Source organism: Lolium perenne, chromosome 4 (genome assembly GCF_019359855.2).
Source record: "Lolium perenne isolate Kyuss_39 chromosome 4, Kyuss_2.0, whole genome shotgun sequence".
Taxonomy (NCBI): domain Eukaryota; kingdom Viridiplantae; phylum Streptophyta; class Magnoliopsida; order Poales; family Poaceae; genus Lolium; species Lolium perenne.
The window spans coordinates 12,100,135-12,244,313 of record NC_067247.2 but is presented as its reverse complement, the minus strand read 5'-3'; the positions used below and the strand labels follow the sequence as shown (position 1 = coordinate 12,244,313).

The following is a 144,179-nucleotide window of genomic DNA, read 5'->3' as shown; positions in this document are numbered from 1 at the left end:
CCCGTTCACATGGCATCAGATGGAAGGGGTTCTCCCCTGAAGGGGCCCTCGATGAAGTGGACCTCTCTACCTCTTCAGAGGAACGTACCAGAGCTCTACGCCAGGAGATTAATTACATGGTAGCTCATTCCCTACACCGCCATTCTGAGAGCTTGGTGAACGCTTTTGAGCGCGTCGCGGTCCGAGTGGTGCAAGAGATCATGAAGCATCAGTACTCTCCGTCAGGACCTACCCTGGGAACTCACCAGGGAGAGATACCACTCCAGATTAGACCACCGCTGCCATTCGCGCTCGCAGCACCAGAACCGCCGGGTTCACCGGCGTACGTTGTCTACAAGGTTGGAGGCGATCCTACCGATTGCCAATTCCTATATGAGCCGCCCAAGGAAATCCCACATGGATACGTGTGCACATACGTGCCGGACTGCAATGCCTTGGCGCGCACAAGCCAGACCGCACCAACAGGGATCGCTGGAGTAGATGCTGACAAACAAGCATGGCTGGCTAAATATGCTACTGGAACGAGTCATGAAGGTTCGGTCCCTACAGCTAATACCATGGAGCAGATCATCACTATCTTGAGAGACCAGTTCGGCATCTTGCCGAAGAGGAAAGCAATCGGCTATTCCAAGCCGTACCCCGACAAGTACGATCTGATCCCGCTGCCACCCAAATATCGGCTCCCTGAATTCTAAAAGTTCAATGGAGCTGAAGGAGCTAGCTCAATAGAGCAAGTAAGCCGATATTTGGCACAGCTGGGCTTGATTTCAGTATCAGACCCTCTACGTGTGAGGTTTTTCGCACAATCTCTTACGGGGTCATCCTTTGGATGGTACACCTCGTTACCACCAAACTCAGTCCGCACATGGAAGCAGCTAGAAGAGCAGTTTCACGTGCAATATCACTCAGAAGCTACCGAGGCTGGCATTGCCGATCTAACACAGGTGCGGCAGAGGCGAGGAGAGACAGTATCTGAATACATCCAACGTTTCAGGACTGTCAGGAACCGATGTTATTCGGTTCGATTGTCTGAGAAGGAAGCGATCGATCTGGCAGTATTGGGTCTCGCAACGCCGATCAAGGACCTGACTTCCCAAGCAGAGTACAGTTCATTGTCGCACATGGTGCAGAAGCTCACATCATATGAGCAGCGACACCCTGAATTGTACCAAGACAAGTACAAGCGTCCGATAGGCCTGGTTGAGATGGAAGAGACTGAAGATCCCACGCCAGACCTAGAAGTAGTTGTAGCTGAATGGGCTCGGGGGGCAAACCCCGTGTCCTGCAAATGGGTGAAACAACCAGGGCCTCCAAAAGGGTTTGACTTCGATTTAAGCAAAACTGAGCAGATTTTTGATTTGCTGCTGAAGGAGAAACAGCTGAAGTTACCCGAAGGCCACAAAATCCCTACGTCACAAGAGATGAACGGCAGGCCATACTGCAAATGGCATCACACGTTCACCCACGCCACCAACGATTGCAAAGTATTGCGCGCACAGATCCAAATGGCAATAGAATCAGGCCGATTAATCTTCGGACAATTTGCCATGAAAGTAGACACACATCCGTTTCCTGGCGTCAACATGATGGATCTCAGTCACTCCATAAGATGCGAGCCAGGTTTCTCTTTTGATGTCAACATGGCCGGGCTGGTGAACCGCCATGGCAAGGATAAAGCAGAAAGCAGTCACTCCCGTGGCAAGGATAAAGAGGAGGCCGATCCACGCGACCGGCCCCGATATGATGACAGACGATACTTGACCGAGAAAGAAGTGAGAAGCGTGCGGTACCAACGACCACTCTCCGCGCACCTCCTTAACAAGTATGAGCAGCAGTATGACCGACGTCGGCGCTACGACGTAGATGATGAAAGATATCGTCGGTCTGATGCCGATGACAGAAAGTATCATCGATATGATAGAGACAACGACGGGTATGAGCGTCACGCTAGAGGGAGGTCAAAAGAGCAAGAAGACATGGATAGGTGATGTCTACGTTCCCCCTCCTTTCCTGTAGACAGTGTTGGGCCTCCAAGAGCAGAGGTTTGTAGAACAGCAGCAAGTTTTCCCTTAAGTGGATCACCCAAGGTTTATCGAACTCAGGGAGGAAGAGGTCAAAGATATCCCTCTCATGCAACCCTGCAACCACAAAGCAAGAAGTCTCTTGTGTCCCCAACACACCTAATAGGTGCACTAGTTCGGCGAAGAGATAGTGAAATACAGGTGGTATGAATATATATGAGCAGTAGCAACGGTGCAAGAAAATAGCTTGCTGGCGTGTAGTTGATGGTGGTAGTATTGCAGCGGTAATGTAGTAAAAAGCGGTAAACAAGCAGCGATAGCAGTATTTAGGAACAAGGCCTAGGGATTACACTTTCACTAGTGGACACTCTCAACATTGATCACATAACAGAATAGATAAATGCATACTCCTTGTTGGATGATGAACGCATTGCGTAGGATTACACGAACCCTCAATGCCGGAGTTAACAAGCTCCACAATTACTGTTCATATTTTAGTAACCTTGTAGTGTAAGATAGATCAACAGATTAAACCAAGTACTAACATAGCATGCACACTGTCACCTTCATGCATATGTAGGAGGAATAGATCACATCAATATTATCATAGCAATAGTTAACTTCGCAATCTACAAGAGATCATGATCATAGCATAAACCAAGTACTAACACGGTGCACACACTGTCACCTTTACACACGTGCAGGAGGAATAAAACTACTTTAATAACATTGCTAGAGTAGCACATAGATAAATTGTGATACAAAACTCATATGAATCTCAATCATGTAAAGCAGCTCATGAGATTATTGTATTGAGGTACATGGGAGAGAGATGAACCACATAGCTACAGCGAAGCCCTCAGCCTCGGGGGTGGATTACTCCCTCCTCATCATGGAGGCAGCGATGGCGGTGAAGATGGCGGTGAAGACGGCGGAGGAGATGGCTCCGGGGGCAATTCCCCGTCCGGCAGGGTGCCGGAACAGAGAGTTCTGTCCCCCGAATTGGAGTTTCGCGATGGCGGCGGCGCCACAGTAACTTTTCTGGAGTTTCGTCAATTGGTACTGCGTTTTTAGGTCGAAAGGGATTATATAGGCGAAGAGGCGGCGCAGGAGGGCTGACAGGGTGGCCTCACCCTAGGTCGGCGCGGCCAGACCCTGGCCCGCGCGGCCCTATGGTGTGGGGCCCCCTGGCTCTCCTCCGACTCTCCTTCGGTGTTCTGGAGCCTTCCGGGAAAAATAGGAGGTTTGGCGTTGATTTCGTCCAATTCCGAGAATATTGCCCGAACAGCCTTTCTGGAACCAAAAAAGCAGACAAAGAATCGGCCTTTCGGCATCTCGTCAATAGGTTAGTTCCGGAAAACGCATAATAATGACATAAGGTGTGAACAAAACATGTCGGTATTGTCATAAAACAAGCATGGAACATCAGAAATTATAGATACGTTGGAGACGTATCAATAGGCATTGGAACTGTCCTTTCTTTAAACACTGCTGGGACTCAGGAATGAGCCGATTACCTACAATCGAGAACTGCCCAGAGTGTGGACAACGGAGGAAGGGAACAAATGAAGTTTCAGTGTTCAAGCGTCTAGGGCCTCTCCCACCTCAGAACAAACGAGCTGAGTCATCTCAAGATGAAGACTTTGAGGAGTCAGATGAAGAAGAAGATAGGTACCACCGGCCAAGGTGGTGCCCTGATGGACTCAGCCATTCTCAGAAGCGTAGGGTGCAGCAGCTACGAAACCTGGAGGAAGCCGAGGCACAGTACCTGTACACGTTGAGGAAGGCACGGCCCGATCTGGCCGTGAAAATTCAACAAACATTGAAGACGGAGACGCGCCCGACAAAGAAAGTGTGGCGCCCTAAACAGACAAAAGCCGATGCAGAGGCATCGGCTGATACAAACATGGTGTTCATACTCCCGTCAGAGTTTTGTGCTCCAAACGATGAGGAAGTATCGGTGGCTCAATTCGACTGCGGTCCACGGCCAGTGATCTTTGAGAAGCCACGAGAGAGGAGCTACAGGCATTTGAAAGCTCTATACCTAAAAGGTTATATCGATGGGCAGCCTGTCAGCAAGATGTTGGTTGACACGGGAGCGGCAGTCAACATAATGCCGTATTCCATGCTACGACGTTTGGGACGTTCCAACGACGATCTGATCAAGACCAACGTCACATTAAGCGATTTCAACGGCCAAGCATCAGAAGCAAAAGGTGTTCTGAATGTAGATCTGACCGTAGGCCAAAAAACCATCCCTACCTCATTCTTCATCGTCGACAGCAAAAGCACCTACGCTGTCCTGCTAGGAAGGGATTGGATTCACGCTAACTGTTGCATTCCATCCACAATGCACCAATGCATCATACAGTGGGATGGAGATGAAGTGGAGGTCGTTCAGGCAGATGACTCAATCAAGATCTCACTAGCTGCCGTAAATATTTGGGATGCAGATGACCAAGAGCCGCTCTCTGGAATCAGTTTGGACGGCTGTGAACGCATCGAAGCTTCAAAAAACGGAGTGAGGCTGGTCTTATCCACCGGCCTGATAGAGTAGTAAGATCCAAGGCACTAGACGCACGTGGTAAGGCCGATCCCTGCGATCGGCCCCAAAAAATGAAAAGTAGCAATCTTACCTCAAGCGCGTCACGTAGCCATAGTGAAGCACCAAGAAGTTGTAAACCCTCATTGAGCATTGCAATAACAAAGGAGGCCGATTTTAGCAGTCGGCCAAAATTATCCTCAACATGCATTTTACCTGTGTTCAGCATTGATCTAGCAGGATGGAAAGCTGGGGTATGGGTTTACATCAGCGGATGAGCTGGAAGAAGTCAACATTGGTCCTGACGGAGCCAGTGTTCAAGTACAGTGCCTTGGCTAACTACAGAGCCGATATCTGCAGTCACCTGACAGATTTGGCTCGGGGGGCACCTAATCGGATGAACATGTGCGATGAACATGTGCGATACATGGGCGGTGGAATATTGGGGGCCGATAAAAAAATCGGCCGGTAAAAAAAATGTACAGCCGATGCACAGACATCGACTTGAGAAAATATGCGAAGACAACAGTATACAAGTAAAAAGCCGATGCATAGCCATCAACTCTAGAGGTACAAGTTCAGCAAAACATTTATCAGTTTACACAGAGAGGCTCTACTGAAGAAACGCGTTGAGGGCGTGAAGGGCGTCAGCACGGATACGATCCACGTCGGCGATCTCAGCCTCGTCGTCCTCGTCTTTGCCCGTCACCAGCTGACTGCTCAGGGCACGAATTTCAGCCAGATCGGTCTTCAGATCTGTTGTGAGGCCTTTTGCTTCCTCTTGAGAGCGGGCAATGAGGGTTTCCTTGTCTTGGATAAGCTGCTTGGTCACCCTGACCCTCTCTTCAAGGTTCTCCAGTTCCTTACGCAGGGTCTCGAGTTCGGCACTATTGGCAGAAGTGTCAGTTTTGGCGTCTAAAGCAGCCTTTTTCTCGTTGAGCCGTTGACACTTGTCTGCAATATCGGCTCTCAACGGAAACTAGGCGTGACGAAGGGTAATTCTTTGACGAGCCGACTGCACCCTTGACCTGAAGACCGACAGAGTCACAGCTGGCCAAAGCTTCACCTGCAGTGTCACCGGGAGATGGGGCTGGATGTCTTCGAGGATGCCCTTGACTGCCTCGGGGTTTTCAACAAGGGTCTCAACTGAGGAGGAGAGCAAAGCCTTGAGACGCTGGAGTGGACCATGGACCGTGCTAGGAATTGGCTCTTCACCTGCCTTGGAAGTAGCTGGTTCGATGGATTCAGGATCGAACGTCAGCAGGCTTGAAAGATCACAACCCTGACAGACGAACAAGAGCAGTATTAGTATACAACAAAGGAAAGGGTAGAGCCAAGGGAGTGGAGTGTACCTCTCCCAAAGTAGGAGGAGCAGCCGATGTTGTGATAATCGGCTTTTCCGTGGACTTGGCTAGGTTAGCCACTTGGTCAGCCACGCTCGTCGAGGTGGCTAGGTCTAGCGTGGCGGATGGCATCAGTACCTCTTCAACGTCCCCGCTAGAGGTCTCATTAGTCTGCAAAAGAAATGGTGAGCCGATCCAAGTAACAATGGGACGGCATGAAATATGAACTGGTGAAGTAATTACATTTGAAACCTCTTGGCTTGGCGAGGAAACTCGTGGGTCTTTATGAGCCCTTTTGACGCATCGACGCTTCACGCGTGACCCTGTTTTGATCGGAGCTTGAGGAGCAACAGGCTCAGGAGTCGACCTTTTCCTAGAAGCCGATGCTGGCGAGTCCGTCTGACTCTGTGTGGTGGATCTCCCGGAGTTGCCCGGGTTCGAGTCCCTTTGGCTGGACTGTGCCTCCCCGCTGGAGTTCTCTTCGGTGGAAGTCTGTAAAAAGAAGTACAAGCATGTTGCAAAAGACTGGAAGGATAGATAAATTTGGTCAAGGCACGAGTCAGCTTACATGCAAGCTTTCTTGGACAGGAGCTTTGCGCTTCAGGGTCTTTCTGGCAGCTACTTTCCTCACTGCCTTCCTCGCCTGGGTTGAGGCTCGGGGGGCAACTGGCCCCGAGGATGCTTTACTCTTGGGAGCCGATTTCGCTGAAATCGGCTGGCTCTGCATTATGACCTTCTTCAGGGGTGGCGAGCTCTGGCAGAAGAGAACCACCGGGGCTGGTGGAAGGAATTTGAAGGGGGAGCCATTGGCTTGCGCGAGCTCTGGGCCATCTTGTTGTTGCCAAGAGATAGAGCCAGGTTTCACACAATCATCATGAGCCATTGCAAGAAATTTATATGTAATGGTACCTGGTGTGCAGGAACGTCATATTCGGCATCAAGTTGCTTCAGTAATGGCCCTAGAGCTCTTCTGAAGGCGTGGGTCTTCCACATGGACCACCAAGTCTCGAAACCATCGGTAGTGATGGTGAAACAGAGGTTGTGAGGAATTGGAATGGCCAGAGCGTCAAAGAAGGTATAGCACCGTTGGCCAGTAAGGATGTCGTGCGATTCGGCTACGCTGGCTGTCAGGTGGTGGAGAAAGAAGTGTGGGGGCACTTGCCCGAGGCCAAGCTGCCGGGCTACTACCACCGGTTGGTAAGACTCATAACCAGGCTTGATGATCCTGTTGGAGGTACTCATGCCAACTGGGAGAAAGCAAGGACGGATCATGATAGAGTACAAGTGCCGGGTGCTAGCGTCATCGGCAAAGCTGTCTAACCGGAAGGAGACTGGATTCTCAAAGTTCTCCGATTCAGTATAAGGGAAGAACAGGGGGTTGCCCAAGCCTTGGAAGAAAATCTTGAACCACTCTGCTGCTTCCTTAGGGATCAGCCTGCTGCCTGGGAGGCTATACAGAGCTTGGCCATAGCTAGTGCATCGGATCTCCTTCCCATTAGCATCTGGGAAGGTGCAGGTGGCCAAAGGTGGAAAGTTTGGGATCTGGTTCTGAAAGTACAGCTGAGCCCATAACTGAATAAACCACCAGGGGCCTCCTGTTTTAACTGTCTTTTGGGAGAACAGTTTGACAGACATCAGTTGAAGAGATCGGTAGACCTCTCCAAGGAACAGTTTGCCAAGGCCAAGTTGAGTGCCTTTGGCGAGTTCATAGTCCAGGGAAAGGTAATTCTTGGTTGGGGCGAGTGAAGGACCACAGAATATGAAGTGCTCCAGCCAGAAGTTCAAGAAGGCCGTGTGCTCTTTCTCTGTCACAGGGCCTTTGGTTTTCATATAACGCCTTAGGTAGGCGCTGATACGTCTCCGACGTATCGATAATTTCTTATGTTCCATGCCACATTATTGATGTTTTCTACATGTTTTATGCACACTTTATGTCATATTCGTGCATTTTCTGGAACTAACCTATTAACAAGATGCCGAAGTGCCGATTCTTTGTTTCTGCTGTTTTTGGTTTCAGAAATCCTAGTAACGAAATATTCTCGGAATTGGACGAAATCAACGCCCAGGGGCCTATTTTTCCACGAAGCTTCCAGAAGTCCGAAGACGAAACGAAGTGGGGCCACAGGGTGCCCAAACCCTAGGGCGGCGCGGCCCCCCCTGGTCGCGCCGGCCTATGGTGTGGGGCCCCTGTGCCCCCTCCTGACTTGCCCTTCCGCCTACTTAAAGCCTCCGTGACAAAACCCCCAGTACCGAGAGCCACGATACGGAAAACCTTACTGAGACGCCGCCGCCGCCGATCCCATCTCGGGGGATCCAGGAGATCGCCTCCGGCACCCTGCCGGAGAGGGGAATCATCTCCCGGAGGACTCTACGCCGCCATGGTCGCCTCCGGTGTGATGTGTGAGTAGTCTACCCCTGGACTATGGGTCCATAGCAGTAGCTAGATGGTTGTCTTCTCCCCATTGTGCTATCATTGTCGGATCTTGTGAGCTGCCTAACATGATCAAGATCATCTATCTGTAATTCTATATGTTGCGTTTGTTGGGATCCGATGAATAGAGAATACTTGTTATGTTGATTATCAAAGTTATATCTATGTGTTGTTTATGATCTTGCATGCTCTCCGTTACTAGTAGATGCTCTGGCCAAGTAGATGCTTGTAACTCCAAGAGGGAGTATTTATGCTCGATAGTGGGTTCATGCGCATTGACACAGGACGATGTGAGAAAGTTCTAAGGTTGTGTTGTGTTGTTGCCACTAGGGATAAAACATTGATGCTATGTCTAAGGATGTAGTTGTTGATTACATTACGCACCATACTTAATGCAATTGTTCCGTTGCTTTGCAACTTAATACCGGAAGGGGTTCGGATGATAACTTTGAAGGTGGACTTTTTAGGCATAGATGCAGTTGGATGGCGGTCTATGTACTTTGTCGTAATGCCCAATTAAATCTCACTATACTCATCATGATATGTATGTGCATGGTCATGCTCTCTTTATTTGTCAATTGCCCAACTGTAATTTGTTCACCCAACATCTTTGTTTGTCTTATGGGAGAGACACCTCTAGTGAACTGTGGACCCGGTCCAATTCTCTTTACTTGAAATACAATCTCTTGCAATCTTTGTTTCTTGTTTCTGCAAACAATCATCTTCCACACAATACGGTTAATCCTTTGTTACAGCAAGCCGGTGAGATTGACAACCTCTTTGTTTCGTTGGGGCAAAGTACTTTGGTTGCGTTGTGCAGGTTCCACGTTGGCGCCGGAATCCCTGGTGTTGCGCCGCACTACATCCCGCCGCCATCAACCTTCAACGTGCTTCTTGGCTCCTCCTGGTTCGATAAACCTTGGTTTCTTTACGAGGGAAAACTTGCTGCTGTGCGCATCATACCTTCCTCTTGGGGTTCCCAACGAACGTGTGAGTTACACGCCATCAAGCTAGATTTACGGCGCCGTTGCCGGGAGATCAAGACACGCTGCAAGGGAGTCTCCACTTCTCAATCTCTTTACTTTGTTTTTGTCTTGCTTAGTTTTATTTACTACTTTGTTTGCTGCACTAAATCAAAATACAAAAAAATTAGTTGCTAGTTTTACTTTATTTGCTATCTTGTTTGCTATATCGAAAACACAAAAAAATTAGTTACTTGCATTTACTTTATCTAGTTTGCTTTATTTTTGTTGCTAAAATGGCTACCGCTGAAAATACTAAGTTGTGTGACTTCACAACCACAAATAATAATGATTTCTTATGCACACCTATTGCTCCACCTGCTACTACAGCAGAATTCTTTGAAATTAAACACCTTTCTTTGAATCTTGTTATGCGAGAGCAATTTTACAGTGTTAGTTCGATGATCTGCTGCCCATCTTAATAATTTTGTTGAACTATGTGAAATGCAAAAATATAAAGATGTAGATGGTGACATTATTAAACTAAAATTGTTCCCTTTCTCATTAAGAGGAAGAGCTAAAGATTGGTTGCTATCTCTGCCTAAGAATAGTATTGATTCATGGACTAAATGCAAGGATGCTTTTATTGGTAGATATTATCCCCCTGCTAAAATTATATCTTTGAGGAGTAGCATAATGAATTTTAAACAATTAGATACTGAACATGTTGCACAAGCATGGGAAAGAATGAAATCTTTGGTTAAAAATTGCCCAACACATGGACTGACTACTTGGATGATCATCCAAACCTTCTATGCAAGACTAAATTTTTCTTCGCGGAATTTATTGGATTCAGCTGCTGGAGGTACCTTTATGTCCATCACTCTTGGTGAAGCAACAAAGCTTCTTGATAATATGATGATCAACTACTCTGAATGGCACACGGAAAGAGCTCCACAAGGTAAGAAGGTAAATTCTGTCGAAGAAACCTCTTCCTTGAGTGATAAGATTGATGCTATTATGTCTATACTTGTGAATGATAGGACTAATGTTGATCCTAATAATGTTCCGTTAGCTTCATTGGTTGCACAAGAAGAACATGTTGATGTAAACTTCATTAAAATTAATAATTTCAACAACAATGCTTACCGGAACAATTCTAGTAACAACTATAGGCCATATCCTTATAATAATGGCAACGGCTATGGTAATTCTTATGGGAATTCTTACAACAATAATAGGAGTTCACCCCCTGGACTTGAAGCCATGCTTAAAGAATTTATTAGTACACAAACTGCTTTTAACAAATCTGTTGAAGAAAAGCTTGGGAAAATTGATATACTTGCTTCTAAAGTTGATAGTCTTGCTGCTGATGTTGATCTTTTGAAATCGAAAGTTATGACTAATGAGAATCATCATAATAAAATTACTACTACAGCAAATGCCATCCAAGTTAGAATTAATGAGAATATAAGATTGATGGCTGAACTGCGTGCTAGGTGGGATAGAGAAGAAAATGAAAAACTAGCTAAAGAGAAGAATGTAGCTAAAGTTTGGACTATTACCACCACTAGTAATGCTAAGGCTACACATGTTGCTGCACCTCCTACTAATACTAATAAAAGAATTGGTGTTAGCAATGTTTCCACTTCTAATGCAAAGCGAGAACCGCTGAAACTGCTAAAACTGCCTGTGATAAAGCTGCTGAAATTTTTTCCAACATTGGGGATGATGATCCCATTGTTTTAGATTATAATGGTTTGAATTTTGATGATTGCCACATCTCTGAAGTTATAAAGTTCTTACAAAAACTTGCTAAAAGTCCTAATGCTAGTGCTATAAATTTGGCTTTTACACATCATATTACAAATGCTCTCATAAAAGCTAGAGAAGAGAAACTAGAGCGCGAAGCCTCTATTCCTAGAAAGCTAGAGGATGGTTGGGAGCCCATCATTAAAATGAAGGTTAAAGATTTTGATTGTAATGCTTTATGTGATCTTGGTGCAAGTATTTCTGTTATGCCTAAGAAAATTTATGATATGCTTGACTTGCCACCGCTGAAAAATTGTTATTTGGATGTTAATCTTGCTGATCATTCTACAAAGAAACCTTTGGGGAAAGTTGATAATGTTCGCATTACCGTTAACAATAACCTTGTTCCCGTTGATTTTGTTGTCTTGGATATTGAATGCAATGCATCTTGTCCCATTATATTGGGAAGACCTTTTCTTCGAACTGTTGGTGCTATCATTGATATGAAGGAAGGTAATATAAAATATCAATTTCCTCTCAAGAAAGGTATGGAACACTTCCCTAGAAAGAGAATGAAGGTACCTTTTGATTCTATTATGAGAACAAATTATGATGTTGACACTTCATCTCTTGATAATACTTGATACACACTTTCTGCGCCTAGCTGAAAGGCGTTAAAGAAAAGCGCTTATGGGAGACAACCCATGTTTTTACCTACAGTACTTTGTTTTTATTTTATATCTTGGAAGTTGTTTACTACTGTAGCAACCTCTCCTTATCTTAGTTTTGTGTTTTATTGTGCCAAGTTAAGCCGTTGATAGAAAAGTAAGTACTAGATTTGGATTACTGCGCAGTTCCAGATTTCTTTGCTGTCACGAATCTGGGTCTACCTCCCTGTAGGTAGCTCAGAAAATTAAGCCAATTTACGTGCATGATCCTCAGATATGTACGCAACTTTAATTAAATTTGAGCATTTTCATTTGAGCAAGTCTGGTGCCATTTTAAAATTCGTCAATACGAACTGTTCTGTTTTGACAGATTCTGCCTTTTATTTCGCATTGCCTCTTTTGCTATGTTGGATGAATTTCTTTGATCCACTAATGTCCAGTAGCATTATGCAATGTCCAGAAGTGTTAAGAATGATTGTGTCACCTCTGAATATGTTAATTTTTATTGTGCACTAACCCTCTAATAAGTTGTTTCGAGTTTGGTGTGGAGGAAGTTTTCAAGGATCAAGAGAGGAGTATGATGCAACATGATCAAGGAGAGTGAAAGCTCTAAGCTTGGGGATGCCCCGGTGGTTCACCCCTGCATATATATCAAGAAGACTCAAGCGTCTAAGCTTGGGGATGCCCAAGGCATCCCCTTCTTCATCGACAACATTATCAGGTTCCTCCCTTGAAACTATATTTTTATTCCATCACATCTTATGTGCTTTGCTTGGAGCGTCGGTTTGTTTTTGTTTTTTTGTTTTGTTTGAATAAAATGAATCCTAGCATTCACTTTATGGGAGAGAGACACGCTCCGCTGTTGCATATGGACAAGTATGTCCTTGGTTTCTACTCATAGTATTCATGGCGAAGTTTCTCCTTCGTTAAATTGTTATATGGTTGGAATTGGAAAATGATACATGTAGTAATTGCTATAAATGTCTTGGGTAATGTGATACTTGGCAATTGTTGTGCTCATGATTAAGCTCTTGCATCATATGCTTTGCACCCATTAATGAAGAAATACATAGAGCATGCTTAAATTTGGTTTGCATATTTGGTTTCTCTAAGGTCTAGATAATTTCTAGTATTGAGTTTGAACAACAAGGAAGACGGTGTAGAGTCTTATAATGTTTTCAATATGTCTTTTATGTGAGTTTTGCTGCACCGGTTCATCCTTGCGTTTGTTTCAAATAAGCCTTGCTAGCCTAAACCTTGTATCGAGAGGGAATACTTCTCATGCATCCAAAATACTTGAGCCAACCACTATGCCATTTGTGTCCACCATACCTACCTACTACATGGTATTTTCCGCCATTACAAAGTAAATTGCTTGAGTGCTACCTTTAAAATTCCATCATTCACCTTTGCAATATATAGCTCATGGGACAAATAGCTTAAAAACTATTGTGGTATTGAATATGTAATTATGCACTTTATCTCTTATTAAGTTGCTTGTTGTGCGATAACCATGTTCACTGGGGACGCCATCAACTACTCTTTGTTGAATTTCATGTGAGTTGCTATGCATGTCCGTCTTGTCTGAAGTAAGAGAGATCTACCACCTTATGGTTAAGCATGCATATTGTTAGAGAAGAACATTGGGCCGCTAACTAAAGCCATGATCCATGGTGGAAGTTTCAGTTTTGGACATATATCCTCAATCTCAAATGAGAAAATTATTAATTGTTGTTACATGCTTATGCATAAAAGAGGAGTCCATTATCTGTTGTCTATGTTGTCCCGGTATGGATGTCTAAGTTGAAGAATAATCAATAGCGAGAAATCCAATGCGAGCTTTCTCCTTAGACCTTTGTACAGGCGGCATAGAGGTACCCCTTTGTGACACTTGGTCAAAACATGTGCATTGTGATGATCCGGTAGTCCAAGCTAATTAGGACAAGGTGCGGGCATTATTAGTATACTATGCATGAGACTTGCAACTTGTAAGATATAATTTACATGATACAAATGCTTTATTACTACCGTTGACAAAATTGTTTCATGTTTTCAAAATCAAAGCTCTAGCACAAATATAGCAATCGATGCTTTTCCTCTATGGAGGACCTTTCTTTTACTTTCAATGTTGAGTCAGTTCACCTATTTCTCTCCACCTCAAGAAGCAAACACTTGTGTGAACTGTGCATTGATTCCTACATACTTGCTTATTGCACTTATTATATTACTCTATGTTGACAATATCCATGAGATATACATGTTACAAGTTGAAAGCAACCGCTGAAACTTAATCTTCTTTTGTGTTGCTTCAAAGCTTTTACTTTGAATTATTGCTTTATGAGTTAACTCTTATGCAAGACTTATTGATGCTTGTCTTGAAGTGCTATTCATGAAAAGTCTTTGCTATATGATTCACTTGTTTACTCATGTCATATACATTGTTTTGATCGCTGCATTCACTACATATGCTTTACAAATAGTATGATCAAGATTATGATGGCATGTCACTCCAGAAATTAACTGTGTTATCGTTTTACCTGCTCGGGACGAGCAGAACTAAGCTTGGGGATGCTGATACGTCTCCGACGTATCGATAATTTCTTATGTTCCATGCCACATTATTGATGTTATCTACATGTTTTATGCACACTTTATGTCATATTCGTGCATTTTCTGGAACTAACCTATTAACAAGATGCCGAAGTGCCGATTCTTTGTTCTGCTGTTTTTGGTTTCAGAAATCCTAGTAACGAAATATTCTCGGAATTGGACGAAATCAACGCCCGGGGCCTATTTTTCCACGAAGCTTCCAAGTCCGAAGACGAAGCGAAGTGGGGCCACAGGGTGCCCAAACCCTAGGGCGGCGCGGCCCCCCCTGGCCGCGCCGGCCTATGGTGTGGGGCCCCTGTGCCCCCTCCTGACTTGCCCTTCCGCCTACTTAAAGCCTCCGTGACGAAACCCCCAGTACCGAGAGCCACGATACGGAAAACCTTACTAAGACGCCGCCGCCGCCGATCCCATCTCGGGGGATCCAGGAGATCGCCTCCGGCACCCTGCCGGAGAGGGGAATCATCTCCCGGAGGACTCTACGCCGCCATGGTAGCCTCCGGTGTGATGTGTGAGTAGTCTACCCCTGGACTATGGGTCCATAGCAGTAGCTAGATGGTTGTCTTCTCCCCATTGTGCTATCATTGTCGGATCTTGTGAGCTGCCTAACATGATCAAGATCATCTATCTAATTCTATATGTTGCATTTGTTGGGATCCGATGAATAGAGAATACTTGTTATGTTGATTATCAAAGTTATATCTATGTGTTGTTTATGATCTTGCATGCTCTCCGTTACTAGTAGATGCTCTGGCCAAGTAGATGCTTGTAACTCCAAGAGGGAGTATTTATGCTCGATAGTGGGTTCATGCCCGCATTGACACAGGACAAGTGATGAAAGTTCTAAGGTTGTGTTGTGCTGTTGCCACTAGGGATAAAACATTGATGCTATGTCTAAGGATGTAGTTGTTGATTACATTACGCACCATACTTAATGCAATTGTCTGTTGCTTTGCAACTTAATACTGGAAGGGGTTCGGATGATAACCTGAAGGTGGACTTTTTAGGCATAGATGCAGTTGGATGGCGGTCTATGTACTTTGTCGTAATGCCCAATTAAATCTCACTATACTCATCATGATATGTATGTGCATGGTCATGCTCTCTTTATTTGTCAATTGCCCAACTGTAATTTGTTCACCCAACATGCTGTTTGTCTTATGGGAGAGACACCTCTAGTGAACTGTGGACCCCGGTCCAATTCTCTTTACTGAAATACAATCTATCGCAATACCGTTTTTACTGTTTTCTGCAAACAATCATCTTCCACACAATACGGTTAATCCTTTGTTACAGCAAGCCGGTGAGATTGACAACCTCACTGTTTCGTTGGGGCAAAGTACTTTGGTTGCGTTGTGCAGGTTCCACGTTGGCGCCGGAATCCCTGGTGTTGCGCCGCACTACATCCCGCCGCCATCAACCTTCAACGTGCTTCTTGGCTCCTCCTGGTTCGATAAACCTTGGTTTCTTTCTGAGGGAAAACTTGCTGCTGTGCGCATCATACCTTCCTCTTGGGGTTCCCAACGAACGTGTGAGTTACACGCCATCAGGCGCCCCAGCTTGTACACTCTGTTTTAGAGGAAAGGGTGAAAGGGACCTTTGGCAACTTATAGGCAGAGGGGCTTGAGGATGCAATGTCCAGGCCTGTGATCATGGCCACGTCCAGCAGAGTTGGTGTCATGGGGCCATGGCCGAACATGAAGCAATTCAGTGCATCAGACCAAAAGTAGCCGATGGTTTTTAGAATGTTCTCATTCTTTTCAAGAGGAGACAATGATAATGATAAAGCATCGGCTATCCCTATCGTTTCCTAGGTGGCATAATGGGTTTTAGACACTCTACTGTACCATGCCACCCAACCTTCAGGAGGATTAGGCCAGGCTCGCAGGCAGTCGGCCCAGGAAGTCAGATCTAAATTCTGGTTCACGAAGGGGATTCTATTGGCCTCGCATGAGATTAAGTGAGCAGGACTCTCGGAAGAACGGGGGCCAAGACACATAGAATTTGGGAGAGAAGAATGCGGCAGCAGGATGTCTGAAACCTAAAATTAATAACGGAATATGACATTAATTCAGGTGTTTGCTGTTTAATCCTAACATTGATTCGAATGGCGAAGAAGCGGTTAAGGATTACCTTCAGACCGGAGACCATGGCGTTGGCGTTGGATGATTCCTCCATTTGATGCGCTGCGGAGTTGGGACGGCGCGGTTGAGATCTGAGATTCGTGGAGCTGCTTGGGCGGCGATTTTGGGGATCTGAGTTTGCTTTCTCAGACGGAGGTCGCAGGTTACCGTTTGGAGGGGCAAGTAGGTTGGCCTTACTCGTGTTTTTTGGTAGAGGCCGATGCGATGCCATCGGCTCTTTTGGGGATTGTTTGATTTTGACTATCGGCAAAATTAACTGGAAGCACTTGTTCATTAGTAAGAGGGGTTTTTTACAATGAGGAGCCGATTGCTCAAGAGAGGAAGAACAAAAGAAGAGCCGATTGCTCAGGCACGGAGGAACAAAAGGAGGACAGATTGCTACCACTAGTCCTATGCTAAATGGTCCCTACTCTAAGGACCGTCGATGTCCTCATCATCGCCGCTGTAGCCGCCGCCGGTGCTGCTGCTGGCGAGCTCCTCGTCGCTACTGCCGTAGCCCTCAATGGGGGCTTCTTCCTCCTCATCATCGTCGTCTTCGTCGTCATCCGACCAGGCCCAGCCGCGGAAGCGCTTCGCCGGCGGCTCGTCGGAGGAGGTGTCGCCCTCCTCTTCTTCCTCGTTGGAGGAGGCGTCGTCCTTCTCATCCTCCTCTTCTTCCTCTTCGTCGGAGGGGGTGAAGCTACCCCAGGAGAGGAGGTCATCCTCGCTCTCCGCCACCAGTTCCCCGTCGATGAGGAACCGGAGGTCGTCCTCCCCATCGATCAGGGGCAAGTCGCCATCTGACCCGACGAGGGCCTCGGGTGGGCCATCTGGCACAAAGTCGAAGTCCCACTCCGGCTCATCCCATTGGTCGGGCTCTGGCATCGGCTCGTCTGAGGAAGAAGATTGGAAGGAGAGAGCCGATGCAGCAGAGGAGGAGGATGAGTCCATGGTGGAGGAGGGTTTTTCGGTGGCTGGTACTGAGGGAGGGGATGAAGAAGTGAACTGCTCGATGCGGTTAAATAAAGGGATATGTGGGAGAGTTAATGTTACAGCAGTTTCCGAGGAAGTGGTGCCAAAGAACTGTCAAATCGTGCAGAGAAGTTGAGAAGGCAAGACATCATGATGAAGGATACTGCGACGGTTCTGCCCTGCCATGACGTGACCCTACGAAGAAGAAAAAACGGAGTGGTTTTGAAATTATCATTACCAAAACCAGGGGGGCATGTGTTATCCCCAGATTTTAGCCAAATCAGGAGATGGGCCGTAATTGAGATGGGCTTGAAGAAGATACACGTGGAGAATATCTGAAGCGGCCTTGCACGAGAGTTGGGATGAATTGCCCGTGTATCTGTATATTATTAGTAGATCGTATTTAGAATTGAAAGATAGAGTTTAGCTCGTACACGGTTAGGTGTACTTCCGAATTAGCAAGTCCCTTGGACTATAAATATGTATCTAGGGTTATTGAGAAAGAAGGACGAACACGTTCACAACAAATCAATCTAGGCACATCGCCACCCCTTGTTTCGAGGGTTCCTCCCGGGTAAGCAACATGCTGCCTAGATCGCATCTTGCGATCTAGGCAGTATCAGTTTATTCGTTATTGGTGTTGCTCGTGCTGAAGCCTTTTTGATGGCCAGCAACATCCTTATCTCAGGTGTTTTGGGGTTGATCGCAATGCTTTCACGATGCACTTGTTTAATTACGCTACCCCTTGATATCTAGCTGCCCTTACACCTATCTTAGGTGTAGGGGCAGCGTCGTGCTTAATCTTTATTTAGTAGATCTGATCCGTTATAGTTGCTCCTTGTTCCTCAAGGATTGGTTTGATATCTGCATGGTTAGGCCATATAAACGGGTTGAACGATCCGGTAGTGCGTGAGGTGTGGTTTATTAAGCTCTAGAGGGATTGTTCCGGGGATCAACTTCACGTTGGTTTTTAGGCCTCTTTAGGGCTGGTTTTCCATTATCTTACATATCTGCTAGGCTCAACTACGCATAGGATGTTCCGATTATACGGCGAAAACCCTAGACTATCGTAGATTAGTTTAGCTTGATATTGATAAAGCATGATCCCCATGTCCTTATAAATCTAACATGAACCATGGGGCAATCGGCTCTTTGAGCCGATCCACAGAACAATTTAAGAGCCGATCGGGGCTCGTATTTAATGTTTACGTGTTTGCCATGCAGGAAATTAGTCGAAGCAATCCATCACCTTCCTGACCAGGTATAGGTCAGGTGGCACGCCCTCGTAAGCACCAGGACGCGTGTACCAGAAGGCTTTGCGGGCCGTCGCCTGAGGGACCAGGGTCAGCCGCAATCCTGGGAGCCTCCCGGCTCTACGGTGTTGCCCGTCGCTGCCCGCCGGTGGGTTTCTGACCGCAACAGTTTGATAGGAAATACACTTCATCTCATGTTTGTTTGATTCATAGGAATATATCAGATTTGAACAATTTCTAGGGAACCTTGTAGTGTAAATCTTATAGAAAAAAACATGAGGTTATAACTCATGAAAAAATTTCTTTGCTACAATTAAACACACTTCATCTTCCGTAGGATTTAAGTAGCCATGACATTCCAATCATATACTTTTTATATTCCTATGATTTTTCTATCCTACGAATCAAATGAGCCCTAACATTTGTATGTATCCAGAATTCCAGATCTTAAAATGCATCTAGATACATGCATATTTAGACCAAGCAAAAACATCATGTTTAAAACGTAGAAAGTATTATCGCAGAAAAAGCGTAGAGAGTATTATCTCTGTTCCAAATTATAAGCCTACAAAAGCTATATTTTGGAACAGATGTAGTACAAAATTATACTAAATCAACGACTCTTACTATGGAGTAGGGGGGGGTTCAAAATCTAGGGGGTTTCCATTAGGTCAATACAAGCACACTAACGTGAATAACTATTTTAACTTCTTCAGATAATTTTAAAATTTAGAAATTAAGATTAAGGTTTGGCTGGAAGTTATGAAGTGAGTGAAAACCTCCTAATCGGCTACCTAGAATGAGCTATCATTCCCGGTTTACCCACTACATGTTGTTCGAACTACTAGATTGTTTTATAAAAATGTTATTTTTAAAATATTTTGGTCAGAAGTTACAAAAGGCATACAAAAAAAAACCTTATGCGGTTTAAGTTTGTCTAAGTTCTGGTTAATTTGGTAAAAAAAAAACCACACGAGAGAGAACCACCTCCTCTGCCACGTGACACCTGACTTCTAAGCTCGGGGTGTTGAGAACTGTGTCAAACTTCTCTGAAATAATATATATACCAAAATATTGCATGTGGTTTCATGGAGAAGAAATCATCCTCGATTATGGTTTTAGAAATTATTATGATGGAATTTTGGCCGAAAGTTATAAAAAAGAGTCAAATCTCCAAACGGCCACGCAAAATGAGAACATTGCCAGTTTACTAACTACATGTTACATGTTGTTCAAATTATTAGTTTGTATATAAATGTATTTGTTTTGAATAAAATTGGCAAAAGTTACCAAAACAAAACTTGCCTGGGTCTAGGTTTGGTTACAACTTCCTCTGCCACGTGTTACCTGACTTGCTTCTTTCTTTGGAACGATATTACCCATATGTTAGAGATTTTGTTGAAACTTTTTGTCGAACTTAGAGATTTTGTTTCTTTGAAACAGTACACAGATAAATGGCATGTCGTTTTCTAGGGAAGAAAATCATCTATCGATTGTGGATCCGTGAAATTTTCCCCAACATTTATGATACCGGTGGAATACATGTGCGTACGACGTGGAAACATTGTTCTCGGATCGACGACCGAAAAAGCAATTAAGCATGCATGCCGGAATTGATCGTTGCCCCGGCTAGACGTCCACCGTCGTTTTGGGGCACGTCACGATGGATGGCCGGTCCCGACGACGATCGAGCACGACGTGTGCTGCCGGGCAGGGCAGGGAATGAAGATAGAACAGTGCACGGAACGGAGACCTCACAGCTAATCTGGGTGCCCGATCCGCGCAGAACGCTAGGCAAAATCGGCATACGTCGCCGTCAAGCTATCAACCAAAAAGTTGGCCTCCCTGATTTAACATTTTCACTGCACTCCACCGGACGTATACATACGTAGATGAAGAAGAGTCAATATCACCATCCTACGAAATATACACTCGTATATAAAGGACAGACACCGTGGGAGATCATTGAGACCATGGACCATAATTGTCACATGTACAGAAGCTTGCAATACATGCATCATATATAGTGTATTTCTCATGGGGTGTCTCTCGTTTTTCTTGTGAAATTTCACTGATCTATCAATAGTCATCAATAGCAATATAAATAGATTAAAGAAAAATAAACGCCCCGCATACATACATTTTCTGTCTGTATTTACCCCTTCCTTTTGGATTTAGTTTAAGTTAAATTTTAGTATAAGTTTGTTCAAATATATAGTAAAATATAGCAACCTTTATAGTAACATCAATGCAACACTTATGAATGGTAAACCATCATTGTTTGAATCTTTATAACTTTATTTTCTTATTATACGACGCACTTATATTAGCAATATAGCATTTTCTTTTGAAGAGTCAAAAAATATTAGATTTGACCAAATTTATCGAGAGAACTATTTATATGAGTAAATGCATAACATACGAAAATGCAAATCATAATGATTTTAACGGTATTGTTTCGATATTGCAGTTGTTCATATTTTTTCAACTTACTAGGTCAAATGTCACAACATTTGAATTTTTTAAAATCCTATATGCACTATATTGTTGGTGAGGAGGGAGTATTTTTATGTATACTTGACACTACTAGAAAAAAACCTATTAGTGGCGCACTGGTTTCGCCCATCAGTGGCGCACCAGTGGTGTGCCACTAGTAATCCAGATACCAGTGACGCGACACTTGGTGCGCCACTGCTAACCTTACAGGTGCGCCACTGATATACCTCCATGGTGCGCCACTAGTACTAGAAATGGTGTGCCACTGCTATTTTTGAAATTTGGATCTGGATCTACCACGATTTTTTTCTCGTTTTTTTTTAAATTATTTGTCCCAATCATCTAGCCCATTTTTTGCTCGTTTTTATTCTCTGATTATTTGTCTCGTGAGATATGTCGGAGGATGTAGGAGAGAAGAGGATGGAGGATGCAAGAGAGAAGAGGATGGAGGGTGGAGGAGAGGAGGGGGAGGAGGAAGGAGGTGGCCGGATGGAGGAGGAGGGAGGGGTGGCAGGAGAAGGAGAAGCATGGAGGAGGAGGAGGAACAAGGGAGGAGGAGGCCGGCCATCGGCGAGTAGGAAGAAAGGAGGCGGGCGCCAAAGAGGATGGAGGAGGAGGAAGTGGAGGAGAGGAGGTTGGAGTGGAGGAGAGGATGAAGTGGATGATAAGGAGGAGAGAATGGAGTGAAGGAGAAGGAGGCTAGGAGGCAGTAGGGGTAGGTGGTGGTCGGCCATAGTTTGAATTTCGATGGAGGGAATCTTAGCAGTGGTGCACCAAGACATGAACCATTAATTAGTCCTTTAACCCGATTAATTGCTTTGCCATCCCGATTACTAGGAATGTTCCCGATTAATTAGTCCATTTTGATCAACAAAAATGCAAAATTTTCAACTCAGATCATCCGTGCAGCCGCTACCACGTCCAAATCAAGTAGGTTTGTGAAGCTTCAACTCCATTCTCGCCTCCAGGAGCTAGCTTCCCGCTGTCGGACCAATTGCTCACCGTTGATGACTAGACCTTGGATACAAGATCACAACTGCACGCCTTGAGGAGCTTGTCGAAGAGCTCCAGAACGCCTTCAAATAGGGTAGCTGGTTGTGGTGCAAGAGGTGCAAGAGGGGCAGTAACCTGGTTAGGTAGTGGAAAAAGAGAAACTTCAGAGGGCAAAGAAGGAGAAGCGACGTGAAGGAACATGGTGGCGGCTGATGGCTCCTTTGGGACACATGACCTAGAAGATTACGGTCACATCAGAGAAGCCTAAAATGTTTTAATGAGATTTTGGGCTCAAAAACGTAGTGCAGACATATAGAGATACATATACTATTTGTTTCTTTCTTATATAAACATGTTTTGGGTACTAATTTGTGTAGGTTGCACCGATTAATAGTTGAATGATTAAATTCGATAATCGTCCGAATTCCGATTATTCATTACTCCCAAACCGGCCGAGCACTTAACGATTACTGAATTGTGTCTTTGCTAACATTTTTTTAAAAAAAAAATCCATCAAAATCTTAAAGATGAAAAAACTCCTATTTCTATTTTGATTTTTGGGAATCTAATCGTTGAAATCAGATGTAAAATTTCGCGTAGATACAGTTTCATATAAAAAGGATTTTAATCGGAAGTCGTATACAACCAGAAAAGCTGTTCTACCGATACACGACATAATTTTGCAAAAAAAGTCAAAATTTATTTTTGTTAATTTCTCTTTCAACTATATGACATAACACATGGACATCTCGAAGGATTTTTTAAACTTTTTTTTATCAATTTCCTTTATTTATTTGAAAACAGATAGAAGATCCACAGTGGGTAGAGTGCGCCACTGCCAATTCAGATAGCAGTGCCATGGTGCACCATTGCTAAGGGGTACCAAAAATTCACCATTTTAAAAAATGCTCAGACTTACCAGTGGTGCACCACCACTCCTATCTCACATAGCTTTCTGGTGCGCCATTGGTGCGCCACTGATAATATAGCTAGCAGTGGAGCAACTTTTTCTGGTGAACCACTGATATAGTGGCACGTCACTGCTGATCATCCTACGGCTAGTTCTTTTTCTAGCAGTGTGATCAAAACTTATTTTGACCAAACCCAAAACTGATGATAATTAAATGGAGGGAGTACAACTAACAATCTGTTGTTGGTTAGACCTCGACAACCTAGAAATGTGGTAATCCACTCTGCCACAATATTACTCCATATCCGTTCTGATTTATTCTATATTTTTTAAAAGCTCAGACAAACTCTATTAGTACTATTTCAAACAACCAAAATTATGTTCAAACTAGTGACATCCAATTGAGAGAGCCGGTTCGATTTATGTGTTATTGTTGACTAAAAGCTAAAATATAGATTAATATAGAATAAAATTTTAATCTGAAATATAGACTAAATCTAAACGAAGGGAGTACTACTACATGCATGCACGCGTGTCTCCGTGATTAATCTACATGCATGTTACTCTTCCGTCTGGAAATAAGTAACTTGGATGTATGAAGTTACGAGAACCAACCTGACCTCCAACCCATCAGAGTTTAAATTTCAGGTTTGCCATCTATGTGTCTCGTAAAGGCGGAATATTCATTCAGTGGGAGGTGACGTTCCCGTTGATAGCAAGGCGCCTGTAGTGACTTCGTCAATTTTAAGATCCGATCTGCCGGCTCAGTCTTTCGGAGATGCTCATAGGGGTAGGGTGCACGTGTGTGCGTAGGAGTGAGTATATGCGCGTGTATGTGAATATATGCGTTTGTACTGTGTTTCTAAAAAAATGTATAAAGTAACTTATTTTCAAGGAAGTAATTTTAATCGGGCAAAATGTTTACATCCCAAACGAACAACATGCATGGATTGTCCCTTACCCCGTAAGGCTACAGATGGTTGCTCAGGATATCTTGTGCCAGACTGGCTAACGGCATAATGGGCGGCTACGTTGATGTGTAGTCAGTCTATGTTTTATTTCTTTCGCTGGTTGATTCTTGTATCAGTTCTGGACGATGCGTGATTTGTTACAAATAATGTACTCTTAATTTTTATAATAAAAAGACCGTGTGCAACATCATGATGCAGAAGCCGAGGTTTTAATCCCCATTTCGAAAGAAAAAAAAGTCGGCTACCAAGTCGTTCACTACAGGAACGCGCCGAGACGCCGACGGCCAGCTGCCCTCGGCGTATGCCTCGCAAGCCGTCGGCGTAGCATACGCCGAGGGCAGCCGTCGGCGTAGCCCCTCGGGCTAGATGGGCCTCGGCGTAGGCCTTTTTGCCCTCGGCGTAGCCTGGCCGTCGGCATAGCAGTTGCTACCCCGAGGGCAGCCCTCGGCGTAGACAGGCCGTCGGTGTATATTTCGTATATTCAAATTTTAATTTTTCAAAAAAAAAATCATAAAAATTTCTTTTTTTTATCCTTATTTTTTCTTTTACTTGTTTATCACACTTTGAATTCTAAGTATAAACTTAACTCTAAGTTAATTACAACTTCCCAGTTGGTCACCCATCCTCACTCTACTCCAGCCTCAGCACGCTTAACTTCCTGGTTCCCTTCGGGTTAGCTTTCATGAAAGAAATAACACCTTTCTGGTAATATTACCTTACCACTCCTATTAACCCTTGGAACCTGATGTCACAACTCTTTATTTTTTGAATTTCAAAAAATTACTTAAGCAAACAACAATAAATATATAAGTAATAACATATATAGAATTCAAATAACAATAAATGATTTTTTTGTCTTTTATTTAATATGGAACAATTAATATTTTTAAATCCATAAATCGGAATCGGATAAATAATATGTCTAAATCGATCAGAAAAATGATAGGAATCCAAATATAACATACATATCATCTTTGAACCTAAAAAATGAGAGGAATCCAAATATAACATACATATCATCTTTTGGAGTGGTTACTAGGACACATAAAATGATTCCATGCGAAGCCGCGGGACTAAATTGTCATCTGGCCAAAACGGGGCCCCTGGAAGGTGCGGTATGGTTGTATCGGGCGCGCGGGTGCACCCTTTCGCCAATGCGCTAAACCGAAAAAATTAGCACATAAAATGATGTATCGTAGACCTAAAAACATTTTCCCAAAATTTATCGAGCAACGGAAAGTGTACCCCTAGTTCAAATCCGGTCAGTTTCCACCGGATTCGGCGGGACACCGCAAGAAGCCGCAGGGATTTCCAGATGGCTAGAGCACGCATATGGCATGTGATAGGTGGTGCGTAGGCGGTCTCCTACCACTGCGCGGAGGTCTCACGCTATCACCTAACTTGTTCCTTGTAGCTGCTTCACCCGTTTCCTACTTATTTCCATCAAAGTTTTAGACATATGAATTATTGTGACAAACTTCATTATTCAGGTATGCATGATTTTGATATAAACGGATTGAGGATGTTTTCCTGAAAATTTTGATACCTTATATGCATTTTTCTGACATCTTATGAATTAGTTATGATTTATACAATTTTGTACAAATTTAAAAAAAGAGCTACGCCGAGGGTGACCGTCGGCGTAGAGCCAAGAAAAAATGCGAGGAGGCTATGCCGAGGGCTACCGTCGGCGTAGCCCTGCCTTACGCCGAGGGCTTTTATATGCCGAGGGTGGCCGTCGGCGTATCATGGCCTACGCCGAGGGCGTAGCTACGCCGACGGCTCACGCCGCGGGCTGGCTTGGCCGGGGTCTACGCCGACGGCCCCGACTTTTGGCCGTCGGCGTAGAGGATGGCCGTCGGCATCTTCAGCCATTCCTGTAGTGGTTCTTCATCTGGCAATAGGATAGGATAGGTCGAACTGTCCATATGATGAGAAAAAGGATAGTACAATGGGCGCAAGCAAGGTCACAGCCGGGGGCTCAAATTAGACAAGATTTGTTAAGCGGGTTAATATTTATCAAAAGGTCACCAACCAGCAAGGAGGATTTCGTGGATTGTCTAAAAAGATCTTTTGGTTAATTTCAGGTCGGCAGCCCAAGGATCAAGTCCTAATCTGGCCTCGATGAAGAAGAGTCAAAGGCGCCAACGATCCGTCATACCTACGCATCACGCATGGCACCATGTGCATTTCGCCCATCCACGCCAACTCTCACGCAGCAAGGCCACCGCAGCATCGCATTCGTCACGCAAAATACCAACATGAATTCCACTATCAAGTATAGATGCTAGCACATACATTGCCGTCCTGTGGAGAGAGAAGAAATGTATGGACCACTCTTGTTCCGATGCGAATATTAATGCCAAGATAGCAACTAAATTATCAAACGTGCACATAAAAAATACTATCCAAATTATTAATTTGCAAGCAAATTCTACTTTGTGCGTCCCAAATTATAACTTTGCTAGTACCCTCTTTATATATTTGTGCCACATTTTACCCATTAACCCTTGCAAATTTTTAACTATTTTTTCTTCAAACTGAAGTTCCGGATCCAACTATTATGACGACGTGTTAGCTGACAATGACGTGTGGCACGGGCGCCCGGGCGGAGCCAGGATCCAACCAAACCCTAGGCCTTTGTATTATATATGTAATTAGACTAAATCACACTTCAAAACAACTATTTCTACTAATAAATTGGCAAAATAGTTTCTATGCTCTGGGCCATGGCTAGGGTTGCTAGGGGTGTGGTCTAACGCTTACGTGTGGTCAAATTCCGTCAAACCCAGTCAAATTATGTGGTTTCATTATTAATTGTCGATCATGCGCGCCTAACTACACCACACTGTCCACACTCCACCGTACCATATCCGATACACCCCTAGTGAATAAATGTCCGTCAAATCCGTTGCCACCTCATTTTGATATATGGGTCCGCCTTGATAGCTTGAGAAAAAATCGGGTCAAAAGTCGTTACATGGTATCAACTCATGGTGTCAAGCTGTTTTCCGAAAGGAAAAATATAATTAGAATATCCAAAAATTGAGAGTAAATTAACTTAAAAGTTGACAAAAATGTCAAAACTAAGGGTGGGAGTTGGTGAGCTTGGCTCTGGTGGTTAGGTCCCTTGTGGTGGAACCAGCCCACCCAGGTTCAAGTCCTAGACTTGACATGGGTGTTTGCATTTACCTGGATTTATTCCAGGATTTAACCGGCGCTATGCTTTCAGTGGTAGGTGACGTGCCCGTCAACAGCGAGGCGCCAGTGGTGACTTCGTCAACCTCAAGATATGCCGGTTCAGTCCCTCAGAGGTGCTCATAGGGGTAGGGTGTGCGTGCGTGCGTTCATAGGGGTGTTTGTACGTGCGTGTTTGTGAGCGTCTGCGTTGTACTGTGTTCTCAAAAAAAGGAAAAATATAATTAGAATATCCAAAAATTGAGAGTAAATTAACTTAAAAGTTGACAAAAATGTCAAAACTAAGGGTGGGAGTTGGTGACTTTTTCTCATATTGTATTGCTTGATTTCAGGTCAGCAGGGCAGCCCAAGGATGGAGTCTAGTAGATGCTACTGGTCCTCCTGTTTAAGGGCGAGTCGACGTCATGTTCATGGGAGCCCCCTGGGGACCGGCGGGATGGCCGGAGCCGCCTATTTAAGGTCCCGGAACACCTCATATACTCCAGTTAGTCCTGCCTAGCTAATCCTATCATCTATAGTACTTACTGATCATTCATGTGAGGTGAGTGATCAGTGTACTTCGGTAGTACTCTAGTTGTCTAGCATACCGAACCAGGACACACCATCGGTTCGATCACTAGCTAGTGATCTATGACGGGGAAGGCCATGGTAGCGGAAGCCACGGCACGGCAGGCGGTGTCGTTCGTCCTTGGCGCCGTGGCCGCGCTCACCGTCATCATGCTCGTCCAGTACCGGGCGCCTGCTGCGGGGCTCAGCCGCGCTAGGTTGGCGGGGCACTTCTCAGGCTCGAGATCATTAGACCACCACCGCCTCAACGGCACAGCAGCACGTACAGTCAATCAGGCGCCGACTGTAGGTGCAGAAGATCATCATGTTCATCAGGCTAATGCGACCTTGAAGGCCAATTCAACTCCTACTGATCATCCCGCCGCTCTAAGTCATTTTCCACGCACTGATCGCAAAGAAGAGGTTAGTTTAATCACTTCAGGTTTGTAACCAAATTTTCTGCTTTTTCCAGGAGCAAATTCAGGGTGCTGTACAACTTGCAGTACAGCGTAACTGTACCAACTGTAATTGACCAACTAGTCATGTGAATTTAACTAGTAACCAACCTTCTTTGTTGGTCTAATAAATTTTTGCGAGTCAGACAAATGCAGTTGTTAGTTAGTATATGTATCGTTAATCATATCAGACCGCGCGGCGTCTAAAAACAGTAAATGTTGATTATTCAGAGCACGCAAGAGCCGGAGGAGTTCCGAGGGCTGGCGGCCGCGGTGGCGCTGGCGGCGATGGACGACCGGAACGTGATCATCACGTGCGTGAACCAGGCCTGGGCGGCGCCGGGCTCCCTCCTGGACCTCTTCCTCGAGAGCTTCCGCGTCGGCGACGGCACGGCGCGGCTCCTCCCGCACGTGCTCGTCGTCGCCATGGACCCGGCAGCCCACGCCCGGTGCCAGGCCGTGCACCGCCACTGCTACCACTACACCATGCCGGGAGTCCACATGAACTTCACCTCGGCCAAGTTCTTCGGCTCCAAGGAGTGGCTGGAGATGGTGTGGAGCAAGCTGAGGCTCCAGCGCCGGGTGCTCGAGCTCGGCTACGGGTTCCTCTTCACCGACGTCGACATCCTATGGTTCCGCGACCCGTTCAAGCACGTGACCGCCTACGCCGACATGACCGTCTCCTCCGACGGCTACTTCGGTGACCCCGACAACCTCGGCAACTTCCCTAACACGGGGCTCTTCCACGTGAAACCCAATGTTCGCACCATCGCCATGACGAAGGTGTGGCACGAGTCCAGGGGCAGGTACCCGGGGGCGCCGAACGAGCAGCCGGTGTTCAACATGATCAAGAAGCGGCTGGTGGCGGAGCTCGGGGTCCGGCTGCGGTACCTGGACCCGGCGTACGTGGGCGGCTTCTGTAGCTACGGGAAGGATCTGGGGAAGATTGTGACCATGCACGCGAATTGTTGCGTTGGGTTGAAGAACAAAATGAGGGACCTGAGGGGGGTGCTGGATGATTGGAAGAATTATACGAAGATGCCGCACTGGGAGAAGCATAAGGCAAATTGGACCGTACCCGGCGCCTGCATCAAGTGACGATTGTCGTCAATCGCGTGCAGGCCGGCCAGTTTAAGCTTAGGAGATTGAGTTTGAGAGAGGCGTGCAGGAGCATCTCAATCTACCATTAGGTTAAGTTATTCTCATATATTCTTTATTGAAAAAAAAAGTTATACTCATATTCTGTATATGTGCCCTTCACTGTAATTATCGATGAATTATGCATACTCATGAACATAGTAAGTTATGTTAGAGCGAAGCATTAGTGCCAACATAAATTTGAAACATATGTAAATATTCTTCTCTCTTTATTTTGAATTGTGCAAGTTTTCTTTCGCTTGGAAGCTCAATCACCTCGCTTCTAAGATCGTGATTTCCTCAAGTTCATGCCAGTTGTCACTCAAGGAGGGAGCTCCAACCTCAGCGATAGGGAAAATTCTTGATTATTAATTCTAGGCTGGACCAAATCATGTCCAACAACCATTGAAATTTTGCATATCCTTCCATTCTTTAAGATAATTTGGATTTGTGAGCGAACAAATAGTTTTGTCATTCTGACAATTTGCTTATTTGATAGAACGGTTAATCGCAACAAAAGCCTTTATTCTTTCTCACATTAACAGAATCATTGCTCCCCTTCCCTATATTCCATTTAGAATCACCAGTCTGTGCTTGCTGGTAGCACACTCGATGGAGAAAATGGCCAAGTAATCCCCTTTGGTAGTGGTTGAGTAGTCAGAAATATTGTGAAAGAAAGTGAAATGTCCTATCGTCGTCTCAATTTGGGTAATACACGATGTCTTCATTTTACGTATCATTTTTGAAAACTAAAACTACAAGTGTCTGATTGATTAGAAACAACATATGCACTCACAAAAACAAAACAATAAAACTCAGTAGCTCAAGGCATATATGGGGTATTTAGATTTGACGAGGTCGTAATCATTCCTTGCGTTGTGAACTGGCCATGTCAATATGGGTGAGCTCCTATTCAACACATTTTGTATCTGCGAAGTGACTGATATCCACATTGAGTGCATAGTGGGCTGGGCCCAGCAACAACGCCGCTCCTAAGGTCTTTTTCTTTCCCAACACCGGGTCCACGACATCTACTCCATCACAACCCCACTACCCCCGCCACCTGCAGCCAGTGACACTGTTCTCCCCCCCCCCCCCCCCCGCCCAAGCCCCCACCTCCATTAGTCCTTCACCGCCCTCTAACACCCACCCCCCTTCCCCATCTCCAGCGAGACCCGTCACCACCATCCCAAACCCCAAGTCGACAAGACCCTCTCAGCATAAATGTTGTAATTGATCCTCCTCACTAAGGCATTTCCAGTGCTGCTCCCCAATAGAGAAGGAAGGCCATTTAGCCGGCCGGTAGCTTCAGCTATTGATATCAGCATGACACGACCGAAACGTATTGGAGCTCCACGTCGGTGTCCCAAGAGGGTGATGATCCAAAAGCGCCGCCATCACCGAGGCCAAAGACGGCCAAGGGTTTTCACGCAGAGTTATGTGGCGTGGGGACCACAACGACGTCCCCAAGAGGGTGATGTCACCCGCATGCATCGCTACCGTTGGCTCCGGAGCGCTAGGCTTTCGCCTGAAATGACCCCGATCACACCATGGTACCTTGGTCCGCCCGACGCCACCCAGACAAACCTCCAAGATGCGATCTGGGAGTTGCCACCGCCAAAGCATGGCACACTACTCTTCCTTGACGGCATATTCTTGGCGCTTGAGTACCAAAAAGGAAATTAATTATAGTAACATATAAGGATAAGCGTCATGAATCCCAATGAAAAAGGTTAAATTCAGGCGCCAAATAGATTTTCGCATTTAAATAGCGCCAGCGGCTGGTAGATTAGTTTTATGGGGAAGGGAAAAAAAAGCTTACTCGCCCAACACATATTTAAGCTCCTGGCGCATACTTCTGCGGCGAGGCAAAATGGAATCCCTAGATTGGCATGAAATTAAGCGTAACTGCCAGGAAGAGTAACATAGCGCCTCTTCTAAGAGTCACCTTGTACATCGAAAATACGTTGGTGAACCTGGGAGCAAGCGCACCCTATATTTAAAAAAAAATTAGTAATTCAGAAAAAGGTCAAAAAAATTCAAATCTTTTTGGGAATCAAAGATGATCATGTATTGTACTCGTATACGAAAGATTCACCATGGAATAACTTCTCTTGTTTCCTGGGTGAAAAAACGGACATGAAGGTCCTATATTAAAGTACTATTCACGCTATATTCGTCATAGATTTGTTTTTTTTTTTGCCTGAAGTCAATGTGAATCATTTCTTGGCCAAACAATTTTATACGAGTACAATACCGGATTATCTTTGATTCCCAAAAGGATTCGAATTTTTTTATACTTATTTTAAAATTACTATATTTTTTGGAGTATATAGGGTGCACCTGCACCTGAGAGCACAAAGTGCGGGTCAGTACCTTGTACAGCCCTAATAGGGAGGTATGGCTCGGTCACATACTGAGTTGCCCGGTATAATTTTGTGTGGACTCGGCAACCTTGCCACATGGCAGTTTATTTTAAAAATCGACATTCACTGTACTTTATAAAATCTAAAATCTGATGGCCCCGGATGCGTTCGCTCTGGGAAACTAAAATTCTCGCTTTCCCTCAATGTAATTGCTACTTCCTTCACTTCATACTAATTATCTCAAATATAAATAGATGTATCTTAACATATTTTAGTATATTAGATACCTCCGTCCCAAGGAATAAGGCGCACGCGTATTCCAAGGCGAACTTTGACCATAAAAATTGAGCAACAATATCTTGGTTATATTATATGTAATTAGTATCGTTGGATTCGTACTGAAAAGCACTTTCTAATTATGTTAATTTCATACAAACAATCTTTATATATTTGAAGTAATTCTTAGTCAAACAAAAAGCACGTAAAACGAGGACGCCTTATTCCTTGAATCGGAGGTAGTAATAACTAATATGAATAGGAGGGAGTAATAAAATTGAGCGTGGCTCCTGTTAAATTCGAGCGCAATCCATGGGTTTTCAAACGTTGTCAATACGTACTTCGTCTGACAGAGAAACTTGTCGACCCGCCGTCGCAGCCGTGGGACACGGGTACCTCGCTAATGGCCGAGGTAAGCAATTACACCGCTCGTATACTGACTATTCGTGATCGAGCGTGCGGAAGCTTAGCTAGAGCGATTGTTCACCTAACGATCGAGACTGATCGTGTGTTGTTAAGCGTTGGAATTAGTTAAGGGCTGGAGACGGTGGCGGTTGAATTCAGGCAATCTTCTCATGCATGAATACCCCAATATGTCCGAAATAAGATAGCTACAATTCTACTCCCGATTTCAGGTCAAGCCAGCATCTATGTACTTACTCATGCATGACAGTTGCTTCGCATAGAATCGTGATCCAGTATAAATTGTTTGTGTAAGTTGTTTGTAGCCAGACTGAAAATGGTGACCTGAAATCTTTAAGAAATACTACTTTTATTATATAATATAAGGGACGAGGAGATTTGGCACTCGAGCTCACCTGAGGCCGATATCGTGCACGATAGTTTTCTATGTGGATCCGAGCCTACTCTGACGTTGGTAGCAGATACAGTGGGCCAGAATCGTATGGCTGGACAGATACGATGGGCCTGATTGGTGACGGAGGAACGGCTGGTAGACGGCCTTCTATCTGGGCCTTCCGCACCGAATTGAATGTAATTCTAGACCTGTAGAACAGAATCTTGTGGGCCTTCCGTAACTAGTCGGTCACTAATGGTGCCCTTCCGGTTTCAGTCTTGGCATATATTATATACATTCGAACGAAATTTGATTAAATTTAAACTAAACCTAATCTAGAAGTACTTGCGGCGGTTGGAGGCGTCGTAGTACTGGTGAAAATTGTACATGTCGTCGGTGACGACCTCCTGCTTGACGCGCTCGTCGGGCTCGTCGACGGGCTCGTTCTTCACCAGGCCGCTTGGCCCTGCCTCGCCGTCGTCGGTGAGGTCCACGAGCAGCTTGCCGGAGTCGTGGATGGACATGGCGATCTCCGTCTCGGCGTCGCCCCTCCAGGCATCCTTGTCATTGAGCGATGCCAAGAACGCCGCTTGCAGCCCTAGGCAGTCCTCGGGGTTGTCGCTGCTGGCGATGAGGCGCTGCTGCCGCTCGTATTCCGCGAGCAGCGCCTCCTACGCCGCTTCCTCCGGCTCCTCCTTCAACTCCGGCTTCGGGATGAGGAGAGCGCCGCCGCGCCTCTCTTGCTGCCGCCGCGCCTCGGATTGGGCGTCGCCGGCTCCTCCTTCACGCGATTAGGGACGGTGTAGGGCGCCGAGCGGTACGACGAGGACGGCGTCGATTGGGCCGGTCCCGAGGAAGAAGAGTTCGAGGAGGACGAGTATGTGGTCCTCCTCGGCTGCCATTGCGCAATGGGAGACAGTGGCGGTGAGGGAGGCACCTCCAACCTTGGAGCGCCGTTGCGGATGCCGCGGATGACATTGTCGAGGGTGCGCCCCGGAACGCCCCAGAAAGCAGCGCGCCCGTCCCTGTTCCAGTTGTTCGGCCCACCGACGAGGCCGGTGGTGCTGCGCATCTCCACGTTGTACTTGGCTTTGAAGTACGTGGCCCACTAGTGGTCGTCGTTCTTCGCCGCCCAGGTCGGATCCGCCCGCTCCTGGGTGGTGAGTTCAGCCCGCCGAGCCCTGATGGCGTCCTTCCAGCGCTCTGTCCCTGGCGTCGGCGGCGGCGGGACGCCAATACCGTTCACGTCCGTCTTCCAACCGCCGCTGCTTGGTAGGCGCATGTCCGGCGGGACGGATATCCCGCGTGGTACAGCACCCACGCCTCCTTCATGGTTAGACTGCCGCGGCCGAAGCCGTTCGCCGCGGCGATATTGCGGGAGGACGAGGACGACATTGCTTGGAGCGACAAGGAGACGATCTGGGGGCGGCGAGGAGAAGGTTTGGGAGCGGTGAGAGATTGGGACGAACCGCAGGGCCTCTTAAATATACATCGGCGGCAGTGGGTAGTTGCACACAATAACGCCGGCGCGGACGGCCACGCGGCCATGCACGACGAGACGCGTCCCTGCGTCGCTTGGGAAAACTGAGATGCCATTAACGTCGCTTGACCAAAGGTAGGCGACGGGGTTTTAGGCTTCCGAGCCGCTGACGGGTCGAGCCCGCGTCGCTTCGCCTCGCTTTTCGGTGCGTCCGGCGTCCCCGGTGCATCCCCTGTGGGGTGGGGACGGGCTCGAGGCACCGGACACCGTATCGGACCGCGCCGGACAAAAATGGGCTTTGGCAGACGCGGCTGGAAACGTTTTTCTGTCCAATGCATCTAAATCACTTTGGGGGACGGTTTGGGGACGCGACTGGAGATGCTCTTGGTTCGCCATATAGCTCTGCAAACTAGTAGCTGTGACAGCAACTGTGGACATGGATGGTCAGGTGCAAGGTGACACTTGTCACCGCTGTATTTCGAATTTTCAATGCATGCCGTCTAGATTGCACATAAACATTGCAATCGCATGGGCTGGCACATAAACATTGCTTCGCGGTACAGTCCGTCCATGATTTCATGCACCGACTGTTAAACTGGCGACGGATTCAATTACAACGGTCGCATGGATGGGCCCGAGAAGAACTGCAGCAGCAGTGGTAGGGACAGATACGAGACGGACTACATCAATGTACCGCCAATCTCCACGGCAGTTTGCGGCTCAGATAAGGTGAGCAGATGTGCCCGAGATCAAAGATGGATTTTCCTAATATAAGCCGTTTTAGCAAACTAAAATTATTATGGAACAGAGTGATAGAATGCATGTTTAATTACGTAGTAACGACACAACAGGTAGTTGAACTACTAAATCAAATAGCGCAAAGAAATTCCTTGCCAATCAAATCAACGAACCGTACAAATCAGGGAACTCAACAGGTGGTAGATGGACCTAACACGATGAGCTAGCTAACTAGTACAGTAAGTACAGGAATGTATTATGAACTGATGATGCATGGTACTACAGTACTGGTACTTCCAGGACGTTCAGCCCACTAGCCTAGGCTAGCACTTCTAGCGGTACGTTCACAATCAAGATTCCGCGTGAATTAACCAATGAATGCAGGACAAGCCGAAGCACTGTGCCCTAAGAACCTTCCATATGCAGAGTGCAGATCGAAGAAAAGGCCAAGAATGACAGGTTGCGCATCCAGCAGCTAGCTGCAGCAAATTATAAGCGAGTAGTTGCTGTTGCACATGATGCGGCAGTAGCAGTCCGTACATACATGGCTCTCGTAATTTTCATTAGTCTAATTCGGTGTAGTTGATCGTTGTTAGTGCGTTCAGAGGGAAGCCCTGGTCGGCGCGCTACCACGTTCTGAGCAGTAAGGTCGCCACTATCGGAAGGGCTCCCGCGACGCGAAGGCGACTAGGGTTCCGCCCCGTCGCGCCGCCGCCGCCGCCAGGCCTTCCTCGCCTCCGCCCCCGACCCCCACCCCTCCTCTCCCCCGGCCCTTGCTGCCGCTCCCCACGGGCGGCAGGAGGGTGCCCAACACCTAGCGCCCCCTCGCCCCCCTCCTCCGGCCTCCCCAGCCACCGCCGTCGGCGCAGGCCGCCGGGCAAAGCCCCGTTCGGTGCCGGCGGCGGCGGAGCAGCCTTTCTCGCGCGCGTGGAGGGGAGACGCGGGGTCTCCTCGGCCGGCGGCGGTGCGCTCAGGTCGGCTTCGGCTCCGGCGGTGGAGGGTCTTCCTGGGTGGCGCCACGGCGCATCCCGGGGCGGCGCGACGTCGGGTGGCAGGGTGACGGCGACGCAACCGCTTGGTTGCGGGGCGGTGGGGTGGCTAGGGCTGGCGCCTGCCTGGCCCAGATCTGGGCCCTTCGGGGCCCATCTGGGTCCGGGCTGGCCGGGTCGTGCTCTTGCTGCTTCCGGCGGTGAGAGGAGACGGCCTGGGCTGGGTGCAGCGGTGCTGGCGGCACGTGTACTGCAGCGCGAAGACAGGAGCTTCACGAACCCCTCTGGTTCGGTCGGGCCAGGTGGGCCTGGTTTGCTCCTGTCGATGCGTCCGGCCGGTGCTCGCAGGCGGCGGTGGAGGCGGGTCCCTCCAGCTTGTCTGCCGACCTGCTGTCTCTCGTTCTCGGCTGGTCCTCCTTGATCCTCTTGGTCCCGTTTCGTTTGCCACGGTGAGACGGCGGTGGTGTCTGCAAGGCCGTGGTGGCGCGTGCTGGTGGGCGACATGTATGGTGGAGCACGACGGCGCGTCCGGGCGGGGTTGCGAGGGTCGGGAGAAATCCCTGTCGGCTTGGCTGACACCGACATGGTGACGCCCGAGGGCGCCACCCTACCTTCCTGAAGGGCGTTGGGTGAAGCCCTCCTCCCCTGCCCTGCGTGTACCGGGGGAAACCCTAGGATCCGTCCGGGCAGCAGCGTCGTCATTGTCGCATTCCTTCATGGAGGTGCTGCTTGGTACGCGGCGTTCAAGAGTGCTAGGAGCATGGTGGAAATTTCCGGAGGGCGCAACGGCTGCGAGACATCTCCGTTTTTTGTTGATCCGACCATGTCGACATTCTTTCTCTTTTCTTTCTTTTATGTTTTCTTTTGGGCGTGCTTGTGCTGATGCCCAGCAAGTTGTATCGGGTTGTTGCTATATTAATATAGCGGGGCGAAAGCCTATTTCGAGGAATTCGGTGTAGTTGAATGGATTACTGTTGCGTTGCGACATGTAGTGCTTTCAACATTGCAGGGGTAGATTACCACCATCAGGTTATGACGGTCGTGTTTTTTTGTTTGTGCCTATTTGGTTAAACCCTCCGATGATCTTGTGAAATAACTTGTAAAATAACTTGCTTTTTTCTAATCGAATGCATAACTCGGCTAACGCAGAACATAGTGTTATTATCCCCTCATGTTAGAGCCTGCCCGTCATAAGGTATCGATTGCCTTCCAAAATAATCCGCATGTGGCTTTTCTTGAGGCATTTTGCCCGATTTTTCGTTAATTAATAGGACAATTCTCTTCTCCTTAATTAATAGTAGATTGAGCAAAGCTTTTGCCTTGTATTAAACAAAAAACAGTTAAACCGAAGAGCATTTGTGATACCGGTGGACCGGCACCGGGGCCAACCCTAGCCGCCACCAAAAAGCTCCTCTCCGGTGTAGATCCTCGCCGCCGCTGTCGCCGGCCTCGTTCGCGGCGGCGACAGGCCTCAGCATAGATGGAGCTGGGATAGATCACGGCGATAACATTCAAGCGCGGCTGGGGCAGGGTGAGCACCTCCCGTCCAGCGCGTCGGCCGGGTCGGAGTCCTCTGGTCGAGGCGGTGGCGCTGATCCACTTCTCTAACGATGCACTTCGGTGCGATCTTGCGGAAGAGGTGTTGGAAATATAAGCAATTTTGCGTACAAATTAACCAAGAAAAACAGTAGATAAAAACATGGCTAGAATTAAAAGAAACAGACTAGACATGCCATCTAACAGAGAGTGTGAGAAAGCCAATTCTAGACAAAATACTAGAACTAGAAAAAGCACCATGATCTTAACTAGGAGAATGAGAAGAACATACGGGATAGGGGAAGAAGATCCGTTCACGTTGCCGGTGTTGTTGCCCATGTTGTCGTAGAGCCTGCTGATGTCCGGGAAGAAGTCCTCGTCGAGGAAGAACTCATCTGAGTAGTCCGTGATGAAGATGAAGCCAGTAGTCGCGTAGAGCGCTCCCCTAAAACCTTATCGCCGATCTCCCGTACAGGATCACAAAGGCGGGGTTTCGGAGGCCTACTGTCCTAACTCGCGGTGCACGCCGCAAGATGGGATGGGAAGACCTTGATCAGCGCAAAGCTTTGGAACCAGGAGGTTGTGGCGTATGCGTTTTCGTGTGTGTATTTTTGGAGAGGAGCGGCCTCTCTTTTGTAGGCACATAGGAGGAGGTGAACATGCAGCGTTGGAAGAGGAAACAAAGGGACAGAAAACGAACTGAACATGCATATGTATTCATTGTACAGTACAGGAAAAACGTTTCAGCTTTTGGAACCATTCAAATTCCATTCATGAGTGGCAAAAAGGAGAAAAGTCTCGGCTTGAGGTATTCCTGCAAACCGCGGCTTGTGTCATGATGAGGCGAGCGGCGGAGGAGGATGAGTGCATGTGTAGGAGTTCTCTTCTCATGCTCATACCACAAGTGGAGCAACCCCCTTATAAGGAGGTCCAACTCTCTCTAAACTAGCAAGGTGGGACTAAACTTTTGTCCGACCCCTTGCCAAGCATGAATGGGCCAATTGGGCCTTTGGGATTTTCGAGAATTTTGGATTATATTATATGGGTTGGGCCTATATTAGGCAAAATTCCAACATGCGGTGTTGTGGATCTTGGGTCCCATCCAGATCCTCCACCCTTGATCCGCCGGCCTAGTTCCGGTGGGTCTGGTAAACGGTGATGGCCGGTTGTGGGGATTGTCGTCTTGGTTTCGAATAAAGGGGGTTTGTTCATAGGATTTCTCTCACGCCATGATGAAGATCTGCTTGATGCATGTCTTCATTGATCTGGTCAAAGTTTCAAGTTACGGAAGGCTACGCTGGCGATCCCCAATGGACCGGAGGAGATTCGGTCTCACGCAATCATGCTTTTCCTGACTATTTGATTTCAGAGGAAGCGATGCGAAGCTTTGCAATCTGTTGCCATCATGGGACATGTCTTTAGTCCCATGGTGAACACAGTTGTGGAGATTGGCATATAAACCGAGATCTGAGGACTAGTAATGGTGGTTCTAGTCTTGGTGGCGATTAGGTTTTTTGCTTAGTGATCCATGATTTGAAGGAGTGTGATGCATGTAAAATGCATACATGAACTTTGTCCTTTATCATATTGAATTTCCACATATTTGCAACATATATGATGATAATACCATGTTTTACATTGATTTATGGGGATTTACAAATGATCCACTTTATCTGGTTTATAATCTGCAGAACAGGAATTCCCTGTTTGTGTATTTTTCACTTTCAGAGACCTATACGGAGTCAAATTGAGCTAAGATTTCTGGAGCGTTATTTTATCATCGGGAGAAGCACCCTGGGACCTAGAAGCATGCCTGGAGGAGCCTGGGGTCCAAAAGAGCCCAGGTGGCGCGCCCAGACTTGTAGGTCGCGCCACCTGACCTTTTTTAGCCGTCGATCGTCCAAATCGGGTGATCTTTCCGCCCACCGACGTATTTTGACCTAAAAATAACTATAAATATGACCCCCGAAGAGTTCTCGGGAGGAGAGCGCCGCAGAAGACAGAAACACAAAAACAGAGGCTGCAGCAGCGAAAATTGGAGGGGGGAAACTCCACCGGAGCCGCCGCCGGAGGGATCTCCACCTTTTCCAACGTCTTCATCATCATCACGATGATCAAGGGGGACTAGTCCACCTCTGGACTACAGGTTTATGGCAGTAGTTTGATCTATTTCTCTCATGTTCTTCATAGTTCTTAGTGCCATATGAGCTTCCCAACATGATTATGGCCATATCTATAATACCTATGTGGTGGATCCTTATTCTATGATATTGTGCTATGAGATCTGATCATATTATGTGCAAGATGTATTGATAGATGCATATTATGTACCCCATTCTTAAGTATTGGTTTTGATCCAACTATTATGCAAGAGCGTGTGTGGGGTGATGTGTGTATTAGATAGAGTAGCATGGTTTTAGTGATTGAATAGTGACAACAAATTCATGATCTATTATAGTTTTGCCTTTTCTTTTGCTACCTCGCTAGGGATAAAGTGAATGCATGTGCTATGTTCGTCACGTGACAAAAGTGATGATCTTGTTTGTTCAAGGTAGCATATTTGATATTCAAACATCATGTCAAAGTACTTATGGCTATGCTCTGTTAATTCTTAATACAAGATTGCATGAAGTTTTCCTTTTCTTGTGGAGTATAAGAGAGATGTGTTGCATCATCTCTATATTAGGACGTGATGCCCATATGAATGCGTATTTTTCACATGTTATTATTTTGCTCTTCATATCTCATTGATGAATTGTTATTGTCCACTACAACCTAAAAGAGAGAATAGTCAAGTGAACCCATGAACACCAGTCCACTTTTTATCGTAAGAAACACCTTTATATTGCTTTTATCTTACTTATTATTTGCTACATTATTTTAATCCAAAAATAGAAAATATTTACTTTATCCTATTTGTATACAAAACCCCAAAAACAATCAACCTTTTTACTGTTTTTTACTTAGTTACTTTATTTTGTCTAGTTTTACTTATTTTATTACTACTTGTGTCTTATTTACTTACATGAAACCTTGTGCTTAACAACCACACGGTGGAGTTGGGGACACAAGGCTTTATTTTACTTTGCAGGATTGCTAGAAGAAGAGAGGGAGAGATACCTCTTTGCGCAGTTCCCCGAGAGTTCGATATAACCATCGACTCACCCTTGTGGGAAAAATTGCTTCCTAGACTACACACTCTGCACTTGGAGTTCCAACGTATCAAGACCTTTTTGCTGGTGTTGTCAAGCTCCATCAAGAAGATTTTTTGGCACCATTGCCGGGGAACTGGAAGAGCATCTTACAGCCGCATCCTCATCAAGCTGTAAGTACATCAACACACAAGGTAATAGATAGACCATTTCTGGCGTCGTTGCTTTCTTCATCAACCTATTGCAAACACCTAAGCTTGGGGAGGTTGCACCGCTGTGAGCTCTCTTATCTCTTTTAGATTTTGCATTGTATTTTATTTGTCTTGTTTTTAGTCTTTGCTTTCTAGTTCTTTTTCATAAAAATTAGTATCAGCTATGCACAAACAATAAAAAAAATTAAAAGTGGCAACAGGGGGTTGCAGCCATGTTGTGAACACAAGGGTCTTTAGATACCACATTGATCCTAAGATAATGATAACTATCTACAATTCAAGAGTTGGTAATGGGAATGCTACAGCAGCTAAACTTCATGTTAAATTTTTTGATGAACTTTGTGCTAAAATTGAGACTCTCAATATAGACCCTGCAGTACTAAGACTGAAGTTGTTCCAACATTCCTTGACCGGGGCAGCTACTATATGGTATGAAAATGTGCCTCCAAAAGATAAATACTGGTTTAATTTGAGAGCTTCATTCCTGGAAAAATTTGGTGAGTGCACTCTTGAACATTTCAAGCTCATGTATGACTTTAAGCAACTAGAAAAGGAGAGTGTCCTTCAAGCTTGGAGAATACTTAAAAAATTCACATGCAATTTAGAACATGTACATGCTAAGAGTTTGGATGCTATTGAATAGTTTTTACTTTGGCCTAAACCAACATAGTAAGCGTCTTTTAGACAAAGAATCCGACATGCGCTTTATCCTTAACATGCTGATAACTGCAAGAACACATATCAGATGTAGCTAGTTTCGAAATAAGAGTATCGAACCACGAGGAGCTACTAGTAGTGATCTTAATGCCCCTTGTTGCTATTTATCTAAAATCACTTAAAGCTGTCTCAAATCTCAAGCGAAGGTTTTAATTTAAATGGGTTTTAAAGGGTGCTTTTGTAGAGTAAATAACTGAAATTTAAGAATGAAAATACAACTAAAGATTACGTTTGAACTGCAATAATACTAAAAATATTCTCGGGGGTTGTTGGTTCCACCTCTAGTATTAACTAAGAACACAAACTAGATAATTCATATCTTAGCCCTCGTTGTATGTGGGAAGGGCTCGAAGCTGGACTATGTATCTCATAACATATCCCTGAATAACCACCGCAATGACCTTCGACAAGCCACCTATTGATCCATCACAATTAAGGGATTACCCCGTGGTTATTTGTTAAGCATTGTGAGTCCCTTCTTATCCCCTTATCCCGTACAATAATGCACCACACAATGTATGTCACTTCCCGCCGTATACACTATCAAACTTCCGAAGGTAGTTCCCTCCTGTGACCCTTAGGCAAATGTTACATGGTCGACTTCATGCAACAACACAAGAGAAAACTAACATACAATCATAGTGCAAAGCTATAGATTATCTTCATTCATATTATAATACTACTAGGGTTTCTCCATCTCCCCCAAGAACGGAGTGGACTACTCACACATGGAGACAATCAAGAACATCATCATAATCTTGCGAATGGAATAGGAATTGATGTGGGCATTACCCTTCGGGTACCCGACATTAGTCTACCTCCCTTGGCCCAACTAGAGGCCCATGAAGATTGTCCAAGACCAAGGTGGGCCCGTACGTCGGTTGCAACTGAGGAAACCTACCAGAAGATGAATTCTTGATGAATAAGGCAAGAAGATGTCAAAAAAGGAAAGATTAGATTAGATCTCATTGTAACCTAGTCGAGTTTGGACAGGACTCTCGGGACCTGGCCTGCTATATACGGCCAGGAGAGGGCCTGCCGAACACCCGAACAACAACACACAAAACCATCGCAACTTAGCATACACAAACCCTAGAATCCTTGCCTCCCGATGAGATCACCATAGTAGTCTATCGGCTACCCCATTGTAACCTATTTTACTCGATAAATCAAGATCAGACAAACAGGAAGTAAGGGTTTTACCTCATCGAGGGCCCCGAACCTGGGTAAATCTCTCTCCCTGTTCATTTGGTATCCGATGTCTCGTGTTAGCCTGCAGGATTCCGTCAACCCTAAGCCCCTCATGGTGGGCATTGCCGAGGAGCTCCCTCGTCAATTGGCGCCGTCTGTGGGAAACCTGCTGGTACAAGGCACTTCATCGGCTATTCCGATCGAGTCGGCTACATCTTCGCCGGCATCACCGCCATCATTGGCTCCATCATCGCCGAACTCGGGGAACTCGATTCGTTTCGGGTCCTTCGAGTTCACTCCGCACGCCGACGCGTCGCATTCGGCCTTCTCAGACCTGCACGGTGGGATGGACATGGCGTTCGGGAGCGTCCACTTCCGCATCGACTCTGGTGGCGTTCTTCGGCACCCGGGTCCGATCGCTTATGGCACGGCGAAAACTATGACTTCATCGACAACTACGTCAACTGCTTCATCGCCAGCCTCAGTCGATCTATCGGCTGCCCCATCGGTGTCGATTCTGGCGTCTCCATCATCATCACCATCACACCGTACCATGTTTGCCATATCTGTCGGGTCTGATGAATCCAGATCATCGGATCCGACATCGTATTACTGCCTCGACTGTGACACCAGGCACGGACTCGGGTCGGATGCTTCTCCCTTCATCTCACCACAAGAAAACCTTCCAACAATGACATTTTGGTAGTGACGTTGCTGGAAAACGTCATGAGCCGTTGGAGGGGGGCAAAAACCTAAAAAATAATGACGTTCTGGTGAAAAACTTCGTTACGTGTTTAATCGAAAACGTCATTAGCAGGCCAAAGAATCTAGCCAATCAGAAGACAGAAAACAACCTACCAAGGATCAGCCCTAGACTTCAATCTCAGCCGTACAAAGCAATGATCCAACGCACCGAACATGGACCGAAATTCCCGCGCGGAATTTTCCCATTGGCACCTAAAGATTTCGGGCCGACCACGCGCGCGACCGAGCCAGCAAAACCGACCCAGCCCGCCCCGCTGGCCAAACCCTACCTCCCACAGATCTCATCGCCACGCTGAAGAAACCCTACCTCCCTCCTCCCCGCCGTCACCCTCTCCCCTTGGCCTGGCTGCCTCATCTCCGACGAGGTCTGGACCAGAACGGGCGCGTCCAAGCAATTTCACCCATCGGCCGAACCCAACCCTAACCCTCACTCCTCAGTCCCCACCCAACCCCGAGCGCCGCCTCCTTCCATCTCACTTCATCCCCGCCGGCCGCCGTCAACCTCTCCCCTTGACGCACAGCTCCGCCTCACCTCCGACGAGGTCCGGACCAGGAAGCCAAAGAATGGGTGCGTCCAAGCCCACTGCAAGGCGGCCAAGCTCCCTGCAAGGCGGGCCGGCAAGGCCGCCCCCCATCCCCGGCGACCGGTGTCTTCACCATCCATCGGCTGGGCCTCCAGATCCGGCGACCGCGGCCGCTATCAGCCGCCTGCTCACACGCATCGGAGCTGGGGATGAAGGCGACGGTGGCCCCCGTCGCGGTTCCGCCGGGTCGGCGCCTACCGCATCAGTGCCAAGCCACGATAGAAGGGGAGCCACCAGGAGGACGCCGTCAACCTCGTCAAGTTCGCTCGCCGCTTCCCCACGACCTAGGTCAGGCTCTCCTCCTATCACCTTCACTTCCTTATCTGCTACAAAAAATGCATCGGTGGACTGCTCATTCAGTTTCTGCTCTGTGGTGTGTTGAGACAGGGCTCTGCTGATGTCTGCTGCCACCTACCGGAGCTGCTGCCAGCGGCCACCTTTCTGAGCAACTAGCTGTCGCAGACCACCTCCCCAACAAGCTGCTGCTGCTGGTGAGCCCCTCTTCTCCATGTAATTTCTGTTTTGCACAACCAAAATTTCCCTTTTTGATCTTGTATTGGTAGGCAGTATAGGGATCTTGCATGTATGGATGATGCCAACATGTTTGAGTCAACCAAAAATGGTTGTGATGCATATGCGGTACTGAGGCTCTTGCATACTTTTTTCAGGTAGGCGCTGTGTCGGAGGGGAACCAGGAGGAGACAGCATTGTGTTGTGGCCAACACCATTGGCAACATCATGTCAGGCATGCAGTATGGAGCTTCCATTTGTTATTCTACAATTGATGCATGAGTTTGTTCTACGTAGATTAAATGCATGACTTGGTTCAGATTGGTTGTACACGAATTTGCCATGTTCCCTAGCATTGCTTCTTGTTCATGGACAGCAAGTTGTCCTTATGCGAAGATCGAGATATATCTGGTGCATATCATCACCCTGTTATATTGCAGTCTTTTGCGAAGTATCTACATTTGGTTTGCTGATCATGGTCTGCATATCATCGCCCTATTAAATAAATTAGTAGTGTCTTTGTATTCAAGTTGCAGGACAAGAGGTAGAGCTCCAGGAAGCTGTTAGTTTACAATGATTTAAGTTATCTCTGTTTTGCTGTTACGAATTATCCAGCCTGTGGAAGTATGAATTGCTGCTTGTTTCTCAGTCTACTTGTACAGTATCAAATTGCAGTTTGTTGGAAATGTACAGACTTGGTCTGCTCCTGTTTGTTTCAATTGGGCCTGGTCTCTAGTTGTTTGTTCTATATGCGGTATGCACCATCTTGAAAGATTATGCGTTATTTCATTTCAGGTGAAGGAGGAGGAGGATGAAGACCGAGAATGACCTGCTAGATTCTTCTACTTTGTGCATTTGGGCAACCCGCTTGAAAAGGTGGAGTTCTGTAATCAATTTTGTTACTATTTGCTTCAATTAGTGGCTCTTAGATGGTAGAGAGCATGTTACAGGAATTATGAAATATGCTAAAATGGAATATGGTTCCTGGCCTGGGGCGGTGGATATGGTTCGTGTTTTGAAATGCTTAGTGCTACTGCTGTTATACTGCCCTTTATTACTGTGCTCTTGAAACTTGCATGCCTAATAAGCTCGTGGTACTCATTCACATGCCATGCTCATTCAGTTAGCGAAACTGATAAAAAAATGATGGGGCGTTGATAGACTGGTAGCTTTAATAGGTTATTGTACCCCACTCTGTGCCAGTGCTACTTAAATCATGAATAATCATGGACATGTGCCAAACTATCAACTTATTACTGAAGCTTACTGGGATCTTCTTAAGTTACTTGACATATGCCTTTTTGGTACTTATTCTGGACACACACAGCGAAAATTACACATCTGACCACTCCTATGTACACGTAGCAGTAGTGCAATAGTTAGTTTGATGCACTAGATGAATTAGCTAAGTATTATTATTCACTTGAATTGGCTGAGCATGGTATATATATAGGCTTGTGATGTGAAGTTACTGAGCTGTGTTTGGCTCTCAGTGAGATTGATTGTAAAAATTTATGAACTTTGTATATCTACTGCTGCAGGGCACTTTGTATGTGTTTGCTAATGTCTAGTAATGGTGGTTATACACCATATATATATAATAATGCTCATCTTGTTCTTCTACTAACCTGATAGAGTTTGCTGTGCATGTTGTAGGATGAGCTGCCGCGGAACAACCTGGAGCTGGAGAACCTGAAGACAACTCGTGCAACATCATTGTCGATGCATGCTGGAGAACCTGAAGACAACTCTAATGAAATTTTATGTTTATATTGTAATAACGAGCATGACTGAGTCTTATTGCTCCAAGTCACCGTGACGAAAGTTTTATGTTCATACTAATAACGAGCTTGACTGGTTTTTGTTGCTGAAATGTAATTGACTGATTTGCTAAGTGGTGTTGGATAGAATTCAAATTGCTGTAAGTGGAAAACGGATTAAATAATCGAAACTAAAAAGAGTAAGGCTCCAAATGAACTCAAATCTGAACGTTTGCAGGCCCAAATGAAATGAGTAAGCAGGCTGGCCAAAATGTTGGGCTTGGCCCATGTAGTCGTCTAGAATTATCATAAGAAAAAAATAAGCATGCTGAATTATTGGGCTCGGCCCATGCAGACCATCGATTTGGACCGGGCTGATTTCGAATTAAGACGTTTTGGTTTCGTCACAATTTTGCCACGTAGGACTAGCCACGTAGGATCTGACGTGGCCTGGTTGGATCATCCATGACGTTTGTAAAACATCGTAGGCTGTATGACGTTTTTAGAACGTCATAATCGTTTATGACGTTCCAGGGAAAACGTCGTTGTTGATCATTACTGACGCTCATCTTTTGACGTTCTCAAAAAACGTCAAAAGAGGTCAAAACATCGTCATAAACGATCCACTGTGACGTTTCAGTGACATTTTTGAAACGTCATGTTTTGACAGATTCCTTGTAGTGTCTGTAGCATCGACAGGGAAAGCATCATCAAGCACAACCTCTCTCTAGCCAGGACTCGACCCTTTCGGTACCATGTTTGTGTTGGTAACATTTTGCATGTAGAGAACGATCATCGTCAGGACGGAGAAGCTACTGATAGCGCCACCATTGAAGTCTCCCAAACGGAGTGGGATACAGCGCAAAGATACGCTCGTCTAGTCAGAGAGCAATCAGAGCTCAACCGACGATGACTGGCGGCTGATCTGTCAAAATCTATCACCAAACTGATGGAAACCACCAACAGCTGGGCTAATGGCGAGGATCGCGCAAGAAAATCACGCCCACCTAACAACAACACACGAAACCATCGCAACTTAGCATACACAAACCCTAGAATCCTTGTCTCCCGGCGAGATCACCATAGTAGTCTATCGGCTACCCCATTGTAACCTATTTTACTCGATAAATCAAGATCAGACAAGCAGGAAGTAAGGGTTTTACCTCATCGAGGGCCCCGAACCTAGGTAAATCTCTCTCCCTGTTCGTTTGGTATCTGATATCTCGTGTTAGCCTGCAGGATTCCGTCAACCCTAAGCCCCTCATGGTGGGCATTGCCGAGGAGCTCCCTCGTCAGGAATAACGGTGTGAATTCAAGTACAAACCCACAATGACAATGGAGATTACAATCTAATGAGATGGAGGGAATGGGGATGATGATTTCGTTGTGGATGATGATGAGGGAGATGATGCCTTGTCCTCCAATGATCCGGGTAGCAGCTTCGATGAGGCCCCTTCTTGATCTTCCTTCAGATCTCTTCTGGGACGGTGTTCTGGTGTTTATGGTCGCGTACGTGGTTGGATCTCAGATACGTCTGCGGGAGGTGAAAGTATTTGATGAGGCGGTGCTTCTGGCGGGTGGTACAGGTGGACGGTACAGGCGGGCCTTGCCCGTACCGATGACCGTTAAAGTTACTGGAAGTTGTCCTCGTATTGTCCTTTCGCCCAGGTGCATAATTAAGTGCTAAAATGATTTCTATCACGTCAAAATGCCAGAAAATGACAGTTTTCATTGATATTTCATCATTGATTTATTATTTCAAGATCCTGTGTAGACAAGCATAAAAGGGCGCGGTAGCGCGGTGAAATACAAAAATCCTACTACTACTCAACGAAAACTTAATAAAATAATGATATAAAAACATGCTAAAAATGCACTCATCACAAGCCTTATGATGCCTTTATGATATTGGATGGAATGATGGTAGAAGATAATATATATAAGAGTATAAAAATGCTGGAATTAAAAATATGTATGTCAAGGAAGAATATGAAATAGAGGAGAACGAAGGAGAAGAGAATATTATTATACCTACTGAAGAAGACAAAAACACTACTTTAAATGCTATGGATGAAAAAGAAACACATATGCTTGCTAATGATAAAAAATAGAAGAAGTGAAAATGCTTAGTGAAGTAAGGGGAACCACTATTAGATCTTGATAAATGTAGCTTGCATGAATTGATTGCTATTCTTGGGAAATTCTCTAAAGATCCTACTATTAATGTCAATCAAGCTGGTTTTGGTTCTTATATTGTTAACTATGTCATTAAAGAAAAGATACAAAGATACAACAATGAGGCTATGATACCACCTAAGCTTGGGGATGCTTGGATCCCCAAGATTTTAATTTCTATTGACAAAGAAACACACCATGCTATTCTAGATTTAGGATCTAGTGTTTCTGTCATATCTAAAGAGCTATTTGATTTGGTTAATCTTAAAAATATGGAAAAATACTCTGTTGATTTATTACTTGCTGATGATTCAACCAAAAAAGTATTAGGAAGAGTTAATGATGTTATGGTTGAATTGCATATGGCATATGTGCCTATTGATTTTATTATTATGGACATGGGTACCAATACCTCTAGTCCTATAATCCTTGGGAGACCTTTTTTTGAGAATAACAGGAGCTATCATTGATTAGCAATGTATGGAGCACTTTCCAAGGAAGAAGGAGGTAGCATCATTTAAGCTACCCCATAATTTCCATACCACTTGATTCAAGTAAGTAAGCCTAGCTATATGGCTATAAAGAAAGCGCTTTACGGGAGGCAACCAGAGATGTTTTTATATTTGGTTTTTATTCTACATGCTTGCTGTAGCATGTTAGTTTTCTTGTAGTTTAGGGATTTCTATTTTCGTGCCATCAGGTCCTTAGTTGTGCTCAGTTTTCCCCAGTCGCTTAGTTTTTCCTCAGTTTTGCCCAAGCCCTTGTCTGAAACCCTCACAAGTGCTGGAACGGCCGGTTGCCCGACGGGTCAACAACTTTGACCGTTATACTAGTGGGGCCACGTAGAGCCCGTAAAGACACGTCAGACCATCCATCTTTGTTTGACCGGAAGCATCGCCGTATCCCTGACCAAAACGCGGACGAGTGGGGCTTCGGTATATCGAATGACAAGTGGGGCCATGACGCTGATTCAAGGGGCAGTACACGGGTAGGATTAGATTTTTAAACGGAGCTCTACAGCGATGGCACGGAGGAGGTGGCCTGCGGGGTGCCGAGATGAGATCGACGTCCACAAAGAACTGCATGAGGCGAGACCAGACGCATTAGATAGATATGAACTAGACGCGTTTAACCATGCAAAGAAGAGAAAAAATGGTCGAGGACATCGACGACTGCCTCAACACTTTGACTAACGGTGTGCTGTTGACGCGGCAGGGATTGTAACGGCGCCAGAAAGTAGCTTCCTTGTGACGGTAAAGCACACGTCCGTTGGGAACCCCAAGAGGAAGGTGTGATGCGTACAGCAGCAAGTTTTCCCTCAGTAAGAAACCAAGGTTTATCGAACCAGTAGGAGATGAAGGCCACGTGAAGGTTGTTGGTGAAGGAGTGTAGTGCGGCGCAACACCAGGGATTCCGGCGCCAACGTGGAACCTGTACAACACAATCAAGATACTTTGCCCCAACTTAACAGTGAGGTTGTCAATCTCACCGGCTTGCTGTAAACAAAGGATTAAACGTATGGTGTGGAGAATGATGGTTGTTTGCAAAGAACAGCAGAGAACAATGATTGCAGTAGGTTGTATTTCAGATGTAAAAGAATGGACCGGGGTCCACAGTTCACTAGTGGTGTCTCTCCAATAAGATAAATAACATGTTGGGTGAACAAATTACAGTTGGGCAATTGACAAATAGAGAGGGCATAACAATGCACATACATATCATGATGACTAATATGAGATTTACTTAGGGCATTACGACAAAGAACATAGACCGCTATCCAGCATGCATCTATGCCTAAAAGTCCACCTTCGGGTTAGCATCCGCACCCCTTCCAGTATTAAGTTGCAAACAACAGACAATTGCATTAAGTACTGTGCGTAATGTAAACAATACAAATATCCTTAGACAAAGCATTGATGTTTTATCCCTAGTGGCAACAGCACATCCATAACCTTAGAACTTTCTGTCACTGTCCCAGATTCAATGGAGGCATGAACCCACTATCTAGCATAAATACCCCCTCTTGAAGTTACAAGTATCAACTTGGCCAGAGCCTCTACTAGAAACGGAGAGCATGCAAGATCATAAACAACACATATATGATAGATCAATAATCAACTTGACATAGTATTCCATATTCATCGGATCCCACCAAACACAACATGTAGCATTACAAATAGATGATCTTGATCATGATAGGCAGCTCACAAGATCTAAACATGATAGCACAAGAGGAGAAGACAACCATCTAGCTACTGCTATGGACCCATAGTCCAAGGATGAACTACTCACGCATCAGTCCGGAGGCGGGCATGATGATGTAGAGTCCTCCGGTGATGATCCCCCTCTCCGGCAGGGTGCCGGAGGCGATCTCCTGAATCCCCTGAGATGGGATTGGCGGCGACGGCGTCACAGTATGTTTTCTCGTATCGTGGCTCTCGGTACTAGGGTTTTCGCGACGGAGAGTTTAAGTAGGCGAAGGGGCAGAGTCGGGAGGCGCCCGAGTGGCCCACCCCATAGGGCGGCGCGCCCCCCTCTTGGCCGCGCCGCCAGGTGGGGTGGCCACCTCGTGGCCCCTCTCCGTCTCTCCTTCGGTCTTCTGGAAGGCTCCGTGGAAAATAAGACCGTGGGCTTTTGTTTCGTCCAACTCCGAGAATATTTCCTGTGTAGGATTTCTGAAACCAAAAACAGCAGAAAACAGGAACTGGCACTTCGGCATCTTGTTAATAGGTTAGTGCCGGAAAATGCATAAAAATGATATAAAGTGTATATAAAACATGTGAGTATTGTCATAAAACTAGCATGGAACATAAGAAATTATAGATACGTTTGAGACGTATCAAGCATCCCCAAGCTTAGTTCCTACTCGCCCTCGAGTAGGTAAACGATAACAAGGATAATTTCTGAAGTGACATGCTACTATCATAATCTTGATCAATACTATTGTAAATCATATGAGATGAATGAAGTGATTCAAAGCAATGGTAAAGATAATGACTAAACAACTGAATCATATAGCAAAAACTTTTCATGAATAGTACTTTCAAGACAAGCATCAATAAGTCTTGCATAAGAGTTAACTCATAAAGCAATAAATTCTTAATAGAAGGTTTTGAAGCAACACAAAGGAAGATATAAGTTTCAGCAGTTGCTTTCAACTTTAACATGTATATCTCATGGATAATTGTCAACACAAAGTAATATGATGAGTGCAAATAAGCAAGTATGTAGGAATCAATGCACACAGTTGACACAAATGTTTGCTTCTAAGATGGAAAGAAGTAGGTAGACTGACTCAACATAAAGTAAAAGAAAGGCCCTTCGCAGAGGGAAGCAGGGATTACTCATGTGCTAGAGCTTTTATTTTGAAAACATGGAAACAATTTTGTCAACGGTAGTAATAATTCATATGTGTTATGCATAAAACCTCCTATAAGTTGCAAGCCTCATGCATCGAATACCAATAGTGCTCGCACCTTATCCTAATTAGCTTGGATTTCCATGGATTATCATTGCATTACATATGTTTCAACCAAGTGTCACAAAGGGGTACCTCTATGTCACCTGTACAAAGGTCCAAGGAGATAGATCGCATTTGATTTCTCATTTTTGATAAATCTCAACTTGAGGACATCCATACCGGGACAACATAGAAAACAGATAATGGACTTCTCTTTAATGCATAAGCATTCAACAACAGATAATATTCTCATAAGAGATTGAGGATTAGTGTCCAAACTGAAACTTCCACCATGATACATGGCTTTGGTTAGCGGCCCAATGTTCTTCTCTAGCAATATGCATACTCAAACCATTCAACTCATGGCAAATCACCCTTACTTCAGACAAGACGAACATGCATAGCAACTCACATGATATTCAACAAAAGAACAGTTGATGGCGTCCCCAGAAACATGGTTACCGCTCAACAAGCAACTTATTAAGAAATAAGATACATAAGCGACATATTCTTTACCACAATAGTTTTTAAGCTACTTTCCCATGAGCTATATATTGCAAAGACAAAGAATGAAATTTTTAAAGGTAGCACGCAAGCAATTTACTTGGAATGGCAGAGAAATACCACATAGTAGGTAGTTATGGTGGACACAAATGGCATAAGTTTTGGCTCAAGGTTTTGGATGCACGAGAAGCATTCCCTCTCAGTACAAGGCTTTGGCTAGCAAGGTTGTTTGAAGCAAACACAAGTATGAACCGGTACAGCAAAACTTACATAAGAACATATTGCAAGCATTATAAGACTCTACACTGTCTTCCTTGTTGTTCAAACACCTTTACCAGAAAATATCTAGACTTTAGAGAGACCAATCATGCAAACCAAATTTCAACAAGCTCTACAGTAATTCTCCACTAATAGGTTCAAACTACATGATGCAAGAGCTTAAACATGATCTATTTGAGAGCTCAAAACAATTGCCAAGTATCAAATTATTCAAGACCATATACCAATTACCACATGAAGCATTTTCTGTTTCCAACCAAATAGCAATAAACGAAGCAGTTTTCAACCTTCGCCATGAACATTAAGAGTAAAGCTAAGAACACCAGTGTTCATATGAAACAGCGGAGCGTGTCTTTCTCCCACACAAGGAATGCTAGGATCCGAATTTATTTAAACAAAAACAAAAATAAAAGCACACAGACGCTCCAAGTAAAGGACATAAGATGTGACCGAATAAAAATATAGTTTCACTAGAGGTGACCTGATAAGTGGTTGATGAAGAAGGGGATGCCTTGGGCATCCTCAAGCTTAGATGCTTGAGTCTTCTTGAAATATACAGGGATGAACCACGGGGGCATCCCCAAGCTTAGACTTTTCACTCTTCTTGATCATATTATATCATCCTCCTCTCTTGATCCTTGAAAACTTCCTTCACACCAAACTCAAAACAATCTCATTAGAGGGTTAGTGCATAATCAAAAATTCACATGTTCAGCGAGGACACAATCATTTCCAACACTTCTGGACATTACCCAAAGCTACTGAAAGTTAATGGAGCAAAGAAATCCACTCAACACAGTAAAAGAGGCAATGTGAAATAAAAGGCAGAATCTGTCAAAACAGAACAGTCCGTAAAGACGAATTTTTTCGAGGCACTTAATATGCTCAGATGAAGAAGCTCAAATTGAATGAAAGTTGCGTACATATCTGAGGATTACTCGCGAATTTTTTCAGAATTTTTAGATTCTCCTACAGAGAGAACAGCTCAAATTCGTGACAGCTAAAAATCTGTTTCTGCGCAGAAATCCAAATCTAGTATCAACTCTCTATCAAAGACTTTACTTGGCACAACAATGCAATAAAGTAAAGATAAGGAGAGGTTGCTACAGTAGTAACAACTTCCAAGACACAAATATAAAACAAAAATTGCAGAAATAAAATAATGGGTTGTCTTCCATAAGCGCTTTTCTTTAACGCCTTTCAGCTAGGCGCAGAAAGTGTAAATCAAGTAACATCAAGAGAAGAAGCATCAACATCATGATTTTCCTTAAAAACACAACTTGTCACAATAGGTATCTTAGATGCTCCATTATCTAAATTTCCCATAGTGGTACTAAGGGCTTTATCAATTTTAGGCTTATAATAGTTCTTTGGCTTAGGCACCTTAGAGACATACATGAACTTTTGCTCCTTACCCACATAAGCTTTCTCCCTAAACTTAAGAGAAGAAAAAGTTGAACCCAAGGTTCCCATAGCTTCTTCAAGTTCACCAATCCTATGGGTTTGATTATCATGGATAGCACAAGTTTCTAAGACAGCAATTCTTTCATTAATTCCTCCTAGAGATTTATCAAGTTTATCAGTGTTATCAAGTAATATTCCCAATTTAGTCTCAATACTTGGAAGATTTTTCTCTATGGCCTCCAACTTTTTCATGACATCTTCAAGAGAGATTTCAATTTTAGCTTCATTAACAGGTGGTATTCCAACTAGACTCTCAATAATGCAACTAGCTTCTAAAGCAGGAGTGCCTAGGAAATTACCTCCCGCGAGAGTATCAAGAACATACCTATTCCAGCTAGAGATACCAACATAAAAGTTCCTAAGGAGGATAATAGTGGAGTGTTTCTTAGTGCACCTATGATGAGCATCACTAATTCTATACCAATCATCTTTAAAACTTTCTCCCCCTTGTTGCTTAAATGAACGAACTTCAACTTCAGGATTACTCATATTAGCAATAAAAATAAACTAAGCAAAACCGAATTAAGTAAAGTAAAACAAGTAACTAATTTTTTTGTGTTTTTGATATAAAGGAAGCAAACAAGACAGAAAATAAAATAAAGTAAAGCAAGACAATAAACAAAGTAAAGAGATTGGATGTGAGAGACTCCCCTTGCAGCGTGTCTTGATCTCCCCGGCAACGGCGTCAGAAAAGTAGCTGCTAGCGTGCGACAGGGATTGCAACGGCGCCAGAAAGTAGCTTCCTTGTGACGGTAAAGCACTCGTCCGTTGGGAACCCCAAGAGGAAGGTGTGATGCGTACAGCAGCAAGTTTTCCCTCAGTAAGAAACCAAGGTTTATCGAACCAGTAGGAGATGAAGGCCACGTGAAGGTTGTTGGTGGAGGAGTGTAGTGCGGCGCAACACCAGGGATTCCGGCGCCAACGTGGAACCTGCACAACACAATCAAAATACTTTGCCCCAACTTAATAGTGAGGTTGTCAATCTCACCGGCTTGCTGTAAACAAAGGATTAAATGTATGGTGTGGAGAATGATGTTTGTTTGCAAAGAACAACAGAGAACAATAATTGCAGTAGGTTGTATTTCAGATGTAAAAGAATGGACCGGGGTCCACAGTTCACTAGTGGTGTCTCTCCAATAAGATAAATAGCATGTTGGGTGAACAAATTACAGTTGGGCAATTGACAAATAGAGAGGGCATAACAATGCACATACATATCATGATGACTAATATGAGATTTACTTAGGGCATTACGATAAAGAACATAGACCGCTATCTAGCATGCATCTATGCCTAAAAAGTCCACCTTCGGGTTAGCATCCGCACCCCTTCCAGTATTAAGTTGCAAACAACAAACAATTGCATTAAGTACTGTGCGTAATGTAAACAATACAAATATCCTTAGACAAAGCATTGTTGTTTTATCCCTAGTGGCAACAGCACATCCATAACCTTAGAACTTTCTGTCACTGTCCCAGATTCAATGGAGGCATGAACCCACTATCGAGCATAAATACTCCCTCTTGGAGTTACAAGTATCAACTTGGCCAGAGCCTCTACTAGCAACGGAGAGCATGCAAGATCATAAACAACACATATATGATAGATCGATAATCAACTTGACATAGTATTCCATATTCATCGGATCCCACCAAACACAACATGTAGCATTACAAATAGATGATCTTGATCATGATAGGCAGCTCACAAGATCTAAACATGATAGCACAAGAGGAGAAGACAACCATCTAGCTACTGCTATGGACCCATAGTCCAAGGATGAACTACTCACGCATCAGTCCGGAGGCGGGCATGGTGGTGTAGAGCCCTCCGGTGATGATTCCCCTCTCCGGCAGGGTGCCGGAGGCGATCTTCAGAATCCCCCAAGATGGGATTGACGGCGGCGGCGTCTCCGTAACTTTTCTCGTATCGTGGCTCTCGGTAGTAGGGTTTTCGCGACGGAGAGTTTAAGTAGGCGAAGGGGCAGAGTCGGGAGGCGCCCGAGGGGCCCACCCCATAGGGCGGCGCGCCCAGGGGTGGGGCCGCGCCCCCCTAGGGTGTGGCCACCTCGTCGCCCCTCTTCGTCTCCTCTTCGGACTTCTGGAAGGCTCCGTGGAAAATAAGACCGTGGGCTTTTGTTTCGTCCAATTCCGAGAATATTTCCTGTGTAGGATTTCTGAAACCAAAAAGCAGAAACAGAGGCGGCGCTTCGGCATCTTGTTAATAGGTTAGTGCCGGAAAATGCATCAAAATGATATAAAGTGTATATAAAACATGTGAGTATTGTCATAAAACTAGCATGGAACATAAGAAATTATAGATACGTTTGAGACGTATCAGACGGCGTCACAGTATGTTTTCTCGTATCGTGGCTCTCGGTACTAGGGTTTTCGCGACGGAGAGTTTAAGTAGGCGAATCCGTGTGGAATTGATGCTAGGCGAAATCGACATGCGTCGCCATCACGCTACTAACCAAAAAGTTGGCTCCCTAACACTACAGGAATGGACGCATACGCCGACGGCCAGCTGCCCTCGGCGTAGCCACACCTGGCCCTCGGCGTAGGCTACGCCGACGGTAGCCCTCGGCGTATGGCGTCGGCGTCTACCTCCCTCGGCATAGACAATATTGCCGTCGGCGTAGCCCGGCCCTCGGCGTAGCACGGCAAAACCGTCGGCATACAAATTTTAAAAATTCAAATTTCCTTTTTCCAAAAATAATTCAAAAAAAAATTCGAAAAAAAAATAGTTTTTTTTATATGCCGACGGCAAAGCTCTCGGCATAGAGTTTTAAAATTTTTCAAATTTTAATTTTTTTACACCATTTTTTTTCTTTTTTTTACTTGTTTATCTTTCACCCATACACTTTTAACTCTAAGTACACTTAATCTTAGGTCAAATTATAATCATGGTTAAACTTCCCAGTCGGTCATCCATCCTCACACTACTCCAATCTCAGCACGCTTAACTTCTTGGTTCCATTCGGATGAGCTTCCCTTAAAGAATTGACACCTTGCTGATAATAATAGCCTATCAACCCTATTAACTCTTGGACCGTGATGTCACAACTTTTTATTTTTGAATTCCAAACAATTACTTAAGTAAACAATAATGAATATATAAGTAACAATGAATAATAATATTGAATTCAAATAACAATAAAATGATTTTATTTTTTGGTTTTTTTCTATTTAATATGGAATAATTAATATCTTTAAATCAAAAAAGCAAAATTCCACAAATAATATGTCTAAATCGATCAGAAAAATGAGAGGAATCTAAATATAACATCCATATCATCATTTGAACCTAAAAATTAGAGGAATCTAAATATGACATCCAGTTTGCCATCTGGCCAAAACGGCCCCCTCGGGAGATGCGAAATGGCCGTACCGCTGGAGCACGACCGTCGCACACCTCTCGGGAAGCAGGGGCAGCGAGCCCGATAATAAGATGTCATGTCCCCACCTATTCCGAAGGGAAGGGGAGGTACTGGAGCAGCTGCCGTCAACATCATGTAGGCGAAGGAAGGTAATGCGGAGGCTGCCGCCACTAGAACGCGAAGGGAAGAAGAAACAATGATCAATGTCTCAGCACAGGCTGGAGATAAAAGAGTAGAGAACTGAATCGCCCGAGCCGAGCCCATACACATTTTCTTGGACTGATTGAGCCCGATTAATCCCAAGAGGCCTAGGTCTATTTCTGGAGCAGAGGCCCGGAAACATTGGAGTTGGACCGACCAGCAATGCGTGGGATACGAGCGTAAAATTCCTCTCACGCGTTTCCGGGATGACCGAGTAAATCTGGTACGTGTGTTCGGTCGATGGAACGGCTGACATTCTAAAAGCGCTGAGAAAGAGTCTAGGTGGTTCAATTTTACTGTTAACTAATATATCTCTCCTCTTGCTAATTTTACTGACCACCCTAAGGTTCCATAGTGGATCGAGGACATCCCTTTTGGTGGGAATTCTCGAGGAGAATACGGTGGCCTTCGCGCATTTGGAGTGACTTGTCCTCCACAACGCTCCAACGGAGAGTAGCACTCGCAAGAGTGTGAACTTCGGGATACATCGTTGTCTCCGCGTCACTTCAGTTATTCCTATACCCAAACTCTTTACTTATGCACTTTACATTGTGATAGCCTTCGTGCTTGAAGTTATATATCTTGCTATCACATAGTTACTTGTATTGCTTAGCATAAGTCGTTGGTGCACATAGGTGAACCCTAGTTATATAGGTTTTGTGCTTGACAAGTTAAACACTAGTTTTATTCTGCATTTGTTAAGCCATATTCGTAAAAGTTTTAAACCGCCTATTCACCCCCCCCCCCTCTAGGCGGCATCCGTGTCCTTTAAATTATTATCAGAGCCCGGTCTCTCATTTTAGGCTTCACTGCCTTGAGAGTAAGGATGTCGGCTAGAGATTTAGTGCATGATCACACTTTGTGTGGTGTAGCTCTTGTCGTCCTCTTTCCAACAAAATTGGTTTTGTTGCATTTGGATTTTCCTATCTCTAGATATTGCATTTCTTGTTTTGCCTTTTAGTTAAAAGAAATGAAAAAGAAAAAAAAGGGAAGGGGGCGCCGCGGCCGGTACCGCCGGCGGAGCTACCGGCTCAGGTACCGGAAAATGGGAGGATGCTCCCTGTATCCCTCCAGTATGCAGCGCCCCGTGGCCGGTACCGGCGGCGGTACCAGGCCCGGTGGTACCGGCCGGCCCAAGCCGGAGGTACCGGCCTCCACGCCCCGCACGCCTCGCTCTTTCTTCCACGCGCAGCACCCACGGGCGGTAGTACCGCCCCTAGCTGGCCGGTACTACCGGCCCCAAGTCGAGGCAGCCCCAACGGGCAGAAAAAATGGGGCCAGCCTTTTAAGTCTTTCTCCCCCCATCTTTCTTGAGTTGCTCCTTCTTCTTCCTCTCTCTCAATCCTCCCTCTCCACCATTATTGTTCATATTTGAGCTTGAGATCTTTCTCCCCATCCCATGATTCTTGCATCTATTTGAGAGAAAGATTGAGGAGATCTAGATCCACACTTTGACCAAACCAAATTATCTCTTTGTGAGTAAATCTTTGGGATCTAGATCTTGGAGAATTTTGTGTTCTCCTCTTTGTTCTTCCTCCCTTATTCCCCCAATAGCTTTAGTAGCTTTGTTGGAATTTTAGAGTGAAGGATTGGATCATCTTTGTGGTGTTCTTGCCATTGCATTTGGTGCATCGGTTTGACTTCTCTGCGGTGATACGTGGAGGTGAAAGTTCATGAGATATTCACTTCGGGAGCTTGTTCCTCTTGGGTCTTTGGACCCTAGACGGCTTAGTGGTCTTTGTGGTCGTTGTGGTGTTCTTGGGGACTCCAATTAAGTTGTGGAGATTCTTCAAGGGCAAGGCCTTTGTGGCGATTTATTGGGAGCCTCCAATTAAGTTGTGGAGATAGCCCCAAGCTTTGTGCGGGTTCGGTGACCACCCTAAGGTTCCATAGTGGATCGAGGACATCCCTTTTGGTGGGAATTCTCGAGGAGAATACGGTGGCCTTCGCGCATTTGGAGTGACTTGTCCTCCACAACGCTCCAACGGAGAGTAGCACTCGCAAGAGTGTGAACTTCGGGATACATCGTTGTCTCCGCATCACTTCGGTTATTCCTATACTCGAACTCTTTACTTATGCACTTTACATTGTGATAGCCTTCGTGCTTGAAGTTATATATCTTGCTATCACATAGTTACTTGTATTGCTTAGCATAAGTCGTTGGTGCACATAGGTGAACCCTAGTTATATAAGTTTTGTGCTTGACAAGTTAAACACTAGTTTTATTCCTCATTTGTTAAGCCATATTCGTAAAAGTTTTAAACCGCCTATTCACCCCCCCTCTAGGCGGCATCCGTGTCCTTTCATACGGTGCTTACAAACTAGTCGAAGAGAACAAAAGGATTAACAATTACAAAACGCGGAGGCACAAGATTGTCTACTTGACCTCCGTTTGAGCAGTGCTGGTAGAAAAAGAAGCTATGGGGTCAATGATGGCAATTAATTTCTTGGCGAAGGGCTTTGCGCTCTTTAGAAGAGCAGTCCACTTGTCCTTGGTCAAGCCTCGAACATTTGCCATCTTCGCCCAGTCGACCTTTTCGCCATTGGCTATCGCCGGCGCAATAGTGCTTTCGACACCAACCTTCAAGCTAGCTTAGCAATGAGACAAGACAGGGTCATCCTTGCCCGTGAAGCTCTTGGCGAGAGGCTCGAATTTGTCCGGCATAGCAACCTTTGGGAAGAAATGCGGGAACAAGCGCTCGAACGCAACTCGACTTTCCTTCAAACAATCGCGAGCAAGGGAACAGTTCATCTCCAGCACAGAGAGGGAGTCCAGGAGTTCATATTCTTCTTGTTCTTGATTCTTGGTATACATTTCACCAATACGCTCTGCTGAAAAAAGGAAAATTTTTCAGTACAAGCATAAAGAAAACATAAAGCAAAAAATACAAAGAAGGAACGGGACAACAGTACTCGAGAATCTAGTGGATTGTGTATTGAGTCGCGCAATTATATTGGCTTCTCGTTGGGCAATCTGCTCATCCTTGTCACTCAAAGCCAATCCCGCACTCGTAGTTTTTGCTTCAGCATCGCGGCGAGCTTTTTCGCTAGCGGCGAGTTTCTTTTCAAGCTCCTTGGCGTGCTCCTGAGCAATGTGCAAAGATCCTGGACAAAGTAAGGATTACATCACAGCAATCAAAAAAGGAATAGTAGAATAGACGCGCAAAAACTTACTCCTCAAGGTGTCAGCTTCGTCGCGGAACCCGACAAAACGGGCAGCCATGTCAAGCATTTCCTTCGTTATGGGCTACAAAATAGTTGGAACGTGTATCGAAGAAAAAGTATAAAGAAGATGATGTTTGTTGGACAAAAGAGAAGCAAGGGTAGGAAAAAAGTTAACTTACATCGTCAAGAAGAGGAGTCGACGAATTCCCGGCAGCAATCGCTCCTTTGCCAGCGGCACCTGTCCTTGGTCTTTTCGTTATCGCCCGGGGGCTCGGCGGTAGATCCGTGGTTTCAAGGGCAAGTTCCGGGTTCTCGGAGACAACCAGCGTTCGAGATGTACTTGTGATCCGTGGGTCAGAAGCATGAGGTGGCGAGTGCATCTCTTCATCTCTGACAAAAAAGTAAGAGATAGTTTCAACATAAGGTCAAAGAAGTTAAAGTCAAAAGGGGTTTTGGCAAAGGAAAAATTAAACTTACGAGCTCAACCCAACGGCTGTCCCAAAGGGGTCAAAGTCCTTTGGTTGTTCATGAGAACATTCTTCGGTTGCAGGTGCAGATAGCTTTGAAGTACCCGAATCTTCTTCACTACTTGGCCTCTTTCTTTTTCGACCCTCTGGGGAAGTCGCAGGAGGAATAGAATTCGTCTGGGAGGAATCAGAGATATGCGTCGACTCCGTTATTCTTTCGGATGAACCCGCGCTTTTTTGGGATTCCACGGGTTCGCTCACGTGAACCGAGGTTTCCTGCGAGTCATCGGCAAATGTTCGTTCGGGTACCTCCCCACCTTCGGGAGCAGGAGGAAGAGAGGAGAGGACCTGATGTTTCTGCACAGAAAAGTTGCGAGTTCAAAATATGGAAATTACTTTGGGAAGCAAAAATAAGTAAACATGCGAGACCGAAACTTACAGTGGGAAGGACGTGCACTCTGCTGTATGGTTCCACTCGACAAGATGCAGGCACGCCACTTTTCTTGCTGAGCGAGGTGAAGCGGCGGACTATTTTCTCCAAGTCTTCGACAGGAAGATCTTCGGATATCCTAGCAGCATCACCGGCACCAGAGTAAAGCCAGAGGGGATTTGGGCGAGCTTGGATAGGTTGCACATGAATTCGCAAGAAGTGTGCTATTATTTGTACACCCAAAAGTTATTTTCCTCGGGTAGTTTGCAGTGCCTTGATTTGCTTCAACAGATGCTCTGTAGCAGCAATTTCTTCGGGGGTAGCTTCAACATCCCAAGATTGACGCTTCAAGATTTCTTGCGACATGTCGAAAGGAGCAAGGCTATACTGCTGGTTGCCGATGGGTTCATCCTTGACATAAAGCCATTTCTTGCGCCAGCCTTGGATGGAGTCAGCAAATTTTAAGTCGAAATAGCCGGCTTCAGATCGCACGTAGATGCAGACACCACCTACATCGTAGATGGCATCTTGCGAGTTGTTCCGGCGGAGATAAAAGATGCGTTTTCATAGGCCCCAGTGAGGATGGATGCCAAGGAAGCATTCGCAAAGAGTTATGAAAATGGAAATGTGGAGGATAGAGTTGGGAGTCAGCTGGTACAGCTGAATCCCGTAAACAAAGAGGAGCCCTCGAAGGAACTCATGAACGGGAAGAGCGAGTCCGCGAACGAGGAAATCAGCAAAAGTTACCCGATATCCTTCGGGCGGATTGGGAACTGTCTCGTCACCGGGGATCTTCATCTTCCCATCGTCCGTCAGCAAGCCCAGTTTCTTCAGCTTGCGGTGGTCCGCTGGGGTGAACTTGGATCTCTCCCATCCAGAAGCTCTCTTCTTCTCCGCTCGGGCGGCGGTAGCCCCGATGGCGGTGGTGCGCTTGCTCCTTGTCATGGCGCTGGAACGGCAAGGACTGGGGTGCGAAGTGAACAGGAGGGAGCACAGAGCAATGTTGGAGGAGCTCAGGCAATGGCAGAAGCTGGATTCGTGCGGCGGAGTGAGAAGGGGAAAAGTGATTCCAGGGTTTCACCTTTCAACCTGGGGAACGAAGCACGTTAGCCGTTCAAAAAGAAAGAGTGAATCTTGGCCTTACATGTGGCACAGAAGTAAAAAAAAATTAACATATATTATGAGTTAAAAGATGTTACAGCACGCGTGCCGGACATTTCAGGGAACGTGCGAGCCCCACTACGTGCGACGTGGGAGAAGAGCAGTTTAATTGGACCCACAAAATAGTGGTCCACCAACAGTCATACTTCATCGACTCGACAACACATCGCTTTGGTTAGCACTGATGTCAGAGGCAAGAAAATCTTCGAGTTGATAAAGCAATATAGAATTTTGGAGCCTATGTCCAGATGCAAGCACCCGCTCATAGGCTCGGGGGCTACTCTTATCGAGAGTATTATTCATACTCTCGATAAGATACAAGATAGAGAAAAATTCTAGAGTTGATTAAAATAAAGTTGAGCCTACACCTAAGTGCTAACACTTGGTTGTAGCCTCGGGGGCTACTCCCATCGGGGGCGCTGGACGCACACCCGAAGAAATTTGGCAATATAGAAAAAACATTAGAGCAAGACAATATAGATGAATTTGAAGAATCTCGATATTCGACATACATCTTCGAGTTTTGTAAACTCGTCATGTACTCAACAAAATATAGTGATCAAAATAAATGATGCGACCCGACGAAATAGGGCATTCCATCAGCCGAACAAAGGCATTCGACAATATATTCTCAGAGCGCGTCTGCCGCTGTAAAAACTCTGAATGTCGTGACCCGCAAAAACAGTCACGAAGGTAAGACCCCGGGATCCGTCCTGTGTGGCGTGGCATCGCACTCGAATGCGCTCTCCCATTTTATCCATGTCAACAGATGTGAAGAAAATCCCAGCGGACACGTTGTGTACCCGATAACTTAGCTGGAATTCAGTTTTCGGTAAGTCCTAAAGCGGCACGTCCTGAATTACGCCAGTATCCCAAGTTCGAATCCATGGACTTGAATTTGAAGTAGGTTTATGTGGATTTGCCACAAGAGCAATTAACTGGTACCTGATCCGTCGGATGAACCAACCTCATTTACCAATATCCCTATACAAAATAGATGTCGAATAAAAATAATGCTTTCACAGACTCGAGAAATTTGTAAGAAGAGACGAAGGATGGAGATTTTACTCGATTCTACGACTCGAATAAAATCTTGGGGGCTACTGACATGGGTATATCTAATGGGTGTGCCGTATATATGTCCCTGGTTTATATCTTTAGGTGTCAAAGGAGTTCAAGGCCCATGGACCCGAAGGATGGAAGGCCCATGAAGATAAAGACGAGCGGCTTGAGGAAACATAGTCAATATAGGAAACATTTGTAATGATATATGGAAAGGTCCAAACCGACCCGATGTATGACTACTTGTACGACACGGAAAGCCTTGGCTTCGCCTCCTATATAAAGGCAAAGCTAGGGCGGAACAAAGGATCGATTATTTGTCAAACCCTAAGCCACCGTAATATTTCGAGTTTAGCACCTTTGTTCGTCTGACAACCTTCGAGTTCTACTTGCCCTCATATTCCACGAAAACCCAAGTCTATAAATTGTAGGCATTGACGAGTTAAACCCTCATCACCGCATCACCAGAAGCTGGCGTAGGCCGTGTGGATGACAGCGCGTAAGCTACATCATTACTTCACGGAGCATCCGATCATTGTCGTCACAGAAGCTCCGTTAAAGAACATACTCACCAACCCAGATGCTATGGGTCGAGTATCCCAGTGGGACATCGAGTTAGCTCCACACGATATCTCCTACATCAATCGAACAGCTATAAAGTCACAGGTCCTCCCGGACTTCTTCGTCGACTGGATCCAGTCACAAACGTCGGCCGCTCCCGATACATCGGGCTCCTGGACCATGTACTTCGACGGCTCAAAGCGCAGCACAGGCACTGGTGCTGGCGTTGTCCTCATATCACCTCAAGGCGACAAGATGAAGTACGTGATGCGGATGAATTTCCCGCTACCGACAAACAATGAAGCGGAATATGAAGCCTTATTGCACGGCATGCGCATGGCAAAAGCCTGCGGTGCTATACGCCTAGAAATTTACGGGGATTCAAGCCTCGTCGTGTAGCAGTCGATGAATTTGTGCGATGCGGTTAGCGATAACATGATATCTTATCGAGAAATATACCGCTTAATGGAAGGCAAATTCAAAGGTTGCGAGCTGAAGCATATCGGCAGGGCCAGCAACGAGGAAGCCGATACTTTGGCAAACATCGGTTCCACATGTTCTGCAATTCTGGATGGAGTCTTCTACGAAGTAATCAATCAACGCTATATCAAAATCAAACCTCCTGCACCTCCCACACAGTCGACTACCGACTCGAGGGCTGCGCCTGACACAGTCGATGCAAACATCATCACCGGTCTAATCCAACAGGTTCTTCTCCTCGAACCAGTTTGGACTCAGCCTTTTCTTGCATATTTACTACGGCAGGAATTACCAGAAGATCCAGTGGAGGCACGGCGCATCGTACGCCGATCCAAAGCATACACGGTGGTAGCAGGCGAGCTCTACAAGAGAAGTATATCAGGAATATTTCAACGGTGCATCGCACTCGAAGACGGAAAAGCTCTATTACGAGAGATACACGAAGGTACTTGCGGCCATCACGCGGGCAGTCGAGCACTTGTCGCCAAAGCCTTCAGGGCTTGATTCTACTGGCCAACAGTAGCCACAGACGCCAGAGACCTGGTAATGAAGTGCGACCCACACCAAAACCACACACTCCTGCCATGAACCTGATGACGATACCTCTCGCGTGGCCCTTCGCACAGTGGGGACTCGATCAAGTTGGACCAATGCCGAAATCTTCGCCAGGATGTCATACTTATCTCTTGGTCGCTAGCGATAAGTTCACCAAATGGATAGAAGCTATACCCGTTACAAATCACACGGCCGCTACAGCTGTCAAGTTCTTCAATGGCATCAGTTGCTGCTTCGGTGTACCGCACAGCATTATCACGAATAACGGTAGCAACTTCGCATCCGATGAGTTCCATAAATTCTACGAAAGACTTGGCATCAAACTTAGCTTCGCCTCAGTCTCACATCCTCAAACCAACGGTCAGGTGGAGAAGATGAATGGCTTAATCTGCGATGGGATAAAAAAGCGTCTCACAAAAGCAGCTGGCGCGTGGGTGGAGGAGTTGCCATCAGTACTATGGAGCCTACGCACCACCCCAAATAGATCAAAACAATACACGCCCTTTTTCCTGGTACACGGAGTCGAAACTGTTTTGCCTGCCGACGTTCGATTCGAAGCGGCGGGTCATCGCATATAGTGAACAAACATCTACACAAGCGCTCCAAGATGCTGTGGATCTGGTCGATGAAGCCCGCGACGTCACGCTTGCCAGAACAGTTGTATGCCAGCAAGCAATACATAACTATCATAGTCGAAGGGTGCGTACCTGAAGCTTTGACAAACGAGATCTAGTTTTACGATTAAAACAAAAAGGTCATCTAAAGCTCGAATCTCCATGGGAGGGACCTTACGTCATTACTAAAGTCATCCCAGGAGGCGCATATCGCATCAAAAACAGTACAACAGGATTAGAGGAGAGCAACCCATGAAACGTTGCATAGCTGCGATGGTTCTATGCTTAGGATTTTTCTCTCTTACTTCATTCAAACAAGGCTTCTCAGCCTTAGCAAGACAAACATGTAAATCATTTACGGCTAACCAATAAAGATCCAGTTCGGTCATACAATTGTTACTCTATTTAGAGGACACACCCGAAGTTACTCGGGGGCTCCTAAAATTCAGCTACAACAATTACTCCCATCGGGAGCGATCGTTCTCTAAAATAAACATCGTATACACGATGATTACCGCAGGAAATCTCTTAAAATATTGATGCAGTAAGCACACTCGAACACTCGGGGGCTGCACTCGATATGTTCTTACTCCAAGTGATACATCGTACTCACGATAAACAAGCATAATGAATTAATCAAGATAAGCAGCACACCCTGTCATCCGGAGGCTGCTGCCGATAAACTTACGTCTCTGCGCCGAAACGTCGTTTACACGATAATCGAGCCATGAGTCCGTCGAGCCTGCAGCGCACCCGACTCTCGGGGGCTGCTGCCGATGATAAATGCATAACCTTACGTCTCCGCGCCGAAACGTCGTTTACACGATAATTGAGCCACAAGTCCGTCGAGCCTGCAACGCACCCGACGCTCGGGGGCTGCAGCCGATGAAACTTACAAAAAATAGCGGCTCACGCTGAAAACATCGTTCATACGATAAGATTGCTACGGGTCCGCCGAATTTGCAACATGACTTGATCACTCATATGTTGCCGCCGGTGTCTTAGAAAACAAAACCACGGCTCCGCGCCAAAACATCGTCTACACGGTACTTGAGCCACGAGTCTATCGAGTCTGTGGCTCATCTGGCTACTCAGGAACTGCTGCCGACGCTTAACGTTTATACCAAAAAACGGTTCTATGTAACACATCGTTCTCACGATAAGCTTTACCACGGGTCAATCGATAGTGCGGCTCGTCCGTTCTCACGGGCATCACCATTGATAAATCTTCAACGCAAACAATCAGCTCAGCAATTTACAGCCTATATATGACTACTTCACAGTCATCCACAGGCTCGGGGGCTACTCCCATCGGGAGTGCTGGTCGTGCACCCGATAAAAAAGATGAAGCCTTCGTCGGTAGAAAGAAAAGAACGAACCCGAAGGTTCTAACGATCCAGGTTCGAGCTCGGGGACTCGAATCTATGTAGGGTGATGATTGTTTTGCTCTGGCAGTTAACCAGTTTCGATTCATCGAATAAATCTGGGCTTGTTACTTCATATTTAATTCTTCGGCTTACTTCAAGATAATTTGACAACCCGATAGATTTAAAGGCATCGGATGAAGAAAATAAATTAAAAGCTTCGGCATCAGGTTCCTTCGAGTAGTACAACTTGAGTCTACGCACGGTTGCAAGCACCCGCCCATAGACTCGGGGGCTACTCCCATCAGGAGCGCTGGTCGCGCACCCGATAAAGAAAAACATCAGCATCCTCATCAAGATTTTCGAGTGGTACAACTTGAGTCTACAGGTGGCTGCAAGCACCCGCTTATAGACTCGGGGGCTACTCCCATCGGGAGCGCTGTTCGCGCACCCGATCAAAGATAAAACTTCGGCTCTACATCAAGCACAAGATTCGGCATCCTTCGGATGACCAAGACATTCGGATGGTGACAGGTTTAGTCCCTGCCCGAAGCTGCACTTCGGCCAGTCACTCGGGGGCTACTGATGTGGGCATTACCCTTTGGGTACCCGACATTATCCTACCTCCTCCGGCCCAACAGGGGGCCCACGACGATCACTGCAGCCCATGATGGACCAATACGTCGGTTGCAGCGGTGGAAACATGGAAAGAGACGGATTCTTGACGGACAAGGCAAGGAGTCGTCATATAAGGAAAAATAGATTAGATCTTGTTGTAATCTAGTCCAATCCGTGCAGGACTCTCGGGATCTGGCCTCCTATATAAAGGCCGGGAGAGAGCCTGCCGGACTCTCTCTCTCTCTCTCTCTCTACACAACCTCGCATACAAAAAAAACCCTAGAAACCTTGCCTCTCGGCGAGATCATCGCCACGCAGCCTATCGGCTGCCCCATTGTAACATTTTTACGCCAATAATCAAGATCAGACAAGCAGAAGTAAGGGTTTACCTCATCGAGGGCCCCGAACCTGGGTAAATCTCGCCTTCTGTTCGTTTGGTATCCGATGTCTTGTGCTAACCTGCAGGATTCCATCAACCCTAAGCCCCTCATGGTGGGCATTGCCGAGGAGCCCCCTCGGCAATTATCCTCTTTGAAAAGTATATAAAACTTTTTATCCATGCACCTATGTTGTCCACAGTCTGCGCACCGCTACAAAAAATCCATTTGCTGCATATATAACGGTTGGGTTATATTAATAATTATAGCATACTATAGCATACAAATCTATTGGACCCAAAAATGAACTTCAAATAAGGCCTCGTATTTATATTGGACCCAAAAATCACAGGGATGGGGTCAGCGAGCCAAGTACGATGCACAAGATTTGTATTTGTGCATATGACAAGGCTCGCTGACACCACCCCAGGATCGCTGTCAAAATAAACTAATCATCGACCATATGAAAAATATTAGGGTTAGGGTTTAGGATTAGGGTTAGGATCACTGCCAAAATAAACTAATCATCGACCATATGACAAATATTGGTGCCCTTACTATGCTTATCGTCTTATACAGTGCAACCACTCACGCGTCGTGCGCACTCATGAAAAGGAGACGATAATGCGTTGGTTAGGAACGGGCAACGGATATCAGTCGCGTGCTCAGTAGGGGCACGCTGCCACTAACTCCATACATGTCGCGTGCGGCCAGATTTGCCCACTGCTGGAAATTTTTTGTCATCTGCATAGGTGGTCCCCACTTAGTAGTCACGTGCCGGCACATGCCACACGCTGCTATTATTGGCTTACTAGTCACGTGCCATCTTTGCACCCGCTGCTACAAATAGCAGTCGCGTGCAGTGTTTGGGGCCTGGTTCCATTAGTCGTGTCTCTATAGACTTTTTCCTACTAGTGCAAGGAGAAGAAATCATCCTTGATTGTGGTTTTAGAAATTATTATGATTGAATTTTAGCCGAAAGTTATATAAAGAGTCAAAACCTCCAGAGGGCTACGCAAAATGAGATAACATTGCCAGTTTACTAACTACATGTTACATGTTGTTCAAATTACTAGTTTGTTATGTATAAATGTATTTATTTTGAATAAAATGGTGAAAAGTTACCAAAACAAAACTCGGTTGGGTCTAGGTTTGGTTACAACTTCCTCTGCCACGCGTTACCTGACTTGTTTCTTTCTTTGGAACAATATTATACCCATGTGTTAGAGATTTTGTTGAAACTTTTGTCGAACTTAGAGATTTTGTTTCTTTGAAACAGTATATGTACACACAAAATGGCATGTCGTTTTCTAGGGAAGAAATCATCTATTGATTGTGGATCCGTGAAATTTGCACCAATATTTATGATACCCGTGGAATACATGTGTGTACGACGTGGAAACATTATTCTCGGGTCGACCGAATAAGCATGCTGCCCCGGCTAGACGTCCACCGTCGTTTTGGGGCACGTCATGATGGATGGCCGGTCCCGACGACGAGCACGACGTGTGCTGCCGGGCAGGGCAGAGTAGGAAGATAGAACAGTGCATGGAACGGAGACCTCACAGCTAATCTGGGCGCCCGATCCGTGCAGAACGCTAGGCAAAATCGGCATACATCGCCATCAAGCTATCAACCAAAAAGTTGGCCTCTACCAGACGTATACGTGTACGTAGATGAAGAAGAGTCAACACGGCGCCGAGGTCACCTATGCCACTCGGCATCCGCCCGCCCACGGCACAAACTCCATCTAAAGGAGACTATAGGTCATCACCACCCTACAAAATATACACTCGTACATATAAGGACACATGCTGTGGGAGATCATTGAGACCATGGACCATTATTGTCACATGTACACAAGCTTCCAATACATGCATTGGAGTGTATTTGTCATCGGGTAGTGTCTCTTTTTTCTTTCAAGTGGAATTCCGACGATCTATTAATAGTCATCAAGAGCGGGACAAATAAATACAACAAAGTAAACGTTCTGCATACATACTCTCTTTGTTTATATTTACCCTTGGTTCTGGTTTAGTTAAAGCCAAATTTATAAGATTCATGAAATGTCTAGTACAATATATCAACCCTTACAGTAACATCAAACCAACCGTTTTGAATGGTAAACCATCATTGTTATATCTTTATAAACTTTACTTTCTTATTATATGCATTGAGATTATAAATGTAAATAATCACTCCGGCATAATATTCATTTCTTTTAAAGTCAAAACTTCATCAGATTTGACCAAATTTATCAAGATAATTATTTATATGACTAAATGCATACCATACGGAAATGCACATCATAATGACTCCCTTTTGGTATTCTAGATGTCGATATTTTTTCAACATACTTGGTCAAGCTTTACAACATTTAACTACTTAAAAATCTTATATGCACTATATGTTGACGAGGAGGGAGTATTTTTCTGTATACTTGATCAAAACTTATTTTGACCAAACTCAAAAGCGATGATTATTAAATGGAGGGAGTACAACTAACAATTTGTTGTTCGTTAGACCTTGACAACTTAGAATGTGGTAATCCAGTCTGCCATAGGGGAGGACAACTACATGCATGCACTCGTGTCTCGGTCAATCCATGCTCCGTGCTTAATTTTATACGTGTGTTACTTCTCACCGGAAATAAGTCACTTATTTCCGGACAGAGGAAGTAATTTTAACCAGGAAAAATGTTTACGTCCGTAACAAACGGGCATGCATGTATTGTCCATCTAGTCGGCTGCCACATCGTTCTTTATCTGGCAATACGGGAGGTCCGCACTGTCAGTATGATGATCAAAAAGATATAATATTTGTTATGCGGGTTAAAATTTATCAAAAGGTGACAACCAACAAGGAGGAGTTCGTGGATTTGTCTACAAAAAGTTGGTTAATTTGAGGTCTGCAGCCGAAGGATCGATCTGGCCTCGATGAAGAAGAGTCAAAGGCGCCAAATGATCCGTCACACCTACGCATCAATGCATGGCACCATGTGCAATTCGCCCATCCGCGCCAACTGATCTCGCGCAGCAAGGCCACAGCAGCATCGCATTCGTCACGCAAAATACCAACATGAATTCCACTATCAAGTATAGATGCTAGCACATACGTTGACGTCATGTGGAGAGAAGCCTCAAGCGTATGGACCATTCTTGTTCCGATGGGAATATGATGCCAAGATAGCAACTAAATTATCAAACGTGCACATAATTAAAAAAAATACTATCCAGATTATCAATTTGTGAGCAAATTCTACTTTCTACATCCCTAATTATAACTTTGCGAGTACCCTCACTACGGGAAAACAACACTTTGATGTGCAACGATTTGCACGGCAAAGAGCCCCATATGCACGGCAAAGCCTTTGCCGTGCGACACCGCACGGTAAAGATCGCACGGCAGTGATGTCGACGGCAACGATTTCTTTACCGTGCGGCTCGCCAATGTTGCACGGCAAAGCCTTTGCCGTGCACCTCTATCTTTGCCGTGCGCCTCAATCATTGCCGTGCATGCGAGCGTTGCCGTGCGCCAAACAACTTTGCCGTGCAGGCCAGCTTTACCGTGCGCCGAGTACCTTTGCCGTGCGCTACCACTTCGCCGTACGCCGGCCCTGTGTCGTGGAGCTGCCTTTGCCGTGCGCCCACTCGCCAACACGCACGGCAAAGACTCCTCCAGCACACCCTCATGTGTGCCAGGAGCACAGCTGCACGCCACGTGGCGCCTTTGCCGTGTGTTTGCCGTGTGCATACACATGGCAAAGGCACCAGTATTTTTCAGATTTTTGCTGTTTTTCTTTGTACCCTGCACACAATTCAATATATATGATATATATGCATAACAACAATATATGTAGCACTTCAACAACATATAACAAGTGCATATAGTCCATACAAGTGCATAGAGTCCATACAAGTGCATATAGAGTTCATACAAGTCCATTACAACGACGACAAGTCCATAGTCCAACAAGTGCATAGAATCCATAGAATCCAACAACGACAAGTGCATAATCCAACAACGATAAGGAAAAGCATGACGACAAGTTCATAGAATCCATATGGCATCAACCTTGTCCTCCTCCATTGCTTCCCATGGCACCATCTTCATTGCCTTGTCCTTCTCCTACAAGGTGAAAAGGAAAAACATGAGATGCATTTAGCATGCATGGCTACATTTACATATTGACATGGAATTAGCATTTGCATATTGACATGAAATTGAACATGGTGGCATGGAATGGCTAAATTTACAACTGTCATGGCATTCTACAAACTAGAAGCGCGTTGGGCACAAGTGTAGGAGAACTCACCGGGGATCAGGTTCCGATGATGTTCGTGTTGTTGACCGTGAAAGGTGTCACCGAGTTCTGAGTGGGCGGTGGCTGGATGAGCGGCATGTTCGGCATCATCTACGAAGGCCCCTGCATCTGATGTCATGATTAGTCAATAAGACAAGAGAAAGGACATTTGGTGGAGATATGGAGTTAACCACTTACCCACGAGAAGGCGCCAGGAGGAGTAGCAAGACTCCCCGGTGGAGAAGATAGAGCGGCTTGGCTCATCATCCAGCTCATCTGCTGCTGCTGCATCATCTGCTACTGCTGCTGCTGGTAGTCCCTAAGCTGCTGCTCCAGCTGCGCCTGCCGCAGCTGGGCCTCCTGTTCCCTTGCTGCCATATCCGCCTACATTGTGTTGCCGCGATGTCATTAACATTTCAATGGAAAGCATGTAAAGAAACGTAGAGGAAGAACATACCCGTAACCGCTCGACAGCTAGATCCGAAGCCCATGGCCAGGTCTTTACCTGAGGCTGGCCGCTCTGACGACCACGACGGATCTGACGGAGAATCGGAACAGTCGCTGGGTCGACGCACCCGTCACCAAGCCATAGGCGGCCATGCTTCAGGCCTTCTCCCGCAAGCACCGCAACCTCAACGTCAAAGTCCTCGGCCTCTGGCCGGGAGGTCTCGCCGTGCTTCTGCTTGAACTTCGAGACATACGCCGTACACTGGGTCTTGGCTTGCTCGTTGACCCACGTGGACCCCGTCTCAGGATGGGGCGTCTTCCTGGTCTTCATCTTTCGAATCAAGCTAAATACGTTCGGCTTCGCTCCTGTCCTGACTTCCTGCAAAAGAGAACATGTAATTAAGTGAAGTGGGACACCCCTGCGGAGTTAACAATATATAACGTGAAATCACAGAATGAAGGAACCATTTGCTCACCTCGGCCTGCATGTGAAGAGAGAGGGGGATGCTGCCTAGGATATGTGATCCACCTCGCATCTCTGCCCGCTTCCGCTTGCCGTCCTCGTGCTTCTTGAGGTACTGGGGGCATGTCCACCACATGACCATCGCCAGAAAGCATGCACTGTCGTTGCCGACGTACTGAGGAGGGTTCTACATACACAAGATAGACCCATTATGGTAAAATAAACTACATGGCGATAAAGAAATCAATAACACAAATGCAAATACCTGCAGGTACTGTCACGGTGCCATGAGCGTGTCCCGAGCGTCCTCCTTAGACATCCAAACTTTGCGGTCGGCGTGCCAGTTGCGGACGCACTGAACACATGCCTCGTAGTGCATGCCAGTCACCCTCCTCCTGCACATCTCGTGTACGATACAATCGCACGCAAGTTCCTTACCCTCAGCCCTCATGAAGTATTGTTGCAACCATGCACATAGGTAAAACAAGGGGCATTAGTGCAACTATTGTCAACCAAGGAGTGTTTAAATGCTAAGAAGTCAAAAGTCACGTACCCAGAATTTGTGTAGAACCACCTCCTGCATGTTGGCGTACTTCCCATGAGGATCTGGCGTGAGCATGTAGTGCGCCCACGTCCAAGCTACGTGGCGGCCACCAGTAGGGAGATTGACAATCCCGGGGAAATACTTTCTAAGTAGGCCTCCAAGGATGTTCGCGTAGCCACGTGCCGGCTTCCTCGACGGGTCTTCATACGTGAACAAACTGCACAATGAAACGACAACATCAGTATGTATGTGATAAAAATTTCTATAATGATAAAATTGCGATAACGAAATGTCAAAATTAGCATGTACCTCTTTCCTGCGGGCACTAGAACAACATCCCTGTAGGGCCACGTTCTTAGCTTGGGGAGTTGTGTTTTCCCTCACTGATATGGCTTCCTATCACGTGGCTGCAGCCTCTCCTCAGCTGCAACGTACTGCTCCTCCACCGGCGGTTCCCAAGCTAGGTTTTGGTCAGGCTCATATGGTAAGCCCCCCCAACCCCTCATCCTCCGAGAGGTCCTCCTCGTCCCCCTCACCCTCCTCCTCGTGCTCCTTGTCCTCCCAACCCCCGTGCTCCTCGTCCTCCCGACCCCCGTGCTCCTCGTCCTCCTCACTCCCATGCTCCACCTCATCATCATCCTTGGCTGCGGGAGGGCTAGGAGGGGGGCTAGGAGTGAGTGCTCGCGTCGCATTCTTCCTACGTGATCCACGCCTCCGAGGGGGCTAGGAGGGGGGATAGGAGCTCGGGGTGCCCGCCTCGAAGAACTCCCACCTACCAAGTCCGCGAGCTTCTTTCGAAGACCTCTTTTTGGTGGCATGTTTCAATCACCTGCAAACACAAATGAAGAGAGTGGTTTATTAGTACGCAATATAAAAAGATGAATATTAGTGAAAGCAACAAAGATATAATAAGTAGATGAATATTACTGAAAGCAAAAATAATGCAAATAGATGAACATTAGTGGAAGCAACAAATTGCTAGCATAGAGTTCTCTCAAACATAGCACGGAGTTCTTACAAATAACCTAGCTCGAGAATCACTATTACACAGAGTTATTACAAATAGGCTAGCCTCACAATTACTACTACATAGATCAGTAGCCTGTGTCGCCATCCGTAATTGGACCGCATGTTTCGTCATCACCATCAGGCTCGGCAAACCAATAATCATCAATGAAACCTGGAGGTGGTCCATCTGCATCGAGGTCCATCCCTGCTTTGAACGCCTTGATGTCTACGCACGCTTCTATTCCTGTAGACAGTGTTGGGCCTCCAAGAGCAGAGGTTTGTAGAACAGCAACAAGTTTCCCTTAAGTGAATCACCCAAGGTTTATCGAACTCAGGGAGGTAGAGGTCAAAGATATCCCTCTCAAGCAACCCTGCAATTAAGATACAAGAAGTCTCTTGTGTCCCCAACACACCTAATACACTTGTCAGATGTATAGGTGCACTAGTTCGGCGAAGAGATAGTGAAATACAAGTAATATGGATGATTGTAAGTAGTAATTGCAATCTGAAATAAAAATGGCAGCAAGCAAACATGTAACAGAACTTGTTGGAAACGGTGTTTCAATGCTTAGAAATAAGGCATAGGGATCATACTTTCACTAGTGGACACTCTCAACAATGATCACATAACTGAATAAATAAATGCTACTCTTAAACACTCTCTTGTTGGATAACAAACACCATTCATTGTGTAGGGCTACAAAGCACACCTCAAGCCGGAGTAAACAAGCTCCACAACTTCATAAAGGAATCACACACGATGCGCACACTGTCACCATCACACCGTGGAGAGTGAATCCGGAGTTCATATTAAAGTAACCTCTAGAGTGCATAATAGATCGTTGCAATTTAGACCGAGTACTAACATAGCATACACACTGTCAACAATAGCTATGAAAGGGGGAATAGATCACATCAATACTATCATAGTAATAGTTAACTTCATAATCTACAAGAGATTACAATCATAACCTACGCCAAGTACTACATGATGCACACACTGTCAACTTTACATCATGGAGGAGGAATAGACTACTTTAATAACATCACTAGAGTAGCTCATAGATTAATAGTGATACAAAGCTCATGATCACATAAAGATCACACCATGGGAGAGAGAGATGAACCACATAGCTACTGGTAGAGCCCTCAGCCTCGGGGGAGAACTACTCCCTCCTCATCATGGGAGACAGCAATGGCGGTGGTGTCGATGGAGATGACTCCGGGGGCAATTCCCCGTCCCGGCGGCGTGCCGGAACAGAGACTTATGTCCCCCGAAACTTGTCTTCGCGATGGCGGCGGCTACGGAACTCTTCGTGGAATATCGTCGATCGTCTTAGGGTTTTCGGAGACGGAGGAATATATTGGCGAAGGGGCGATGTCGGTGGAGTCCCGAGGGGCCCACCCCATAGGGCGGCGCGGCCAGGGGTGGGGCCGTGCCCCCCCTAGGGTGTGGCCGCCTCATTGCCCCTCTTCGTCTCCTCTTCGGACTTCTGGAAGGCTCCGTGGAAAATAAGACCGTGGGCTTTTGTTTCGTCCAATTCCGAGAATATTTCCTGTGTAGGATTTCTGAAACCAAAAACAGCAGAAAATAGGAACTGGCGCTTCGGCATCTTGTTAATAGGTTAGTGCCGGAAAATGCATCAAAATGATATAAAGTGTATATAAAACATGTGAGTATTGTCATAAAACTAGCATGGAACATAAGAAATTATAGATACGTTTGAGACGTATCAAGCATCCCCAAGCTTAGTTCCTACTCGCCCTCGAGTAGGTAAACGATAACAAGGATAATTTCTGAAGTGACATGCTACTATCATAATCTTGATCAATGCTATTGTAAAGCATATGAGATGAATGAAGTGATTCAAAGCAATGGTGAAGATAATGACTAAACAACTGAATCATATAGCAAAGACTTTTCATGAATAGTACTTTTAAGACAAGCATCAATAAATCTTGCATAAGAGTTAACTCATAAAGCAATAAATTCTTAATAGAAGGTTTTGAAGCAACACAAAGGAAGATATAAGTTTCAGTAGTTGCTTTCAACTTCAACATGTATATCTCATGGATAATTGTCAACACAAAGTAATATGATGAATGCAAATAAGCAAGTATGTAAGAATCAATGCACACAGTTGACACAAGTGTTTGCTTCTAAGATAGAAAGAAGTAGGTAAACTGACTCAACATAAAGTAAAAGAAAGGCCCTTCGCAGAGGGAAGCAGGGATTACTCATGTGCTAGAGCTTTTTATTTTGAAAACATAGAAACAATTTTGTCAACGGTAGTAATAATTCATATGTGTTATGCATAAGACATCCTATAAGTTGCAAGCCTCATGCATCGAATACCAATAGTGCTCGCACCTTGTCCTAATTAGCTCGGATTTCCATGGATTATCATTGCATTACATATGTTTCAACCAAGTGTCACAAAGGGGTACCTCTATGTCACCTGTACAAAGGTCCAAGGAGATAGATCGCATTTGATTTCTCGTTTTTGATAGATCTCAACTTGAGGACATCCATACCGGGACAACATAGAAAACAGATAATGGACTCCTCTTTAATGCATAAGCATTCAACAACAGATAATATTCTCATAAGAGATTGAGGATTAATGTCCAAACTGAAACTTCCACCATGATACATGGCTTTGGTTAGCGCCCAATGTTCTTCTCTAACAATATGCATACTCAAACCATACAACTCATGGCAAATCACCCTTACTTCAGACATGACGAACATGCATAGCAACTCACATGATATTCAACAAAAGTTGATGGCGTCCCCAGAAACATGGTTACCGTTCAACAAGCAACTTATAAGAAATAAGATACATAAGCGACATATTCTTTACCACAATAGTTTTTAAGCTACTTTCCCATGAGCTATATATTGCAAAGACAAAGAATGAAATTTTTAAAGGTAGCACGCAAGCAATTTACTTGGAATGGCAGAGAAATACCACATAGTAGGTAGTTATGGTGGACACAAATGGCATAGGTTTTGGCTCAAGGTTTTGGATGCACGAGAAGCATTCCCTCTCAGTACAAGGCTTTGCTAGCAAGGTTGTTTGAAGCAAACACAAGTATGAACCGGTACAGCAAAACTTACATAAGAACATATTGCAAGCATTATAAGACTCTACACTGTCTTCCTTGTTGCTCAAACACTTTTACCAGAAAATATCTAGACTTTAGAGAGACCAATCATGCAAACCAAATTTCAACAAGCTCTACGGTAGTTCTCCACTAATAGGTTTAAACTACATGATGCAAGAGCTTAAACATGATCTACTTGAGAGCTCAAAACAATTGCCAAGTATCAAATTATTCAAGACAATATACCAACTACCACATGAAGCATTTTCTGTTTCCAACCAAATAGCAAGAAACTCTCAAAACAAATATAAGTGAATTAAGAGAGTACTTTCTATAAAATAACTAATAGCTCTGAACAAGAGATACATGAAAACCAAGAGCTAGAAGCTACACAGTGCGAAAACTGAATACTCAACAAATATAAGTGAAGAATAGGAGTATTCAAATGAAAAAGCGGAGCGTGTCTCTCTCCCAAACAAGCATGATAGGATCCAATTTATTCAGAGAACTAAGATAACAAAACGAAAATAAAAACACACAGACGCTCCAAGTAAAGCACATAAGTTGTGACCGAATAAAAATATAGTTTCACTAGAGGTGACCTGATAGGTTGTTGATGAAGAAGGGGATGCCTTGGGCATCCCCAAGCTTAGGCTCTTCACTCTTCTTGATCATATTATATCATCCTCCTCTCTTGATCCTTGAAAACTTCCTTCACACCAAACTCAAAATAATCTCATTAGAGGGTTAGTGCATAATCAAAAATTCACATGTTCAGCAAGGACACAATCATTCCCAACACTTCTGGACATTACCTAAGGTTACTGAAATTTAATGGAGCAAAGAAATCCACTCAAACACAGTAAAGGAGGCAATGTGAAATAAAAGGTAGAATCTGTCAAAACAGAATAGTCCGTAAAGACGAATTTTTTTCGAGGCACTTAACATGCTCAGATGAAGAAGCTCAAATTGAATGAAAGTTGCGTACATATCTGAGGATTACTCACGAATTTTTTCAATATTTTACGAATTTTCTATAGAGAGAAAAACGCGAAACCGTGACAGATAGAAATCTGTTTCTGCGCAGAAATCCAAATCAAGTATCAACTTTCTATCAAAGACTTTACTCGGCACAAAAATGAAATAAACATGATAAGGAGAGGTTGCTACAGTAGTAACAACTTCCAAGACACAACAAAACAGTAGCAAAATAAAAACATGGGTTATCTCCCAAGAAGTGCTTTCTTTATAGCCATTAAGATGGGCTCAGTAATTTTAATGATGCTCTCGCAAGAAATAAGAGTTGAAGCAAAAGAGAGCATCAAAAGCAAATAAGAAACACTTTTAAGTCTAACCCACTTCCTATGAAAAGGAATCTTGTAAATAAACAAGTCATGTAAGCATAACGCAATAAGCATAGGAAAACAAGACAAGCGCAACTTCAAGATTTTCAGCAAAAAGAGAGGAAACTTAATATTATTAAGATGCATATAACCATGTTTCCCTCTCTCATAATAACTTTCAGTAGCATCATTGATGAAATCCACAATATAACCATCACTTAAAACATTCTTATCATGGTTCATATGCATAAAAGTATCATTCTCCACATAAGCATAGTCATTACTATTAATTGTAGTGGGAGCAAATTCAATAAAATAGCTATCATTATTATTCTCATCACCATAATCATCATATATAGGAGGCATATTGTAATCATACTTAATTTTCTCCTCAATGGTAGGTGGACTGAAAATATGATAGTCATCATTGTAATCATCATATATAGGAGGTAAAGTATCATCAAAGTAAATTTTCTCCTCCATGCTTGGGGGACTAAAAATATCACGCTCATCAAAACCAGCTTCCCCAAGCTTAGAATTTTCCATAGCATTAGCAACAATGGTGTTCAAAGCATTCATACTAATAACATTGCCATTAGCATGCATATAAATTTCCATAGGTTTTTTAATTTTCTCTTCAAACACCTCATGTCCTAATTCAATATAAATTTCATAAAGATCTCTAATTTTTTTGTTGTTTTCCATTAAGCCTAACTAGTGAAATAAAAACAAGAAACAAAAAGATATAATTGCAGGATCTAAAGGAAATAGCTTCGAGCACTCACACACCGGCAACAGTGCTAGGAAATAGCTTAGTAGTCGGAGGATGTGAATACCTTTTACCTTACCTCCCCGGCAACGGCGCCAGAAAATAGCTTGATGTCTACGCACGCTTCTATTCCTGTAGACAGTGTTGGGCCTCCAAGAGCAGAGGTTTGTAGAACAGCAGCAAGTTTCCCTTAAGTGAATCACCCAAGGTTTATCGAACTCAGGGAGGTAGAGGTCAAAGATATCCCTCTCAAGCAACCCTGCAATTAAGATACAAGAAGTCTCTTGTGTCCCCAACACACCTAATACACTTGTCAGATGTATAGGTGCACTAGTTCGGCGAAGAGATAGTGAAATACAAGTAATATGGATGATTGTAAGTAGTAATTGCAATCTGAAATAAAAATGGCAGCAAGCAAACATGTAGCAGAACTTGTTGGAAACGGTGTTTCAATGCTTAGAAATAAGGCCTAGGGATCATACTTTCACTAGTGGACACTCTCAACAATGATCACATAACTGAATAAATAAATGCTACTCTTAAACACTCTCTTGTTGGATAACAAACACCATTCATTGTGTAGGGCTACAAAGCACACCTCAAGCCGGAGTAAACAAGCTCCACAACTTCATAAAGGAATCACAGACGATGCGCACACTGTCACCATCACACCGTGGAGAGTGAATCCGGAGTTCATATTAAAGTGACCTCTAGAGTGCATAATAGACCGTTGCAATTTAGACCGAGTACTAACATAGCATACACACTGTCAACAATAGCTATGAAAGGGGGAATAGATCACATCAATACTATCATAGTAATAGTTAACTTCATAATCTACAAGAGATTACAATCATAACCTACGCCAAGTACTACATGATGCACACACTGTCAACTTTACATCATGGAGGAGGAATAGACTACTTTAATAACATCACTAGAGTAGCACATAGATTAATAGTGATACAAAGCTCATGATCACATAAAGATCACACCATGGGAGAGAGAGATGAACCACATAGCTACTGGTAGAGCCCTCAACCTCGGGGGAGAACTACTCCCTCCTCATCATGGGAGATAGCAATGGCGATGAAGATGGCGGTGGTGTCGATGGAGATGACTCCGGGGGCAATTCCCCGTCCCGGCGGCGTGCCGGAACAGAGACTTCTGTCCCCCGAAACTTGTCTTCGCGATGGCGGTGGCTACGGAACTCTTCGTGGAATATCGTCGATCGTCTTAGGGTTTTCGGAGATGGAGGAATATATAGGCGAAGGGGCGATGTCGGTGGAGACTCGAGGGGCCCACCCCATAGGGCGGCGCGGCCAGGGGTGGGGCCGCGCCCCCCTAGGGTGTGGCCGCCTCGTCGCCCCTCTTCGTCTCCTCTTCGGACTTCTGGAAGGCTCCGTGGAAAATAAGACCGTGGGCTTTTGTTTCGTCCAATTCCGAGAATATTTCCTGTGTAGGATTTCTGAAACCAAAAACAGCAGAAAACAGGAACTGGCGCTTCGGCATCTTGTTAATAGGTTAGTGCCAGAAAATGCATCAAAATGATATAAAGTGTATATAAAACATGTGAGTATTGTCATAAAACTAGCATGGAACATAAGAAATTATAGATACGTTTGAGACGTATCACGCCTCGAGCAAACTCAGGTCTTCAGGGGCACAAACATCCTCAGCGTCATCTTCTGCATTGTCTTCATCCATGCCCGCATCTTCTTGTTCATCGTCTACGACCATGTCATCGACAGCCGGCAAGCCGATAGTGAAATGGCCGGGGAGCCCTTCTTCCTTATAAAACTCGACATTCTTTGTTGAGGAGTCTACGCAGCGGTAATCGTCCTTGTTTGGCGGGGGCGGCCTATTGCGTGAAGGTACCGTCATCACAACATCCCATCCATGTAGACGTTTTGCCGGGTTTTTGCACGCGTACGGGAGATAGAATACCTGAAAGGCCTGGGTAGCCAAAATGTACACATCCTCTCCCTTATAAACAGAGCTTCTTTCAACTTTGACCAACCCAATTTCAGGATCCCGTCTCACCCGACGTGGGTCGAACCAATGACATTTGAAGACGACGGGATTTAGCCCTTTGTCAAACCCGTAATTCAGCTCGTATATACCCTCGACTCTTCCATAGTAATGGAGCCCATCATCACCTTGATATACCACCCCGCTATTTATTGTCTTCGCGTTGGGCCGGCTTGTTGTGTATTTATGGGTCTGGAAGCGATACCCGTTCACGTCATAGGAGTTGAACATGTCGACGGAATGGTTAAAGCCCCTAGCAATTTTTCTTAGCTCTGACTTCATCTCTTTGTCAGTTCTTGCCTACAAGTTTAGCACGAGAAGTTTAGAACGAGAAATGACCGATAAATGTCGGAAGTGCAAGAAAATTTGGATAGAATGGTACCAAACCACAGAACCAGCTACTGAAACCGAAACCGCCGCCCTTATCGAAAATTTCCTTGGATTCCTCCGGGGTAGGCTCCCTGTGGGTATTCTTCCAATGTATAGCCATGAATTGTCTATACCGATGAAAAGAGGAAGAGTTAGCCACGAACATATGAGCGGATCAAGGACGTGAATGTTTGCGAATAACTAAATGGTTAGCACTTACTTGATGTACGGCTTCACTTCCACCATGGTGTTCAAGACATACGAGTGGATCAAGGTCCGCTCATGTAGGTTCGTTCTGTACGGCTTCGAGCCACTTGACTTGCCACCAAGCCCTATGAAGATGCTAAGCTTGGGTACTTCTTCATTGTTGGCGGCATTGTAGCGGAGGACCGGGTTGTGCTTTGTGGGAACGTTGGGATCATAGTGCTTCGTGGTGAAGTTTGCCACCTCCAGGTTAAGGACTGCCTCGGCTATGGATGCTTCGATCTTGCATTTATTGCCTGTCATTTGACGAAGCTTTTGTGTTTCTCTCTCGGGTGGAAACTGCCAACGGCCCCAATTTGGCCCCCCCTTTAAGCATTCCTCCGCGAGGTGCAAGATCATATGTTGCATCGGATTAAAGAACCCTGGAGGAAAGATCCTCTCTAGATCGCAAAGCAACACGGGTGCCTCTTTATCCAGCTTCTCAATCACTTTAGTGTCTAACTCCCTAGCACAAATCTGGCGGAAGAAAAAGCTCAACCTCGATAGCACTCGCCAAGTCTGCTCAGGGACATAGCCTCGAATCATCACCGGCATTATCCGCTCAAGCCATATGTGGTAGTCATGACTCTTGAGTCCTTGTACTCGCAACGTTTCCAAGTTCACACTCCTCATCCAGTTGGCTGCGAACCCATCAGGGAAAAACAAGGAGTCCTTCAGCCATTGGAAGACCTCCCTTTTTTGGGTCTTTGTGAGGCAGAACGGAGCGTGTGGCTTAGTCCATGTTTTTTTGGCACCATGGGGTGGTTGCATGTTCAACTCTGGCCTATCGCACCACCTTTATTGATCAATTCGAGCCTTTATGTTATCCTTCGTCTTCTCAGTGTCCACAATGGTGCTCCAAATGGCTTCACTGATATTCTTCTCGGTGTGCATTACATCAATGTTATGCGGGAGCTCGAGAAACTCAAAGTAAGGGAGCTTCCATAAGCACGGCTTGTGAGTCCATTGGTGTGTCTCCCCATATCCCAAGAAACCATTCCCATTAGGGCTAGGCTGAAGAGCATCTAACTCGGCCTTGATTTCCGTTTCGGTCTTCAGAATTGGCTTCGGGTCATGGACAACACGGCCTTTCTTGAAACTCTTTACATCACTCCTGTATGCATGCCTCCGCTCCAGGAACTGTCGAGCTTCATCAAAGCATGAATACTTGCCTCCCTTATTTAGCCAGAAGAAAGTCACGGCCTGCCTGCACTGTGGGCAAGGCCACTTCCCATGTGTACACCACCCGCAGAACAAAGCACGTGCTGGCAGGTCATGCAGGGACGTGTGGTACAAGACATACATATCGAAGTACTCCTTCTTTGATGCGTCATATGTTCGGATCCCGCGACCTTCCCAGCCACGAACCAAGTCATCCACCAGCGGTTCCAGGTACACATTCATGTTCTTACCCGGGTATTTAGGCCCTAGGATTATCATCGACACAAACATGTTCTCTGATCTCATGCGGACGCCAGGGGGGAGGTTCATGGGAATAACAAACACTGGCCAACAACTGTATACTGCAGCCGACATACCATATGGATTGAACCCATCGGTTGATATCGCAACTGCTACGCTCCTCGGGTCACATGCTTTCAGTGGAAATTTCTTGACAGAGTTCTTCCATGCACTACCATCCGACGGATGTATCATCTTGTCGGTGTATCTGTTTCCTTCTACGGCCCACCTCATCTGCTAGGCAGTATCCTCGGTCATGAAGAGCCGCTGGATCCTCGGTAGGACTGGAAGATAGCGGAGGATATTCTTGGCAATCGTGGTATGCCTCTTCTGACCATCACCATTGCGGTCTACCTCAAAGTACCTAGAGGATTTGCATCTGATGCAATAATTTGTGTCAGCATGCTCCTCTCTGAATAGCATGCATCCCTTTGGACAAGCGTGTATCTGATGAGATGACATCTTAAGGTCACTGAGCAATTTGGTCAAATAGTAGAAGTTTTGCGGCAAGAGGTGCCCTTTCGGCAGAATGCTGCCAACGACGACCAGAAGTTCATCAAACCCATCTCTGCACAAGTTCCTGTAAAGACCATAAGGCGAGCGATGGCATCTAGTTGGGTAACCTCTGTATTTTCATGTAGGGGTTTCTGCGAAACAAACAAAGCCTCATAATACTCCTTTGTGTTTTCCTCCAGGTCCTCACTTGTCTCCGCATCCTGAGGTGTCTCCACCTCTACATGAGGGCTTTCAGGCACATTACCATTAGCCAAGTTTTCTAAGCACCTATCAAACCCAGTGTCATATTCTCCCCTAGGTTGAATCTGCCGCACCTCCTTCCTAGCACGTTTCTGTAGGGATTTGTAGCATAGAAAACAAAAAAATTCCTATCGCAAGAACGAAGAACAAGCCAAGATCCAATCAAGAAGATGGTAGCAACGAGGTGAAGATCAACATACCCTTGAAGATCGCAAAGCGTTATCGAGATCAGATCTCGTGGTGGATGTAGACGATCACTTGCCGCTTGCAAAAGCGCGTAGAAGATCTTGACGGTGCCACGAACGGGCAGCACCTCCGTACTCGGTCACACGTTCGGTGTTGATGACGATGTCCTCCTCCCCGTTCCAGCGGGCAGCGGAAGTAGTAGATCCTCCTCAGAATCCTGACAGCACGACGGCGTGGTGGCGGTGGTGGTGGAGATCTCCGGCAGGGCTTCACCTAAGCGCTGCTGGAGTAGCCGGTGGAAGGGGGGTAGCTAGGGTTTGGGAGAGGGGGAGCTGGGGCACCGGCCTCAAGGGGGGCAGGGGTGGTGCGGCCAAGGTGTGCTACCCCCCTCCCTCTCTCCCTCATTATATAGGTGGATCCCCAAGGGTTAGGTCAAAAGTCTTCGAATAAGACCCCAACACCAAAACCTTCCATATGGCCAAACCTAGGGGGAGTGGGACTCCCCCTTTCCTTTGGTGGGGCTGGCCGGCCACCATGGGAGGAGTCCACCTGGGACTCCTCCTCCCTTAGGCTGGCCGGCCAAGGTGGGTGGAGTCCCACCTTCCATGGTGATTTCTTCCGGACTCTTCTAGAACCTTCTAGAACCTTCCAGAAAAATACCGGATCATTTTCAAACCTAGAAAATGACTTCCTATATATGAATCTTATTCTTCAGACCATTCCGGACCTCCTCGTGATGTCCTGGATCCTATCCGAGACTCCGAATAAACATTCGAACTCCATTCCATATTCCATATCTACTTAAACGACATCAAACCTTAAGTGTGTCACCCTACGGTTCGTGAACTATGCAGACATGGTCGAGACTCTTCTCCGACCAATAACCAATAGCGGGATCTGGAGATCCATAATGGCTCCCACACATTCAACGATAACTTAGTGATCGATTGAACCATTAACATACGATACCGATTCCCTTTGTCACGCGATATTTTACTTGTCCGAGGTTTGATCATCGGTATCTCCATACCTTGTTCAACCTCGTCTCCGACAAGTACTCTTTACTCGTACCGTGGTATGTCATCTCTTGTGACCAAGTCACATGCTTGCAAGCTAATCAGACAACATTCCACCGAGAGGGCCCAGGGTATATCTATCCGTCATCGGGATGGACAATATCCCACTCTTGATCCATATGCCTCAACTCATACTTTCCGAATACTTAATCCCACCTTTATAACCACCCATTTACGCAGTGGTGTTTGATGTAATCAAAGTACCCTTCCGGTATAAGTGATTTACATGATCTCATGGTCGAAGGACTAGGTAACTATGTATCGAAAGCTTATAGCAATTTGAACTTAATGACGTGATCTTATGCTACGCTTAATTGGGTGTGTCCATTATATCATTCATCTAATGACATAACCTTGTTATTAATAACATCCAATGTTCATGATCATGAAACTATGATCATCTATTAATCAACAAGCTAGTTATACAAGAGGCTTACTAGGGACTCCTTGTTGTTCACATAACACACATGTATCAATGTTTCGGTTAACACAATTATAGCATGGTATGCAAACATTTAACATAAACATAAAGATATATAATAACCACTTTATTATTGCCTCTTGGGCATATCTCCAACAGTTTCTTTGCCTTTTCTCCTTGGAAAGTCCAAGTCTTGTAGGACGGTGTGAACCTAAACTTGAGCAGGTGATTACTCATAGTTTCCTTGTCCTGTGGCTTTTGGTTAGCGCACTTACTACAAGGGCACCAAACTGTTCTAGGTCTGCTAGGGATGTCAAACGCCCTGTCCACAAACTGCTCGGTCTTTTGTCCCCATTCATCAGTATAGTTCCACTAACTGATTCTGCTATCGTACATCTAGTCACAATTATCCATCCTCTAATCAGCACCAAAACAGACAAACATAGCATTTATATCAAATAGGAATTAAATGCATAATATTTTTTTTACGCATGCATCAACCTGAATCTCTACTAGGTGGGCTCCTAGCAGCCGCCGGATCCGTAGATTGAGTACGTTCTCCCTGCTCTACCCCGATCCGAGACAGAATTTTGGCAGCACCTCCCTGCTGCTCTCCCGATACACGTCTCGGCAAAAAGCCGAGAGGGGTGTGCATCCGGAGAACAACGGGGAGGCGCTGCCGAAATCCTGTCTCGGATCGGGGTAGAGCAGGGAGAACGTACCCAACTACGCATCCACCGGCTGTCACGATAAATGCCGTAAGAGTTACGGTTCATAATATGCGAGACCACTAATGCATATTTATCCGCGTAACCCTTACGGTCGGGAAGAGACGCCTAGGTATCGCGACATACTTGGTGATCTAGACAGAAAAAAAACCTAGGTACAAGAGAGGCGAACGGATTCTCACCCTCGAAGCGTGATCGACAACCGGCGAAGAAGACCAACAACCCTTCGGCAAAATCCCCTCCGAAAAAACGGTCCCTCTGAGCAACGCTCCTCAAACAGCCCGACAACGCCGGCCCCTGTGTCCACCTCGAAACATCGCCTGCATAGTGAGAAAAGTAATTAGCGATAAAGACCATTTGTTTGCTCTAAATCCCACTATTATAAATACACTACTTCTACTAAATTGTGCCCTAAATCCCATTTCTAAAGTAATTTCTATACTAAATTACCCTATTTTTCATGCAATTTTATTTTAACTACCAATTAGCATGCATATTATTTTATAACTAACCTAAATATACTAAGTAACATTCAAATTTACAAAAAAGAGGAAGCTAGCCACATACCGAGTGGTGGCGGAGCTTCCGCGGCCGGTGGCGGCCGCAGCTCCCGCGGCTGGTGGCGGGCGGAGGGGGCGAGCAGCAGCACGGGCAGCGGCGGAGGGGCGAGCAGCACGGGCCGCGGGGAGGGGCGAGCAGCACGGGCCGCGGCGGAGGGGCGAGCAACACGGGCCGCCGCGCGCGGGGGAGGAGCGAGCAGAACGGGCGGCAGGGGAGGGGCGAGCAGCAGCAGCAGCAACCAGGTGAGGTGCTCCGGCGGTGGCGGTAGGGAGGTGCTCTGGCGGCGGCGCGGGAGGGGGGCGCAGGAGGGTGGAGCTGGGTTGGGTCGCGCGTACGTTGTGTGGTCGGGACGACGCACGTGTGGCCCGATAGGGTTACTTACGTGGGAGCTTTGCCGTGCGAAGACCTTTGCCGTGCATCGGAGGCTTTGCCGTGCGGCAAAGCTCCTTTGCCGTGCACAAAGTCCTTTGCCGTGCGTAAGGGCCCCTTTGCCGTGCGGCAGTTTTCTTTGTCGTGCGCCCCTGCACGGCAAGGAACTTTTTTAATTTTCACCATTTCAAACAAGTGAACAAAGTCCTTTGTTTTACAGCAAGGCTTTACTCGGTAGACAAACGCAGAGAAGCATACATGCTACCACCACCGGAAAGGCCTGGAAGCTGCAGGGTGGAAGGTCAGAATCATCAAGAGGACCGGAACCCAAAGGCTGAGCGTGATGCTTACAACGAGTGGAACTACAGCAAGTTCCGGAACCCTAACCCTAACCCTAAACCTAACCCTAACCCTAACCCTAAAACATAACCCTAAACCTAACCCTAATCCTAACTCTAAATCTAACCCTAACCCTAACCCTAAACCCTAACCAGTAGATCAAGGCAATTCTTCTTGGAATAATGTGCCTAAGTGGTGTCGTTAGCGCATGTGGACTACCTTGTTGAAGACAACGCGATGGATGATATCTGCTTATCACCGGCATTGGATGGGAACCTTGGTATGCCCACTTTTGAAGATTATCTTGATGAAGAACAAGTTACCGAGAAGGGTGGCTCATGCAATAATGGCCCTAACCCTAACCCTAACACTAAACCCTTACCGGTAGATCAAGGCAGTTATTCTTGGAATAATGTGCCTAAGTGCTGTCGTCAGCGCATGTGGACTACCTTGTTGAAGACAACGCGATGGATGATATCTGCTTATCACCAGAATTGGATGGGAACCTTAGTATGCCCACTTTTGAAGATTGTCTTGGTGAAGAACAAGTTACCGAGAAGGGTGGCTCATGTGATAATTAATGGCCCTAACCCTAACCCTAACCCTAACCCTAACCCTAAACCCTAACCCTAACCCTAACGAGTAGATCGAGGCAGTTCTTCTTGGAATAATGTGCCTAAGTGGTGCCGTCAGCGCATGTGGACTACCTTGTTGAAGACAACGCGATGGATGATATCTGCTTATCACCGGCATTGGATGGGAACCTTGGTATTCCCACTTTTGAAGATTGTCTTGATGAAGAACAAGTTACCGAGAAGGGTGGCTCATGTGATAATGGCCCTAACCCTAACCCTAAACCCTAACCCTAACCCAAACCCTAACCGGTAGATCAAGGCAGTTTTTCTTGGAATAATGTGCCTAAGTGGTGCCGTCAGCGCATGTGGACTACCTTGTTGAAGACAACGTGATGGATGATATCTGCTTATCACCAGAATTGGATGGGAACCTTGGTAGCGTATGCCCACTTTTGAAGATTGTCTTGATGAAGAACAAGTTACCGCGAAGGGTGGCTCATGTGCTAATAGCCCAAACCCAAACCCTAAACCCTAACCCTAACCTTAACCCTAACCCTAAACCCTAACCCTAACCCTAATCGTAAACTCTAACCCTAAACCCTAACCCTAACTCTAACCCTAACCCTTTTGTATGGCCGCTTTGAGATAGGAGCTGTTCCAGGCTCTAGTTCAATGACGAACTCAACAGCCCCGTCAGGTGGCATACCTGGAAGTTCTTCAGGAAAGACATCAGGAAAGTCGCAAACCACCGGTGTAGACTCAAGCTCCGGAAGAGAACTAGGATTCAAAGCAAAGAGCTGAACGGAAGGTGTTTGAGAAGGTGTATAGGTCAAGGTTCCTGACGAAGTAGGAAGAGAAATTGAATGCTCGGCGCAATGAATGACAACTTTGTTGGCCTTCAACCAATCCATGCCAAGGATGACATTAATGCCAGAAGATCTTAGCTCGATGAGGGATGCAAGGAACACATGGCTTCCAATCTGAATTTGATTGCCATGACTTATCTTCGAAGATAACATTTGTCCTCCGGGAGAATGAACCAAGAGATTAGACGGTAAGCTTTCCATAGGGAGGTTGTTACTTTGAGCAAAACTATCAGATACAAAAGATAGAGAAGCTCCTGTATCGAACAGTACTTTTGCAGGAATAGAGTTAACAAGCAAAGTACCAAGCACAACATCGGTAGCTTGTTCAGCCTGCTCGATGTTGAGGTTGTTGACACGAGCAGCCCTCGGACCTTGCCTGGTGTTGTTGTTGAAGGCACGACCCGGAGCTGGTGCACGAACCATCGCATTTGTCGTAGTAGAGTGAGGTGGTGGTGGAGGCAGCTTCTGAGGGCAGAAGGTAGAGATGTGCCCAACCTGACCACACTTGTAGCATGTGGGGTCGGCGCGTGGACCCATCGGCCTTGGTCCACCATATGCAGGCCTTGGCGGAGGTTGGTAGGTCCTCTGCTGTAGCTGTGGGGTGGGAGGGCGGGGAGCATACCCAGCGTGTGCTGCGCGGGGAGCATACCCAGCTTGTGTAGCTTGTCCTGGCGGTGCGGGATAAGGGACCCACAGCCTGCGCTTCTGAGGTGGCGCTGATGCTGAAGGAGCACCAACCTCTCGAGTATGCTTGCGCGAATCCTCGAACGCAAGCCTACCCGACTCTTCCTTGATGGTAGTGTTGACAAGCTTGTCGAAGGTTTCCACCGTGACATGAGTGAGCGCGTACTTGAGTGCCGGCTTGAGGCCATTACGGAACCTCTTCTGCTTCTTGGCATCAGTAGACACTTCTTCACCACCATAGCGAGCCAGCTTGGAGAACTCGATGCTATACGCCATCACATCTCTGTTGCCCTGAACAAGACTGAGGAATTTCTCCTTCATCCTATCCATGAGTCCTTTAGGAATGTGGTGGCTCCTGAAAACTTCCCTGAATTCTTCCCATGTGACATCAGGTGCATTGGCGGGACGCATCTCGAGAAAGTTCTCCCACCATGCGGCGGACCCTCCTGTCAGTAGGTGAGTCGCAAACCGCACCTTGTCTTCTGGGGTGACTCCCGCTGTGTTGAGCATGCGGTTGACATCGCGCACCCAATCATCTGCATCCAACGGTTTAGACGTAGAGTCGAACGATCGCGGGTTCAGCTGCAGGAAGTCCCGGATCATCACTCGGCCATAGCCTTGACAAGCTTGATCAAAGTTGTGCTGGGTTTGCTGCATCTGACCCAACAGTTGAGTCATTTGCAACAGGGTTGGTCCCAACGGAGGAGGTGGTGGAGGTCTAACCATCCTGTTGAGGGAAAACATTAAGACGGTTGAAACAACATATGACAACATAGCTTAGAACAAGGATTCAAGACCAGATAACACATCGATCCATAGAATTCATCAAGGTACACCATACAAGGTTCAAGTACACATGAGATCCATACAACCGGATACAAGGATGGAACAACTACAACCCACACATGGATACAAAGATAGTAACTCTAACGCATCCACTCAACACCCATGGGCTGGTAGTCATCACGGTGCCAGTTGGTACGGCGACGACCACGACTGTGCTGGTCCACGGGAAGACGGAGCCTCGGAGCGTACAAAGAGTGAGCCTCAGGACCCTGCTCTCCGTACAGAAGTGGCCCTCGGTGACGCGGGTCGACTGAGAGAAGCTGCCCACGGCGAGGAATGTACCCTCCAACATCTGAATGAGCACAACTGGGAGGGAACTGCACACTCTGCGGGTAGGAGGGGTGTGACGGCTGAGGAGTGGTATAAGCTGCCAGGTGCTGCCGTGCGTGCCAGAGCTGCTCGGTGACGGAGTCCAACTCGAGAAGAAGGGCCTGAGTGAAACGATCCTGACACTGCACGAACTGAGCTGTCATGAACAGGCGGCTGTTCTCCTGCTCCGGGTCAGCGTACTCACCAGTGGCATACCGAGACTGCGAAATGCGAACCCCAGCTGGCACGTAGCGGTACGGTGACCTGTCAAAACAAGTGTAGGTGGAGCGTAGCATAATGACCATGCCGTACGCTGCTCTCTGCACAGCCATCTCAACAGAGTTCGCTGTGGCCTCACAAGAGTGCTCCGGAAACTTGCGGTAGTCATCTGCAGGCACGTAGACCACAGCTCTGTAGCGGTGCTGGTGCTCGCCACGAGGAATCTCGGACACCCGGTACTCAGGGTACCAGACAAAGCCCAAGTAGCTGAGCAACTCGCGTAGCAGCGCCGGAAAACCACGGGTGTCCTCGCACTGGGTCATGCGGACAACCTGTTGATACGCCATCTGCATGAGGATATCGGAAAGAAGTCAGGTGCCGGAACAAGGAAGTGGTCAAGATATCAACAGAACAACAGAAAGAAGACATGTTAGCATGAAAATACCAACATGGCAAAGGAACAGATTATATGTGGAGATTGACAAAGGATGATAATGAAGCAACCATAGTACAGAAAATTTTCAAAAACACTTTTCCCTATGGCAATACGGTTTCCCCGAACACGTCCAAGCCTATGTGAAACAAGATAAGAGTAGAGTAAAACCGTTGCTCTTCCTTACCAGAGGGAGGGTGGGTGGGGTAAGAAATAAAAACAGAATTCCTACTCTCGCGCATAAAGTTTTCCTATATAGCTACCAAAAATATGAGTTTCTAGACACAACTTCGTCCGCTGCAGGGGGCTCCTAAAGGCAGTCCTGCTCTGATACCAAGTCTGTAAGCCCCAGGAGTAGGAAAACCCAGAGCGCGCAGGTACGAGGGGTTTATGTGCATGAGGTCACTACGAAGGACCGCGAGGTCGCCTCGCATTCCCAAGCTTATGGGTAGGCCAAGCAACAGCTCGACACGCCCATGCACACAACACCCACCTCATAGGCTCACGTTAGGCTTTCCAAGCCTGAGTGCTTCACCTTCCTGTGCACTTCACACATACACGCACTGTGCATAGGATACAAGGGTAGAATATAGATTGAATATCACAACATGACCATCTACGACACAAAAGATGGAAATAAAGTTTATATATAGCAACGCTCTACTGAGCAAGATCCAAATGACACGCAAAGGACACATGTCCCATCAGTACATCATACATAGAGGTAGCAAATAGTCTGAGTACAGACAAGATCCAAATGGGACTAAGAGTCCTGAAGATAACCAAGCAGAGTCCATAACCAACAAGCCATAGGCTGCTACCTTAGGAGCGATCCTGCTACTCAACGAAGTCGTCGTCCGTGAACTCGACAAAATAACCTCCAGCGTACTGCTCATCATCTGTCGTACCTGTTTGTCGAAAAGCGGGTTCCGGAAAAAGAGGGAGAAAAACGAGGGTAAGTACCAAGTGGCACGTACTTGCGAGACAAGACCAGCTATGCTCGCTGGTGGGCGGTGTAAACTTCGACCGGCTATATAGAGACACGCTACAACATTCGTCTATTAGAGAAGGTTAGAGCGCGCATAATCTAGCAGTTCTATACTCTGCAAACAAAACCCAGCCAATGCGATCCCCCTTAGCCAAGAGGTACTAACAAGGCACTCACACAGTTGACAATTTTATTCCATATCCATTGTAGTAGTACTAACTTACTACGCAGATTATTAGCAAGTTATTAGCGACCAGATTAGATGTAAGTTGTTCTATGATCGAGTTAAACAGCTCCAAGTCGTCCATAACCGCGGACATGACTTTCCGAAAAGATTTACCCTGCAGGGGTGCACCAATGTTACCATACACGCATGCTCGAACCCGCTTAATTACGGCGGAGTCTCACAACAAGACCGTTCCCAGATCTGCAAGAATGCCTAGGGGGGCCACCCAACTAAGCTACCCGTGACGAAGTTCGGCCGTACTCCGAGACGGACTCAGGGTTTGCGTTAACGGCTAGGCGTGCAAACCACACGCTTCGCTAAACGTTCCGCAAGGTACAGTACAGAATATAAACACCCGAAGGCAACAGGAAGTAAACACCCGAAGGCAATGCTGGCGTGCTACAGGGATTGCAACGGCGCCAGAAAGTAGCTTCCTTGTGACGGTAAAGTACTCGTCCGTTGGGAACCCCAAGAGGAAGGTGTGATGCGTACAGTAGCAAGTTTTCCCTCAGTAAGAAACCAAGGTTTATCGAACCAGTAGGAGTCAAGGAACACGTGAAGGTTGATGGTGAAGGAGTGTAGTGCAGCGCAACACCAGGGATTCCGGCGCCAACGTGGAACCTGCACAACACAATCAAGATAATTTGCCCCAACTTAACAGTGAGGTTGTCAATCTCACCGGCTTGCTAAAAACAAAGGATTAAACGTATGGTGTGGAGAATGATGTTTGTTTGCAAAGAACAGCAGAGAACAATGATTGCAGTAGATTGTATTTCAGATGTAAAAGAATGGACCGGGGTCCATAGTTCACTAGTGGTGTCTCTCCAATAAGATAAATAGCATGTTGGGTGAACAAATTACAGTTGGGCAATTGACAAATAGAGAGGGCATAACAATGCACATACATATCATGATGACTACTATGAGATTTACTTAGGGCATTACGACAAAGTACATAGACCGCTATCCAGCATGCATCTATGCCTAAAAAGTCCACCTTCGGGTTAGCATCCGCACCCCTTCCAGTATTAAGTTGCAAACAACAGACAATTGCATTAAGTATGGTGCGTAATGTAATCAACACAAATATCCTTAGACAAAGCATCGATGTTTTATCCCTAGTGGCAACAGCACATCCACAACCTTAGAACTTCCTCACATCGTCCCGATTCAATGGAGGCATGAACCCACTATCGAGCATAAATACTCCCTCTTGGAGTTACAAGTATCAACTTGGCCAGAGCCTCTACTAGCAACGGAGAGCATGCAAGATCATAAACAACACATATATGATAGATTGATAATCAACTTGACATAGTATTCCATATTCATCGGATCCCACCAAACACAACATGTAGCATTACAAATAGATGATCTTGATCATGATAGGCAGCTCACAAGATCTAAACATGAAAGCACAAGAGGAGAAGACAACCATCTAGCTACTGCTATGGACCCATAGTCCAAGGATGAACTACTCACGCATCAATCCGGAGGCGGGCATGGTGATGTAGAGCCCTCCGGTGATGATTCCCCTCTCCGGCAGGGTGCCGGAGGTGATCTCCTGAATCCCCCGAGATGGGATTGGCGGTGACGGCATCTCCGTAACTTTTCTCGTATCGTGGCTCTCGGTACTAGGGTTTTCGCGACGAAGGCTTTAAGTAGGCGGAAGGGCAGGGTTGGAGGCGGCACGGGGGCCCCACACCATAGGCCAGCGCGGGCCCCTCCTTGGCCGCGCCGCCTTGTGGTGTCGGCCCCTCGTGGCCCCACTTCGTATCCTCTTCGGTCTTCTGGAAGCTTCGTGGAAAAATAAGACCCTGGGCTTTTGTTTCATCCAATTCCGAGAATATTTCCTTTGTAGGATTTCTGAAACCAAAAACAGCAGAAAACAGCAACTGGCTCTTCGGCATCTTGTTAATAGGTTAGTGCCGGAAAATGCATAAAAATGATATAAAGTGTGTATAAAACATGTGAGTATCATCATAAAAGTAGCATGGAACATAAGAAATTATAGATACGTTTGAGACGTATCAAGCATCCCCAAGCTTAGTTCCTACTCGCCCTCGAGTAGGTAAACGATAACAAGGATAATTTCTGAAGTGACATGCTATCATAATCTTGATCAATACTATTGTAAAGCATATGAGATGAATGAAGTGATTCGAAGCAATGGTAAAGATACTGACTAAACAACTGAATCTTATAGCAAAGACTTTTCATGAATAGTACTTTCAAGACAAGCATCAATAAGTCTTGCATAGGAGTTAACTCATAAAGCAATAAATCCTTAGTAGAAAGTTTTGAAGCAACACAAAGGAAGATATAAGTTTCAGCAATTGCTTTCAACTTGTAACATGTATATCTCATGGATAGTTGTCATCATAAAGCAGTATAACAAGTGCAATAGGTAAACATGTAAGAATCAATGCACACAGTTGACACAAGTGTTTGCTTCTAAGATAGAAAGAAGTAGGTAAACTGACTCAACATAAAGTAAAAGAATGGCCCTTCGCAGAGGGAAGCATGGATTACTATTTTTGTGCTAGAGCTTTTCTTTTGAAAACATAGAAACAATTTTGTCAACGGTAGTAATAATTCATATGTGTTATGCATAAGACATCCTATAAGTTGCAAGCCTCATGCATAGAATACCAATAGTGCTCGCACCTTGTCCTAATTAGCTTGGATTTCCATGGATTCTCATTGCATTACATATGTTTCAACCAAGTGTCACAAAGGGGTACCTCTATGCCGCCTGTACAAAGGTCCAAGGAGATAGATCGCATTTGATTTCTCGTTTTTGATACATCTCAACTTAGGACATCCATACCGGGACAACATAGAAAACAGATAATGGACTCCTCTTTAATGCATAAGCATTCAACAACAGATAATATTCTCATATGAGATTGAGGATTAATGTCCAAACTGAAACTTCCACCATGATACATGGCTTTAGTTAGCGGCCCAATGTTCTTCTCTAACAATATGCATACTCAAACCATTTGATCATGATAAATCACCCTTACTTCAGACAAGACAAACATGCATAGCAACTCACATGATATTCAACAAAGGTATAATAGTTGATGGCGTCCCCAGAAACATGGTTACCGCTCAACAAGCAACTTATAAGAAATAAGATACATAAACTACATATTCAATACCACAATAGTTTTTAAGCTATTTTTCCCATGAGCTATATATTGCAAAGACAAAGAATGGAATTTTAAAGGTAGCACTCAAGCAATTTACTTTGGAATGGCAGAGAAATACCATGTAGTAGGTAGGTATGGTGGACACAAGTGGCATAGTTTTTGGCTCAAGGATTTTGGATGCACGAGAAGCATTCCCTCTCAGTACAAGGCTTTGGCTAGCAAGGTTGTTTGAAGCAAACACAAGTATGAACCGGTACAGCAAAACTTACATAAGAACATATTGCAAGCATTATAAGACTCTACACTGTCTTCCTTGTTGTTCAAACACCTTTACCAGAAAATATCTAGACTTTTAGAGAAACCAATCATGCAAACCAAATTTCAACAAGCTCTATGGTAGTTCTTCATTAATGAGTGCAAGGTACATGATGCAAGAGCTTAAACATGATCTATTTAAGCACAACAATTGCCAAGTATCAAATTATTCAAGACAATATACCAATTACCACATGAAGCATTTTCTGTTTCCAACCAAATAGCAATGAACGAAGCAGTTTTCAACCTTCGCCATGAACATTAAGAGTAAAGCTAAGAACACCAGTGTTCATATGAAACAGTGGAGCGTGTCTTTCTCCCACACAATGAATGCTAGGATCTGAATTTATTCAAACAAAAACAAAAATAAAAGCACACAGATGCTCCAAGTAAAGCACATAAGATGTGACGGAATAAAAATATAGTTTCACTAGAGGTGACCTGATAAGTGGTCGATGAAGAAGGGGATGCCTTGGGCATCCCCAAGCTTAGATGCTTGAGTCTTCTTGAAATATGCAGGGATGAACCACGGGGGCATCCCCAAGCTTAGAGTTTTCACTCTCCTTGATCATATTGTATCATCCTCCTCTCTTGACCCTTGAAAACTTCCTCCACACCAAACTCAAAACAAACTCATTAGAGGGTTAGTGCATAATCAAAAATTCACATATTCAGAGGTGACATAATCATTCTTAACACTTCTGGACATTGCACAAAGCTACTGAAAGTTAATGGAACAAAGAAATCCATCCAACATAGCAAAACAGGCAATGCGAAATAAAAGGCAGAATTTGTCAAAACAGAACAGTCCGTAAAGATGAATTTTTCTGAGGCACTTAACAGGCTCAGATGAAGAAGCTCAAATTTAATGAAAGTTGCGTACATATCTGAGTATCATTCACGTAAATTGGCAGATTTTTCTGAGTTACCTACAGAAGGGGCTACTCAAATTCGTGACAGCAAGAAATCTGTTTCTGCGCAGTAATCCAAATCTAGTATCAACCTTACTATCAAAGACTTTACTTGGCACAACAATGCAATAAAATAAAGATAAGGAGAGGTTGCTACAGTAGTAACAACTTCCAAGACTCAAATATAAAACAAAAGTTGCAGAAATAAAATAATGGGTTGTCTCCCATAAGCGCTTTTCTTTAACGCCTTTCAGCTAGGCGCAGAAAGTGTAAATCAAGTAACATCAAGAGAAGAAGCATCAACATCATAATTTTCCTTAAAAACACAACTTGTTACAATAGGTATCTTAGATGCTCCATTATCTAAATTTTCCATAGTGGTACTAAGGGCTTTATCACTTTTAGGCTTATAATAGTTCTTTGGCTTAGGCACCTTAGAGACATACATGAACTTTTGCTCCTTACCCACATAAGCTTTCTTCTTAAACTTAAGAGAAGAAAAAGTTGAACCCAAGGTTCCCATAGCTTCTTCAAGTTCACCAATCCTATGGGTTTGATTATCATGGATAGCACAAGTTTCTAAGACAGCAATTCTTTCATTAATTCCTCCTAGAGATTTATCAAGTTTATCAGTGTTATCAAGTAATATTCCCAATTTAGTCTCAACACTTGGAAGATTTTTCTCTATGGCCTCCAACTTTTTCATGACATCTTCAAGAGAGATTTCAATTTTAGCTTCATTAACAGGTGGTATTCCAACTATACTCTCAATAATGCAACTAGCTTCTAAAGCAGGAGTGCCTAGGAAATTACCTCCCGCAAGAGTATCAAGAACATATCTATTCCAGCTAGAGATACCAACATAAAAGTTCCTAAGGAGGATAATAGTGGAGTGTTTCTTAGTGCACCTATGATGAGCATCACTAATTCTATACCAAGCATCTTTAAAACTTTCTCCCCCTTGTTGCTTAAATGAACGAACTTCAACTTCAGGATTACTCATTTTAGCAATAATAAAAGTAGGTAAAGCAAACTAAATTAAGTAAAGTAAAACAAGTAACTAATTTTTTTGTGTTTTTAATATAAAGAACGCAAACAAGATAGTAAATAAAGTAAAGCAAGTAACTAATTTTTTTGTGTTTTTGATATAAAGAAAGCAAACAAGACAGAAAATAAAATAAAGCAAGATAATAAACAAAGTAAAGAGATTGGGTGTGAGAGACTCCCCTTGCAGCTTGTCTTGATCTCCCCGGCAACGGCGCCAGAAAAGTAGCTGTTGTTGCCGCAGGAGTTGGCAATCTCTGTGGTGTAACTTTTCTTCAGATTCCCCGGCAACGGCGCCAGAAAAGTAGCTGCTGATGTGCGACAGGGATTGCAACGGCGCCAGAAAGTAGCTTCTTGTGACGGTAAAGCACACGTCCGTTGGGAACCCCAAGAGGAAGGTGTGATGCTGATATGTCTCAAACATATCTATAATTTCTTATGTTCCATGCTAGTTTTATGACAATACTCACATGTTTTATATACACTTTATATCATTTTTATGCATTTTCCGGCACTAACCTATTAACAAGATGCTGAAGCGCCAGTTCCTGTTTTCTGCTGTTTTTGGTTTCAGAAATCCTACATAGGAAATATTCTCGGAATTGGACGAAACAAAAGCCCACGGTCTTATTTTCCACGGAGCCTTCCAGAACACCGAAGAGGAGACGAAGAGGGGCCACGAGGCGGCCACACCATAGGGGGGCGCGGCCCCACCCCTGGCCGCGCCGCCATATGGGGTGGGCCCCTCGGGCGTCCCCCGACTCTGCACCTTCGCCTATATAATCCTTCCGTCGCGAAAACCCTAGTACCGAGAGCCACGATACGAGAAAAGTTACTGAGACGCCACCGCCGTCAATCCCATCTCGGGGGATTCTGAAGATCGCCTCCGGCACCCTGCTGGAGAGGGGAATCATCACCGGAGGGCTCTACATCACCATGCCCGCCTCCGGACTGATGCGTGAGTAGTTCATCCTTGGACTATGGGTCCATAGCAGTATCTAGATGGTTGTCTTCTCCTCTTGTGCTATCATGTTTAGATCTTGTGAGCTGCCTATCATGATCAAGATCATCTATTTGTAATGCTACATGTTGTGTTTGTTGGGATCCGATGAATATGGAATACTATGTCAAGTTGATTATCGATCTATCATATATGTGTTGTTTATGATCTTGCATGCTCTCCGTTGCTAGTAGAGGCTCTGGCCAAGTTGATACTTGTAACTCCAAGAGGGAGTATTTATGCTAGATAGTGGGTTCATGCCTCCATTGAATCGGGACGATGTGAGAAAGTTCTAAGGTTGTGGATGTGCTGTTGCCACTAGGGATAAAACATCAATGCTTTGTCTAAGGATATTTGTATTGTTTACATTACGCACAGTACTTAATGCAATTGTCTGTTGTTTGCAACTTAATACTGGAAGGGGTGCGGATGCTAACCCGAAGGTGGACTTTTTAGGCATAGATGCATGCTGGATAGCGGTCTATGTTCTTTGTCGTAATGCCCTAAGTAAATCTCATAGTAGTCATCATGATATGTATGTGCATTGTTATGCCCTCTCTATTTGTCAATTGCCCAACTGTAATTTGTTCACCCAACATGTTATTTATCTTATTGGAGAGACACCACTAGTGAACTGTGGACCCCGGTCCATTCTTTTACATCTGAAATACAACCTACTGCAATCATTGTTCTCTGTTGTTCTTTGCAAGCAAACATTATTCTCCACACCATATGTTTAATCCTTTGTTTACAGCAAGCCGGTGAGATTGACAACCTCACTGTTAAGTTGGGGCAAAGTATCTTGATTGTGTTGTGCAGGTTCCACGTTGGCGCCGGAATCCCTGGTGTTGCGCCGCACTACACTCCTTCACCAACAACCTTCACGTGGCCTTCATCTCCTACTGGTTCGATAAACCTTGGTTTCTTACTGAGGGAAAACTTGCTGCTGTACGCATCACACCTTCCTCTTGGGGTTCCCAACGGACGTGTGCTTTACCGTCACAAGAAGCTACTTTCTGGCGCCGTTGCAATCCCTGTCGCACGTCAGCAGCTACTTTTCTGGCGCCGTTGCCAGGGAATCTGAAGAAAAGTTACACCACAGAGATTGCCAACTCCCGCGGCAACTGCCAGCTACTTTTCTGGCGCCGTTGCCGGGGAGATCAAGACACGCTGCAAGGGGAGTCTCTCACACCCAATCTCTTTACTTTGTTTATTATCTTGCTTTATTTTATTTTCTGTCTTGTTTGCTTTCTTTATATCAAAAACACAAAAAAAAATTAGTTACTTGTTTTACTTTACTTAATTCGGTTTGCTTTACTTATTTTTATTATTGTTAAAATGAATACTTCTGAGAACACTAAGTTGTGTGATTTCACTAGCACCAATAATAATGATTTCATATGCACACCGATTGCTCCACCTGCTACTACAGCAGAATTTTATGAAATTAAACCTGCTTTACTAAATCTTGTTATGAGAGAGCAATTTTCTGGTGTTAATACTGATGATGCTGCTGCCCATCTTAATAATTTTGTTGAACTTTGTGAAATGCAAAAGTATAAGGATGTAGATGGGGACATTATAAAACTGAAATTGTTTCCTTTCTCCTTAAGAGGAAGAGCTAAAGATTGGTTGCTATCTTTGCCTAAGAATAGTATTGATTCATGGACTAAATGTAAAGATGCTTTCATTGAAAGATATTATCCTCCTGCTAAAATTATATCTTTGAGAAGTAGCATTATGAATTTTAAGCAATTGGATAATGAACATGTTGCCCAAGCATGGGAAAGAATGAAATCTTTGGTAAAAAATTGCCCTACCCATGGACTGACTAATTGGATGATCATCCAAACCTTTTATGCAGGATTAAATTTTTCTTCAAGGAACCTATTGGATTCAGCGGCTGGAGGTACTTTTATGTCCATTACTTTGGGTGCTGCAACAAAGCTTCTTGATGATATGATGATCAACTACTCTGAATGGCACACTGAAAGGACTCCTCAAGGTAAGAAGGTAAATTATGTTGAAGAAACCTCCTCCTTGAGTGATAAGATTGATGTTATTATGTCTATGCTTGTTAATGGTAGATCTCATGTTGATCCTAATAATGTTCCTTTAGCTTCATTGGTTGCTCAAGAAGAACATGTTGATGTGAACTTCATTAAAAATAATAATTTCAACAACAATGCTTATAGGAATAATTTTGGTAACAACTATAGGCCATATCCTTCTAATAATAGTAATGGTTATGGTAATTCTTATGGTAATTCTTACAACAATAGTAGGAGTGTACCCTCTGGTCTTGAAGTCATGCTTAAAGAATTTATTAGTACACAAACTGCTTTCAACAAATCTGTTGAGGAAAAACTTGGTAAAATTGATGTTCTTGCTTCTAAGGTTGATAGTCTTGCTGCTGATGTTGATCTTTTAAAACTGAAAGTTATGCCTAATGAAACTAAAGATATTAAGTCATTTTCTACAGCAAACGCTATCCAAGTTCGAATTAATGACAATATTAGAATGATGGCTGAATTGCATGCTAGGTGGGAAAGAGAAGAAAAACTTGCTAAAGAGAATAATATAGCTAAAGTTTGGACTATTACTACCACTAGTAATGTTGATGCTTCACATGTTGCTAAACCTCCTACTATCAATGGTAAAATAATTGGTGTTGGCAATGTTTCTACTTCTAATACAAAGCATGCAAAATTGCCTGAAACTGCTGAAACTGTTTGTGATAAAAGTGCTAAAAATTTTCAGAGTATTGGGGACAATGATCCCATTGCTTTAGATCATAATGGTTTTGATTTTGATAATTGTCATATCTCTGAAGTTATTAAGTTCTTGCAAAAACTTGCTAGAAGTCCTAATGCTAGTGCTATAAACTTGGCCTTTACAAAACATATTACAAATGCTCTCATAAAAGCTAGAGAAGAGGAATTAAAACTTAAAGCTTCTATTCCTAGGAAGTTGGAAGATGGTTGGGAGCCCATCATTAAGATGAAGGTCAATGATTTTGATTGTAATGCTTTATGTGATCTTGGTGCAAGTATTTCTGTTATGCCTAAGAAACTTTATGATATGCTTAACTTGCCACCATTGAAATATTGTTATTTGGATGTTAATCTTGCTGATAATTCTATAAAGAAACCTTTGGGGAGAATTGACAATGTTCACATTATGGTTAACAATAACCTTGTCCCCGTTGATTTTGTTGTTTTGGATATTGAATGCAATGCATCTTGTCCTATTGTTTTGGGAAGACCCTTTCTTCGAACTGTTGGTGCTATTATTGATATGAAAGAAGGAAATATTAAATATCAATTCCCTCTTAAGAAAGGTATGGAACACTTCCCTAGAAAGAGAATGAAGTTGCCTTTTGATTCTATTATTAGAACAAATTATGATGTTGATGCTTCTTCTCTTGATGTTACTTGATTTACACTTTCTGCGCCTAGCTGAAAGGCGTTAAAGAAAAGCGCTTATGGGAGACAACCCATTATTTTATTTCTGCAATTTTTGTTTTATATTTGAGTCAAGGTGCTTGTTACTACTGTAGCAATACCTTTGTATCTTTACTTTATTGCATTGTTGTGCCAAGTAAAGTCTTTGATAGAGAGTTGATACTAGATTTGGATTTCTGCGCAGAAACAGATTTTTAGCTGTCACGAATTTGAGCTGTTCTCTCTGTAGGGAATCTAAAAATTCTGTAAAAATTCATGAGTAATCCTCAGATATGTACGCAACTTTCATTCAATTTGAGCTTCTTCATCTGAGCATGTTAAGTGCCTCGAAAAAATTCGTCTTTACGGACTGTTCTGTTTTGACAGATTCTGCATTTTATTTCACATTGCCTCTTTTACTGTGTTTGAGTGGATTTCTTTGCTCCATTAAATTTTAGTAGCCTTGGGTAATGTCCAGAAGTGTTGGGAATGATTGTGTCCTCGCTGAACATGTGAATTTTTGATTATGCACTAACCCTCTAATGAGATTGTTTTGAGTTTGGTGTGAAGGAAGTTTTCAAGGATCAAGAGAGGATGATGATATAATATGATCAAGAAGAGTGAAAAGTCTAAGCTTGGGGATGCCCCCGTGGTTCATCCCTGCATATTTCAAGAAGACTCAAGCATCTAAGCTTGGGGATGCCCAAGGCATCCCCTTCTTCATCAACAACTTATCAGGTCACCTCTAGTGAAACTATATTTTTATTCCGTCACATCTTATGTGCTTTACTTGGAGCGTCTGTGTGCTTTTATTTTTGTTTTTGTTTGAATAAATTCGGATCCTAGCATTCCTTGTGTGGGAGAAAGACACGCTCCGCTTTTTCATATTGAACACTGGTGTTCTTAGTTTTACCTTTAATGTTCATGGCGAAAGTTGAAAGCTGCTTCATTTATTGCTATTTGGTTGGAAACAGAAAATGCTTCATGTGGTAATTGGTATGTTGTCTTGAATAATTTGATACTTGGCAATTGTTTTGAGCTCTCAAGTAGATCATGTTTAAGCTTTTGCATCATGTGGTTTAAACCTATTAGTGGAGAACTACCGTAGAGCTTGTTGAAATTTGGTTTGCATGATTGGTCTCTCTAAAGTCTAGATATTTTCTGGTAAAAGTGTTTGAGCAACAAGGAAGACAGTGTAGAGTCTTATAATGCTTGCAATATGTTCTTATGTAAGTTTTGCTGTACCGGTTCATACTTGTGTTTGCTTCAAACAACCTTGCTAGCCAAAGCCTTGTACTGAGAGGGAATGCTTCTCGTGCATCCAAAACCTTGAGCCAAAACCTATGCCATTTGTGTCCACCATAACTACCTACTATGTGGTATTTTTCTGCCATTCCAAAGTAAATTGCTTGCGTGCTACCTTTAAAAAATTCCTTCCTTGTCTTTGCAATACATAGCTCATGGGAAAGTAGCCTAAAAAACTATTGTAGTAAAGAATATGTCGCTTATGTATCTTAGTTCTTATAAGTTGCTTGTTGAGCGGTAACCATGTTTCTGGGGACGCCATCAACCTGTCACACCTTTGTTGAATATCATGTGAGTTGCTATGCATGTTCGTCTTGTCTGAAGTAAGGGAGATTTGCCATGAGTTAAATGGTTTGAGTATGCATATTGTTAGAGAAGAACTTTGGGCCGCCAACCAAAGCCATGTATCATGGTGGAAGTTTCAGCTTGAACATTAATCCTCAAATCTCTTATGAGAATATTATCTGTTGTTGAATGCTTAAAGCATAAAAGAGGAGTCCATTATCTGTTTTCTATGCTGTCCCGGTATGGATGTCCTCAAGTTGAGATCTATCAAAATTGAGAGATCAAATGCGATCTATCTCCTTGGACCTTTGTACAGGTGGCATAGAGGTACCCCTTTGTGACACTTGGTTGAAACATATGTAATGCAATGATAATCCATGGAAATCCGAGCTAATTAGGACAAGGAGCGGGCACTATTAGTATTCGATGCATGAGGCTTGCAACTTATAGGAGGTTTTATGCATAACACATATGAATTATTACTACCGTTGACAAAATTGTTTCCATGTTTTCAAAATAAAAAGCTCTAGCACATGAGTAATCCCTGCTTCCCTCTGCGAAGGGCCTTTCTTTTACTTTATGTTGAGTCAGTTTACCTACTTCTTTCTATCTTAGAAGCAAACACTTGTGTCAACTGTGTGCATTGATTCTTACATACTTGCTTATTTGCACTCATCATATTACTTTGTGTTGACAATTATCCATGAGATATACATGTTGAAAGTTGAAAGCAACTGCTGAAACTTTAATCTTCCTTTGTGTTGTTTCAAAACCTTCTATTAAGAATCTATTGCTTTATGAGTTAACTCTTATGCAAGACTTGTTGATGCTTGTCTTGAAAGTACTATTCATGAAAAGTCTTTGCTATATGATTCTGTTGTTTAGTCATTATCTATTTGTTAACAAACTATAGACCATTGCTTTGAATCACTTCATTCATCTCATATGCTTTACAATAGTATTGATCAAGATTATGATGGTAGCATGTCACTTCAGAAATTATCCTTTTTATCGTTTACCTACTCGAGGGCGAGTAGGAACTAAGCTTGGGGATGCCTGATACGTCTCAAACGTATCTATAATTTCTTATGTTCCATGCTAGTTTTATGACAATACTCACATGTTTTATATACACTTTATATCATTTTTATGCATTTTCCGGCACTAACCTATTAACAAGATGCCGAAGCGCCAGTTCCTGTTTTCTGCTGTTTTTGGTTTCAGAAATCCTACATAGGAAATATTCTCGGAATTGGATAAAACAAAAGCCCACGGTCTTATTTTCCACGGAGTCTTCCAGAACACCGAAGAGGAGACGAAGAGGGGCCACGAGGTGGCGACACCATAGGGGGGCGCGACCCCACCCCTGGCCGCGCCGCCATATGGGGTGGGCCCCTCGAGCGTCCCCCGACTCTGCCCCTTCGCCTATATAATCCTTCCGTCGCGAAAACCCTAGTACCGAGAGCCACGATACGAGAAAAGTTACTGAGACGCCGCCGCCGTCAATCCCATCTCGGGGGATTCTGAAGATCGCCTCCGGCACCCTGCCGGAGAGGGGAATCATCACTGGACGGTTCTACATCACCATGCCCGCCTCCGGACTGATGTGTGAGTAGTTCATCCTTGGACTATGGGTCCATAGCAGTAGCTAGATGGTTGTCTTCTCCTCTTGTGCTATCATGTTTAGATCTTGTGAGCTGCCTATCATGATCAAGATCATCTATTTGTAATGCTACATGTTGTGTTTGTTGGGATCCGATGAATATGGAATACTATGTCAAGTTGATTATCGATCTATCATATATGTGTTGTTTATGATCTTGCATGCTCTCCGTTGCTAGTAGAGGCTCTGGCCAAGTTGATACTTGTAACTCCAAGAGGGAGTATTTATGCTAGATAGTGGGTTCATGCCTCCATTGAATCTGGGACAGTGACAGAAAGTTCTAAGGTTGTGGATGTGCTGTTGCCACTAGGGAAAAAACATCAATGCTTTGTCTAAGGATATTTGTATTGTTTACATTACGCACAGTACTTAATGCAATTGTCTGTTGTTTGCAACTTAATACTGGAAGGGGTGCGGATGCTAACCCGAAGGTGGACTTTTTAGGCATAGATGCATGCTGGATAGAGGTCTATGTTCTTTGTCTTAATGCCCTAAGTAAATCTCATAGTAGTCATCATGATATGTATGTGCATTGTTATGCCCTCTCTATTTGTCAATTGCCCAACTGTAATTTGTTCACCCAACATGTTATTTATCTTATTGGAGAGACACCACTAGTGAACTGTGGACCCCGGTCCATTCTTTTACATCTTAAATACAACCTACTGCAATCATTGTTCTCTATTGTTCTTTGCAAGCAAACATTATTCTCCACACCATACGTTTAATCCTTTGTTTACAGCAAGCCGGTGAGATTGACAACCTCACTGTTAAGTTGGGGCAAAGTATCTTGATTGTGTTGTGTAGGTTCCACGTTGGTGCCGGAATCCCTGGTGTTGCGCCGAACTACACTCCTTCACCAACAACCTTCACGTGGCCTTCATCTCCTACTGGTTCGATAAACCTTGGTTTCTTACTGAGGGAAAACTTGCTGCTGTACGCATCTGCTGACGTGCGACAGGAATTGCAACGGCGCCAGAAAGTAGCTTCTTGTGACGGTAAAGCACACGTCCGTTGGGAACCCCAAGAGGAAGGTGTGATGCATACAGCAGCAAGTTTTCCCTCAGTAAGAAACCCCCGAGATGGGATTGACGGCGGCGGCGTCTCAATAACTTTTCTCGTATTGTGGCTCTCGGTACTAGGGTTTTCGCGACGGAAGGATTATATAGGCGAAGGGGCAGAGTCGGCGGACGCCCGAGGGGCCCACCCCATATGGCGGCGCGGCCAGGGGTGGGGCCACGCCCCCCTATGGTGTGGCCGCCTCGCGGCCCCTCTTCGTCTCCTCGTCGGTGTTCTGGAAGACTCCGTGGAAAATAAGACCGTGGGCTTTTGTTTCGTCCAATTCCGAGAATATTTCCTGTGTAGGATTTCTGAAACCAAAAACAGCAGAAAACAGGAACTGGCGCTTCGGCATCTTGTTAATAGGTTAGTGCCGGAAAATGCATAAAAATGATATAAAGTGTATATAAAACATGTGAGTATTGTCATAAAACTAGCATGGAACATAAGAAATTATAGATACGTTTGAGACGTATCACCCCCTCCCTCTCTCCCTCATTATATAGGTAGATCCCCAAGGGTTAGGTCAAAAGTCTTCGAATAAGACCCCAACACCAAAACCTTCCATATGGCCAAACCTAGGGGGAGTGGGACTCCCCCTTTCCTTTGGTGGGGCTGGCCGGCCACCATGGGAGGAGTCCACCTGGGACTCCTCCTCCCTTAGGCTGGCCGGCCAAGGTGGGTGGAGTCCCACCTTCCATGGTGATTTCTTCCGGACTCTTCTAGAACCTTCTAGAACCTTGCAGAAAAATACCGGATCATTTTCAAACCTAGAAAATGACTTCCTATATATGAATCTTATTCTTCAGACCATTCCGGACCTCCTCGTGATGTCCTGGATCCTATCCGAGACTCCGAATAAACATTCGAACTCCATTCCATATTCCATATCTACTTAAACGACATCAAACCTTAAGTGTGTCACCCTACGGTTCGTGATCTGGAGATCCATAATGGCTCCCACACATTCAACGATAACTTAGTGATCGATTGAACCATTCACATACGATACCGATTCCCTTTGTCACGCGATATTTTACTTGTCCGAGGTTTGATCATCGGTATCTCCATACCTTGTTCAACCTCGTCTCCGACAAGTACTCTTTACTCGTACCGTGGTATGTCATCTCTTGTGACCAAGTCACATGCTTGCAAGCTAATCAGACAACATTCCACCGAGAGGGCCCAGGGTATATCTATCCGTCATCGGGATGGACAATATCCCACTCTTGATCCATATGCCTCAACTCATACTTTCCGAATACTTAATCCCACCTTTATAACCACCCATTTACGCAGTGGTGTTTGATGTAATCAAAGTACCCTTCCGGTATAAGTGATTTACATGATCTCATGGTCGAAGGACTAGGTAACTATGTATCGAAAGCTTATAGCAATTTGAACTTAATGACGTGATCTTATGCTACGCTTAATTGGGTGTGTCCATTATATCATTCATCTAATGACATAACCTTGTTATTAATAACATCCAATGTTCATGATCATGAAACTATGATCATCTATTAATCAACAAGCTAGTTATACAAGAGGCTTACTAGGGACTCCTTGTTGTTCACATAACACACATGTATCAATGTTTCGGTTAATACAATTATAGCATGGTATGCAAACATTTAACATAAACATAAAGATATATAATAACCACTTTATTATTGCCTCTTGGGCATATCTCCAACAGTTTCTTTGCCTTTTCTCCTTGGAAAGTCCAAGTCTTGTAGGACGGTGTGAACCCAAACTTGAGCAGGTGATTACTCATAGTTTCCTTGTCCTGTGGCTTTTGGTTAGCGCACTTACTACAAGGGCACCAAACTGTTCTAGGTCTGCTAGGGATGTCAAACGCCCTGTCCACAAACTGCTCGGTCTTTTGTCCCCATTCATCAGTATAGTTCCACTGACTGATTCTGCTATCATACATCCAGTCACGATTATCCATCCTCTAATCAGCACCAAAACAGACAAACATAGCATTTATATCAAATAGGAATTAAATGCATAATATTTTTTTACGCATGCATCAACCTGAATCTCTACTAGGTGGGCTCCTAGCAGCCGCCGGATCCGTAGATTGAGTACGTTCTCCCTGCTCTACCCCGATCCGAGACAGAATTTTGGCAGCACCTCCCTGCTGCTCTCCCGATACACGTCTCGGCAAAAAGCCGAGAGGGGTGTGCATCCGGAGAACAACGGGGAGGCGCTGCCGAAATCCTGTCTCGGATCGGGGTAGAGCAGGGAGAACGTACCCAACTACGCATCCACCGGCTGTCACGATAAATGCCGTAAGAGTTACGGTTCATAATATGCGAGACCACTAATGCATATTTATCCGCGTAACCCTTACGGTCGGGAAGAGACGCCTAGGTATCGCGACATACTTGGTGATCTAGACAGAAAAAAAACCTAGGTACAAGAGAGGCGAACGGATTCTCACCCTCGAAGCGTGATCGACAACCGGCGAAGAAGACCAACAACCCTTCGGCAAAATCCCCTCCGAAAAAACGGTCCCTCTGAGCAACGCTCCTCAAACAGCCCGACAACGCCGGCCCCTGTGTCCACCTCGAAACATCGCCTGCATAGTGAGAAAAGTAATTAGCGATAAAGACCATTTGTTTGCTCTAAATCCCACTATTATAAATACACTACTTCTACTAAATTGTGCCCTAAATCCCATTTCTAAAGTAATTTCTATACTAAATTACCCTATTTTTCATGCAATTTTATTTTAACTACCAATTAGCATGCATATTATTTTATAACTAACCTAAATATACTAAGTAACATTCAAATTTACAAAAAAAGAGGAAGCTAGCCACATACCGAGTGGTGGCCGGAGCTTCCGCGGCTGGTGGCGGCCGCAGCTCCCGCGGCTGGTGGCGGGCGGAGGGGGCGAGCAGCAGCAGCAGCACGGGCAGCGGCGGAGGGGCGAGCAGCACGGGCGGCGGGGGAGGGGCGAGCAGCACGGGCCGCGGCGGAGGGGCGAGCAACACGGGCCGCCGCGCGCGGGGGAGGAGCGAGCAGAACGGGCGGCAGGGGAGGGGCGAGCAGCAGCAGCAGCAACCAGGTGAGGTGCTCCGGCGGTGGCGGTAGGGAGGTGCTCTGGCGGCGGCGCGGGAGGGGGGCGCAGGAGGGTGGAGCTGGGTTGGGTCGTGCGTACGTTGTGTGGTCGGGACGACGCACGCGTGGCCCGATAGGGTTACTTACGTGGGAGCTTTGCCGTGCGAAGACCTTTGCCGTGCATCGGAGGCTTTGCCGTGCGGCAAAGCTCCTTTGCCGTGCACAAAGTCCTTTGCCGTGCGTAAGGGCCCCTTTGCCGTGCGGCAGTTTTCTTTGTCGTGCGCCCCTGCACGGCAAGGAACTTTTTTAATTTTCACCATTTCAAACAAGTGAACAAAGTCCTTTGTTTTACAGCAAGGCTTTACTCGGTAGACAAACGCAGAGAAGCATACATGCTACCACCACCGAAAAGGCCTGGAAGCTGCAGGGTGGAAGGTCAGAATCATCGAGAGGACCGGAACCCAAAGGCTGAGCGTGATGCTTACAACGAGTGGAACTACAGCAAGTTCCAGAACCCTAACCCTAACCCTAAATCTAACCCTAACCCTAACCCTAAAACATAACCCTAAACCTAACCCTAATCCTAACTCTAAATCTAACCCTAACCCTAACCCTAAACCCTAACCAGTAGATCAAGGCAATTCTTCTTGGAATAATGTGCCTAAGTGGTGTCGTTAGCGCATGTGGACTACCTTGTTGAAGACAACGCGATGGATGATATCTGCTTATCACCGGCATTGGATGGGAACCTTGGTATGCCCACTTTTGAAGATTATCTTGATGAAGAACAAGTTACCGAGAAGGGTGGCTCATGCAATAATGGCCCTAACCCTAACCCTAACACTAAACCCTTACCGGTAGATCAAGGCAGTTCTTCTTGGAATAATGTGCCTAAGTGCTGTCGTCAGCGCATGTGGACTACCTTGTTGAAGACAACGCGATGGATGATATCTGCTTATCACCAGAATTGGATGGGAACCTTAGTATGCCCACTTTTGAAGATTGTCTTGGTGAAGAACAAGTTACCGAGAAGGGTGGCTCATGTGATAATTAATGGCCCTAACCCTAACCCTAACCCTAACCCTAACCCTAAACCCTAACCCTAACGAGTAGATCGAGGCAGTTCTTCTTGGAATAATGTGCCTAAGTGGTGCCGTCAGCGCATGTGGACTACCTTGTTGAAGACAACGCGATGGATGATATCTGCTTATCACCGGCATTGGATGGGAACCTTGGTATTCCCACTTTTGAAGATTGTCTTGATGAAGAACAAGTTACCGAGAAGGGTGGCTCATGTGATAATGGCCCTAACCCTAACCCTAAACCCTAACCCTAACCCAAACCCTAACCGGTAGATCAAGGCAGTTTTTCTTGGAATAATGTGCCTAAGTGGTGCCGTCAGCGCATGTGGACTACCTTGTTGAAGACAACGTGATGGATGATATCTGCTTATCACCAGAATTGGATGGGAACCTTGGTAGCGTATGCCCACTTTTGAAGATTGTCTTGATGAAGAACAAGTTACCGCGAAGGGTGGCTCATGTGCTAATAGCCCAAACCCAAACCCTAAACCCTAACCCTAACCTTAACCCTAACCCTAAACCCTAACCCTAACCCTAATCGTAAACTCTAACCCTAAACCCTAACCCTAACCCTAACTCTAACCCTAACCCTAACCCTAAATCCTAACCCCAACCCTAAACCCTAACCCTAAATCCTAACCTTGACCCTAACCCTAACCCTAACGATTAGATCAAGGCAGTTCTTCTTGGAATAATATGCCTAAGTGGTGCCGTCAGCGCATGTGGACTACCTTGTTGAAGACAACGCGATGGATGATATCTGCTTATCACCAGAATTGGATAGGAAGCTTGGTATATATGCCCACTTTTGAAGATTGTCTTGAAGAACAAGTTACCGAGAAAGGGTGGCTCATGTGATAATGGCTAGCTGCGGGTATGCCGGAGGCTACCATGTGCCAAAGGGTCCCAAGCTTGGTTTTCCATGTGTATATGTCCTAAACAAACCTAAAACAATGAAAAAGTACATTGGTGGAACCTCGAACGGAGAAATCTAGGGGTAGACCCGCCGGGGCACACATACCGCTATTTTTTGGGGGAAGAGGGGGAGAATGACCGTCGGAGCACCGGAATCCCACCAAATCTTGCATGTGGACCTATGATATGTGTGAAAGTGTGGTGGAAGGTGTAATGGTGTGAAAATAGCTCCCATAAACCCTAAACCCTATAAACCCTAAACTGGGGAGGCTTCGAGTAATGCAACTGCACCTGCTGACACGGGAGCTGCAACACCCTAAACCCTAACCCTAACCCTAAATCCTAACCCTAACCCTAACCCTAAATCCTAACCCTAACCCTAAACCCTAACCCTAACCCTAAATCCTAACCTTAACCCTAACCCTAAGCCCTAACCCTAACCCTAACCCTAACCCTAACGAGTAGATCAAGGCAGTTCTTCTTGGAATAATGTGCCTAAGTGGTGCCGTCAGCGCATGTGGACTACCTTGTTGAAGACAACGCGATGGATGATATCTGCTTATCAAAAGAATTGGATGGGAAGCTTGGTATATATGCCAACTTTTGAAGATTGTCTTGAAGAACAAGTTACCGAGAAAGGGTGGCTCATGTGATAATGGCTAGCTGCGGGTATGCCGGAGGCTACCATGTGCCAAAGGGTCCCAAGCTTGGTTTTCCATGTGTATATGTCCTAAACAAACCTAAAACAATGAAAACGTACATTGATGGAACCTCGCACGGAGAAATCTAGGGGGGTAGACCCGCCGGGGCACACATACCACTGTTTTTGGGGGGAGGAGGGGGGCAATGACCGCCGGAGCACCAAAATCCCACCAAATCTTGCATGTGGACCTATGATATGTGTGAAAGTGTGGTGGAAGGTGTAATGGTGTGAAAATAGCTCCCCTAAACCCTAAACCCTATAAACCCTAAACTAGGGAGGCTTCGAGTAATGCAACTGCACCTGCTGACACGGGAGTTGCAACTCCCTAAACCCTAACCCTAAACCCTAACCCTAACCCTAAATCCTAACCCAAACCCTAAACCCTAGCCCTAACCCTAAATCCTAACCCTAACCCTAAGCCCTAACCCTAACCCTAACCCTAACGAGTAGATCGAGGCAGTTCTTCTTGGAATAATGTGCCTAAGTGGTGCCGTCAGCGCATGTGGACTACCTTGTTGAAGACAACGCGATGGATGATATCTGCTTATCACCAGAACTGGATGGGAAGCTTGGTATATATGCCCAATTTTGAAGATTGTCTTGAAGAACAAGTTACTGAGAAAGGGTGGCTCATGTGATAATGGCTAGCTGCGGGTATGCCGGAGGCTACCATGTGCCAAAGGGTCCCAAGCTTGGTTTTCCATGTGTATATGTCCTAAACAAACCTAAAACAATGAAAAAGTACATTGGTGGAACCTCGCACGGAGAAATCTAGGGGGGTAGACCCACCAAGGCACACATACCGCTGTTTTTGGGGGGAGGAGGGGGAGAATGACCGCCGGAGCACCGAAATCCCACCAAATCTTGCATTTCAACCTATGATATGTGTGAAAGTGTGGTGGAAGGTGTAATGGTGTGAAAATAGCTCCGATAAACCCTAAACCCTATAAACCCTAAACTGGGGAGGCTTCGAGTAATGCAACTGCACATGCTAACACGGGAGCTGCAACACCCTAAACCCTAACCCTAACCCTAAATCCTAAATCCTAACCTTAACCCTAACCCTAAGCCCTAACCCTAACCCTAACTCTAACGAATAGATCAATGCAGTTCTTCTTGGAATAATGTGCCTAAGTGGTGCCGTCAGCGCATGTCGACTATCTTATTGAAGACAACGCGATGGATGATATCTGATTATCAAAAGAATTGGATGGGAAGTTTGGTATATATGCCCACTTTTGAAGATTGTCTTGAAGAACAAGTTACCGAGAAAGGGTGGCTCATGTGATAATGGCTAGCTGTGGGTATGCCGGAGGCTACCATGTGCCAAAGGGTCCCAAGCTTGGTTTTCCATGTGTATATGTCCTAAACAAACCTAAAACAATGAAAAGTACATTGGTGGAATCTTGCGCGGAGAAATCTATGGGGTTAGACCCGCCGGGGCATACATACCGCTATTTTGGGGGGGGGGGGGGAGAATGACCGCCGGAGCACCGGAATCCCACCAAATCTTGCATGTGGACCTATGATATGTGTGAAAGTGTGGTGGAAGGTGTAATGGTGTAAAAATAGCTCCCCGGTGTGACATTCCTCACATTTGGGCGATAACACTTAGCAGATTTTCCGAAGCGCGGATTACTCCGAAACCCTGATATATGTGGGGGGATGAAGATGGATAGTACTTTTGTATTGCAAATAGTATGGGTATATACACATTGTCTTAAGTAGCACCAATAAATAGTCATCAAAAAGTAAAACTAATTAAAAAAATAAATATAAGTATTAGATGAAATAAAACATCAAGGAAAAACAAAGGAAATGTCATATGGCGGACGGCAAATGCAAAACGCACGGCAAAGGCTGCGTTGCCGTGCATCCCAGCTGGGGGCACGGCAAAGGGTGAGGCACGGCAATGCCCAACGCCTTTGCCGTGCACCGAATCTTTGTCGTGCGGTGTGTTGGGCCATTGCCGTGGTGATTTCTTTGCCGTGCGCTATCTTCAGACTTTGCCATGAACGGTCTCTTTGCCGTGCGCTCCCTTCAGATGTTGCCGTGCGCCTTTTCTTTGCCGTGAGTTATGCTCGGTGCGCACGGCAAAGAAATCTTTGCCGTGCGTGGGCCCTATGGTGGCGTCGCCTCGGCCACCCCCCGACGCTCCCCTCTGGACTACTTAAGGCTTTCGACCTAAAAACGCATGGGGGTTCGACGAAATTGCCAGAAGACATCCAGAACTCCGCCGCCATCGCGAAACTCCGTCTCGGGATCAGAAACTCCGTTCTGGCACCCTGCCGGGACGGGGAATTGGAGGAGATCATCGCCATCATCACCACCGACGCCTCTCCATCGACCATCCATGTTTCCCCCATCCATGTGTGAGTAAATCCCCGCTGTAGGCTGAAGGGGATGGTAGGGATTGGATGAGATTGTTCATGTAATAGCATAAGATTGTTAGGGCATAGTGCCTAGTATCCGTTGTTGGTACTTTTATGATATTGTTGCAACTTGTTATGCTTAACGCTTGTCACTAGGGCCCGAGTGCCATGATTTCAGATCTGAACATGTTATTGATTCATGATGATATTCATTGTTTTATGATCTTACCTGCAAGTTGTATACACATATTGATGTCCGGAACCCGAGGCCCCAAAGTGACAGAAATTGGGACAACCGGAGGGGAAGGCTGTGATATGAGGATCACATGTGTTCACGGAGTGTTAATGCTTTGCTCCGGTGCTCTATTAAAAGGAGTACCTTAATTACCAGTAGATTCCCTAGAGGCTCGGCTGCCACCGGCTGGTAGGACAATAGATGTTGTGCAAGTTTCTCATTGCGAGCACGTACGATTATATACGGAACACATGCCTATGGTTATTTAGTACTTGGATACTGTTTTATTACTATCTGCAAATGCCCTGCCTTGATTGTTACATGAGTTCTCTTATCCATGCAGCGCCCGTTCATCCATCCCTGTGCCTACAGTATTTTAATCCTGTTGTTTACTATAATCACTACTGCTGTCTTTATTACACTGCTGCTTATATTTCACTACTGCTACTGCTATAAAACTGTTGCTACTGATAAACTCTTGCGAGCAAGTCTGTTTCCAGGTGCAGCTGAATTGACAACTCCGCTGTTAAGGCTTACAAATATTCTTTGGCTCCCCTTGTGTCGAATCAATAAATTGGGTTTTACTTCCCTCGAAGACTGTTGCGATCCCCTATACTTGTGGGTCATCAAGACTATTTTCTGGCGCCGTTGCCGGGGAGCATAGCTTTATTTGCAAGTTCACCTGAATTGATATTGTTCGCTGCAAATCCTCCATCATGGGTAAATCTCGCGATGCTAAAGTCGCCATATTACCATCCACTACAAGAAAAGGTACAACTCTGAGTACCTCTGCTGCTCTTGATTCACCATCTGTGATAAGTCAACTTGTTTCACCACCACAAGCTTCACATGCTGGTACTTCTGCTGAATCTGAAAATTCCCCTTATAATTTTAATGATGCTTCTACTGTGCTTGATGATAATGGTTCATTAGGTTCTTTTCTAGATGCTACAATTGCTAGGTCTAGACAAATTGAAAATACTGAAATTCCTAATGAAAATACTGTTACACCTGTTAATTCACCTGAGTCTGTTGAACACTCTAGTGATGATCTTGATGAAGATTATGTGGAACTTGATGATGATTTTATTGATAAATGTAATGCTACTACTGGTGCAAGTGACATTAAAAAGCTTCTTGCACAACGTGCTGTTAGATATAAACTGTCTCCTGATCCTAAATTTGCCACATCTCCTATAAACATTAAGGATAAGGATTATGATTTTTCTCTTGATTTATCTCATATATCTATTGTTGAGAAAACACCTTTTTGTGGTACTGAAAAAGAAAGTGCTGTAGAGCACATGAATGAGCTTTCTACTTTGAGTAGCTTGTTTTCTGATGATATCAAGAAGTGTACTTATTTTGTTGCTAAATTTTTTCCTTTCTCATTAAAGGATGATGCTAAAACTTGGTATAATAGTTTGCCTCCTGATTCTATTGATAGTCCAAATGGTTTGCTTGATGTTTTCTTTTGAAAGTATTTTCCTGCTAGTGCTCAACATATTGCTTTGCAGAAAATTTATAGTTTTGACCAGGAAGATAGAGAGAAATTGCCTGAAGCTTGGGCAAGGTTTTGCTCTCTTCTTAGAGCTCGGCCTGGACATGATTTGGAAAAGCATGACTTACTTGATATATTTTATAGTGGACTAACCATTGAGTCTAGGGCATACCTGGATAGTTGTGCTGGTTGTGTTTTCAGGAAAAGAACTCCAGACGAAGCTGAAGAATTAATGGCTAGAATAAGCCAAAATCATGATGATTGGACTACACCTGAACCAACCCCAACACCAATATTGAAGAAGAGGTGTATGATTAAATTAAGTGATGAAGATATGAGAGAAGCCAAGAAATCTCATGATGTCAAGCTGTTTTCCGAAAGGAAATTTTTTCATTAGAAGATCTATAATTTGAGAGTAAATTAACTTAAAAGTTGACAAAAATGTCAAAACTAAGGGTGGGAGTTGGTGATTTTTTTCCTCATATTTTATTGCTTGATTTCAGCTCAGCAGAGCAGCCCAAGGATGGACTCTAGGCGATGCTACTGGTCCTGCTAGTTTAAGCGGAGCATATACTACAGTCGAGTCGACGTCGATCAGGTTCATGGGCGTCCCCAAGGGACCGGCGGGATGGCCGGAGCCGCCTATTTAAGGTCCGGGAACACCTCACATACTCCAGTTAGTCCTGCCTAGTTAATCCTATCATGTATAGTACTTACTCATCAGTGATAAGTGTACTTCGGTAGTACTCTAGTTGTCTAGCATACCGAACCAGGATACACCATCGGTTCGCTAGCTAGTGATCTATGATGTGGAAGGCCATGGTCGCGGAGGCCACGGCCCGGCATGGAGTATCGTTCGTCCTCGGCGCCGCCGCTGCGCTCACCGTCGTCATGCTCGTCCAGTACCAGGCGCCCGCTGCCGGGCTCAGCCGCGCCAGGTTGCCGGGGCACTTCTCCTGCTCGAGATCATTAGACCACCACCGCCTCAATGGCACAGCAGTACATACACTTCATAAGGCGCCGACTGTAGGTGCAGAAGATCATCATGTTCATCAGGCTAACGCCACCTTGAAGGCCAATTCAACTACTACTGATCGTCCCGCTGCTCTAAGTCCTCTTCCACGCACAGATCGCCAAGAAGAGGTTAGTTTAACCAATTCAGGTTTGTAACCAATTTTTCTGCTTTTTCCATGAGCAAGTTCAGGGTGCTGTGCAACTTGCAGTACTGTGTACCTGTACCAACTGTAATTGACCAACTAGTCGTGTGAATTTAACTAACCAAACTTCTTTGCTGATCTAATAAATTTTTGCGAGTCAGACAAATGCAGTTGTTAGTTATATGTACCGTTAATCATATGAGACCGCGCGGCGTCTAAAAACAGTAAATGTTGATTATTCAGAGCACGCAGGAGCCGGAGGAGTTCCGGGGGCTGGCGGCCGCGGTGGCGCTGGCGGCGATGGACGACCGGAACGTGATCATCACGTGCGTGAACCAGGCCTGGGCGGCGCCGGGCTCCCTGCTGGACCTCTTCCTGGAGAGCTTCCACATCGGCGACGGCACGGCGCGGCTCCTCCCGCACGTGCTCGTCGTCGCCATGGACCCGGCCGCGCACGCCCGGTGCCAGGCCGTGCACCGCCACTGCTACCACTACACCATGCCGGGAGTCCACATGAACTTCACCTCGGCCAAGTTCTTCGGCTCCAAGGAGTGGCTGGAGATGGTGTGGAGCAAGCTGAGGCTCCAGCGCCGGGTGCTCGAGCTCGGCTACGGGTTCCTCTTCACCGACGTCGACATCCTATGGTTCCGCGACCCGTTCAAGCACGTGACCGCCTACGCCGACATGACCGTCTCCTCCGACGGCTACTTCGGTGACCCCGACAACCTCGGCAACTTCCCTAACACGGGGCTCTTCCACGTGAAACCCAATGTTCGCACCATCGCCATGACGAAGGTGTGGCACGAGTCCAGGGGCAGGTACCCGGGGGCGCCGAACGAGCAGCCGGTGTTCAACATGATCAAGAAGCGGCTGGTGGCGGAGCTCGGGGTCCGGCTGCGGTACCTGGACCCGGCGTACGTGGGCGGCTTCTGTAGCTACGGGAAGGATCTGGGGAAGATTGTGACCATGCACGCGAATTGTTGCGTTGGGTTGAAGAACAAAATGAGGGACCTGAGGGGGGTGCTGGATGATTGGAAGAATTATACGAAGATGCCGCACTGGGAGAAGCATAAGGCAAATTGGACCGTACCCGGCGCCTGCATCAAGTGATGATTGTTAAGTTATACTCATATATTCTTTATCAAAAAAAAACTTATACTCATATTCTGTAGATGTGCCCTTCACTATAATTATCGATGGATTATGCATACTCCTGAACAAGGTAGTAAGTTATGGTAGAGCGAAGCATTAATGCCAACATAAATTTGAAACATATGTAAGTATTCTTCTCTCTGCTTTCTGAATTGTGCAAGTTTTCTTTCGCTTGGAAGCTCAATCCCCTCGCTTCTACGGTTGTGATTTTTGCAAGTTCGTGCCAATCGTCACTCAAGGAGGGAGCTCCAACCTCAGCGATACTTTTGTTAAAAAAGATAGGGAAAATTCTTCATTATTCAATGCTGGACCAAATCATGTCCAGCGATCATTTAAATTTTGCATATCCTTCTATTCTTTAAGATAATTTGGATTTGTTAGCGAAGAAATAGGTTCGTCATTCTGGCTTTGCTTATTTGATAGAACTTTTAGTCGCAACAAAGGCCTTTATTCTTTTTCACTGAACATAATCATTGCTCCCCTCCCTATATATACTCCATTTAGAAATCACCGGTATGTGCTTTCTGCAGCACACTCTATGGAGAAAATGGCCAAGTAATCACCTTTGCTAGTGGTTGAGTCATGATAAAAAAAAATATCGTGGAAGAAAGTGAATGTCCTATCGTCGTCTCAATTTGAGTAATACACGATGTCTTCATTTTATGTATCTTTTTTTCGAAAACAACAAGTGTCTGATTGATTAGAAACAACCTATGTACTTGCAAAAAAAAAGAAACTCAGTAACTCAAGGCATATATCGGCTATTTAGCTTTGACGAAGTCGTAAACCATTTCTTGCGTTGTGAACTGGCCATGTCAATATGGGTGAGCTCCTATTCAACACATTTTTCATATGTGAAGTGACTAACAACCACATGGAGTGCATGGTGGGCCGGGCCCAACAACAACTCCGCTCCTAAGGTCTTTTCCTTCCCAAACATCGGGTCTACGACATATCCTCCATCACAACCCCTACCCCCGCCACCTGCATCCATTGACATTCTCGTCCCTCCCCGCCCAAGCCCCCACCTCCATTAGTCCTTCACCGCCCACTAACACCCACCCCCTTCCCCATCTCCAGCGAGATCCCCTCACCACCTTCCCAAACCCCAAGTCGACGAGATCCCCTCACCACCAATGTTGTAACTGATCCTCGATCCTCAGTAAGGCAGTTCCATTGCTGCTCCCCAATAGAGAAGGAAGGCCATTTAGCCGGCTGATAGCTTCAGCTGTTGATGTCAGCATGACACGACCGAAACGTACCAGAGCTCCACGTCGATGCCTCAAGAGGGTGATGATTCAAAAGCGCCGCCATCGCCGAGACAAAAGACGGACAAGGGTTTTCACCCAGAGTTATGTAGCACGGGTGACCACAACGATGTCCCCAAAAGGGTGATGGCACCCACATCCATCGCCGTTGTTGGCGCCGGAGCGCTAGGCTTTCGCTCGAAATCACCCCGACCACACCATGGCACCTCGGTCCGCCCGCTGCCACCAAGACAAACCTCCAAGATGCGATCTGGGAGTTAACACCGCCAAAGCATGGCACACTTCTCTTCATTAAGGGCATACTCTTGGCACTTGAGTACCAAAAATAAAATCAATTATAGTAACATATAAGGATAAGCATCATGAACCCTAATGGAAAAAAGTTAAATTCAGGTGCCAAATAGATTTTCGCATTTCAGTAGCGCCAAAGGCTGGTAGATTAGTTTTATGTGGAAGGGAAAAAAAAAGCTTAGTCCCCCAACGCATAGTTAAGCGCCTGACTCATACTTCTGCCGGCGACGCAAAAGGGTATCCCCGGATATATCGGCATGAAATTAAAAATTAAGTGAAACGGTCAGGAATAGTAACATAGCGCCTCAATTAAGAGTCTGCCTTGTACATGGCCTAATAGGGAGTTATGGCTCGGTCACACACTGAGTTGCCGGGTAAGATTGCAAACTTGCCACATGGCAATTTATTTTAAAAATTGGCATCTGCTGTACGTTATAAAATCTAAAATCTGATGGCTCCCGATGTATTTGCTCTGTGAAACTAAAATTCTCGCGTTCACTCAATGTAATTGAATTGCTACTCCCTTCGATTCATATTAATTATTTCTTATATAGATGTATCTAAATATATTTTAGTACTAGATACACTGATGCCAACTAATATGACAATATGAATAGGAGGGAGTAAGAAAATTGAGTGTGGCTCCTGTTAAATTCGAGCGCAATCCATGGGTATTCAAACGGCGTCAATACGTACGTCGCGTTCAGCGACTGTTACGTCTGACAGAGAAACTTGTCGACCCGTCGTCGCGGCCGTGGGAGACCGGTACCTCACTAATGGCCGAGGTAAGCAATTACACCGCTCGTATACCGACTATTCGTGACCGAGCGTGCGGAAGCTTATCTAGAGCGATTGTTCACCTAACGATCGAGACTGATCGTGTGTGTTGCTAAGCGTTGGAATTAGTTAAGGCCTGAAGACGGTGGCGGTTGAATTAAGGCAATCTTCTCATGCATGAATACCCCAATAGGTCCGAAATAAGATGGCTAGCCGCATGGGCAATTCTACTCCCGATTTGAGGTCAAGCTAGCGAGCATCTATGTACTTACTCATGCATGACAGTTGCTTCGCATAGGATGGTGATCCAGTCACTAGTGGAAAACAGGGCTTCCGTGGGAGCCTTTTGTCGCGGGCGCGCCTGCACCCGCGACAAATGGCCTGGCCACGTCGCCCCGAAACCATGTGGAGCGCGCGGAGGCTTTTGTCGCGGCCTTTTGTCGCGGGCCGTATTACGACCCGCGACAAAAGGGGTAGGAGCGACGTGGCCACCCCTTTTGTCGCGGGTCGTAATACGGCCCGCGACAAAATGTCCCCGCCCTATATATAGAAGCAGCCAGCCACCCCCCCACCTCATTTTTTCCTTGGTGGTGAAGGTGGAGGTGTATGCTAGCTCATTTTTTCTACATGTGCACAAGAGGTGTTTGATGGAATGCTTGTGAGAGGGATGCCACTTGGTTTATTTGATAAGATTTCTCCTCTTTTTGATCCAAAAAGGTTAGCAACTATTTTCTCGACTATATATATATGCATAGTCCGTACAATACTAATTTTAGCAAGGTGATTGCATCTGATACATATATAATTGTACTTATGATGCAGATGAGTCATCCATGGATGTACGGTAACCGATGTGCTCCCGCTTTCAGAGAGGGCGTGAATTCTTTCCTGCTTGTGGCCGAGGCCAACAAGTCGAAGCAATGTTTTATGTGCTGTCCATGTCTAAAATGTAAGAACGAGAAGGATTACTCTTGCTCAAGAGATATTAAGAGCCACCTGCTTCGGTTTGGGTTCATGTCCAGTTATAATGTTTGGACCAAGCACGGAGAAGAAGGGGTTATGATGGAAGACGGCGATGAGGAAGAAGATAATGATGAGAAGTATTATCGATCTATGTTCTCTGAATGCTTTGATACCGCAATGGACGACAATGAAGAAGAAGGAGGTGAAGAACAGGCATCAGATGATCCTGTTGATGATGATCTTCGTCGGGCCATTTCTGATGCAAGAAGAGACTGTGACACGGATAAGGAGAGGTTGCAGTTCGACAAGATGTTAGAGGACCACCACAAATTGTTGTACCCAGGTTGTGAAGATGGGCATAGAAAGCTGGGTAGCATATTGGAATTGCTGAAATGGAAGGCAGAGGTCGGTGTGACTGACTCGGGATTTGAGAAATTGATGATAATATTAAAGAAGCTGTTTCCAAGAAATAATGAATTGCCCGTCAGTACATATGAAGCAAAGAAGCTTGTCTGCCCTCTAGGATTAGAAGGCTATGTCTTACCGGCATTTGGACCTGAAGGTGAGCCGGCAACATGGCATGGCAATCCGATTCCAGCTGGCTATGCTCGTGTCGGGGTGGATTCAGTTGTCCCGCAGTGGGAGACATTGGAGCTCCATATCCCTGGAGGTGATGGGGGGCTTACACTCAGAGAGGTGCTGGGAGAAATCATTCTCTGGGAAAAGAAGAACATCAGGCTGCCAGGCTGGGTAGCACCTAGTACCGATCGTCCCAGCAGGTCACCATCACCTCCTCCAGGTGATCGCAGGCCACCATCACCTCCTCCTACTGATCACATGTCGCCACCATCACCCCGTGGGTACGACGTCGACCACGACATCGGTAGTCCATCTCCATCTCCAGCGCCGCCGCCTCCGCCCACTAAGACTCGGAATGCACCCAGCCGGAAGCGTTTCAAGAGTCCTGTCCCCAAGAGGTCGCCCCTCCCGAAAGTACCAAAGGTTCCTCCCCCCCGTCCTTGGGATCTTACTGTCGAGGAAAATGCGGCCGCTGTTGCGAAACACAACTATGATCATTTCCATAAGCCAAAACCTCCAGCGCCAGAGCCATACACAGAGAAGCAAATAGAATATGCTACTAGTTTTCTGAACACACCATCGCAGTATGAGTTACACGAGAAGAAGGATGACTATACACGCACTCTTGCGAAGGTAATTGACCAAAAAAAGGATGAAAAGGCCAAGGAGAAGGACATTGCTGGCACGAGCAAATCATCAGCTAGAAGTGCAGATGAGAAAAGGTCAAGTTCAACAAGTGCACCCCTCAAGGCCAAGCAAACGACAAAAGGCAAAAAGAGAAAGGAAGTTCCCCTCCTCGGTGCTCAGCACAAACTATCGATCCCAGAACTCTAAGTGTTTAATGTTCCCAAGGTGTAAGAGGAACATGGTGTTGATGTCAATATGGAAGAAGCTGCAACTCTAGCGGCTCAATGTGGAGTTACCGTGGAGGAATTGTTTGGAGCCGCAGACCCTGCACTACCCACCGCTGATATAGCTCCTAAATTTGTCTACGGGGCCGACTTGGTCAGCAGAGAGCAGCTGCATAAACTGCCAACACATATGCGGAATTTGCATCAGTGGTACCTTGATGCATGCAAGGAGAAAAAAATGTACATCGTGGCGAGTATACCATGGGAATATTACTACCGAAACGAGGAGATCCATATTGAGATGAATGAACTCTGGCAGTTATTCAATCTAGAAGCCCTCGACAAATCTCTCATGAGTTGCTATTGCTTGTAAGTTGTTAACTACATATAAGTTCATTTTCATTCAGTTCATGTTCGTTTTCATTGCATATATATACTCATTATATCTTATGGGTTCTCTTTTGCAGATCAAGATCAGTGAGTGCAAAAGTAATAATATTATCAATGTTGGGTTTGTTGACCCAGATAAAATACATGTTGAAACGGTGAAGCATAAACGCGAAGAAACGGGGGGAAACCTACTAAGGTTTTTGGGGCAGCAATATTTCTGTGATTCAATATTGTTTCCTTACAACTACGAGTGAGAGTCTTAATGATCTTTTATGCACATTCAATTTTTCTTACTCGATGTTAAGTGTAATTCCTGACGTATATGCATAACATGTGCAGCTTCCACTGGATTCTACTAGACATTCAACCTGATAAGGGAATAGTTGAAGTAAGAGACCCATCGAGTAGAGGCCTGGACGGGTTCCAGGACTTGCAGAAGTTGCTCCAAGTGTAATTTCCTTCATCGCCGCGCTTTATCTTTCGTGAGATATCAATTAATTATCCACTCATTCAATCATTCTTTTGCATGGCAGGGCTTGGCAAGCTTTGAAGAATGTTCATAAGGACATTACCTTTGCAAAGAAGCTAACATTTACTCCTGTAGCGTGCCCCCAGCAGCCACAAGGGACGAATCTATGTGGATACTACGTTTGCGAGTCCATTCGCATGTTAACCACTGAGAAGCAGAACAGAAATAAATTCGACGTAAGCAATAACATTCACAACTTTATTTATTATCATCAATATTTCGTTATCAAGACTGATATAGTCATACTCATCTCATTTTCGTATATAGGTCGACTTCATGCGGGACAGACTCCAACCAAAGGAACACGCACTAGGAATCGCGGAGGAAGTGGCGGGACTTTTGGTTAGAGAAGTAATAAACAACAAAGGCTTGTTTAGTCCAGATAGTTGTTCTACCTCCAAATAGACGGTCGTTAGTACCGTTTGTCGATCGTGAGCTCCATGTATATATGTAGGGAACCTACGAATATGTGTAAGGGGAATCGACTTCTGCTTCCAATATTTGTTTGATCGATCTATATATATATATATAATGAATGAATGTGTACAACTTCTAGTAGCGTACAAATATATGCAACTTTCATTTTCGAACGAAAAAAATGAAATAACAGGCGGTCGGTGGCGGGGGGGGGAGGGGTGCTGCACCCCTCAAACCCTAAAGCAGAAGCGTTGTGCGCGCGCCACGTAGAAGGCCTTTTGTCGCGGGTGGTAATACCGCCCGCGACAAAAGGGCTTTGTGCCTGCGCGCCCCGCGGCTGCCACGTGGTGGACCTTATGTCGCGGGTCGTAAGTGACCCGGGATAAAAGGCCACCCTTTTATCGCGCCTTGCTTGTCGCGGCTGGCCGCCCGCGACAAAAGGCCCTAACCACCCGGATCAAAAGGCCTGTTTTCCACTAGTGAGTATAAATTGTTCGTATAAGTTGTTTGTGGCCAGAAGGAAAATGGTGGCATAAAAATCTGTAAGAAATACTACCTCCGTTATATAATATAAGCCATTTTAGCATACTAAACTTATTATGGAACAGAGTGATAGAATGCATGTTTAATTACGTAGTAGCGACACAACAGTAGTTGAACTACTTAGCGCAAAGAAATTCCTTGCCAATCAAATCAACGAACCGTACAAATCAGGGAACTCAACAGGTGGTAGATGGACCTAACACGATGAGCTAGCTAACTAGTAGTACAGTAAGTACAGGAATGTATTATGAACTGATGATGCACACTGGTACTTCCAGGACGTTCCGCCCACTAGCCTAGCCTAGCCTATCACTTTTAACCAATGAATGCAGGACAGGATGAAACACTATGCCACATTCAGTTGGCCTAAGAACCTTCCATCTGCAGAATACGACTGAAGAAAATGCCAAGAATGACAGGTTGGGCATACACCAGCTAGCTGCAGCTGCAGCAAATTATAAGCGACTAGTTGCTGTTGCACATGATGCGGCAATAGCAGTCCGTACTACATACGTGGCTCTCGTGATGAATCTGGCGCTCAAATTGCATCGCTCCAAAACTCCGTGCCTTCTTTTCAAACTTGATAATTAAAAGATATTTAATTCGGTTAGATGGGACTACCTCATGTACGTTCTTCAACATTGTAGCTTCTCGAGAAAATTCTGAGATTGGATTTAAGCGCATCTCTCTTCTTCCACGTCAAGAGTTCTTCTTAATGGGGTAGCTTGTGACTCGATTAAGCATTGCCGAGGCCTCCGGCAAGCGACCTGTTGTCCCCTCTCATATTCGTCCTGGCTATTGATCCGATCAACCAAATTCTAGCGAAGGCTACCGTACAAGGAAGATTGCACTCTCTTCATGGTAGAGCAACGATAGCGCACACTTTCTTATATGCCGATGATGTGGCGGTCTTCGTGGCCCTGATGAAAGAGGACATTGCTTGCCTTGCTTCCATCCTCACTACGTTTGGAGATGTGACCGGATTGTGTGCCAACTCTCAAAAAAGTCTAGTTGCCCCGATCCAATGTGATCGCCTTGATCTTGACGACATTCTACAACCTTTCCCGGCAAAGAGAATAACCTTGCCAATGTGCTATTTGAACTTACCTTTGGCGCTCATTAGGCTCAAAACAGAAAATCTAAAATACTTGAAAGATAAAATTGCTGGAAAGTTTGCCTCCGAAAATTGAAAAAATGTCAACATGGCCGATAGAAGGGTCTTGGTTCACTCCGTGCTCACTTCCCAAGCGATCTACCACATCACCTCCATCGACTTCGCCAAGGAGGTCATTCAAAGGATCATTGTGCTTCTATGTGCATACCTATGGGCTGGCCGTGCCAAAGTGATCGGTGGCAAATGCAAAGTCAATTGGGACAAAGTGTGCCGCCCTACTAAGCTTGGTGGCCTTGGTATTCTGCACCTTGAGAGGTTTGCCGTGGCCCTAAGGTTAAGATGGCTATGCCTTGAATGGACCGACGAAACTAAACCTTGCATTGGGCTTGGAAACCCATGCAACAAGAAAGATTGGAAGCTTTTTGCAGCCACAACCCTTGCTAATATTGGGAACAGAGAGAAGGTAAAGTTTTGGACTTCTCCTTGGCTTGGTGGCATTTTCCCACAAGACTTGGCGCCCACGCGCTGTTCAAATTAAGATCTCTCATGATTTCAGATTGGTACGCACTGAATAATTTGTCAAGCTTTGGGGTCTTCTAGTTGATATGCATGTTGTGCATGATGTCATCGACACCATTCTTTGGAAATTCACGAATGACGGAAAATAATCCACTTTATCGGCCTATAAGATGTAATTTGAAGGCCTTATATCAACCACCCCCAACGCCATGGTTTGGAAAGTTTGGGCGCCCGGAAAGGAAAATTCCTTGCTTGACTGATTATGCAAAATAGAGTGTGGACGACGGATAGACTTCAACGTAGGGGGTGAGGAAATTGTGGAAATTGCACCCTATGCAACCAATTCCAAGAGACGACAGAGCATCTCATGTACAACTGTAGATTTACCAAGCGGATATGGAGAGAGATCCTCTCTTGGTGCGGCATCCATGAGAGAACTATGGAGCCTTACATTGATGTGTGGTGGACAAATATTTCCTATCAAGAGGGCAACATAGGAAAGCAATGGCACCCTTGGTCTGCTTATATCTTGGGAAGTTTGGAAGGAGCGCAACACTAGAGTTTTCGACACCACCAATCCACCGCGAGCATGGTCATCGCTTAGATCAAAGATGAGGATAGGGCTTGGTGCTTAGCCGTCACAAAATATTTGAGCTATGTAATAGCTGAAGAGTAGGCTTTTGTTAAAGTCCTAAGGCTTGTTCTAGGCATTTGTGCTAAAAAACCTCTAAACTTCTTCTCTACTAATAAAAATAGCAAATCTTTTGTCTCGTTTAAAGAAAAATCTGGCCTAGCTGAATGGACTACATGTGGTCCTTTCAACATTGCAAGGGAAGATTACCACCATCAGTAACACGTGTAAACCGGTCTACGACCGTCGTGTTCTTTTTGGCCTCTTTGGTTAAAACCTCCAAGGATCTTGTAAAATAACTTGCTTTCTTCTAATCGAATGCATAACTTAGCTAACACACGACATAGTAATATTCTCCCCTCGTGTTAGACCCTACGTGTCGTTGATGCCTGAGATATCGTCTTCCTTTGAGAGTAGTCTGCATGTGGCTTTTTTTTTGCGGGGAAAGGAATTATATATATTACATAACAGGGGGATTACAATCTTGGTCTATGGCTCGGCAGACTTCCGGGGGCAAGTCAACAAACCACACAGCCGACCTATGTTTAACCCTACCTATCTTAGCTAGCTCGTGGCTGACCGCATTGGCCTCACGGCTCACTTTTGATATCCTGGTATTCCTTTCCTGTAATAAATCTCGTATAGCAGAAATCCTAAAAGCTCAATTGCTTCAGCGCAGTCGGTCTCCACGACAAATGGCCGTGTAGACCACATAAAGTTGCACTCCCTCCTCGATTGCCATGAGCTCCGCCTCCGTGGCATCTTTGCATGGTATGGCCTCACGGCACTGCATGTGGCTTTTATTTTGGAGGTTTTCGCCCCATTTCTCCTTGATTAACAGGACAATTCTCTTCTCCTTAGTTAATATATAGTAGATTGAGCAAAGCTTATGTCTCATTTTAAAGAAAAAGAGTCAAACCGAAGAGCATTTGTGATACCGGTAGAATACACATACATACGGTGTGGAAACATTTGATCTGGCCAAATTAGCAATTTGTGAGATTAATGGAGGGGCAGGCCGGAGGCCAGAACTGATCTACGTGTGTTAGCTAGTTGTATGTATTATTAGACAAGGACGGCGTAGGCCTAGCCTAGTGGTTGGGGGCGCAGCGGCGCACCCTAACGATCAGAGTTCGATCCCTGCCAGAAATAAATTATTGAAATTGTCACGCCAAGTCACGCTTCTACCATATCAATAGTGTTCTAGTTCCTCCTAGACACTATTTCATTTTTTTTTAGACAAGGAACGAAGGGCAGGTCCAGGGCAGACTGGTAGAAGATAGAACAGTGAGCGGAACGGAGACCTCACAGCTAATCTGGGCGCACACCTGGCGCCCGATCCGTGTGGAATTGATGCTGGGCGAAATCGACATACGTCGCCATCACGCTACTAACCAAAAAGTTGGCTCCCTAATTACACTGCACTCCGCCCATCGGACTCTAATAAAACTAATTTTCTGCAGAAAACCGATCGATCTCGCCTCGACTAAGAAGAAGGGTCAAAGGCGCCGATGGCCCGTCACCTACGCATCATGCATGGCACCATGTGCATTCCGCCCATCCGCACCAACTCTCAGCCTCAGGCATCGCATCCGTCTCACACAAAAGACCAACGTCCCCTCCAATATTAAGTGTAGATGCTAGCTACAACGTACGTTGCGATCATGTATGATCACAGCATTAATATTCCATTATGCGTTATACTGTTATTCATGCATGTGGAGGGAAGCTTCCAAATGGATGGACCATTCTTGTCTCGATGCGAATATAATGCAAAGATAGGAACTAACATCATCCAATCTACACATAAAAAATACAATCTGATCATTAGTTAGAATTTGAAGACAGCTTTTGCTCTATTTATTTTTTCTTGTCATCTTTACGCCTGCACTTGTATATCTATGGCAGCTTTCACATGTCTGAACGGCCTACCTACAGGGACGGAGCTAGGATAGTGACATCTTCTTAGTTGTAACGGGAATTGCGGCTACCTACACAACACTGCTTGTCTGACAAATAATATTGTCTGTCTAGTTGATTACCATGTCATTCTGACAATCAAACATACGATGCCATATTATTTGGAAAAAGTAATGAACCATGGTTTAGTAGAGTGCATGTGTCAAAAAACAAGGGGAATTAGTGGGATTTTCTCATAATTTTACTAATGGTTCAGCGGCCCAAGGATCACTATAGTCGAAAACCACTGGCTATTACTGCTCCCTCCATTCTAAGGATATCGTAGATACATTTAAATTTAGATAAATCTGCGTTTTTCTTTTTGGGAGGAAAGAGTAGTTCAAATGGAGGAAGCCTATACTAGTTTACAAGTTGGCAAAATTTTAAACCTAAGCCGGCAAATCGTAATTTTTCTCTTAAGTTTTATTGGTTATTAATTCCAGCTGATCAGCCCAGGGATTCGTTAGAGTCGATACCACCGGAACTATACCCACACAGGGACCGGCGGGATGGCCAGGGCCGCCTATTTAAGGGCCCCCAGCATCTCCTACACTCCATTTAGTCCCTGCCTAGCTAATTCTATCATACATTCATCATTGATACATGTATGGGTCGTGTGATCAGTGTATTTCTCTAGTAGTACTACCAGTGCTCTAGCATCACGAGCCAGGACACACCGTCGTTTTGCTAGCTAGCGATCTGCGATGGGGAAGGCCATGGTCGCGGAGGCCACGGCACGGCAGGCGGCCTCTTTCGTCCTCGGAGCCGCCGCGGCCCTCACCGTCGTCATGCTCGTCCAGTACCGGGCACCGGCGGCGGGGCTCAGCCGCGCCAGGACGCAGGGCCAGTTCTCCGGGTGGAGATCATTAGACCACCGCCGTCTCAACGGCACAGCAGGACTTACTGATCATCAGGCTCAGGTTGTGGTTGCAGGAGAAGGCCATCATGCTCATCATGCTAACACCACGCTGAAGGCCAATTCTACTAGGACTCGTGCAAGTCATCTTCCCATCGCAGATCACAAAGAAGAGGTTCGTTCAACTCATTCAGCTTTCAATCCTTTTCTTCTACTAGCTTTTTTCCATGCATGGCAAATTCAGGCTGCTTTTTTCCAACTATATTTGACCAACTAGTCACGGATTGCCACTGAACTTAACCAACCCAACCTCTTTGTTGATCCAACTTACTATTAGTACGAGCAGTGAGTGATGTTTGTTGTTCGTTAGATGTCGTTAATTCGTTGTAGACTTAACGGCAAATCCGCTCAGACCGGCAGGTGTCTAATGAAAACAGTAAAACTGTTTGATGGATCAGGGCGTGCAGGAGGAGGAGTTCCGTGGGCTGGCGGCGGCGGTGGCGCGGGCGGCGACGGACGACCGGACGGTGATCATCACGTGCGTGAACCAGGCCTGGGCGGCGCCAGGCTCCTTCCTGGACCTCTTCCTGGAGAGCTTCCGCGTCGGCGACGGCACGGCCCGGCTCCTCCCGCACGTGCTCGTCGTCGCCATGGACCCGGCCGCGCACGCCCGGTGCCAGGCCGTGCACCGCCACTGCTACCACTACACCATGCCGGGCGTCCACATCAACTTCACCTCCGCCAAGTTCTTCGGCTCGAAAGAGTGGCTGGAGCTGGTCTGGAGCAAAGTCAAGCTCCAGCGCCGGATCCTCGAGCTCGGCTACGGGTTCCTCTTCACCGACGTCGACATCCTGTGGTTCCGCGACCCGTTCAAGCACGTGACGGCGTACGCCGACATGACCGTCTCCTCCGACGTCTACTTCGGCGACCCGGACAGGCTCGGCAACTTCCCCAACACCGGCTTCTTCCACGTGAAGCCGAACGCTCGGACGATCGCCATGACCAAACTATTGCACGACTCCAGGGGGCGGTACCCGGGCGCCAACGAGCAGCCGGTGTTCAACATGATCAAGAAGCAGCTGGTGGCGAAGCTCGGGCTCCGGCTCCGGTACCTGGACCCGGCGCACGTCGGCGGGTTCTGTAGCTACGGGAAGGATCTGGGGAAGATTGTGACGATGCACGCGAATTGTTGTGTTGGGTTGAGGAACAAGATGAGGGATCTGAGAAGCGTGCTAGATGATTGGAAGAATTATACCCGGTTGCCTCACTGGGAGAAACACCGGGCCAAGTGGACCGTGCCCGGCGCCTGCATCAAGTGAATGGATCTATTGGCTTGATCAAGCAATTTTTTTTCAAGTTTATATATATATGATAGGGCATATGTTGGTATACGTGTGTGATATGGAGTATATTGCAGAAAAACACTGTATTTAATTTAAATAACCGATTTACTAATTCTCGGTTCAGGAAAGTTAGAGCTTAACCAGGTCCTGAGCGGTTCGATTTTCATCGTGATTCGTGCTAATTTGATGAATTGCAAAGGGCTTTTTAAAGGCTCTATCAAGTCAAAAATAGGTGTTGCAACTTGCAACTAGGTTTTTGTATTGCAAGTGGGCTGCAATAGAGAAAAAATATTAATGTACTAAAATACGGAATGACTTAACTTGACTTAGAATTAGGCTACCCTTTAAATAAATAATAAGTAAATCTTGCTATGTTAAGAAGAAAGTACGCAGCTGGGATTGAATCGGGACCCACCATGTCAGACTCATAAGTCACATGTCAGAAGAAGAAAGTTTAAATCTCTCTCAAGATTTGCAAAGACTATAACTATCTATCAGGAGAGTATATATCTGACTATTTTTGTTTTCGATCTGAGTCCGCTCCATTTTCGATTCAAATCCACAGTTCGGTATATCCATATTCAAATCCGAAACCGATCAATTTTTGCTCCGATCAAATCCCCAAAAAAATGTAGGTAAACAATTTTTTTAATATAGGTAAAGAATATGGTACGAGTAAAATCCGATTCGATTCATTTACATTCCTACAACTAGAAAGACAGAGAAAGATAGAAGAGGGATGGGCTGGAACGGCCAGTCCTATACACCGACCAGGTCGGTGCCGATGCGGTTGCCGCATACCCTGGTCGGGTATTGGGCCTGGCCCATTTAGCGTTTTTCGATTTCGCTTTCGTTTTCTCTTTTTTTTTCTTCTTCTGTTTTCTGTTTTCTTTTCTTTTCTTTCTGTTTATTTTTTTGTTTAAATTGAAAAAGTCTATATACGAAAAATGTTTAAATTTAAAAAACGTTCAAATTTGGGAATTAATAAAATTCGAAAATTGTTCAAATTCAAAAATTGTTTAAATATAAAAATCGTCCATATTCAAAATTTGTTCAAATTCGAAAATTGTTCTAATATGAAAATCGTTCAAATTCAAAAATTGTTCAAATATAAATTTGTTCAAATTCAGAAATGTTCAAATTTTGAAATTGTTCATAGAAAAAATATTTTTTTTCCAAATTAAAAAATTTTCAAATCTGAAAAATGTTCAAATTTTTAAAAAGTGATTTCCTCTTAATTTGAAAAATGTTCAGATTTTTTTAAAAAAGATGTCTTTTAAAAAAGAAAACAAATAGCAGAAAACAAAAAGAAATGAAAAAACGGCTTATCTGTTGTTGGGCTGCGGCCCAGTTGGTAACGCGGGGCGCGCGGGGGTGTGCGGTAACCCGGTCGGCACCGACCAGCTCGGTGCGTAGCACCTCCCGGCTGGAACCGCGATCCCTATTCTCCGCTCATTGCGGGAGGGATCTGCCGCTCCGCACAGCCCCCTCCGTCGTATGGGCCTGGCCCATAACATTTTCATGGTAGCTTCCGCAGACGGGAGCTGATATATGCCGACCGGGTCGGTAGGTACGGGGCGCCGCGGCCCATTACGTAACCTCCTTTTCTTTTTCTTTTTCGTTTTCTTATTTTTTTTTCTTTTTCTGTTTATAGTTTTATTTTTAAAAACTAACATTTTACAGGTTTTTTTCTGTCTACAGATTTTAAAAATGTTCCATTTTAAATTCGTGCAAAATTTGAAAATCGTCCAAAATGTAAAAATTGTTCAAAATTCAAAAAACGTTCAAAATTTGAATTTGTTCAAATTTTGAAATTCATCCAAGTTTTGGAAATTCGTTCAAGATTAAAATTTTATTCCAATATCGAAATTCGTTCAAATTTAAAATTCGTTCAAAATTTAAAATTCGTTCAAATTTGAAAATTCGTTCAAGAATGAAATTTTGTTCAAAGTTCGAAATTCGTTCAAATTTTGTCAAACTTGAACATTTTTCAAATTTAAAAAATTTTGAAAATTATTTTTAAACAGAAAAATAAAACGAGAGATAAAAAAGAAAACAGAAAAGAAAACGGAAAAGGGAAAAAAGAAAACAGAAAACGGAAAAGAAAAGGAAAAAAGAAAAAAAGAGAAATAGGGAAAATCGCCTAACCGGGCCGGCCCACACCGCGCGCGGGGGTGTGCGGTGCGGTGCAGGCGCCGACCTGGTCGGCATATAGGAAACGCCTCCGCAGACTGCGTTTTCGTCTTTTAGTTCATTTTCCCGTCTCGCTTTTATTCCTCGTTGGGTTTGCATACCTCCTCTGATTCGCTTCTGTCGGCGGGCGCGGGGTTTCTTCGCCCAGTTCTTCCCTTCCGACGGCAGGCGATTCGTCGACTCGTCGGCGATGGCAGCCGAAGGTTCGTGTTCCCTTTTCCATACCCCTTGTGTTTTCCCCTTCCTTTTTCCGTCTAGGGTTTCTCTGGTAGGCGTGGGTGTATTGTGGATCGTGTTGAGCTTATGGTTTCACCAGGTTCGTGGGAGTATAGCTTGTCTATGTGTAATTTTACACACCTGTTTGTACGTGATCGGTTCTGAAATTAGGTTGGTACTTCGGGGTGGGTGGTTGGGGGGAATTTTCATCTGATGTGTGGCTCAAATTTTTTGTTTCTTAGTATCTGATTTTGAAATCAGTGGTGGTGCGTCAGGTACGGTTTTGGTGGAATATGGTCAGATGTATGACTATGTTTCTTCACCTGCTTGTTATTGGAATATGGTGTGAACTGTGAAGTTGCATGTTAGAGATATCTTTTCAGGAAGTGTTCATGTGGTGGTTTTTTCCAATACCAGAGACATATAGTGGTGCATGCTCATAGAGATTGTGTTACGAGTTTTAAGGTACTTTTGATAAATTGAGGGGTGGATTATTTTTTTGTATCACTGTCCTTAAGCATTCTTTATTAATTGGATAACATGCTTATCATTTGTATCACTATCCTGTATATGTTTTTTTTTTGTTTCGTTAGTATTCAAATGATGTTTCCTTATGTTTTATTGTTTTACATGTTTGTTCCTTTTTTCTCCTTTTACAGTTGTTAATCTCCCAGATATTGTACCTCAATACAAGCCTACAATACAATCTAGGTTTTCAACACTTGGTTCATGAAAGTTGTGAAACAGTTTAATCCTATTCAGAGGTCCTTTATATCCGTTTAAGGTGGAATTCCGTTCAAGTAAAATCTTCTGAAACTTCCTGATCACTTCATGGTACCTCTGCACCTTCAGCAATGGCTACTCGACGTCATATGGTGAAACAAATGAAACAAAGTTCTATAAGTTTATTGATGCATTAGTTCTGTAAGTTTATTGACCAAACATGACTTAAAATTCACATTATTCTATTTCCATAACTATATATAAAATTTATTGATACATTAATTTTGTAAGTTTTTCCAACCTTTTGTACATGATAGTAAACAAATCAAAATACTCTGTAAGTGTGATATTTTTAGTTGTACATAGTGTATGCATTTGAGATTCGAACTATTTTTCAAGTGCAGGTAGAGAGATTTTACATGTCTGTTGCAAGCCTCCTGCAAGCAAAACAGTGAATTTCTGTCAGGGCCGGGGTATCTCTCATGCTGCGTCCCTTGATTTTTTTCTTTTCCAAATAGCATATCAAGCCATACACTGTTCGCAATAGAGATGTGTACTACATCTCAGCACGTACTGTATGAATGATGGATACTCGGAATACCAAATATTTCAAGCATCTGTAGTACTTCAATTTTTCATGATAATTTTTAACAGGGTACCCTCATGTGGTGCCCTCATGTGTGTGTGTAAGGGTACATTGCCCCTATGTGTGGTTTTGGTAATTAATGACAACCCCTATGGACTAATATTTTCATTGAGTTTATATGAAGGAATATTCCATAGGTACTACTTGTACTCCATGTGTTGGATTCAAGTATGGATGCCATGAAGATAAAGATATATCTTGTGTATTGGCATCATGATCATCGGTTTGAAGATAAATATGTGATATGATCAACAAGAAGAAATGAAGATGGAGTTCTTATGTGGAACTCAATATTAGCCATGCTCTATCTTAAGTGAGTATGAGAAGATACAAGGTTGAGTCGTGCAAGTTCAAGTTGAGCATCCCAAGTGGATCACATGCTTGAGTCTTCACGAAGCAACATTGGTCAAGAGTGGCATTCCGGCTTGAGTGAAGCTTGAAGAGTTATCATCAAGATCAAGCGGGATGCGCAAGGCAAAGGTATGGCCTTGCTAGGTTTTCCTTTTACCGGTCTCAAGGTGGATGTTGGGAGACCGGATTATAGGATAGATAGCCGCACTATTAAGAGGGGCTTTCGGTTGGGTAACTTGATCACATCGTCTTAGGGAGCTCAATCCTTTGCATACTTTGCATATCCTTATTGCTTCTTGGTGTTTCTCTATGTGAGGTTCTTGAGCTTGTTGCTAGCTTTACAACAAGCCCAAGTTCATCGAAAACGGAGTTCACATGCATCTTCTATTGCGTTTTCGAGGTTGGGTGATTTTACCGGTTATTCATGATATAAGGTTCTACCTTTTATATTCATGATAAAATCCCCTCCTACAGATTCTTGGGTTTTCACTTTTTATTAGATAGCATTCGTTGTTATCTTCCAAACAAAATTGGTTTCATGCGATTCGGAGTTCGGGAGCATTTGTTATTAAAGAAAAGGGAAAAAGGAGAAAAGAATAAAAAGAAAAGAAAAAGAAAAAAAGGGGGGGGGCTGCCGGCCGGCCCACCCGGCCGAAACCGGCCCGGGCGCTGACGCCGACCGGGCGGCATACTGTGCCGCCCCCGACCCCTTTTGGCCCAAGTCCGGTCACAGTTCGGTCCGTGACTGCCCGCCCTGCGGCGCACCTCCCGCCCTCGACCGGGCTCAGCTCCGCCTGGGCCTCACCGCCCCACTCGGCCCACCGCAGCGCAGCCCGCGCGCCCGCGCCTACCTGCGCGCGCGCCATCTGGGCCACCGCAGCCCACACGGCCTGCTCGCCCACGCCAGCTTCGCCTAGCTGGGCCGCCCACCCCGCGCGCCCCTTGCTCTCCCGCCGCACTGCGCTGCTGCCCGGCTGGTGGGCCGGTCCAACCGGGCTGCTGATCGGCCTGGCCGGCTGGTGCTCCGGTCGGCCGGCCTGGCAGCCGGCTGGGCCTTTTTCCTGCGCGTTTTTCTTTCCCTTTTCACTTGTTTTTTCCTCCAACGGTTCTATTTCCCCCTTAGCTATAAATAGGCTTCTTCCACCTTGAGCCAAATAAGTTCTTCCCATTCTCTCACCTCCATTGTTGCTATTTGAAGAACTTGCTCTTCCCCTTGATTCCTCCAACCGTTCTTGCTCATATTTGAGGATTTGAGAGAGGAGATCTAGATCTACACTTCCACCAAACCATTTCTCCTCTAAGTGAGGAAATCTCTTGGGATCTAGATCTTGGAGTCTTTGGTTGACTTTCCCCCTTGTTCTTCCTCTCCAATCTCATCCTAGCATTCGTTGCTTTGGTGGGATTTGAGTGTGAAGGACTTGAACACCTCCGGTGTTCTTGCTTTGCATCATTGCATAGTGTTGAGCTCTCCACCACGATTTGTTCGAGTGAGAGACCGTGAGCTTGTTACTCTTGGAGGGTGACCTCCTAGTTGGCTTGGTGATTGGTGCTCCGGTGATCTCTTCAAGAAGATTGTGAAGAGGCCCGGGCTTCTCCTTCGTGGAGCTTGTGAAGTGGTTGTGGAGCTTGCCATCTCCGGAGCGGAGGAAAAGCTAACCATAAGGAAAGGGCCATTATCCTTCGTGGGTGTGGTTCGGAGAATAGGGTGAGCCTTCGTGGCGCGGGGAATCCTTCGTGGGACCTCCACTCCTCCAAACGTGACGTACCTTGTTGCAAAGCAAGGGAACACGGGAATACATCCTCGTCTCCGCGTGCCTCGGTTATTTCTATACCCGAGCTCTCTTTCCTTGTGATAGCCATCGTGCTTGAAGTACATATATCTTGCTATCACTTGTGCTACATATATCTTGTGCCTATCTTGCTTAGCTCTAGTTGCTATTGTTACACTTAGTTGAGCTTAGCATAATTAGGGTTTGTGCTTGTAAACTAAACGATAGTTTAATTCCGCATTCTTACAAGACAAATCCGCAAGAGTTTGTAATTGCCTATTCACCCCCCCCCCCTCTAGGCGACATCTCGATCTTTCAATTGGTATCAGAGCAAGGTCTCTCCTTGTTTAAGGCTTCACCGCCTTGAGAGTAAAGATGTCGGCTAGTATAGTGCACAATGACACAATTGTCTTTAATGGCACAAATTATCTTTTGTGGAGAAATTGCTTGCTTTGTAAGCTTCGGACCTTGTGTCCACATATAGAGCAATTTCTAGATGTCGGTTTTTCTCCTCCGATGGATTCTCAAAATCTATCTTTAGAGGATGAGAAAAACTTACATCTTGAAGCTCAAGTATCTAATGAGCTTTTATTCTCCTTGAGACCCGATTTTCGTAGGTTCTTGATATATATAAAGCGAAAGTCGTCTCATGAGATGTGGATCAAGCTTAAGGAAATGTTTGGTGGATCCACTTCTCATTTGGTCGGTGGTGACTCCGAGGAGCTCTCTTCTTCTTCACATCATGAAGAGCTCCAAGTTGCTTCCACCTCCGGCCGTGATGAGTCATCATCTTCTTCTACTTCACCAACGTGTTGCAAGACACAAGGTAATGATATGGTGAGTGGTGAGGGAAATTGCAATGTTGATATTGTGCTCAATAGTGATGACTCTTCATCTCTATCTCATTGCAATGTTTCCTCTTTGGACTTAAACACATCTAGCATTGAAAATAACCTACATGCTTGTGTTGATAGTCCTTGCATATCATGTGTAAATTGCTTACATAGATCTCATGATGATATGCTTACCTTGTCTTGCTCCCATAATCAAAATGCTTATATTTCTTCTAGTTGTTTGTTGACTAACAATGTAGAGGAAACCAAACACTCTATGGATCAAGACATGTTTTCAAATGAGGATTCAAGAATATCTTCATCTTCATTCTCCGGTATGCACATGTGCCTTATGGCAAATGGATCAAAGGTATCTCCTACTTTGACTCCTAACACTTCCTCTAATGATGAGAGTGATGATGATGATAATGATGAAGAATATAATACCTTGGTGCATAATATGGCAACGATATATGCTTCTCTTCATGGTAACAAAAAGGCTCGTGCTAATCTCGAACACTCTATGGATATCTTGAATAAATATAAGGAAACCATAGTGAAGTTGGAGTCCCATGTTGAAAATGAGGAAATGAGATTCACTCTCCTCAAGCATGAGCTAAAAGATGAGAAGCATGCTAATTTCATGCTTACACAAAAAATTGAATCCTATATGCATGAAAATGAGAAAACTATTGTTGATGCTTGTGCTACTAACTCTAATTCTTGTGAAGCATCGACCTTAAAGGAGAATGTTGAGCTAAGGGCTCAACTTGAGTTGCTAACTAGTAATTATAGAGAATTGGAAGAAAGTCATAAAAAGCTCTCAAGCTCTCATGATGATCTTCTAATTTCCGATGATGGGCTAAAGTTAGCTCATGAGGCAAGTATCACTAAGGTAACATCTTGTGAGCCTCATATGGATGTTAGCACAATCTCTACTACAAATGTTATATTGCCATGTGCTAGTCCTTGTAATCCATCTAGTCAAACTAGTGATACACCTTGTGTTGGATTACTCACTTTGCCTTGTTGCTCTAACAATGAAGCTTCTACTTCCTCTAGTACTTGTATTTCTACTAACCATGTAGAGGAAATAAAAGAGCTCGAGGCTCAAGTTCTTTCTTTGAAGAAAGACTTGGAAAAGCGTCATGAAGGGAAATCTGCACTTGACAAGATGTTGAGTATGCAACAATCCCCCAATGACAAGAGTGGACTTGGATTCAACTCCAATAACAAGAACAAGTCCAAGAGCAAGAGCAACAAGAAGAAGGGCCAAGACAAAGTCAAGGATCCGGCCAAGTTGGTTTGCTTCAAGTGCAAGGTTGAAGGGCATCATGTTAGATCATGCCCATTGAAGAAGAAGAAGCACTTGAGTGAGAAACAACAAGGGAAACGGCCACAAGGTCAAGGTCAAGCTCATGCTCGACCTCAAGTTGAAGATAGGCCACTTCCCAAGAAGAATCAAGATATTGTTCCCGAAGAGAAGAAATCAATAAAGAAGAGAAAGGGGAACACTTGCTACTTATGTCGTGAGAAGGGGCACTTTGCTTCTTCTTGCTTAGGTGGTACCTTATCTAACCCTATAATTGTTGATGATGATTATTCTCTAGGGAAGGATAAGGATGGCAATGTGTTTGCCAAGTTTGTTGGAACTCAAAGTGGTCTCAAGAAAAGGACCATTTGGGTTGCCAAGCCTATTGTGATTAACCTCTTAGGACCCAACTTAGTTGGGGACCAACAATCTCAAACTTGATCAATAGGTACAAGTGGAGGTCATTGGAGACTTGGCTACTTCATGAAGAATTAAGGGATCTTCATATATTATATTTTTACCAAGCCAAGTCATATGGATTATCATCTATATCTTATATCCAATGTTCCTCTTTGCGGTAACTTATACTTCAACTCTTCATGTTTATTGTAAGTTACTTGCCCCTTTGCATGTTTGGTTTTGTATCAAATATGTGTTTGTATATGTTGTATCTTACTTGCTTATCTTGTGTATTCAAGTATGCTTGTTTGACTCATCATATACTTGTGTATTGTTTTGAGCCTAATGCATCTTGATAATATCTTATTTGGCTCTCTTTGAGTGATTAATGGAACATCCCATTTTGGGGGAGTGATATGCATTGTGCATCTCTCTTTCTTTAAAATGTGTGTACTTGTGTACCACCACTTAGTATTGATATTGCAAGATTATCTAGTCATTATGTGGTGTGTCATACTCATGAGAAATTCAAATTCTAATGTCCATTAATCATCTCTAGTTGAATTTTAGTTGCCTCTTATTTAGAAGAAATGTTTTATCACATTATGGGGGAGTAATATGTTTTGTACATATCACAAGCCTAGAAAATGTGAACATATGAGGTTATGCCACTTAGAGTTGATGCTCTTAATTATATTGCTCCTAGGTGGCATGTTTGCTCAAACAAGCTCCATTCCTAATAAAAATATTTTATTACTCATCTTGTGGGCTCTTGTTTGAATATGAAATTCTTGGTGCGGTTTTTTCTCAAATACATATCTCTATATCTTATTTGGGACACCGTTTGCTTCAAGTTATTCTAATCATTGCCGTGCGTGATTGTGTGACTAGTTGAAGTTATCAAGAACCTTCATCCGTGCATAGTGCTTAATTCTATATACTTATCCTATGCCTTTTATTGTGAAATTGATCCTTACTATCCTTGTTGATATACCACCGGAAGCTAATTCCAATATTCTCATTGTCTTTGACAATTGATAACCTTGTATGTGGTTGAACTTATGGATCATCTTCACCTTGGATTGTTTCTTATTGCCTTATTTTATTTCCAACAAATCTTTGTTGCTCCCATGTGTCTTCCTTGTCCCTTTGAAAAATCTTTTGATAAATTCGCTTGATTCATATCAAGTGTTTGTTTTGGAAGACAAACTTTTTCCTTACGGTACATTGTGCCATTGTGAAAAGTGTATAGGGTTTGGTTTATTTTGTTTGAACCTTGCTCTTTTGGGGAGTTTGCTATCTCATTCCTTCTTACATATTTTATTAGCTTGAATGAGATAAATCTTTGAGCATGTTTGCTTTATTTCATCCTCTATGCTCAATGGTTTCTTCTTAGTTCACTTGTTGAACTTTGTTGAACAAATCTTTTGTGATTTGCTTCTTAGATATAATTTGGACAACAAATTTGTTTTGTGACACCTCTATGCCTTATTTAATTCTTTTGGTGTTTTGTCCAAAGTATATCTTTCTTGGATCTTTAAAAGTTTTGGTGCATGCTTATATGTAATTTGTTTATGCTTGTAGCATGCTTGCTTTCTTTCGATCCATTATGTAGGATATACTCCATCAAATCCTAAATGGCTAAGATGTGCATGAAATTCGAATTTCATCTAAATATGCACATGTTTATATGGAGTGTGTTCTATATATTGTGGTTAGTCTAACCATGTTGGACCCAATAAGTTTGGGGACCAAGATGTACTTGAATGATGTTTTAGGTACATTGGAGATGCAATGGAGGCTTGTCTCATCTATAAGGAAGGTGTTGTCACCATATGAGGATTGGAGTCAAGCTAGGATGATCGATGAACTCTTATCCACTACATCAAGCCATTG

The 144,179-nt window shown here is 45.0% G+C and overlaps 2 protein-coding genes and 1 long non-coding RNA gene across 7 annotated transcripts; all 3 read left to right on the top strand.

Annotated features, from left to right (window-relative positions):
* Positions 1 to 27,721: 27,721 nt before the first annotated feature.
* Positions 27,722 to 120,959, top strand: LOC127291783 (uncharacterized protein At4g15970). 5 transcript variants are annotated; one of them, XM_051321107.2, is made up of 2 exons: positions 27,722 to 28,211; positions 119,912 to 120,959. In XM_051321107.2, the coding sequence occupies exons 1-2, from the start codon at positions 27,873 to 27,875 to the stop codon at positions 120,767 to 120,769; spliced, it is 1,197 nt and encodes a 398-aa protein (XP_051177067.1). In that variant the 5' UTR covers positions 27,722 to 27,872; the 3' UTR covers positions 120,770 to 120,959. The 5 variants fall into 5 exon arrangements, with proteins under 5 accessions (XP_051177067.1, XP_051177064.1, XP_051177063.1 ...); XM_051321104.2 differs by having other exon boundaries at positions 119,903 to 120,959; XM_051321103.2 differs by lacking the exon at positions 119,912 to 120,959 and adding an exon at positions 28,475 to 29,635 and having other exon boundaries at positions 27,724 to 28,211.
* Positions 120,960 to 126,334: 5,375 nt separating this feature from the next.
* On the top strand, positions 126,335 to 126,864 carry LOC139830806 (uncharacterized). The gene is made up of 3 exons (XR_011744284.1): positions 126,335 to 126,380; positions 126,464 to 126,635; positions 126,727 to 126,864. It is a non-coding gene; the product is annotated as an uncharacterized lncRNA (long non-coding RNA).
* Positions 126,865 to 132,189: 5,325 nt separating this feature from the next.
* LOC127291782 (uncharacterized protein At4g15970) lies at positions 132,190 to 133,953 on the top strand. Its single transcript, XM_051321102.1, has 2 exons — positions 132,190 to 132,673; positions 132,957 to 133,953. The coding sequence occupies exons 1-2, from the start codon at positions 132,347 to 132,349 to the stop codon at positions 133,815 to 133,817; spliced, it is 1,188 nt and encodes a 395-aa protein (XP_051177062.1). The 5' UTR covers positions 132,190 to 132,346; the 3' UTR covers positions 133,818 to 133,953.
* Positions 133,954 to 144,179: the final 10,226 nt, after the last annotated feature.

What these genes read in the sequence shown, in the direction of transcription:
- LOC127291783 (XM_051321104.2), top strand. Translation starts at nt 27,873, where the DNA reads ATGACGGGGAAGGCCATGGTAGCGGAAGCCACGGCACGGCAGGCGGTG. An exon ending in GCACTGATCGCAAAGAAGAG is followed by an intron (nt 28,212 to 119,902) that starts GTTAGTTTAATC and finishes TTGATTATTCAG; the next exon opens with AGCACGCAGGAGCCGGAGGA.
- LOC127291782 (XM_051321102.1), top strand. Translation starts at nt 132,347, where the DNA reads ATGGGGAAGGCCATGGTCGCGGAGGCCACGGCACGGCAGGCGGCCTCT. An exon ending in TCGCAGATCACAAAGAAGAG is followed by an intron (nt 132,674 to 132,956) that starts GTTCGTTCAACT and finishes TTGATGGATCAG; the next exon opens with GGCGTGCAGGAGGAGGAGTT.